A 120899-nucleotide genomic window follows, 5' to 3' on the forward strand; every position below is an offset into this window, starting at 1 on the left:
TTCCCTTGGACCCTTCAGCTGCGAAGAGAGGGGGGGTCTGCTGCATGGGCAACAGCAGACCCTCCATATCACCCTGCCCAGGCTCTGTAGCTTCAGCTTCACTGGAGGGGACACTCCAGCGTCATCGCAAGATGTCGATTCAACACGGGAGGAGACAGATACCGTGTCACTCCCGAGTCGGACTGCACAGCCATTCTCGGCGGTGCAGATAGACTCTTAAGAAGCTACACCATCCTCTCTCGAGACGGACGGCTGCCGACGACGACGAATGCTCTCAGAACGTAATGAGGTGGGTATTCTTTTTACTTCCTGTTAGGAAGCTGAGGCCCAGAAAGGTTACCTAACCTGTCCAATGTTGAGCAGCAGCCTTGGTGGTGGAGATGGGATTAGAACCCACAATCTTCTAGTGTGAGGCCAGGATGTTTTGCAGATCATCCATCTGTTTATTCAATAAATTGAGCACCTGCTATGTGCCAGGCACAGTGCTGGATGCTGGGAAGAGAGCGGTGACTGAACAGACACAGCCTCTGTCCCCAGGGAGCTGTTCACATGGAGAAGATGGATAATAAGCAAGATAAATGAGTGAAATATATATCACTTGGTGTCTTGCTGTATACATATAAAAAAAATAGAGTGCAGAAAGGAGGGTTTAAGTATATCTCAATTTTAAATAGTGGATTGAGGGCCTCGTGGGCCATTTAGGGACTGGTTTTCCCTGTGAATAAGGGAGGAGCCGTTGTGTGTGTGTGTGAGGGTCTGAGCAGGGGATGAACATAGGGGTGAACATAGGGCACCCGGGGGGGGGGGGGAGCTGTGTGCGGGATCGGGGAGGGGGCAGCGAGATCAGCAGTTCAATTTCAGATGCAACCATTTTGAGTTGCCTGTTAGTGTGGATGTGGCATTTTGAATTATCCGGAAAGGACATCTCGCGTTGACCTGCACGCAGTGAGCCCCTGCGGCAGCCCGCGGTCACTCGGCCGCTGCGAGACACTCAGGGTTCTCGTTCAGCCACCAGGTGGCGCCCGCGCACAGCGGGCCGAGGGCCCTCCAGGCCAGGATCTCAACTAGCTGCGCTGGGACAGGATCGCTCTCTGTGGTCGCGTCTGTCCTGTGCATTGTAGGTCGTCTGGCAGCATCTCAGGCCTCCACTCACTTCACGTCAACAGCACACCCTCACCTCCCCCGTGTGACAACCAAAATTATCTTCAGATATTGCCAAGGAATCCCCCAGAGGGAAAAGTGGCCCAGGAGCACTTAGAGACTTTGCCTTCTGGGAGGTCACATTCTAGTGAGCCAGGTGATCAGGAAGGGCCTCTTTGAAGCAGTGACATTTGAGTTGTGACAGGAAGAATGAGAAGGGACTGGTTATGGGAGAAACTGAGGAAAGGTCTATCCTGGCAGAGGAAAGAGTAACTACAAAGACTCAGAAGCTGCTCAATCTCCAGAGCCTGCCTTGGAGCAGACGTGTCGGGCAGACCCTGCTGATTTGGGTGGTGGGCTCCCAGGCCACGCACAGCGGCTTGCTGAGAGCCCATGAGTCATCAGGAAGCCACATAGTGTGGACAGGGGCTGGGCTAGGCCTGGCCACACTAAGGCCCATTGACAGCCAGACGGAAGGGGTCCAGGGCAGTCCAAGCAGGTGGCTCCCTCTTGCCAGCTCCCAGGAAACTGCCTAGGCATGACGGCCAATCAGGAGGTGTGAGTTTCTCTGGACGAGGGAGAGAAACACAGGTAGCCTGGTCGCGTGGACACACAGGGCAGCTGTGTAGAGGCTTTGAGATCCCACAGCCCCTTTCTAAATCCATCCCCACACCTCAATAACCGAGTGACCTTGGCCACATCGTCCCACACTTCGAGCTTCAGTTCTCCCATCTCTCAAATGGGGTGACAACCAAGACCGACCTTACCAGGACAGTGTGAGGCTACCTGCGTGTGACAGCAGGGGGCACCAGGTGGTCAGCTGTGGCGGTCAGCTGCAGCGTCAGAGCCACCGTGGTGGCCGGCTCTGGCAGCCCTAAGCATGAAGACCAGTGGGGAGCAGAGCTCAGGTTTCTAGTTCAAAGAGCCTGTATTTGACTCAGACCTCCTACTTTCTAGTTTGGGGTGAGTCTGATCTCCCACTCTGTGCCTCAGTTTCCCCATCTGTAAGACAGGGGTACTGAGAAGCCTTACACGAGGAGGACTATGAAGCACCCAGCATGAGGGTCTGGCACTGAGGTTACTGAATGGTCCAGGGCTTTGGAGGGGCCTTAGGAGAGCGGGGGAAGTGTGAGGGCGTGTTCCCCACAGGCTGGTAACAGGAGGGTTTCTGGGAAGGCCCAGCTAAAAGCTAACAGCACAGCAGGGGCATGAAGATACATCTGGGTTCGGCCTGCTGGGTTTGAGTCCCCTGCACTAACTGTGTGTCCTTGGGCAAATTACTAAACCTCTCTGGGCCTTCGTGCCTTTTTCTGTGAAACAGGGATAAGATCATCCCTACCGGGCCATGGGGCAGGTGTGTGGTCCTGACAAGAGAAAGTTCATAGGGAGGGTGGCTGTCAGGCCGAGGGCCTGTCTGATGACAGAACTGAAAAGCTCACCAGAGCTGGGAAGACAACGCGAATGTGACAGGGCCTGGAAGAGCCAGGAGGCCTGTGGGCAACCCTGCATGTTTGTGTGAACACTTTCACAAGCCTGGGCACGGGGTGCGGTGGGAAAGAACAGGGCTCCTGGGAGTGCAAAGCAGCATGGTGGGGCAGCGGTGGGCATGCACGCCTGGAGAAGCCCTGCCGGAGAGGCCGGCGGGGTCTGGGCAAGGAAGAGTGGACAGACATGCGCAGATGAGTGCGGCCCTTGGCTGGGGCGCTAGGGAGCCCTGGATGGTTTAGGATAGAGGGTCAAGCCGTCTTTCCCATGAAAGCTGGCACAAATCGAATACTCCACTGTACTTCTCCACCCTCAGCACCCAGCCTAGAGCCTGCCACACCGTAGGTGCTCAGGGAAACGGTTCTCAAGGAAGAAATAAAATAATGGGTGAGTGAGAGACCAGCCACAATCCCTGGCCCATATCTTGCCATTCACCCACATAGCTCTAGGTACCTTAAGGGTCTTAGAGATTGTCCTAGAGAACAACTACTGTAGCTAATATTTGTAGTGCGCCTCCTATGTGCTAGGTATCAGGAAGAGCCAAGAACCAAATGGATCTAGGGGCATGTATGGAACAGATAAGCAAATAAATATGATTTTTTCAGATAGGGTTCAGTGCCAGGGAGTAAATAAGCCAGAAGTGTGAGGCAGTGAGCAGGCGAGTTGAAAGAATGGTGGTGGGAACAGCTGAGGGAGGGAAAGGCCAGGTCGAGGGACCAGCACAGGCAAATGTCCTGCGATGGGAATGAGCTCAGTGCAGGGGAGGAGCAGGAGGACGCCTGAGTGGCTGGAGTAGAGAAAATAAGGGAGAGAAGGCCCTGCAAGGCACTGTGCGGTGAGGAGGCAGGACTTTCTTCCAAGTGAGGCTCCTGAGTTCTAACGATTTGTCTTAGGTCACACAGCTACTAAGAGGCAGGGCCAGGCTTTAACCTGCCTGTCTCTGGGACCCACAGGGCTGGAAGTGAATTGGAAGATGCCTGCTGGACCCAAAGCAGGTCCCCTGAGTCACAAGGTTGGGCTCAGAGCTGACCTCTAGAACACAGGAGCCACCATGGGGAGGTGTCCCTCCCAGGGTCTGTCCCTGGCATTCTGTCCTAGTGGCTGCTAAGTGCATCTGTGTCCTTTCCACTCCCCAGGCAGTGCTGACCACTGCCACCTGGGCTGAATGCCTGCACAGGGGACTGCGTGACAAGCTGCCACCGATCTGCCCTCCTCCCTTTGCTCTGTGGCCTCGGCAAACACCCAGCTGACGCTGGACCCACAATGCACCTGCTGTCTGGCCCATCCCAAGTTTGCAGTGCCTGTCCCCCCACTTGTACAATATGATGTGGAGTCTGGGCAGTTGCTGATCGAGGGCTCAGGCGGAAGGGCAAAAGGGACAGACAGATAAATGCAGGCAGTGAGAAACCTGTGGGCCCCACAAACCCAGACTCCCATGGGTGGAGCAGAGGCGTAGCCGGCCTTATCAGAACCCCAGGGCCCCTGGCCACACCCAGACGCTGTGACCCAAGAAGAGGAAGACTCCAGCAGTGGAACTTGACTTCTGTAAGAGAAAGAAAGGCGAGGGGGAAAAAGGGAAGGAAGGAAAGGAGGGAGGGAGGGAAGGCTTCTAGAGCTAGCATCTCATTTAATCCTCATGGCAACCAATGGTGATGATGATAGCCATTTCTCAGATGAGAAAACTAAGACGAGAAAGGGAAAGTTCTTGTTCAAAGTGCCCAAGCCAGGAAGCGGCAGAGCCAGGATCAAATCCGGGTCTATCTCATTCCAGAGCTCCTTTGATCCCGCCTGGGAGCCCCTCCAACTGTGAACTTTCATTTCCCCTCAGAAAAGTCCAGCTTTCTGGACTGAGTTTCCAGGGGCCAGTCAGGCCTGGCTGTGAACCTTGGAGCAAGGCAGGCCTGGTGGAACCTGGTGGCCTCCTTGGGGACAATCCAGGACAATCAAAAACGGAGGTGTCAGACATCAAAACTGCCTTGCTGCTGGAGCCTGCTCTGTCCCAGGGACCTTACCCAACCCAGGACGAACCCACCAAACATACAAGCCACCTGGGCTTAGGGGGACCCGTTTGGAGGTGGAAAAACAGGCCCAGAATGTCCCTGTAACTTGCCCAAAGTCACACCGGAAGAGAGCAGACAGCCTTGGTGACATCCAGGGCACAGGAGGCCCAGCTTATTCCCTCCCTCCTGCCTACTCTGGGATATTTTTCTAGCATTTGCCTCTCTGTACACCCTCAGTTTTTCCCTCCCAGCGCCCCATCACCCTCCCACGTGTGCACCGACCCTCCATTTGGTCCCACATCAAGTTTCTGGTGGGTGTGTCCGCCCTCCCCGACCTGCTTCTCACCCCTCCCCCTCCCCAGGATCCTCCCACCAGGTTTCCATGCTGCATGCCGCCCTTGGCTCTTGATGTCACAATTTTTGCTGTCAAGTCCAGTCATGTGGCATCCTGTGCTCGCGGTCACCTCTTAGCCACGTTCCCGCTGAGCTCTGTCTTTGGGTCCCCACTGCCACCCCAGCCACGCCCTTGGGAACCTCACCCATTCTGCTTTGCCTGTAAACACATGTGGGCGATAAACCTCATAGTCCCTCAGCATCCTGACCTCTCTCCTGGGCTCAGGACCTGAATATGTAACTGTTTGTTTGAAACATTCTAAAAAGACGCCTTGATTTCCCCAAATGCTTACCCCTCCCCCTATGCCCACCCCCAACCTCCAGTTTTTGCTCCTCATAACACCACCCAGTGGCTCAAGCTCTGAAGTGAGGTATCACTCTGGAATTCCTTTGTTTCCATCACTACCACCTCCAAAATATGTCCTGTGCCGTACACTTCTGTCCGATTCCCGTGCCCACACTCTCTGGTCCCAGCCACCGTCATCCTCACTGATGGCCCTCTTCCTGGCTTCTCTGTTGCCACATTTGCTTCTCACAACAGCCAGAGAACACTTTTAGAACCTTAAATTAAAACATGTCCCTCACCTGCTGAAAACCTCCCAGTGGCCTCTGGCTGCCCTTCCAAAACCTCCGGGATTCTCACCATGGTCTGCAATGCCCCGTCTTTGCCTCCTCCCCTCCCCTTCAGCCTTGCTGTCTTCCTTTCATGCTCTCCAACAAGCCAAGTTCTTTCCTGCCTCAGGGCCTTTGCACCTGCTCTTCCCGCTTCCCATAACTCTCTTTCCCCTATTCTTGTCCTAACTGCCTCTTTTCTTATAAATCATCGCCTTCCCTCCTTGTGCTTTGTTCACGCTCAACCGTATCACCCTGTGCCTTCATAGCTCTTAGCAGGCCTGGGACTCACTTGTTTCCTTGTTTATTGTCTACCCGCCGCTTCTCCCCAGAGTGTCTTGTTCACTGCTGTAGATGGAAACCAGGTACGCAGAACGGGGCCTGGCACATAGTAGATGCTCAATAAATATTCGTTGGCTGGATGCATGCATGCGTGGATGAATATGTAACCAGATAAACAAACCTAAACCTCACCTTTAATTATGCTACACTCGCTCTCAAGAACCTTCCTTGGCTCCCCACTGCCTATAGACTAGACAGCAAGCTCTTCTTTGTGCATTCAAAGCTTTCCGATCTAGTTTCCAATAGGGTGCTCCCTGAACCCTCAGAAGATTAACAAATCATTCACACTGGGCCACTAGGAAGTGGGTCAGTTAGCTGTTTGCCTCCCCCACATGGCCACGAGCCACTTGAGAACAGGGTCTTGGTCATTGTCACCGAAGTATCTTGGCACTTGGTTCCTGCTCAGCAATATCCGAGAGCCCTGATGAGCAAGTGGGGGAAAGAGGGGACCCCACGGTGGTCCAAGAAGCCAGCAAGTGAGACGGCTCAGAAGCAGGAAGCTTCTGGGCCCGAGACTGCTGAACTCTTCAAATCTAGAATCTGGGAGTAGTTTCACTGTTTCCGGTCGCTGCTCCTGGTTTCGAAGTGTGTAAAAGTGGGAGCTTGGTGGCAACGGGGAAACCGAAACCTACCAGAAGTGAGACTGGCATTGTCTCCGGGAGGAAATGATTTGAATAATGACCCGACTCTCCAGCTACAAGAGCTGTGCGTGTCAGAGTAGTAAAAAGACATTTATGCAATTTCCACCAAGGCCACGGAGACCCGCAGTCCTGGAAGGGAAGCTTCGGGGGACTTCCAGTCTTGCCAGTGGACTTCTGGTCTTTGTCCACCTGTCTGGCCCTTTCAGACTCTAGTCTCGGTTTACAGGCAGTGGAAACAGAGCTGTGATGCAGAAGGGGCTGTGTGGCCTTGGGTGGGGCCGAGTGGGGCCCTCTACACGCTCCCCACCCTCCCCTGAGTCATCACCTCTGGAGAATGGGCTTGTCGCCACAGAGTGACATATTCTATTTTTATGGTTCTTCTAATTGGTCTCCATCTTTGGCGGGGTTCACTGGGGAGCAGACCCAGAAAGAGCTTTGCAGGTGGTTTACTGGGAGTCCCTGCGAGGGACCAGGGACAGCAAGGTGGCACAAGGGAGCCGTTGGGCTATGTTTGAGTGGACTCACAAATATGTCTTTACGTCTCCTTACTTATTCCTAATCTTGCTCTTTTTATGCTTTTCCTGAATCAGATTTGCCAGGAGTTATCGATTTTACAGCGCTTTCCCCCAAAAGAAACCTTTACAATTTATTTTAAATTTATCATTTCTATTAATTTGTGGTTTAGTTATTTCATTAGTTGCAAAATTTACCTTTAATTTCTTACTCTTCCTTTTTAAAGAATTATGTTTTCTATTTTTTGAGTTAAATGCTTAATTCATTTGTTTTTCTCCTTTTTAATAGTAAAAGTTTTCCAGGCTGTAAGTGTCCTCCATGGGAGGCAGTGGCTGCATCTCTGATGCTGGACACGAATAGCACCAGCTTTTTGAGTCTAGATGATTTGCCGTTTCAGTTTTTGTTTTTTCCTGATTCTGGTGGGATTTTTTTTTTTAAACAAGTTAAGAGTTTGATGTCTCTTCTGATAATTTATTATTAATTACATTGGCTTAGGAATGAGAGTGTGGCTTGGGAAAATCTCTGCTGTGAATCTTGACTTCAGCACTTCCCAGCTCTCGCTAGACCACGTGATTCTGTCTCTCGGAGCCTGTTCCCTCCTCTGTAAAGTGCACACAATAAACAATTTTTCTCTAAGAGGGACCTGTGGCCATTGGGTCAAAAGCGAGGCCGGGCCACTTGTCCTGAAGCCACCATTGTTTAGCAACTCATTGTCTTTACTTATGTTGTATGTTTATCGGGGTGACTTTGGGGGCATTGAAACTATAGGGCTGGGACCATAGGCACCTTGTACAGCCCTGAGCCATCCTTGATGTGGCCAGTGACCACCCTGACAACACCCAGGCCTGACGCGAAGTCCCTGGTGTGTGACAGACACAAATGCTTCCTCCTAACCTGGTCCCCATAACGCCACAGTAGCGTGGGGGTCAGCAGCCCCCTAGTGATCATGATTGCTGAATCATGTTCATATTTATCATCCCAGGAGAGTTAGCTGCAAGGGTAATTTATGTCACTTGTGAAATGAACTCTGCTTGTGGCTGGCAGGCAGCTTCCCTAGGAGGTTAGGAGGTGCTTCCTCCTTCACTCAGCACTCCACCCTGCTCCCCTCGGCTCCCACCGCTGTCGGACCTGGCACCCCCGGTCTCTGCTCCCGTATCTCCAGGACAGTGGTGGGTGGCTTGGTGGAGCAGCCAGAAGAAAGAAATCCCTGCTCCGTGCGTGCGAAGGCTGAGGGTGAGGAATCGGGGAGGTGGGGTGCAGGTCTGTCTGCTCTTAATTCTAGAAACAGGGACGTGAAAGATGGATCTGCAGCTGGATTCCACGTCTGCCCCAGAACTCCACAGCCTGGGGAAGTCAGATACAGAGAATTAGAACAAGCCAGGGCTGGTCCATATTTCTGTAAGGACAAGTTAAAAAGCAAAGAAATCTGAAAAAACATCCTTCTTTCTTTCTCTTTCTTCCTTCTTCTTCCTTTCTTTCATTCAAGCAATAGTTTAGCACCATCTATTGCCAGACGCTGCTCTGGATGGTGAGCAGCGCTGAGGTCACTTGCCCTCAAGAGGTTCACAGTGTGGAGGGGGAAGTATCGATCATAAACCAGAGAACCAATAAATGAACTAGTAGATTGATCTAACGCTGTGATACGAAAAAAAAATTTTTTTTCACAGGCCTGGATGGTCAGCTGCTCAGACTGGGTGGTCAGGGCCAGCGGCTCACATCTGAACTCGGAGGAGGATTCCTAGCAGAGAGAGGAGCCAGGGAAACACCCCCAAAGTTAATGTCTCCAACGCACTCTAATTATTTACTGACAACCTGACTTAAAACAGCAACAGGCTCCAATACAACATCTAACCTTTCCCACTTTAAACTGAAAAGAGGCTGGCCACCTTTTTCTGTACAGGGCCAGGTACTAAATATTTTAGAGCTGGGGGGGTGCACACGTCTCTGTCACAACTACCCAGACCTACCACTGTAACCTGAAGCAGCCAGAGACCATATGTCAACACACGGGCCTGGCCGTGTACCAGGAAAACTTTATTGCTAAAACCAGGCGGCTGGCTGGCCCAGAGTGTGCCGACCCCGCCCCTCCCCCTGAGTTAGGCTAAAAAGTAATAGAAATATGAATGGCAAAGGAGGATCGCAGAATAAGGAAGAAGTCCAGGAAACAAAAGACCAGCATTGTGTCCTGGCTGGCTGATCACCAGCTAACACAACAGCCATACATAGCGTGGGAGGAAGTCACACCGCCCAGCGAGAACGGACAAACACGCGGGGCCCTGTCCACACAAAGGAAAAGGAAGTGGCAGTGAGGAGTGATGGATGGCACAGAACACGGAAAAGCAAGCCTGTCGAGTGGCGAAAGGACATGCCACAGGCAGGACGAGCTGACTCAATATTAAACTGTGCATTCTTTGATGCCGGGACGTGGCCAGAGAGCCAACTGGAGATTTAGGGCAGTGGGGTGGGGACATTCATTCTTGTGTTTGTCATCCTGCCTGAACAGATGATCAAAAACAGAATAGAGGCAAACAGGTTTTTTTCCTTTTTTTTTTTTTTTTTACAAATTAATTCAACAAATATTTAACAAGGGCCTATTATGTTAGGGGCTACCAAGATTTAAAGTGGCAGTGAAGGGAGCTTCTATCTGACAGTGTTGGTGAGAAGTAGCATAGTCTTATTTACCATCTTAACCTTTTTTTTTTTTTTTCTGAGCTGAGTCTTTATTGGCTCCCAAGGGAGAAGGTTCTCTGCTTTATTATTTTAAAGATTTTCTTTATTTTATTTTTATAGAGAGGGGGAGGGAGGGAGAGAAACATCAATGTGTGGACACCTCTCACGCGCCCCCAATTGGAGACCTGGCCCACAACCCAGGCGTGTGCCCTGACTGGGAATCGAACCGGCGACCCTTTGATTCACAGGCTGGTGCTCAATCCACTGAGCCACACCAGCCAGGGCCCATCTTAACCATTCTTACGTGTACGGTTCATTATTACGTGTTCAGTCCTATATGTCGTTAGGCGATCAATTTCCAGAATCTTTTTATCTCGCAAAAATGAAACTGTATATTCAATAGACAACTCCCCATGTCCCCCTCCTCTCAGCCTCTGGCGACCACCATTCTACTTTACATTTCTACGTTTGACTATGTACTCTAAAAACCTCACATAAATGGACTCATGTGGTATTTGTCTTCTTGTGACTGGCTTATTTCACTTAGCATAATATCCTTGAGGTTCACCCATGTTGTAGCCTGTGCCAGAATGTCCTTCCTTTTTCAAGCTAAACAATATTCCATTGTATGTACCCTATTTTATTTATCCATTCATCTGGCAATGGATGCTGAGGTTGCTTCCACTTTCTGGCTATTGGGAATAACGCTGCTACGAACGTGGCTGTACAAATATGTCTTTGAGACGCTGCTTTCAATTCTTTTGAATCTATACCCAGAGTGGAATTGCCGGATCACACGGTAGTTCGATTTTTTTAGTTTCTTGAAGAAATACTGTTTTCCATAGCATCTGCACCATTTTACATTCCCTTCAACAGCACACGTCCTCATCCACACTTGTGGAAGGCAAAACTGTTTAGAACTGAAGTCCTGGCTGCACCCTGTCACTCCTTAACATAGTCAAAACCACAGTGTGGGTTTGGCTGGTTGGTTTGACTTTCTTCCCAACTAGAATGGAGAACACGGGCCCTCTTTTGCTCACTGTTCAATCTCCGGCCCCTAGTCCAGGACAAGTCTTCGGTGTAACCTAAGTACAGTGTAGCTGCTCAAATATTTGCTGAATGGATGAAAAAATGAACCTTCTCAATTTGACCGATAAAGAACCAAATGAGATAAGATAATGGGTGTAGAAAGAGCCAAACACACCCAACCTTGAATTCCAACTCTGGTGGCCGCGGTGAAGCCACAGTTCTCCTTTGGAAAAGGGAGGTGACAAAACTTTCTACGCTGTAAAGAATAAATGCCATGGCGTTCGTGAATTTGCTAACACACCACTTGACACCTGATAGGCGGCCGGTCCGTGGAGGCTTCACTAGAAAGCACCATATATAAATGCAAAGTACCCTTCCTATTAAAGTCTAATTCTCCAGACCAAGCCACCCACCTGCAGGAGAAGTAAATTGGAACCAAGATTTCGAGTCGGTGGCAAGATCACGGACATTTCCGTTGAAAGAATTATCTTAATGGAACTGAATACCAGATAATATCACAATCCAGAAAGAGACCATAAGACTTGTTTGCCTATTATTTAGGAGGGCTTCTTCTTTCACAGTATTTTTTGGCTGGAAATCCACAGGGATGTGAGCTGGTCCTGGCTAGAGTGGATGGTCCAGGGTTTTTCTCAGCAAAAAATAAATTAGTAATTTTGGAGATAAGACTTTATATTGTAAAGATGTTCATTATAAACAACGATGAGGTTATTAAATGGGTGTAGTCAATCTGGCAATTCAAAAAGCTGGCTATTTGTGTATGATTTATGGACTCTTATGTATGCACACTCCACTTCTAGAAAAACTTATGTTTCAAGTTGGAGGAGGAGATGGAAGATGAGAGACACCTGTCTTATATAAACACACCGTGGAGATACGGTCATGTAAATATAAACCAGGTAAGGCAGAAGGAGGTGAATGGCTCAGTGGAATGGAAGACTCTTGCTACAGAATTCAGTGTATGAGACACAGTATTTCAAATAAATGAAGAAATCATAATAATTTAAAAACTGTTGGGACAATTAGCCATTCAGTAAAAAAATACATTTGGACGCTCTCCTACCTCACATTGTATACAAAATCAATTCCAGGGGATTAATTATATGAAGAGCATGGTCATTCATAGATGGGACGAGGGTTAAATCATATGGCCTGTTTGTAAAAGTTCCTGGGGCTGAGAGACCGAAGAAAGCGGCTGACATCATTACATCAAGATTTCATTAAGGGAATTTATATACGAGGGGCGTCTTGAGTGGTGGCAAGAGGATGTGACTGTCCTAACAGCTGCGTGGTGGAAGCTAAGGGATGGCACAGAACAGGGCAGATAAGGGGAAGAGGCTGCCTCACCTGCTTGCCTGGGGCAGGGCAAAGGCCTGGTGCAGGAGCAGCATACCTCAGGGTGTAGGGGACAGGTCATGAGACAGTCTCTGACTAATAGGAGGTCGTCTCTGTTCTGGCACGAATCCAGCTGGTGGGTCTGGCCGTGGTCGCTTCAGGGAAGTCTCTCCTCCACATTGCCCTTTTGCAGGACAATTTGGTATGTTCCATCAACATTTAGAATGTGTGAATCCTTTGTCCCAGGAATTTCAGTCCTTGTACCCTCTCAAGTTGACCTAATTATTTGTGTGCATGGAGTTATGGGTTCACAGTCGTGCGTATAACGTGATAGTGGCAAATTGGAGACAAACTTCATGTCCATCCAGAGGACAATAGCTAAATAAATTACCTCCCTCCATGCAAGGGGTTACTACAGGTGGCCGGCCTTTCAAAGGAATGACAGTTTTTTTCATTTAATAAATATTGATTGAGCACCTACTATGTGCCAGGACCAGTTCTTGGCACTGGGGATACAGTGGAAGACAAAACAGTCTCTACCTTCATGAGGATTCCATTTTAGTGCGGTTGACAGTCAATGCATGAAGAACCAATAAAAAGTATAAAGGCATTCAGAGTAAGAAATGTTGTAAAGGAAAATAAAGGAGAACAGAAGTTGTGATATTTTACAGTGTTTATGCACTGGCCCTCTGAGGAGGTGACATCTGAGCTTTATTTGAAGTTCTTCAATTACAAAGAAGAGGTCACCAAGAAACATGAAGATTAAAATGCAAAAGTAATGACAAGACGATTTATGGATTTTTAAAAAAAGTACATGTCTCTGTCTCCCTGTTACAGACATCAATCAAACTTCTGGCCTTAAAGGGAGAGAGATTCAAAATGTTCTTCAGGAAGCACGCACTCCTAAATTACCTTTACAATAAAAGTATTTGTGAACTGTGTCGGTGAACCAAAGCTCTTAAGAACACATATGCAAAAAAAGAAGTTAGATCAGGAGCAACTTAGAGGTTCAGAGCATTAACCTTGGGGGAAAAAGACTTGGTGTTCACCAGCCAGTTCGCTCTGTGGGTGTTTTGTGACCTCAGGTAAGCGGTGGCTTTCTTGGCTTCTCTGCTTCAGCCCTAGAGCAGGGGAACCCGGGGATTTTGTTCTCCCCTGGGTCATTTGCAATGGCCGGTGACATTTTTGGTTGTCACAACAGGAGGGGTGGGGTGCCACTAAACATCCTACAGAATACAGAGGACAGCAACCGCCCCCCCCCCCACGACAAAGAATTACCCAGCCCCAAATGTCAAGAGTTGAGGTTGAGAAACAGCATTCTAGAAAAAGGGGCAATGTCTACCTTGTAGGGCTGAGGGCTAATTGTGTACAACGCGCTTATTAGCCCAGCTCCTGGCACAGAACAAGCCCTCAAGAAATGGAAATGATTGACTCGTATTTTTTATGACTAGACTTCTCCCAAATTTAAAAAAAAAAAAAAGAAGAAAAATTGAGTGGGGAGGAAGTGGAGTAAATTCAGCCAAACTCAAACTCCAGCGACTGAGGCTGCCATTCCTAATCGGTTCCTCATTCCTCCTGGGTTTTTTCTTTTCTAGTCTCCTTCCCTGTCACTAGACCAGGAGCATTCCTGCTGGATTATCCCTGGTCACTTGTGTATTCAGCTATCTTTTGCTGGGGGAACATCTCCCTCCAGTTCAGAGAACACACTCAGGTTTCTCTCGTTGGGAAACCAGAACCAAAAGCACCAGCCTTCTCTTTTTCCCCTTTCTCATGAAATTCAAGAGATGCTGCTTTCTTTCATTTCCTCCTTTCTCGGCCCATGGCCCACAGTCCACGGCCCACGGCCCACAGTCCACGGCCCACGGCCCACTCCAGTGTGCCCGTCCCTCCATCCCCAAGGTCAGCAAAATGGCTCTTGCCACAGGACCAACATCTTCCCCATTGTTGGTGATTAGCTTTCGGTCCTCATTTTACATCACCTCTTCGCAGCATCCGTGCTGTGGGCCGCTCCCTTGAACATCTGTTCCCTTGAGTTTATGTCCTATCCACCCCGTGTCCCTCCTACCTCTCTTCCTGTCTGCTCGGCCCTGCTCATCCTCTTCTCAACTGTTATTAAATGGAGATCTTAGAGGCTTGGGCCAAGGTCATCTTCTCTTTGCACTCCATCCTTCCGGCTCTCCTCAGCTCCTGAGCAACCTCATCTAGATCTTTCCTGATCTCCTACCCCAGGCTCACACATCCATCCCTGATCCCAACCATTCCTTCGAGTCCCCAAACCAGAACATGTACCACTGCATACTCGCCATTTCCGCTTGGTGTCTCAAGACCCCCTGAACCTAAAACACTCGCAACTGGTTTCATAATCTTTCCCGGGAACCTGGTCCGATTCCAATGCCCACGTCTCAGGGAATGGCCTTGCCATCCACGCGAGCGGGGAGGCCAGCAGCTCCGTGGAGTCCTCCCTCCATCCCCACAGCAATCCGTGTCCAGGCCCTGCTTCACCCCCACACCCCTCCTCTCCTCCACACGGACCCACTAACTGGCCCCCTGCTTCCCCTTTGACTCTGCAATCCCCCACTGTCCCTGCAGCCTGCAATCTATTACAAATTACTGTCTAGACGCGGATCAATGTAGAACTAGCGTCACCCTCTGCTCTCACAGTTGTCTAAACATGCAGGCGGCTTCATCTGTGCTGCACGCACGGCCTGGTGCTGGGCCCAGACAGGCGCACCTGCGCACAGGGGTCCCCAGAGCCTCCAACTAGTGCCAGCATCTTGAGCGTGGGGGGTGAGCAGCAGGGCGTGTGGGCCGCAGGAAGGGCTGGGCCAGGCCGGTGGCAGGGCCTGGGCAGTGGCCACGTTCTCCTTAGTCCCAGTGCCGGTAGCGGAACAGGATGAGCGCGCCCCGAAGTGAAGCGGGGGACTCATGAGCTTCGAGGGCACCTGGAACCGCCTGGCTAGAGCAGGTGAGCCTGGGTGCCTGGGGCCGAATCTGCTGGGCCCGGCTGCCCCATCCCCAACACCCTGAGGTGTCTCTTCCTTTGTAGCAGCCGGTCAGGCCGGGGCCTGGGTCCCGGCGGTGCTGCCCACGCCTCCGGAAGACATGCAGCCGGAGCAGGTGGCAGAGCTGTGGGCCTGGGGCAGCAGGATAGTCTCTCAGCGACCAGGTGCTGCTGCTGGAGGAGAGGCTAGGCGCCTGGGAGTCCTCATGCCACTCTTTGCTGGGACCCCACCCCCCAGTAACTCCCCCCAGCTTTTCCCATTTCAGTTTCTCTTTCCGAAGACTCACTCTCCCCATACCGCCCCCAGATATCTGCACCTCACCACCCTTTCTCGCACCGCCCCCAACCTGGTGGTTTCACTGGTTGTTGGGTGAGAATGTCAGTCTCTCCAGCACTCACACCCGCTCCAGCCTGGAGGCCATCCACAACCACCGTGTCTGCCTGTCTCCTCCTCACTAACCAGCCACCTGTGAGGACAATAGCCTGGACCCAGGCCTCAACCAGCGCTGATGAGGAGCCTCTGCAGAACCCCCGTCCCCTCAGTTACACAGAACCTGGACCCACTCCAGTCCTTTGGGACTCGCCAGTTGGGGGGCAGTAGACAAGGTAATCTGCTGCTAAGGAATAAAGTCTTGGCGGGCCCCTGGGCCTTCCAGCTGGGGCAGATTGTCTGGGGGATGGGAACAGCTTCTTCAACTCAACAAACACAGCTTAGTGTCCAGGTCTTTATTCTGGTTCCTTTTTGTTATCCAGAGAATGAGTGAAAACCAATTACACACACACACACACACACACACACGCACGCACGGTCTAATCACGTGACACCCAGCCTGCTGGACACTCTTGGACCCATTGCTCTAGGGATAAAATCTAAACTCCTGACCTTGGCCCACAGGGTCCTGCACCACACAGTATGGCCCCACCCCACTCCTCGGCCCAGAGGTGCCCCGCGTGCGCCCCTTGGCTCCTGCAGCCCACAGCATGCGCAGCCGGTCTCTCCCCAGCTCACCCACTGACCTGGCCTCAGTGACACCTGCCTGACCAGCCACTCATGGCCCCCCCGTTATAGCACATACCGAGGCTGGAATTTTAATCATACCCTCCCCCTGGGGCTGCGGCGGTGGGGTGGGGGGACGACAGTAAGCACCTGACAGACCCTGTCTTCCTGCTCATCTTATATCCCTGGCGTCTGGGCCAGACTTCTCACTAAGTATTAGTGAGTGGTGAACAGGCAGATGATCACACTCTGGGCAGTCAGGCGGACGGCAAAGTTCTGGATCCAAATACTCCATTGTCCCTCACACTCCCCTTGCCCAGGGGTCTCAGTCAACTTGGGGACCACCCGGGCCAATCCTTGAAAGAAAACCCAGCTGTGGAAGGGGGAAGGACGCCTGGGTAGCGCAATGCGGCCCCGTGCTTCTGCCCCACCAGCTGGGCAGTCCTCCTCTCAGAAGCCCCAGCGGTCCACTGAGCAAAGCCCACACCGAGTGCTTGAAGGACCATGTGGAGGAGCTGAACTCCCCGGACGAAGAGACACGACCACCCAGGTTTGGTTCTTGAATATGTATTTTTTACTGAAAAAATCATTCATAAATTAACATACAAAAATGTACAAACACATGAGTAAATAATGCAATGACAAAGGACTATCTTTGTGAAAAGTGTTTTTTAAAACATCTTTAGATTTCAGTGCAAAAATGTACCCCTGGCACCTCTTAAAACATAAGAGCAAGCTCAAAACAACGTAGTGATGGAAATAAGCTACGTTTAATGTCATGGTCAATGGGAAGTGGATGCAATCAGTACATGTGGCTGTTGCTCAGCTATTGATGTCTGTGGTAGAGGAGCTCTAATAAGAGTCCCTATAATGTCAAAAGGAATATTTTTGCAAATAATTGCGCCCCCCCCCAAAAAAAAATGTGTGAAAGGAGAAACCTTTCCCTGTCCGGCAATAATCAAAGACAAGAATGATTTATTAAGGGGTCATACCCTTCAGTAGCCTTAAAGAATTGAAGCTGCCAAAATATGCACAAGGTCACATTTGGTTCTTATTGTTCTTTTTTTTTTTTTTAACACGAGAATTTCACACCATTAACAGCACTGGGCCTGGCTATATGTTTTAACATTTTAGTTTCCCACACAATACTCAGCTTGGCGGGTAAATGACTAACAGTGCACAGTAAGAGATTTCACACTAATTACACAAACTCACACGTGACTGCAAGATAATTTAAGTGCCCCGACTTCATGAGACCTTTCCTTTCTGTCCTCAACTCGGTGTTTTCTTTTTTAAATTGGGTGTCAGCCTTTTGCCAACATTTGGTTCTTGGTGGTAAATATGTTGATAAAAAAAAAAAAAAGCTTCAAATGAGATCACTTTACACCACCAGCCAAACATCAGGCAGCCGGTACTGGCCAGTTCTTCCCAGTGGCATCCTGGTTCTGTCGCACTGGAAGCGGCTCGGCCTTCAGCCAGGAGAGAGGGAAGGAGGACGGGAAGGGAGACCAGTACAGAGGACCGAGGGTGCAGAGGGAGCAAGGGGAGAGGCATCTTTATTGCTGTCTGCACCGCCCATCAAAGCCAAACCAAATGAACGTCTGTGTGCAATGTTCCCTCATGAAGGTCTTTTATAGCATGAAATTCTCAAATTCTTTTAAAACATATAATACAGTTTACCAGCGTTTTCAAGGGCAGCAGCCTGCCCTCTCATATGAGCTGATAAGAGCTTTGCAATGCAACTGATTTTCTAAATACCGCTCTATTCTTCAAAGGAACAAAAACATGAACAAAAACAAGGCCTGGCCAATCACTCCCACAGTTTGTGGGGATCATATGTCCAAGGAACCAACACATGCAACAGAAAAAACCCAACCCACACGTGTGTACACAAATATACCCCTACACACACATCCATGTAAACCATGAAAATTAAGGAAGTCGAAGGCAAACAAGGCAATTAAAAAAAATATCAAGTACTCTGCAGAAAGTACTCCCAATCATGATATATAAATATGTTTTATGGAAAAGGAGAGGAAAAACACTGGCATTTTTTTCAGAATTCTGCGGAAGTCAACAGGGACCATGGATGGAGGGATTTGGCTCAGGGGAGAAAGAGAGGCACCAATTCAAATGCAATTTAGGATCTGACTTCCAACAGCACATGGGGGAGCAAACCGAGCAGTGAGCTCCCGCACCCTGGAGCGGTCTGAGTTCAAAGCTCTGATCTGGTCCAGCCTGGAGCCCGGCGGACCCACAGCACACAAGTGCCACCTGCTCCTGGCTGAGTTCTTCACCTTTCGATTGCGCGTTAGTTCTATGTACTGGTTCATCACGCTGGAAACCAAAAAGGGGGCTGTTCAGAGGAATCACTGAAGCTAGCTGGTAATTTAGGCACAGATTTCAGAAATTGTGACCACGTTCCACAGGAGAAAAGAAAATGAGAGAAGGAAAGACACCACCTACCCTTCCTCTTTGTGGTGAAGGGACCAAACAAAGCCCAGGGCCCCCCAGGGGTGTGTGCCGGGGGCTCCTCCCCTGAAGGGCGTGCTTTGGGCAGGGAGGGCAGCTTGCTGTAAAAGAGCAAGCCAGCGTTTAGCAGGAGCCTGGGGAGAGATGTCCTCGCCCAGCAGGGGAGAGAATCCAGAGCACAAGTCAAGAGCAAGACCTTGGAAGGAGGGGATGGGCGGGGGCAGGAGTTAGCTACCAGTGACCGTGTTTGAACTATTTTGTTCTTTTTGTGACATGCCCTAAACCCACTCCCTTCCAGAGTGACAGCAATTTGGGAGATATATTCTTCCATTGCATTTTAACTGAGTTCCTGCGTTTGCCAACCAAATAAGCGATCTAATAATATAAATCCTCAGTTTGAATTGAAGCCAGCTATAAAATTAAATTTAAAAAAGGCATTTTACATGGCTTATTTACAGTTATACTTCTTCAAGAAGTGATTGTTACATGTCTACTGATCTTCCCCAGTCCCTCCCCTCCACCCTCAATCCCCACCCACAGCAGGTAATTTTTTTATAAAAATGAAACCGACGAGAACACCAGAGATGAAGAATGGTGCGTGGAGTTTCATTTGCTCTTCCTCTAACAGCTGCCCTGTGGTGGGTTCGCCTCTGCTCTGCAGGCCAGGGAGCTCCCAAGGCCACCTGCAGGGACAGGCTCTGGGGCAGGCCCGCGGCCAATCGCAGTCGGTTCTGGAGACTGGGGCTCAGACGCGGTGCTGGGGCAGGAGACGGGGGGAGCAGAGCAGCAGGACAGACGTCTGTCTTAGGAAACCAGAAAGCTAGTCCTGATGGAGGAAGTCCCCGAGCTGACTCCCTCCGCCTCAGCGGGCCCGAAAGAGGAAGGCGCTTTGTGCGGGTACTGTTCACACTGATCCTCGAAGCCGGGGGCCCTGCATTAGACACCGTGTTTCGGGGTCTCTTCCTGGATCCAGGGCGCCTCATCAGGCTGCTTTCTTGGCGGCGGTGGGAAAGCCAGACATATAGTCTCTCCCCGTCTCAGTACTCGGTCACCTGAGCCAGCTCGGGTGTCAAGTTGACAGTAATGTTTTTATACAAGGCGTCGTATGTGATGTTTGCAAAGTAGTTCAAGTTGTTGAGGCCATCCAGCCCCTGCCGCTCTTTGGACTTCCTCAGCAGGGCATACCTGGTGATGCAGAGAACAGAGGTGGCTCTGAGCAGGGGTCTCACCCCCTCACGACAGAGGACAGGGTGGGGCTGACCACAGAGAAGACACGCGGCGGGTGACCAGCCAGCCATTCAGCGGCTCCATGCTCAATGTTATTATTATTAGAAATACCTCCTATTTCCCGCCAGGTGCTTTCCTCACTGCATAGGTCATTTAATGCACCTGCCCTTCAAGCAAATGAGGACACCAAGGCTCCTGATGTTAAACGGCTTGCCCAGGGTCACAGGATGGGGAGCGGAAGATAAGATACTAACACATCAGATGGGAAAGTTCGGAGTCTGGATTCTGATCCCTGTTAATGCCATGAAGGCAGAGTTCATGCCATCAGAATCGGCTCTCCAGAGACCAGGCCTCCCTCCCTGTTAACAAAAGACAAAGAGCCACCCTAGCCCCACGAGTCCAAGCAAGGGTTTACTTATTGAAAGCAGAGAGGGTACCAAAGTGACTGCAACCACACGGGCAGGAGGTCAGGGTCGCCCCTGCAGACCCGAAGCCTGCAGAAAGGGGGCCAGCTCTGCTCCGCCACGTCAGTGTGGGTCACGGAGACCTTTCCCTGAGGGGACTCTTCTCCAGCTCTGAAGGCTACAGAGGAGATCACAAAGCTGAAGATGCAGAATAAGTGATTTCCTTAAAAGCTCTTAAAATCAAGTTGTTCACCAATAGTTTGAGTTCACCCTCAAACGTCTCCCTCACAGTGAAATTACAATACACAGCCGACGGGAACTATAAAGCAGCTGTCGGGACGGGGCGTGGGGGAGGCTGAGGAGTAAGACGAGGGGCTGTAACACGGTCTGGGGCATCTGGGGCTGCGAGGCACAGAAGAGGAATAAACACAACACCAACCTTCCCAGAAACTGCACTTCTCCTCGATGGTGATGCGGGATGGACTTGTACTTCCCCGTGTCGCCTTCCGGCCGGCTCACAGAATAGCCCGCGTTCTGCACTCTGGCCGAGACAAGGAGAGGGGGGGCTTTCAGATACAGTGACCCGGCCCTCCAGGCGGCCAAACCCAGGCTGAGGCCGAGAAACCCCCAGCCGAGCAGCAGAACCGCCTCTGCATCTACGTGTTCACATTTCCTACACCCTCGGGCAAGTTTTAGAAAAGAAATCTACAATACAAAAAAGTTTTGAGAAAAGAAAACAACTTCAAAATGATCGGACGTGGGCTCTCAGTGACAGGTCCAACAGGGGTGGCCCCGGCAGACGAGGGCACCCCCGCTCCCTCTGGCTGGCTGGCCTGGGTCCCCTTCCACAGCTCCCGTAGAGCAAGCAGCAGAGTCAGGGGTGCTGCGCGGGTTCCCCACTCAGGGAGAAGCCTGTCCCCACCCACCTCCCCCATAAATGTCACAACAGCCTCTAGACATAAAACTGCCATTTACGAAAGTCACTGTGAGGGAACCAGAACGTAGAGGAGGCATGCGGGACATCATCCTACTATGATAAAGATTTTCCAAGCTGGGTGGGCTGGAAACTTAACAGGGGTCTATGAAATCATTAATAGACTTTGGATTCTATGTGAAATTTATGGTCATTTTCATCTTATTTCAATATCCTCCTGACTCCAAACTATACTCCCATTTGGTAAGTACATGTGATGCCTACTGTGCGCCTGGGGTCATGCAGGGTGCAGGGGGGGCAGCGGGACTGGCCACAGTTCCTGCACCTCAACTACCTCCCCAACCGCTGAGCTGGGGGGAGAGAGATGGGAATTGTGACAGATGTCCTGGAGCGATCAGCTGGATTCAAGGACCAGTCAAACCAGTTAAGTGCACGGAAAAGCTCTTCATCCTCCTAGTTTCCTAAGAAACCCAAATTAAAAGGATGAGGCGCCGTTTTTACCTATCAGATTGGACCAGAATCGTCTGGAGTCGCTTTGTCCAATGCAGAAGCCATGAGCCACATGGGGCGACTGGAGAGCTAAAAAGTGGCCAAAATGTAAAAGGCTGTTCTCTCTCAGGCTGGCGGTGGTGTAAGAAATGGGCGTGCTAACGCGCTACTGGTCAGAATCTCTTTGCAAGCTTTTTTGAAGGAAAATTTGGCAATCACTGTCAAATTTAAAGTGCATTTACTTCCGGAGCTGGCCGGATAGCTCTGCTGGTTAGAGCTTTGTCCTGATATGGCAAAATTGTAGGTTTACTCTTGTGTGGTCAGGGCACACACACAAGAATCAATCAATGGGTGCGTAACTAAGTGGAACAACAAATCGATGTTTCTCTCTCCCCCCCCCCTTTTAAATTAATAAACAAAAATAAAATACAATACAATAAAGTATATTTACTTCTTGACTCTATAGTTCTACAACTAGGAATTTAATCTAAAGAGCTATCTGCAAATGTGAACAAACGATATTCAAAACTGTCGACAAGAGAGAATTAAAATAAATGATTGTGTGTGTACATAAAGGAACACTATACAATTATTAAAAATAACGAAGTGGTTTTCCCTATATTAACATGGTAGGAGGGGAGAAGGGCTGTGTCTGAGCTGCTAATCTATGCATAGAAAGAAGTCCAAAAAGAAACAGCTTGTTAAAATTGGCTACTTCCTGGGAATGAAACAGAATGGCAGTGGGGATTAAGATTTTATACTCTGGTTTATGTACTTCTGTATCATATGGATTTTTACCAGCAAATGTTACTTTCTAATTAACAGCCAACGCATACTTTCTTTTTAAGAGCCAAGCCAGATACAAGGTGGCAATTCTTTTGCTTCTTCATTCCTTATTACGTTATTTACTTAATGCCTAAAAATATTAGTTTACACTCCTCACAGGACTGTTCACATAAACTTGTATAATACAAGCCTTATCTGATCACATGGATAAATCTATATGCACAACACTAACATTTGACCTCTGGTTTGGGGAGGTTTCAGTGAAATGTATTATTAATGGAAACCATATGCCAGATTTCAAAGATCTGGTGAGAATAAAGGAATGTAAAATGTTTCATTAACATTTTATATGAATTACATGTTGAAATGATATCATTTTGGATACACTATGATAGTACATTGCTAACATGTTTTATTACCATAGCAAAGTTAATTTGACCAGTGTTTCTTTTTAACCTTTTGAAATGTGGCTACCAGAACACTTTAAATCACACACGCGGCTCGCGTTACATTCGTCCTGGACTGCCTGCAGGGGCATTTCTAGAAGGCCCTGGAAGGGGGGCAGTACCTGTTCCACAGGTCGTCGTCCTCGCCCCCCCAGCCCCAGAAAGCATTAGGAAAGCCGTTGATTTTCCGAAACTGTTCCACTGTTAGGCCGCTCACGCCGCCGAAGAACTCAGTGTAAGGAAGCCTGAAAGGAGAGGGACAGCGTCGATCAGCCGCGCGCGCAGGGGGACGTTTTTCCGGAACAAGCCATCTCACTGGACAGCTGTGTCTTAAATAGAACAATGCTCTCCATGCCGCTGCCCCGGACCCTCTGAAATTGTTTCCTCGTGCTGAGATGCATCAACCTGCGCAGTTCATTGAACATTTTTTATGACAGCCTTTCTGAGACACCACTGTGACATGCGATGTAATTCACCCACTTCGAGTGCATGATTCAATGATTGTCAGCATGGTCACAGAGTTGTGCAACCATGACCACAATCAATCTGAATACATTTCATGGCCCCCAAAAGAAGTCTTGTACCCACTAGCAGGTGCTCCTCATTTCCCCCGGTCCCCCTCAGCCCCATGCAACCACTGTTCTCCTCTGTTTCTACAGACCTGCCCCCTCGGGATAGTCCATACACATGAAAGCATATAATGTCGTCTTCTGTGACTAGTTTCTTTCACTTGGCATGTTCCCAAGGCTCACCCACGTTGCTGCACCTATCAGGACTTCCTTTGTATTGACACACGGCATTCCACTGTGCGGATACACTATGCCTCGTTCATCTATTCCTCAGCGGATGGACACTTGGGTCGGATCTAACTGGGTCTATCATCTTTGCATCTTTCACCACCCTTTTAGATTTACTTCTCTAATTCAGAGAAAATGATACTCACAGATACATATATTTATCCAATTTAGTGGCGAAATGCCTCGGCATCTGTCCACATCCATAGTAGTTACGGTCACTTTCTGGTATATGATCCACATCGTGAAAAATAAGACAGTCCCAGTCCAAGTCCTTCATTGCTTCTTGAAAACCAACATTGAAAAGCATGGCTCGATTGAAGGGCTGGGTGCCAACCTAAAAGAGGAGAACTTTACTTGTAAAAGGCCTCTTGAAGCAAAGGTGCTGCGGCCTCGGCGCTGCCTGAAGGACAGCTGACGGAAGGAACCCCACCGGCCTGGAAAGGTCACTGGGCCAAAAGTGAGACGGGACCAGCACCACTTGTCCCTGATTCACAAGCCACCTGATGGCCTTCCTTGATCTCCTTAGAAATAACGTGGGTGGTAACGATAAACCCGAGCTGGTCGCTCCTGAGGCCGCTGTGAAGGCAGACAGCAGTCAGAAGATTACCCAGCCCCATAAAAGGAAGGAGAACACTCGGCTAGTTCCTACTCACAGCTCCTCATTATAAGGGGAATTTCCTGGAGCCTGAAGACACCACCCAAAGCAACTCTAGCAAAACCAGCACACAAGAGGCCTTTGTTCAAGGGTAAACAAAGTTCCACCCTGGACTCCATCTGCAGTATTGACTGAGCAACATTTCAAAGAGGAGCACAGAACTGCTCTCTGTCCCCACCCCCCGGGATGACTCAATGACAAGATTCAGTTTCCCCAGCTCCTCCCACCGCAGACAGAGTCATGGGAAGCGCTCTAAACTGCCGCCCCAAAGAGGAAGGATGACAAAGAACGGACCGACCACTCACTTGCTCGATGACATAAAAAGCAAACCGCAGGCGCTGGCGCTGAAGCATGGGGATCAGGTGTCTGAGCAGGACCGGGAGGTGCTCGTGGCGGTTCCGGAAGGGGATGAGGATGGCCACCTGCCGTGGGTCAAAACAGAAGAGGCCGCCCGGTCAGTCCCCTCGGCTTCCGCAGAATCGGCCACCAGCTCCTGGGGAGTAGGGCTGGCAGGTGGCCTTGTCCTCAACGTCCTCTCAAGGAAGAACTACTTTGGCAAGGCGACCCTTGGAAGTGAGTGGGCCTTGTTCTTACATGCACCATATCTACTATGCACATAGTGGGCCTGCTGAATGAGCTCATTCTAGACCACAGCCAGAAGAAGACGTGCATTCTCCACGGCCACCCAGCGTGGGGATGGATCCAGAGATATATACAAACATACGACTAAAACACACTTCACAAAGCAGTGCTTCCCCTTACAAGGTGCAATGAACTTTATCACAGATATATTTATTTGACGACGGTCATTAAACTGACTTTACATTCTAGCAGTGGGCCAGAAACTCTGACCTGTTCCAGACCTGCTCCGACCGCAGCTGCCCCACGGCCGTCTCACGGGGCTGGCACAGAACACGCACTGTGCCATCCTCGGGGCCGATGTCTCCACTTTTTACCCCACTGAACTTACAGTAACAACGGTGAATAAGGCATGGAGCACCGAAGGTGTGAAGATGGCTTGTGTAAACGTGTCATAAAAGACCTTCCAGTGGTCCCCTGACCCCTGCTTGCAATAGTTCTAGAAGGAACACACAAGGGTCCCGCTTTGCCAGTGGAAGGATGCAAATCTCTGTGGCTACAGGAGAGTCCTTAGGGAAACACACTCCTCCAGAATATTTTCATCAAATGCAAACAGTTTTCACCGGGTAGTAGGAAGCAAATGACAAAATGCTCTAGACAGTGAACCCTGTGGTGATTCGAAAGGGTGGCAAGTCCCAGGGGGCTTTCCCACACTTCGGGTCAGACCCCACTCCCTACCTTCCATCGGGGCACGCAGTCGGAGGGCGTCCAGTGACCACCGAGCTTGATGGCTGGGTCTCTGGAGAAGAACTCGTGAATGGTATCCATTCCAATTTCACTCATGTTTATGTCTATTGGGCCCTCTGAGCGGAGAGAGAGAGAGAACAGTAAGAGGCCAGCAAACGACATATTCCTTTCCCCGAAGTCCAGGGTTTTCCTCCCCGGAGAAGTTCGATGCTTTTTCAGTGTATTGCGTTTTTCGCAGGCATGGGAGCCTTGTCCTCTGCTTTCCAACTCCCTGCATTGCAGGTGGTCGCAACTGCTGGGTAAACCAGCAACTCAAGAAACTAAGACTTTACAGTTCTGCTTGTGCTTGGGGTGCAGAAAGAAATTAAGACCAACTAAAACAGCAGCTGAACTTCTCAAAGAGGGAGGAGGCAAGTGGCTGAGCCTGGAGTCATCTCTGTGCACTCCTGAGGCAACTACAGGCTCACTGTCCCGATGAATAGATCAGTGACCCAGCCTGGTCATGTCCAAACTCAGAACACGCATCATCTCTTACTGAAGACACAGAACTGAGATGCAGAGAAGGTAAAGGACTCGGCTGTCACTGGTTTAGATCACGCATGGGATTCCAAGAAAAAAGGAAAGAGGAAAGAAAAGACCCAAGAATTTTTTTAACTAGCACTTTGTTAAGAAAAGAACGTCTCGCATATCAAACAAGTTATAATCAGTGTCAGATTTATACTAAAAGATAAAGCTGGCTGCCTATACTTTTTCTAGGACGTCTTTACAGACGCCAAGTTACGAGCAAGGGCGCATGTGCAAAGTAAAAAGGGAAAATGGCGCCAAGAACATGAGCAACCTTGCAGAGGGCCGAGGAAGAGTCAGGACACAGGCAACTTCCACAGTCCCTGCTTCCAGTGCGGGGCGGCACTAACGTTCTCTCTGTAGGTGGCTCACTGAGAGCAAGAACGCTCTCCCTCTTATTTTAGCCAAAGAAAAGGACAGCAGTATTAAAGGTCAAGGACGATGAGCAAGAGCTCTACTCACTCATGGAAGGGAGCCTCTCGGGACAGGTATGGTTTGCAAAGTAGGTGAAGTCTTCAGGAAGAAACGTTGTGGTTTGTAGGAAGGTTTCACTGTGGTTCAAGTCAAGAGGATAATCTAGAGAGGGAGGAGAAAAAGGCAACTCAGACTGGTACACGTGGGCACTGCCGCAATTCCTGCCACACCAGTTTATTTCTTAGACACCATTTTGGGTGCAGCGGGATTCTGGACTAGCTCTGCACCGCGGCTACAAATCCGAACCCATCAATGAAAAAGTGACCCAGATGATACTGCTTTAACCAGTGTTTTTATCCTTATTGCTATTCCAGCTGTGTATGCACCCAGGTGATAGTCGAGGAACTCCACAATGTAGTTATAAAGACAGCACAGCACCCCCCAACCTTATTCTCTAAAGGAACGACTCTCACTTCTGTTAGCCAACTGCTTTGTAAGTTACCGCCGACCCCTACATGGCCAATCCCGATGCTCGTCTTCAGCATCACCTGGCCCTGCCCCACCACACACGTACCCTTTCCGCCTCCTGTCCCCCAGCAGTCATATACGGTAACTGTGATGGGGACAGTCTTTGGAATTTACAACATGACATTCTATGGATACTGCTCACAGCTGAGGGATGTGGGAGGTTAGGATTACTCTCCCTTCCTTTCCTGCATTATCTTCTTCCCTGAGTGACTGTCTTGCCAAGTTTTCTGTGGGGTTATGACTGACTCAACACCATGCCCTTTGACGCTGCATTTCTGCTTAAGACGTTCTCAGGCATCAGGTGTTCTCTTGGCTTCGCCCTCCGGAGAGGGCGTGCCAACACTCGCCTGGGAGCCCCCCCCCCCCCTTTCATCTCTCCCCTGTATTCAACCTCATTTTCCCCAAGTTCAACTGTTCCTTTTTTTCTCACTTCATGGAGCACTCTCTCCACATAGCTTTCTAAGAAGGGGAAATGGGAGGTGATTCTGAAACTCTGTGTATCTATTTTTATTCTCCCTCACTTGACTCAGGGAACGAAAATGCGCTCAGCCCTCTCCCGTGACTTTGGGAGCTGCAGGGATTCCTCCCCCAGGTATGGTTCAGAGCTCAGGCAATTTGTCCTGAGACCACAGTTTGTCTAAAAAAAAAAAACTCTGAAAATCAATCACTTGCTCTTTGAAAGAAAAAAAAAAAGGAAGTGCCAAAGCTTATCTGGTTTGCTAACTGTAGTCCTTTGTCGCTGCTAAGCTGGCCCACAAGACAGATTGATAAATTAGGATGTGTTCAATTTTGTTTTAGTTTTTTAAAATTATATTTTAAATTAATTGGGGGGGGGCGGGGGGAGAGAGAGACAGACAGACATTGACCTGCTGTTCCCCCCACCCATGCATTCAGTGGTTGATTCCTGTCTATGGCCTGACCGGGGATCAACCCTGCAACCATAGCATATCAGGACTGCGCTCTGATCAACTGAGCTACTGGCCAGCACCAGGATGTGGTCCATTTTAAAGGTTTAACTTCCCTTCAAGAGGCAATGTTTTCTCTTGAGATAATTCTGATTTGCAACATTGGCAAAGCAATTTCACATTCTACAGTGAGCTGTGGACTATCTTAGAACTTACCACAGAAGGAAGGACGAATTTGAAGGAAAGACTTTTTTAAAATACATATTTTATGATACTAGGCTTGAGTGAAAGCAGTAAGAAGCCATAGGAAAGCACATTAGTCCTCAGTTTAAAAGGCAAATCATGAATGCTGAGCAGAACAAAATCTCAGAACCTATTTTTAAAATGAAAACCATCCCTGGCTAGACTGGACAAGCCTCACGACAGTCCCACTGAACCATCTGGAAATACTTCCTTTGTTCAATTTTTGGAAGAGTCAAAAAGAGAGACAGAAAAAAGACAGCTTTCTCTCAAAGGCAAAGAACTGCCTATATACACAGTCTTTGCTAAAAACAGTCAAAGCCATGATTCAGAAACAAGTCCTTACAATATATTTTAGGCAAGCCATCTAACATGTGTTCTTTTTTCCCTCTTTATATAATTAGCGCTTATAAAATAATAAAAGCCACAGGTAAAAAGTTCCAAAGACTGAGGCAGAAATGTTCACTCCTGTGTCCATCACCGCGATGTTAAGCTGAATAGCCTGAGAAGCTTTCCTCAGGGCTGAGTGAACCTGGCCGCCAGACTCGGCCACGGAGCTGGAATTAAACCACAGGATGAAAACCACACCTGACCGGGGAAAGTAAACCAGGTGACCCAGTAAACTTCTTCCAGAAGCCACTTTTCTAATTTGTGGAAATTGTCCCCAGTGACGTGATTATGATAAGAGAAAAACTTGTTGAGCATTCATAAATAATGAGTCCTACTGGGTGGAACAAGGTCAAGCCCAGTCCAATAGGAAGAGCAGAGCCATCCCTGTGCAGCAACCAGGCTAGACTGGCTTTGAAAACGACACGGGACGCTGTTATCACCGTGTGTGACTCAAAAAACAGGACAAACAAATCCCACAATGTGAAGCCATAAAATAAGTATCAGGAAGTCCAACCAAGTTCTGTTTTTCCTCATTGGCTGTACGAATACATTGTTTTGAAATTACTTCCAGATACAGCTTTGCATGCTCCTGTTTTGTGGTTGTCTTAAAATATGCTTAATCTGCCTTCTGGGGGCAACTGCACTGAAAAGGGGGTCTTGAAAGAGACTCCTTACCTCCCCATCCCTGAAAAGTATTAGGAGTGACAATGGAGTCATTCAGCCACGCTTAACATACTATTAGCAAAGCAAACAGAGATTCGTTTCCCAAGAGCTCCTTTTTAGTCATAAGGTAAGACTCAGCCAAAGGTCCCTCTTTTACAATACACTCTGTTCCATCAAAGGTGGGACAGATTTCCTTCTCCTGGGATGAGGCATTCTAAGCAGACCACGTCGTGACTTAAAATATACCTGAGTCATTCACGCTGCTGTTCCTCTTGGCATACGCGCTCCGGACCACCTGCTCATAAACCTGAGCGCCTATGGTCCTCATGTTGTCCCGGATCAGAATGCCTTGAGCTTGCATCATGAAGAGGTAGGTGTTCACTGCAGGGAAGAGAAAAGAGGGGAAAAGGAGGTGAATTCAAAAGCAACCACTAGAACAAAACAAACAGACTACACATAACCTTGGGTTTATGTTTTTAACCTCTTTCAGCTCTAAAACCCTACAAATGCCACAGCTATTTTCCACAGTGAGTGTGATGTTTTCAGGATGCTCACATTCTCTGAGTAGCCAGCAGGACTTGGGGGAATTGCTGTCACTGTTCGGCAGTTTCAGAAAAACCATACGTTTTTTAAAAGTATACTCTACCAGGTCTTCAAACACCTAATCTGTCTTCTAGCAAGGTGACGGTCAGAAATACCTTTCTGGAGCAATTAAAACATTTCTTAAAAAACCTCTGATCTCTTTCACTCTCCCTCTCAGTACCAGATGGCTGTACACCCAGAATGAAACCACTAGCTGCTCTGCCTGATGAAACACTCAGATCTAGTCTGGTCTGGGCAACCTGCTGGAAGTGGTGGACTAAGACTCCAGCCACTTTTCTTTGGGGTGTCTGGAGCGAAAAAGAAGACAATGAAAGGATGTAAGCAGTACTCACTACCTACCCACCTCAGCCTCAAAGTCCAAAGCCATGGGGATAAAAATGCAGGGACTAAAAGTTCAAGTGTCAACTGAAACATATTTGCTTTGCAATATAGACAAATATCCAATCATGATACTGTACACCTAAAACTGATATAATGCTATACATCAATTATATCTTAATAAAATAAAAACAGAACAAAACAAAAACCATATTCTTTACAAATGATTATTCAGGGTAACTGCCCAATAACTGCCATTTTGGAAAGTGAGCTCCACTTTTTTTTTTTTTTTAAGTCTCTTTATGATATGAAACTCAGAGACCACAAATGGAAGCAAATATAATTTCTGCATTCCTCTTGCGATCTCAAATACCATGCCATCTGTTTTCAAGAAACCGTAAGGTTTAAAAAGAGCTTCTTTGTCAATGTAATTTACTCACTTTCCCCTTAGCACTGTGAAAGGGGGTGGGGGGGCAGGTCTTACAGGGTGGCACAGTTGCAAATCCAAACTCTGGTGTGTTAGGGATCCTCTGAACACCTGGCAAACTCCAGCCAGGCCCCAGGCAGGTGCAGGCAGGTGCTCCTGGAGAGCTGGGGCCACTCCTCCAGCCTCAACCTGCATGGCCGCTGGCTGTCCTGGCTCCTCAACTGGACACACCTTATTAACAAAGTTTCATCATGATTATCACAGTGTTCTGTACATAATGAGCAGTAAAGAACTAAATGGATGAAGTTTAAAAGTCAGTTGACTTCATTTCAAGCTCTTGTGTTTTGGTGCTTGTGCTGGTGATGGGGGTGGAGATGGGGACCTGCCAACTGGTGGAACTCTCAATGTCGAAAACCCCGGGTGACCCACATTAAACAGGGACATGAAGTCTTTCAAAAGATTTCAAATACTCTCTAAGGTATATCCTGGACCATAAGGTAATAAACCAAAGAAGCCAATGTTCAGGATGCTCTCAGAAATGAGGCAGCACTTTCAAATCAAGCCTCGTGTTGGCTGCAAGGCGGCCGCACGCCTAACTCCTGGCATTAGCAGCAACAGCCTGGACAGTGTTTCTTCTCTAGCTGGAAAAAGCGATGGGAAAAGATAGCTTCAAATCCCTTAATAAGTGTAATTCTCTGAAGTCTCTGAAAATAAAGAGTTATGTCTCCTTTTCTATTTATAGCAGTCAGCACAGTGCCTGATCACAGTTGGTAGATAGTCCATAAATATCTGCCAAACATAAGATTTAAACTTCATCCAATATCAAGTTTCTAAAGTGGTTCTGTAGTATTTTTTTTAATCATCTGGGCTACACAATATACATATTCTATATAACTGCCCTGAAATCCTCCTTCCATTTCCAACATGCTACAAAACCAGTTGTCCTCAATAACACGAAAACAAGTTATTTGCTGAGCACTGTGTGTAAACACTATTAGGTATGTTCTTCCGAAACTGTAGAGGACACTGTAATTAAGACCCTCCTTCAGTCCTCTTTCTTAGTCCGAGAATCCCAACTGCAGGATCAGTCTAAGGCGGTTCTCAAACTCTGCCCTGCCTCTCCTGCAGCGCTTTATAAAGCGGGCTCCCAAGGCCCCGCCCCCAGAGGCGGAGCCAGTGTCACAGACGGGGGCGAAGAAGACCTGCCCCCGTTACAAGCTTGCAGGTGATACAATGTGGCGGGTCTTGCCACCACACATCCAGAACCACCTTTCAGCTACATAATAACTAAGAGTAAGTAACATTTACTGAGCACTTAATTACACAATTCTTTATCTCACTGACTCCTCATAATTACCTTGAGGCAAGTAAACAATCCAATTTACAGGTCAACTTCTAGGCCTCAGTTTCTCCACTTAGGTCAACAGCAAAATGGACCTGAATCAGGTGTACCTACCGATGGATTATCCAGGTTCTAGTCACAATCTCCCCAAAGTTACAAGCACCCCGATGGTTTCAATGATTACTCTTAAGGACATGGCTCTCAAATCTGTCTCTTACACAAAGCTGCCGGATGGATCATTCTTAATCACAGACTTGGCCACACTGCTCCTGTGTCTGCTGACCTGCAGTGCCTCTGTTCTTTCCGCCATGCAAACCTTATTAATCCTTCCAACCCCAGTATACATGCTTCTCCATTCTCCCCCTTCTCGAATATCTGTGGTACTGTTACAGATGATCAAAAGTGAGCCTTTTGTTTATTATTTTGTCTTAGCTTGCTAACAGCTGTCTCATGTGTCAGTCTTGTCATTCAACTAATAATAATAAGTTACACAAACCACATCTTATTAATGCTTTTTCTAATTATCCACAGGAATGAGCACAATACTGGGGTGGGGGGGAGACTGAGGAAATAAAACTTACAAAACAGAAATCACAAATTTATAGACTTGGGATTGGATGGGATTTTAAAGAATACTTTTCAGAAACATCTAACGCTTTCACACAACCCAAAAACGATGCCTTTTAAGAGCAAGAGTCCACATGTAAAATACAGCCATCTTCAAAGAAAATTTTACTTTGGGTTGGGTCCAAAATGGTTCCCAGTCACTTTCACCCACTGGCTCTCATTCTGCCCCTTGGCAGAACAGCCAAAACCTTTTCCCCCACTTCAGATATTTTGCCTCCCCCACACCCACCCATCACCCATCACCCTCACCTCTACTCCACCTGCCTGTCCCCCACAGCCCAGGTTGCACAGTCCTCCCTCCTTTGTGCACCCCCTCCCATGGAATCACTACACTTGCCCCCATCCTGGCTGCTCTCCTCTGGATACCAACCCTGTAGTCCACACCTGGGCAAAGGGCAGTGCCCATGCCGGCCAAGTGGCCCAGGTGCAGTCTGATGGGTCCAGAAACGAGCAGAGCTACCTGCCTATCTGCTACCAAAGCACCGTCAACCTGAGCCCCCTCTTGGGAGATGCACAATTCACAGTAACTCAAGACCAAAGAAATTCTCCAACACAGGTGTTCAATGATCTAACCCGACATCCCGCTCCCCCCCCCCCCCCCCCGCCCAAGAACTAGTAACATGAAGTGATTCTCTGCAGAACTCACTTTGGGAAATTGTTTTAGCTATCCCTGTTGATAGAATGTAAAACTTCCATCATATGGTAGGTAATCAATCAGTCGATAATGAATGAATGTTGTTGGAAAATAGTCACACCATATTATTGATTCAGGGTCTGCTGCATGGGCAACAGCAGACCCTCCATATCACCCTGCCCAGGCTCTGTAGCTTCAGCTTCACTGGAGAGGACACTCCAGCGTCATCGCAAGATGTCGATTCAACATGGGAGGAGACAGATACCGTGTCACTCCCGAGTCGGACTGCACAACCATTTTCGGCGGTGCAGATAGACTCTTAAGAAGCTACACCATCGTCTCTCGAGACGGACGGCTGCCGACGATTATTGATTCATACGAAGCTTACTGGAGGCAAATGGTCAATCTTTTTGGTTATGTTGCTGCTAAGCTGCCCTTTCCTGTTCTGTGCTCACACAGTTAGTCACATAGACCCAACTGTAGGACCTTACGAGTGTCCCCATTAACAGTCTTGTTGCTAAATCATGGCTCCAGCCCACACTAGCGAGTGTATACGCACACACACTGCTTTTAATCTAAATTATCTCATTGAAAATCCACATCTTTGTGAAGTATCATCTTAATTTTTTGTTTTAGATAAGGAAGTCAAGGCCTCTGGAAGTCACTGACCCAAGGTCATACGGTTAATGAAGCCAAAAGCAGAAAGAAGATTCCACAACATTTCGATGAGCTTTTCTTTGAAAAAACTGCCCCTTTTCGGTAATATGGTCCTAGTCAACAGTGGCTAAACACAGCTTTAAGTTTTTCCTGGAACTGACACACAGCTATCAAACCCTCCACCGTTCCAGTGTCTACTGAGCACTCACTTCCCTGAGCGCTTCTTACACACTGCACTAGACCATGGGCGGGCGGGGCGGGGGTGGGGGACAAGGACGAGTAAGACCACACAGGATAAGGTACAGAAACAATTCAATAAGAAATTAAAATGCAGCCCTGGCTGGTGTGGCTCAGTGGATTGAGCGCCTGCCTGCAAACCAAAGGATCGCCGGTTCGATTCCCAGTCAGGGCACACGCCTGCATTGCAGGACGGTCCCCAGCTGGGGGCACACGAAAGGCAACCACACATGGATGTTTCTCTCCTTCTTTCTCCCTCCCTTTCCCTCTCTCAGACAATGAATAAGTAAAATCTAAAAAATAAAATAATAATAATACTTTTAAAAAGAAGAAATTAAAATGCAGTGTGATAAATGCTAAAATAAAATTTACTGCAAATTCAGGCTTACTAATAACTTTTTTACACTTTCATGAGAAATCATAATAATTGCCCCACCCCAGCATCTAAATGGAGGGATCTCTTATGACCACAATCCGGGTGAGAAAAATAAGTCCCGTTCAGGTTTACGTAATTGGAAATTTCCAGCCAGAAGCCAACGGAAGCAGCCTTGGGCCATGGCTTTACCTGGAGTTTCCGGGAGCAAAGCATTAGGTTTCCCAACAGGAAGACATGCTCTTCCCCTCTCCATTAGAATTCCAGTCAGCCCCGTGTCCTTAGGAATCAGGTAACAACTGTCACTTGAACACACACATTAATAAATGCCTCTGACTCATAAAAATTCCTCACAAAATAAATAAAATCTGACATTCCAGATTAGGAGCAAAATGAACCCAAGAGGAAAAGACAGAATGACAAGACTCTATATACTTAAGAGTTCATTTGTTTACCCTAAACATGTGTGCCTTTAATGTTTGTTACATCTGGCTTAGTAAGCTGTAAGGAGATAAAAGCCAAGCTTTCAAATCTGTCTTAGCCCCAATGGCCAAACACCCCAACACACAAACACACACACACTGTGCCTTCCCTGCTCTCTTCCTAGTTAACCACACTACATACACATTTTCTTATTTGTCTTGCCTGTTGTGATGCCCCTCACTAGACTGTGAGCCCCATGAGGCCGGGAGCAATGCCCCTCCCCAGCTGATACTCCCAGAATGCAGAAGACGCATAATAAATATCTAAATACATGAGTATCTAAGTTGGGACAATTCTGGACTCAGCTGTGCTTAAGGAGACACGGCTGATGGGATTTCAAGCTTTTCTCTTGTATTAGCTCCTTTATGAGAGGAATTCAAATGCTGTAAGTTAACCAGCTTCACTATTAGTAACCTGTTCCAAAGTTCAGCAATTTCTTTTTTACCCATTTAGCAGAGCTGCCAGCTAGATCCACTCCCCCCGCCCCCCACCCCAGAAAAGTTTCCTGGTGCTCTCACTCCTCACAAAAGTTGTTACGCAACATCATTTGTAATGTGAGGAACCATTCGAAATGGCCCCAAACTGAAAAGAGCCCAGAAGTCTATCTATAGGAGGACAGATTAAAAATGTGTAGCCTCGTCTAAAGAACTGGCCACCAAGCTGGGCTAAGTGTACACTTGAATTTTCTGTACATGAAAGTAATAAAAGTTCCCCTTAAAAACACTGTAGCCTATTTGAATTTCGGCATACAGTGACCAGAATAAACTACAGCTATACACGACCATGTGGATGAACGCCTCATACACCATGTGAAACGACACCGAAGAGCTAATATGGCATAACTCCACGCACACCGAGTCCAAGCACAAACACAACTAACCTGCAGTGACAGGAGCCAGGAGAATAGGTACGGGGTGGGGTTCAAAGGGGTTCTGGTCATCTTTCACTTCTTGACCTGGGCACTGGCTATATAGGTATGCTGCTCATTTTGTAAAACTTCAGCAAGGTGTTCAGTTACTTGCGCACATTTAATGCACACGCTGTACGTCAATAAGGGGGCACAGGAGAGCGGCTGTAAATCACAGTGTGAGGGCGCGGCCAAACAATACTCCGGAAGGGGAGGCTCAGGATAAGGTCTTGCCAGGAGCTCTCAAGTGGGAACGGGAAGAGCACAAAGGAAGACGAAGGGGCGTAAGGGGGGTGGACATACATCTGAGGAACCAAAAGCAGTTCGGTATGGCTGGAATGAAGGGCATGTACGGCAAAAACAGACGGGAGCAGGACCACAAAGGGTTTTATGTGCTATACTTAGGGACCTGACATTGAAGAAATGGGCCAGGGTCAGGGTTCAGGTGTGCCAGCTAGGAGGCAGCCATCAAAACAAGAAAATTCGCTCCTATTCAAATTCATGTCTCCAGAGAAAGGACTGAGCTTCTCAGTATCCAGACAAATTCCCTAAAGGGAGGAGCATCTTCTGATGAACTAAGTTCTCTATGTAGGATCCCATTTGGTTATTGAAAGCTGGGCGTCCAATTCTTATCAAAGGCTATATTTCTGTTTTCTACATGAGTCAGCAGGAGGAATAACGCTGTCTGCCAAATCCTGGCGCAAGCAGATGGAGTGAAGATGTCAAGATATAAAGCCAGGTACGACTAACCACATCCAGGGACAGCTGGGGCAGGGGCAGACATCTGACAGCCGGCAAAGGTGCTGGGTGGTGTTTGGGCACACCTGTCACACTCGGTGTCTCTCCCTGGATTTACACCCTTCGTGTCTCTTTGTTCTGAAAACCCCTTACAGACCCCGCAATGTGCGATTTGTAACAGAGTCAAGTACATTCAATGAAAACACTAGAACAAATCTATGGACCAAGGGTCATACCCTAATTAATAGGTCCATGCTTTCAAAATAAAATAAAGGATGGGGGAAGGGAGAGAAGGAAACAGAAGCGGAAAAGAAATAACTAGAAGAAAACAGGAAGTCTCCCTCCTCCCACATATAAGGTGTAAGACAAAATAAAAATTAAGGGGAAACAAAGAACAGAGCTGTGCCCCAGGAACGCTGACATTTGGTTTTGCCATGCTAGAAAACCTACGAAACCTGCGCTACCTTTTCTGACCAGTATTTTCTGAGAAACACCAGAACCTGAAAAATACTTGATCTCTACCCCCAAAATCAGAGATTATCAGTGTTCATTGCTCTGCACAACAGATGTTGCATAAAGGATAGATCTACTTATTCTACTTATAAAGAGCTGGGTTCCTGTAAAAAGTATACATTTATTGAGTCCCTATGTACCTGAGCCTTTTAAAAACCTATATGCATTATCTCATTTCATCCTCACAAGAAACCGAGATTATTACCCTCATTTTGTAAATGAGAGGACTGAGGTTTAAATAAGTAACGTCTATGTGGGGCCAAGATTTCACATGTCTTTGTCTCCAGAGTCCAAGTTTTTAACAAATACGTCCTAGCACCTCTCAGGTTCCCAATGCCTAGAAACCCCTTGAGCCCACAGCTCTCATTCCCACAGTTTGCTTACTGGTTCCTTTAATCTGGAACGTTACCGCTGAGGTCTTATACACGACTGGCCTAATATTTCACTTCAGTAGTCGGTTCCAATGCTCTGAATAGAGGATGATATATCCTTCAATTTTATTAAGTTTTATAAAATTTTTATAAGTTTGAAGCACTAATATGAATCCTGGAATTTTTACTTTTCAGATCTACTTAGAATAATATCAAACGATACTCATACTATACGCTGAGAGATATTAAGATCCAAGGTTGTGGGTGACACATTTAAGAAAGAAAAGAAAGCGAGCTTTTCTTTCTTTCTTTCTTTTTTTTGGATGCAAGAAAATTTTTTGACAACAAATTTACACCCTTTGTCACATCTATTTTAATGTTCTGGAGCAACTGTGTGACAATTTTCACACAAAAAGTATTTAAAGAAAACTGTGTGTTGGGGTTGAAGGGAGGAGAGACATTCAGATAAGGAATCCCAACAATTACTTTTTGGGGAAAAAATTTCATTTGATGAATCTTTTGCTTTCCTTGTCCTTCCCATCCGAGGCACGGGTCATGTTTCCCCCTAAATGCTGAACAGTGTGATCAGTTACCACCATCCAGAAACGCACACTCACGAGAGGGCCCAGCAGGCAAGGATGCCCACATCTCGGCCTGTGTAACCTGAACGTAACCCTGGGTCAGAGAGAACCAGACATCACCTTTCTGGTGCCGTCTGCATGGAACACCTGCATCTACGCTGGCCTGCCCTGGAGGTCGAGTCTCAGAGTGAGGACACGTCCCTGCTGCGAACGTGCTAGAGACGCAGGCCCGCAGAGCAGCGCGGTTCTCCGGAGCTGACCAGGACAAAGGCCCTGCCCACTCTGGGGCCTCACCTCTTCCCCTTTCTGGCCACAGGCACAACCCCAGCCCCCGCTGACACCTCTCCTCCGCATACAGCGCTTTCCTGGCTCTCCTCCTAACTCCTCCTGACAGCATTCCACCTCCACGATCACAACTGTCTCGGCTCCTTCCCGACTGACACGTCAGCTTCTGTCCATGGCCACTAGAAATGTGAGCGTGTCTCTTCCAGCAGGCTGCGACTCCTGCAGAGTACAGACTGTCTTACCCTCTTCTTCATCTACAATGTCTGACAAACAGTAGGCCCTCGGCTACTGATGAACAAATTACAGCTTAGCATGAAGCATGCTGGGGCCACTTGGTTAGGTGCCTCGTTTTCTCAAGTTAGCAGTATACTGATTTTTCTGCAACCGCGGAAGAAAGATTCTACGAGCCAGAAAAGGGCAGAGGGAAACTGATACGCGACCCACGCTGCTGGTGTGTAAGGGTTAGCTGGCATGACCCTTCGGGAAAACTATTTGCAAATTCAACAAAGAGTCATACCCTCTGATCGAACAATTTCACATAAATTACTGCAAATATGAGGGACCTTCTGTGCACCATTTTTTATTAAATTATTTCTAAAAGCAAAAACGTGGAAAACAACTCAACAAAATAACAGCCAAGTTAACTGATACCTACACCTGATAGCATCTTACATAGCTTTAAAGGAAAAAAGCTATAAAACCTTATGAACAGAACAAATGTAGAACACCTAGCACAGACTGGCACACTCTTACCCCCTCATAAAAATCTTCCTTCTGAGGAAGAAAGGCGGAGGGGAAATTCCTGGGCTGAGGAGGCCAATAACATTGGTTTGAGTCCTGTCCCTGGCTGGCTTAGAGGTCCCTTCAGGGCCTCGGTCACCCCATCTATAGGATGGTGTTACTGAACTGGATATGGTTTTCTCCGTCTTTTCAGCCAGGCCCTGACCCCATCACGGGTACGTTGAAAAGACAAGAGCCATTAAAGTTTTGGATGAGCAGGGGTCACCAGACAGAAGCCTGCAAATAAAAACCTTAGTTTGTGTTTACACTGTATTTTCAAAATGTAAATTATATAATATTGACTATGCTTTTATAACTTACACAAATCCCTGTCCATTCTGATTCTTCTCCTTTCCCTTTGGACCTTGAGGATCACTAGACTGCAAAGTCTCTCTCAACTTAAAATCCCACAATAAGAGGTGAAGTACAGGGCAGGGAACAGAGTCAGTAATATCGTGTAACTGTACAGTGACAGGTGGTTACTTGTAAGGTACAGAAATGCGGAATCACTATGTTGTACACCTGCGACTAATATCATATCGTATGTCAAGTGTAATTCGAAACGAATTTAAAAATTAAAATAATAAAATAAAACCCCACAATGATAACGTCATTGTTTTCTCCTCTCGATTTCGGAAAGTTTGGCTTACATATATGTCAGGTTTACATCTGCCTGTCTTCTCTCCCATCCCCTTCCAGAGAGGATTAGAGGGTGACTGTCCTTCCTTTCCAGACCAATGGCACCCTAGCCCTCTCGGTGATAAGGCTGGGGAGTGGTTGGTGCCTGAATGAGATGGAAAGGCGGGTTCCCACAGCCACCTCCTCCTCCACACACACAGGTCAGGAGACTGAACTGGAGCCGCCTGGAGTGGACATGGGTCACAGAAGGGCGTCTAGTTCTCTACGTTTCCCTGCTTCCTCCCTTACCGCGCTGAAAACTGCGTTTCAGTGCCGACTGAAAAGAATGCAATTCTATAGCAGAGTGTTGAATTTTTTCGACTCCGATATGCTCTCCACCTACAACTAAGTTTCTTCTTTTTGTAAGTATGTAACAAAATTTTAGGAAAAAGCTAGAGGTTCTCGTCTAAATGATTCAAAATAACAGTCACAATGAATGTTGGTGAGGACTGGGGGACAGGTGCCTCGTGCATTGTTGAAAGGAACCTAAATTGGTACAACCCATGGAGGGGACCTGGCAGCAGAGACCCCAGTGAAATGCTCATATCCTTTAACCCTACAGCTCTGACTTTCAGGTACTCGTCCTAAAGGAATAACTGAACAAATAAAAACCATGTCCAAGGATGTCTGTCTCAGTATTGCTACCCGGATGCAGGGGTTCAGAATGAGCCACTCCAAGGTGTGCCTCAGTGGTGTGCAGATCACTTTGAGCTAAAGGCAATTTCAGCTTCAGGTTCAAAAGAAACTTCCTCTGAACTTGAATTAGGGGCATTGCCCATTCAGAGATAACTTCTTTTGACTTATCTACAGGGCAGGGCAAACTTCTATCTACAAAATGTCTGTTCTTTGTCATCCCTAGCTCAGGATGTCATGTACCTCAGTCCCCCTTTCTATCTTTGAACCTCTCCTGCATGCAGGGTCTCTGTCTCTCCCCCAAATGCGGGTTTCCCATACATATGTATGTCTTAAATTTGGTTATTTTCTCTTGCTAATCTGCCTCATGTCTATTTCATTATTAGACCAACCAGAAGAACCTTGAAGGCAGAGGAAAGTTTGTTCCTCCCCAACAAAGCAAAACCCTAAACCTACCTAAATATGCAACAAGAGGGCACAGGGAAGCCCTGGCCAGATACCTCAGTTGGTTGGGGCTTTGTCCCATACACCAAAAGGTTGCAGGTTCGATTCCCGTGCAGAGCATATACCTGGGTTGTGGGTTCCATCTCCGGTCAGGGTGCGTACCGGACATATCTGACCAATGTCTCTCTCCTTTCCTCTCTCTCAAAAATCAATAGACATATCCTTGGTTGAGAATTAAATTTGTTTAAAAAGGGGGGAGGGCCTAAGAGAAAAAATTATTAATATCATACCATGGAAAACTAAGCAATCATTACTTCATTTAAAAAAAGTCATATTGTCTAACAATGTATGTAGTATATCATATTTGTGATAAAGACCAAAAAATATATGCATAAAACAATTTTAGACATTATACATCTAGATGGTCAGTGTCACCTCTGCTTAGAACTATGGGTCATCGGCACTTTTATTCTTTGTTACCATGTAGCATTTCCATGACTGTCAGAAAACTCTTGTAAAATAAAGAGATCATCTGTTCCAACAGTGAAAATTCTTGCAGTAACCAAATCTGTGTGAATGTACCCCAGATTTCAAAGCTTCCAGAGTTGCCGAGAATGCCTTTTTTACACAGTACCTATTTGATACCTGCAAACACACTTCAGGAATGCTGCCTTAGGACATGCTGTTTCCTTTCTTTTCATTTTAAAAAACAATCATCACATATTTTTAAATTAGCGGACGGAAAGAACTGCAACCCAATTTCTGCCTTATGAGGATTCCCCCTTTTACTGCTCCGGAGGGTTAAAACCACAGGGGTCATTCACGCTAAAAAAAAAAGCCCATGACACCAAACCTAGACTTAATACTTGATCTAACTGCGGTTTCAAACTCTCCCAGAAACATAAATCTTAATCAACCGGTCTGGAATTTTCTGATCAACACCGATGAGGTAATCTGTCACTTGGGACCTCTCCATCCCCATAGAAAGAAGAGGCAATCTGCATGATAAAACCCTTCCACAGGCCCCTCAAAGGTGCTTTTTACTTTCTTCCGATAATAGCTCCCTTGCCCCGTCCTTCTTCCTATGAAAACCTTCCATTTTGTACCAGCCTTTGCAGCAACCTTTTAGTTGCAAGATGAAATGCTGCCTGATTCTGACTCATTAATTGCTTAATAAAGCCAATTAGATCTTCAAATTTATGCCGTTGAGTCTGTTTTATAACAACGCACAAATAATTTCCCCAATCTCAAAGCATTATTCCACCTTTGCCTACCCCTGAAAGATCCATAATTATCCTAAAACCTCTGGTGCTTTTCATTATAACTTCACCAAGGAAGTTTCCTCTACCCAGCTGACAATCCCAAAGTACGTATTCCCTCCCTTATCGCGGGTATCACGTTCTAGACCACCCCCACCCCATAGGTGAAAATCCGAGACGTAAGGACCTTACATTTATTTTAGTATTTATATATATTTTAAGGCTTCATAAACCCTTCCCACACACTTATAAACCGTTCCCAGTCCCTCATTAACCTTTCCCACTCCCTTAACCTTTTCCACTTATAAACACTGCTTATGTTCTTAAACATATTCTACACTCTTAAACCTATGTAACTTTAACAACATACATATACAGCACCACAAAATCCCACGATATAGCGAAAAATCTGCGATTAATAATTAAATATAATATTTTTAAAAATCCCGCGCGATACAGTGAGGCCGCGATGAGTGAACCGCAATATAGAGAGGGACTACTGTATTCTTCATGGACAGTTCTCTGGTCTCCTTCTTGATCCTCTTTTGGAAAGGAGATTATTCTCCATGTCGTGAGGATAATAGGTTATAATCATATTACCATTAGCCTGAAAGATTATAACAGACTAACAGGGTTGCTACTCTTTGGGAATTTAAGCGTTTGCAGAAGGCATCTTTCTAGCCAATATTAAATACCCAAATTGTCAAAACACAGGAAATCAGAGCCATGATTGCCATAGAAAGACAAAAATTACCAGGAAAAGCAAGTGAAAATGTCTAACTCCAAGGCAGCGATTTTCAACCTTTTTCATTTCACGGCTCACAATAAACTAATTACTAAAATTCTGCGGCATACCAAGAAACATATTTTTTGCCAATCTGACAAAAATAAAATAGGTATAATTTTGATTCATTCACAGCAGATGGCTATTGTTGTGTTGGCTGGTGTCACTTTTTTAGTTGACAATCTAAGGGCAAAAAGGTCAATGCTCCTGACTAAAGGATCAGGTATTGCATGTCTTAAAATTTATTGTGGCATACTGTTGAAAATCACTGCTCTAAGGCATAAGCACTCAGCAAAACAAGGCCTGCCCTGTGGCTATGAAATCCTTCCTCCAGTTCAGATGGCTGGTCTTTTGTAAACATCAAATGATAATCCTAGAACGGAATCCTCCGAGCCATGAAGAACTGCCGGGCTCATTTTCTGTCCTCTGTTACACTGCTTTGTCATTTCACTGGATCGGAAATGACCAAGATCTTAACCTTTTTTCTTTAGCTAAGTGATGTTCACCTGATAAAACAATGTGAGACCCACCAAGTCCACAGAAGCAGAAGATCCAACCTAATCCACAAGGTAATGTTGAAAAGCACAATGCACGGTCAGGACTTTTAAGACTATTCTTGAATGTGAAAAACAAATTCTTCCAGGTGATGCTTGATTGCAAAGGGGAAAATGCGCATTTACAATGGAGACATCAGATATGCGAGAGACGCTCACAATAAAACACTGGCACACAGGACCTGGGCAGCAAAGCGAGGCGTTTATTCACGAGTCTGCAGAGTCGGGAGCACTGCCAGCCAGGGGCACGCACGTGTGACGTAGACAAAGAAAACTGGTTTTATACTAACGGGAATAGTTCCCCCTCCCTAACGCGATTAGCTCCCCCTCCTCTCTCCTTATCCCCTGTTTCTCCATTACTGGTTAATCCAGGTTCACAATCTAATGGGATTAACTACTTAACTCAGGGTGTGATTAACTAGGGGTAATCTAGTTACAGGTCTATCTCCAACTTATTTGCAAAGTTATCTAGCTACAGCTTCCCATGTCTCTGTGTTTGGTGATGACAATCTTCCTTCTTTTGATCCCAGAGATATGTGTGAGGAGCTGCGGAATGTCATTTCCTGGCCTCTTTTCCATGATTCATCTGTTAATTATCTCCCACCAGTGTTGAGAGTCACTGGCTTCTTTATTCCTGCAGACAGGCACCCCGTGATGGAGGGATCAAACTGGGCATCACTACATTGGAACAAGCCAACATGACCTTCAAAGTATTCTCGCCAAAAACTTTGAACTTAGATCTAATCCAGCTTTTAAACCATCTTTCTGTTCACAAAAATACAGGAGATTAAGGAACACATCAAATGGACACCTGGCAATTCCAGAATGTAGACAGTCTATAAAGCAACTGGCCTGGGCTCTTAAAAAAGTTACTACATATTGTATAATGGGGGAATGGAGGGGGGAAGGTAGCTCCAGACTTGAGACCAAAGAGACATAATCAAATATAACGTAACTTGGGGGAAAGCAGCTATAAATAACATTTGAGCGCCACTGAGGAAATTTGGATATGGACTGCATATTAGAAAATATGAGGAAAGTACTATTAATTTTCTCAGTGGTTATAATAGTATTGTAGTTACATAGGAGAATATCCTCATGTAAAAAATAAAGATGCATGCTGATGTATTTAGAAGTTATCACTCTACAATTTTATTTCACATGGTTAAGTAGGGAGGGGGAGCCAGAGTTAAAGTAAATAAAGCCAAATGGTAATAATTGTTGACTCTAGATGGTGGATAAGTACTGTGTTCTTCCTTCAGCTAGTCTGTATGTTTAAATTCTTCTCATAATAAAAAGGTGGAGAAGCAGTTTGATTTTTTATGTATCTAAACTGCCAACTAAAATAAATTAAAGCATACTAATGCCATTCTAATATGAAGAATCCTGTAAATGTTGTCCAAAATTATATCATACAGGGAGTAAATACCATAGAAATGTTCACATCAGAGGTTAAAGCATTTGGTAATTATTCTATGCATTCCCACTTCCAATTCTTTATTTTGTTTCTGGACAAGAACTGCATTTACTCTTTAGCTATAATTTCACAGAAGAGCTGAAGAGAAATTATAAATAAATCTTCCTGTTAGTTCCTCTCTGAATCTTTGGCTTTCCACTGCCTTCAAGGTCAAACTCAAATTCCTCATGGTTAACATAACTTAGAAGATTCCATAAAACTTGATCTTGCCACTCCCCAGTTCCAGTCACAATGGACATCAGCAATTCTCTGAAACCAGCCAAGATCTCAAACAATGTGCTCCTATTATCCAAAAATTAAAGACACAAAACTCAAGACGAAGAAAAGGAAAGAAATCCCCAGGAAAATCGACTATCATAACAAAAGCCTGAGCTCAGGATGGAAAGGGAGTGAAGACCAAGCCCAGCTGGGCCCCCTTCCCCTTTTCCATGTAGCACTCCTGAGGTTGGCTTGTTTGTGGACCTCGTCAATTACACCTGTAATGTGGACGAAAAAGGGGCCACATCCTAAACCCTACGGACTCAGGGGACATCTGCAGGGCAGGCCTTACACATCAAGACCTAAAGTTACCACACAGGATGTCTGAAATTAAAACTTCTTAAGAGTGAGTCAGAGCAAGTAGTCATGTCCTAGGCCTGTAGCTTCCTCGACAAAGGTTGGTGTTTACCTTAACCGAGTCTGTCTATTGCATCTACGATAACATGCCTTTGGAATGTCCCAATAATCCCCTTTTTTCCAGACCCCCCAGGACACAATGTCCCCTCACATTATCTTGTTCCCTGCGTGCCATCTCTATGTGCTGTCAATGTTCACTGTTAACTATCCTACACCCACCAATGTAAAAAATGTGTCTGTTCCTTTTACTTTCTATGCAATCTCAGAGAATGTCCCGCTTTGCTTTCTCCCGCCTCCCTGATCTATCACCAGTGAATTTCATGGGACCCCCTTTTGGTTCTGATGTGTAAGACAAGTGGTAAAACAGCCACCTTCTGGAACATTTTCTCATTTGGTTGAGATTTTGCTTCCCGGCGATTATCATCAGTTTGGCTCAAATAAACTCATAAAAATTCTCTACAGGTTCGGATGTTTCTTACATTAATTAGGGTCACCAAAAGAAAAATGACTAATTCCTGAGACTGGCCTTACCCTAAGACTAAAATCAACTCCTAGGCTTGTACACCCCCCAATCAAAACAAACTGCAGAGGTTAAGAGTTAAAACTCGGCGCTGATATTGTCCCTCTGCCGGCAACCGTGTGGCACTGAAATGCCACCAAAATTAAATTACAGTGCTTTGTAATAGATTTGGCACTTTGTTTTTAAATATTAACAAGACTGCCAGAGGGAGTAAGTTTACTAAGGGATAAGAATCCTAGCAGTACTCGCTCAGAGGCCAATTAACATTTCCCACCACGCCCAACAACTAGAGCCTCTAGGGTTCAAGGTTGCTTAAGACCCAGTGGGTTTGTCAACAGAGGCCTCTACCCAATAACCTATTACAACCAGTGCATTAGAGGCTCAGTGTGCAGCGAGGCAAAGCCTGCACTATTATCAGCACCTGCTGTATTTTGTTTTGCTCCTTCTGCTGTCTGAAGATCCCAAAGCTCACGTGGCTATTGGGTTTTTTGTCTCTCTTCTCACCTTGGTTTTCCCTTCACACGGTTATTTTTAAAATCAGCAAATGTCTACCATCCGTAAATCATCGGCGGCCACTTGTGCTTTTCCCAAGTAGATCACTGTTAAAAAGGAGCACAATTTTCAGCTCTAGACTCTACTTCAGCAATCTGGCAAATCATTAAAGGCATGAGAGGATGACTTCATCTGTCGGGCAGGGTCGCTGTACTATGAGGCCACCCTACATCAAACCGAATCCTGAAGCTCCCACACCACAGGCCCTGAGTCTTCATGTTAGAGTTCTATGACTGCCTCTCCCCCCAACTCAACCCTACTCCCCAAAAACAAAGCTTAGCACTTTGTGGGTCTCTGCTCATAAGATGACTCAGCTCGCTAATGGGGTAACTGTCACATTTTTAAGGAATTAAAATATCATCAGGTAAAAAGTGAATTAAAAAAAATATTGTTCTAGAAAAGCTGTGAACTCTGTAAGAATAAAATGAAAACTCGCCTAGTGAAAAAAAAAAAGATCAGGGAGCACCAATTATAAATCTTCCACCTCAACGACCCCTCTAAATGGAGCCACAGAAAGATTTTTCTTGAAGTGTCTTTTGCTAATTTGTGGTTGGAGCACAGCAAACTTAAGAAAATGATGCTCACAGCAGGACAATAATATTAAGTAATTTTATGAGATTATGTCTGCATTTGTGCTAAATAATTTATGCTGGGTGTGGTAATAAAAGCAGAAATGAAGTTAAGCTATTGACTGAAGGCTGGACTAACCCTGTCCCCCCAAAAAGGGAGGATGAATGAGTAAGTATCTTCAAGACAGTGCAAAAGAATCTGCCGATTGATCTCTTTTAAAGAAAAGTCTACTGCTCCTATGGGCAGCACTTTTTGCGCTCGGGCAATTGTGTGGTGTGTATAAAATCTGTGAAGGACTCCTGGTCCTAGGGCTAGGGCAGGTACATACAACAGTACTAAGAAGCCTGCTGAAGGGCGGAGAGGCACAACCCGCTAGAGGACAGTGATCCGCCTGTCCTGGCCCATGGGGAGGGGCGGGATCTAGACAGCCATAGTTTTCACTCTTTAAAAGAACAGATCATAAACAGCATTCATACTCTGTGTTTAAGATGACTCATAACTGCTGCTTTCTCATGAGTAATGAAGGGGAGTCAACCTGAGAAGTAGAGAATTATTTCTACCTACCCAAAAACATAATCATTCTAAAATCCTGGGATTCGGGCTTTCCAATACCACCCTATGAGGTATGTGTGCCTATCTTTTAAAAGGGGCTATAGTTTTGCTGACTTCTTGGTTCTGGGAAGCATGGACTAGAAAAAGAACCAACCACAAGGCTTCAAAGATAGGTTAGTCACAACTATACTACCTATCGTGCAAAGCTGAGCCACACACAACTGTCCAAGTTCATCTTGAGTATGAGGTGTCTTCAAGTGACATCCCTCCAAAAAGTCTGGCCCTAAGAAAACACTACAGGAATAAACTTAACCAAGGAGGTAAAAGATCTGTACTCGGAAAACTACGTAACGCTGAAGAAAGAAATTAAGGAAGATACAAATAAAGGGAAGCATATACCATGTTCATGGATGGGAAGAACCACCATCACTAAAATGCCCATACTCGTCGTCGGCAGCCGTCCGTCTCGAGAGACGATGGTGTAGCTTCTTAAGAGTCTATCTGCACCGCCAAAAATGGCTGTGCAGTCCGACTCGGGAGTGACACGGTATCTGTCTCCTCCCGTGTTGAATCGACATCTTGCGATGACGCTGGAGTGTCCTCTCCAGTGAAGCTGAAGCTACAGAGCCTGGGCAGGGTGATATGGAGGGTCTGCTGTTGCCCATGCAGCAGACTCCCCCTCTCTTCGCAGCTGAAGGGTCCAAGGGAAAGACGGAGTCAATACAGCTTGGCTTCAGGTGCGCCGCAGGAGTTGCCGGTGTTGACTACAACGTCAAACCGCCTTAGGGACTCCGGCTCCGGATTTTCTGTCGGGGTTTACTCCCTTAGCCTTTCCCCTGAAGAGGTATGCCGCAAGGCAGCGGAGGTTTTTTGGAGTCAGAGTTTTCCTTCTCTGATGTGCCCTGACTGGAAGATCGAACCAGCGACACTTAGCTCGCAGGCCGACGCTCAATCCACTGAGCCAAACCAGCCAGGGGTAATGCCCATACTACCCAAAGCAATTTATAGAATCAATGCAATCCCTATTAAAATACCAATGACATATTTCACAGACCTAGAACAAAAAAGAAATAAAAGAAAACACTACAGATACTAAGGCTGGTAAAATGCTCCTAATCCCCTTCCACCCCACGAACCCTGCCTCGGCACCACACCCTACTCTCCAGAGCAAAACTGTTCTTTAATCCACTGACAACTTCAACCCCGACTAAAGTGCACTATGACAGTGGTACCCCAGCATCGTCACCAATGCGTTCCAGAACTCGTGGTCAGTACCAAGCAAGTGACAAGCGATGAAGCACTTTCCCTTGAGGGGTAGCGCCACAACTCCTACAAGTTCTGGCAAGTACGACGAGTCCCTGAGCAGGCGCTGAGCACTGAAACACTTTCTCCTCATCAAAATGCGACGAGTCCAGGGTTTGACAAGTTCTGAAGCCGAGGAGAACCGAGGCAGGACTGTATTTACATTCTTTAATCTCCTTTCACACCATTTAGTCTGCACACAACAATCTCTTATCTCAAAAGCTGAGTGCAAACACTTGATCATGTTAAAGTAAGGAAGGCTTCTTTGCCCAGATGGGTGTGGCTCAGTTGGTTGGAGCACCGTCCAGGAACCAAAAGGTTGCAGGTTTGATTCCCAGTCAGGGTACCTGCCTATGTTATAGGTTTGGTTCCCAGTCTGGGCATGTATGGGAGGCAATCAATCGATGCATTGCTCTTGCATCAATGTTTCTCTCTCCCTTCCTCTCTCTCTGAAAGTAATAAAAAAAAATGTCCTCAGTTGAGAATTACAAAAAAAGTAAGAATTCTTTGATTCTATTCGATCTATTTCTGATTTCTGAAGTGGAACTGTCTGCATAGAGAAAGAGTGTAGGCTGCATTTTTATTATGCAGCTGAATGGATGAAACAAAAATATAACCAGAATGCAATGCAAAGTCACACCCTCCAAAATGACATCCGAATTTGGCTAATATGACAGGTGAAATACCTTTTCAGTTTTATGTCAGCCTGTGCTCTAAGAGACATTCTCCACCTGAGGACACAGAGTAAACAAATTTTACTTCTTCACAGCACATAAGAATGGCAGGGCAGAGAGTCAGGTGATGCTGGAAGGGAGCCTATATCTCACGTCCCCTGATATGTCAGTCCGCCAGATACAGCCTAGGACTCCTGGGTTAAATTAAAAGTTGAAAGTCAAACTTGGTTATTGATTTCCCAGAGACAGCACAACGGAATCAAGATGGAAAAGCAGACCCAATCCTGTAACTCAAATAGGACTAAATGCATGTCATAGCATTATTCATAGTCCAGGACAGGTGGACGATAATTTGGCAAGACAAGAGTTTAGGTGCCTTCTGGAGTTTACTCACCTACTGTTCAAAGAATGCAACCTACTGTAGCCACAAGGGAGGCACCAGCCATGGGTCCTTAGGTGGGCACATCACTGGTGTGGGCGCTACCTCTGAAGGGCAAGACTTAAAATTGGCTGGCCCTGACTGAGGTCTTGAAAAAAGCCTACCGATGCATGCTTGATAAGATACACAATCACTGAGCCCTGGAAGCCACCCAGGGGTTCAGACTTGGTGAGGACAAGGTAAGACAGGACACGTAACACGGGCACCCTCTTCTCAAACTTTCTCCTTGCTCAAGCCTTATTCGAGAAAAAAAAATTAAAGAGTAAGGGGTTTCAGTTAATTTAGATGAACTAAGTATTATTTCAACTTTACAGGAAAAAAAAAGCCAAGAGACAATCACTGCCTTGATCTGGCTTAAAGGCTCCCACTAAGTTTGCTACCATGACCTTGGAGATCCTTGGCCTCCACATGCACTTCAATACACCGTTGTCGCCGTTACTGCCAACAAGCAAAGTAAAAAGTTCTCAGAGTTCCTAGAGCCCCGAAAAGTCCCCTCCAACCTCCCTGATAGAATTTAATCCTTTGCCCACTAATTACATTAAAAAAGAAAAATTTAAAAACCCAGGGCCAAGACCCAGAGCTAACCACAGCTCAGAAGGAGAGAACAATGGATACTTTGATTTTCCTTTTCAACTTCCATTCCGGCTGATGGTGTTCAGTGCTGCTTGGATGGGGATTATGGGAAACGACCTGAAAGGTCTACTGGAAAGGACTCACCCTGGGCTGTGTCTTGGAAATAACCTCTTGCCTCTCAAATAAATTTTTAACAAAGGGTTTTTTTTGTTTTTTGTTTTTGTTTCTTTTTTGCAATCGCCAGTCCCGAAGTTAGGCTAAAAATTAATTTCCATTCTATCCTCCGTCATTCTCCGCCACCACAGTCAAGAACACCGCTGAGACTTGCCTGTAACACTGAAAGCTGGTTAAACAAACAGCACCCTGTTCACCCGTCAACTGAGTTTTCGGTGGACTTAACTCCGGAACCCACAGTGAGCCCGATTTCCTCTCAACGCACTCACGGCGTACGTGCTGGAAACAGACAGCGGGGATCGCTGCACAATATTGTGAATGTGCTTAATGTTACCAGAGCGTACATTTAAAATGGGCACCATGGTAAACCCTGGCTGCTGTGGCTCGGTGGATTGAGCGTTGGCCTGCGAACCAAGCGTTGCTGGTTCGATTCCCAGTCAGGGCACATGCCTAGGTTGCAGGTCAGGTCCCCAGTTGGGGGCCCGAGTGAGAGGCAGCCACACAGTAATGTTTCCCTCCCTCTCTTTCTCCTTTCCCCTCTCTCTTAAAATAAATAAACTAATTAATTAATTTAAATAAATAAATGGTCACCATGGTAAATTTCATGGCATGTGTATTTTACTAAAATAAAAAAGCTGATATAAAAATCAGAATTATAACTTAATAAGATTAAAGGTGGTGAGTAATAAACCTAACCCAAAGGGCATGAAGGTTCTGAACTTGAAAAACATTTAAGAGTCAAAAGACTCAACACTCCCAAGATATAAAGACAGCCCAGACAAAGCCACAGTCGCTTTGCTTCTCTCCTTCAGTCTCACAGCCTTAAACATCACACGGATGCTGCAGATTTATCCGCCCAGCCTTGACTTTCACCCTGAACACCAGCTCTGTATACCAACTGCATCCCCAACATCTACCAGTCCTCCCTAACTTAGCCTGTCCAAACACTGTCCTTCCGGCCCACAAACCTGCTCCACCCGCAGTCTCCCTGTCCTGGTTAATGGTAACTCTAGCCTTTCACCCTCAGCCCTTGACGGTCTTCTAACCAGGCAGCCAGCGGCATCCTTTTAAAATAGAAGTCAAGCGATCTCACTCCTCTCTGTTCAAAAACCTCATCTCACTCAGAGTGAAAGTCAAACTCTGGACAATGGCCTCCAAGGCTCTAACCTAGCAGTCGGGAAACGTTGGGGGCCAAACCCTGCCCACTGCCTGTTTTTGTAAACACAGTGTTTACAAAACCTACTGTTTCCGCCCAGCCCTGTCTCCGACTGCTTCAGCACTCCAAGCTACAAAGCAGAGCTGAGTGCTTGCTACAGACTGCATGTGGCCATTGAAGTCTGCCTGTCCCTGCTCTGAAGGTGCCTCTTCCTCACCTCCCTGTTTTCTGGGCAGTGGGAGGGTCTGTCAAATGATCTTTAATGGGAGTATTTTCATTTGTGGTTCTTAACTAGCTGGGCATTCCACTGCTGATGTCACCTATGACATCATGAGGGCGGCAGCCGGCAATGTTGCAGCCCACAGGCTGGGCCGTCCGTCCCCAGGATCTCTTTAATGGTTCCAGAGAGTTCTCCAGCTAAAGATTGGAGTCGCATCTGTCTGGCAATGCTGTCATTTCTGCTTCTTTCTGTCTTGGGGCGGTTCTTCCAGGGCTCTGACGATCAGGGCAGTCTGGGCCCGTGCATTCTGAGTGGTCCGCTTCACTGAAATCCTCGCTCCTGTTTTTACTCTCCGCCTCGCTGGCTCTGCTCCAGCCACAGGAGCCTCCTGGCAGCTCCAAGATCAGCCAGGCAGGCTCCCACCTCAAGGTCACTGCCCCATGCTGCTCTCCCCGCCCGGGGCTGCAACCTCCCCCCACCGTCCCCCCCTCCGACTGCAAGGCTTGCTTGTGCAACTCCTGGGAAGTCTTCACTGAGCTGTCCCTTCAGCCAGACCTTCCCTAACCACACTCTAGTTCAGACTGCAACCCTGCTCACCAGAAAGCCACTTACCCACACTTTTCCCCTTCTCTGCTTACCTTTCTCCACAGCGCTAATTGCCAAATATGACCCCTAATTTTCTTTTTGTCTGACTTGACCTCCACACATTAGAATATTATCAGTCCCACGAGGGCAGAGATCTTTGTATGTTTTAGCTGTGTACCCAGCACCCAGAACGGTGCCTAGAATACAGTGGCGACCCGATAAATACTTGTTAAAGATCAGTTTCTCAATTAAAAAATCCAACCCCCGTCTAGAGCATGAACATGGCAGAGGGATCTCTCCTCTTCACTGGTGCTGAGTTGCTGCTATAACAATCTTCTCTGACTCAGCACCTAAAAGGCAGGATGGGAAGGGAGCACCATCAACAGGCCGTGCATTATTAATAAGAGCCTTGGCACCAGAGCAGGATGATTCGGAAAACAGGAGAATGTCCACAGAGTGAGAGAAAGAGCAGCCAACAGCTGAAATAATTTTTGGCAGTGTCACACCGTTCAGAAATGTCCCTCTGAGCCACTGTTCCTCTAAGTGGTCTTTCTCTTTTCTAATCCTTAGTTGGAGCCCTAATTCCGATCTCTTTATGTCCTTCCTACCTTCAAATTCAGAGTGGCTTTCTCTGCGTTAATCTGCTCCTGGGAGCCTGAAGCCCGTACATCCGTTAGAGCCCAGGGAACGCAGACTGCAACAGTGCTGCTCCGCAGAAGCCCAAGGAGGTACGTTCATGGGCTGGAACAGTCTGTATCGCCCAGAATCAAGGTCTGTCTCTAGGCCTGACCGGGGTGGGGGTGGGGGGTGCTCAGTGAGTTGGGTTTTGTCCCGAAAACCAAAAGGTTGCCAGTTCGATTCCTGGTCAGGGCACATGCCTGGGTTTCTCTCACACATTGATGTTTCTCTCTTTCTCCCTCCTTTTCCACTCTCCCTAAATATAAAAAATAATAAAAATGCCTGTCTTCTCAACCCTAGAACAACTGAGCATTTGGCCTAAGCTCCCACATCACATTAGGCAAGCTAATGGTGAAAAGCTTAGAACCATTCTGGGGCCCCTGAATCTGCCGCCTAGCAGTCAGGACAGAATGAAAGGCAATGACTTGAGTAACTCGGAAGTTAACACTACATCTCTGGCAATATATATCAAATTAGGAAAACTAATCCATCCTCTTAAACCAGTGATTCTCAACCAGGCGTCGTTTTGCCCCCCAGGGGACATCTGGAAATATTTGGAGACATTTTTGGTTGTCACAAACTGGAGGAGAGGAGTGATATTGGATCTAGTGAGTAAGAGGCCAGGGGGGCTGCTAAACAGTCTACAATGCCCAGGGCAGCCCCCCAACAACAAAGCATTATCCAGCCCAAAATGTCACTAGTGCTGGGACTGAGAAACTCTGCCTTAGACACCCCATTTAACTTCTTTATGCTAATACTTACTTTCCAATTAACCACTGATATTGATAACAAAAAGCATAGTAGTGATGTATAAATAAGTAAGTCTGTACTGGCTGGTTCCCCTTTAGATTCATAAACACATATGTGTTTTCAATTCCCTTTAAAATGGACACGTCTTCCAACATAAGGAATAAAACAAATGAGCAAGATTTATAGAAAGCAGCTTCTGCTTCTGACTATGACTGAATACCTTGCTGTAGACAAGGGATCCCTCAGAGAATAACCAGAAAGGCCAGGTAGAATTAAAATAAAAATAAAAAAGAGTCTGAAGACGCTGGAGAGCTGCCAAGGCCACCGGGACCTGAGGGGACAAAATCCTGCAGAAGGATGAACCCCTTCAGAGTGAGCCAACACACTGCAGTTGGTCTGTCCCTCAAGGCACCTGCCAATTCTGGGTACCAAAAACAAGGCTGAGGAAGCAGGCAAACACTCTGGGCACAGGACTAGAGCCATTACTAAGCAGCAGAGAAACCAGCAGAACTTTAGTCAGTATCTCAGGTCTGAAGAAACAAAAATAGAAACTTAGGGGGCCAGAATCCTGGTGAAAAGATTTGAGCGAGTTTTCCCCTTAATAGGCCATGAGGCTAAGAGACCAAACAGAAAGCCTCTGAAGAGCACAGAAGAGCTTTCAGCTATCCCAAGTGCTGAGGGGACAAAGGTTCAAGTTCAGGACACACTGTGGGAGAAGGGTCTTGATGAACACCACAAGTTCTCAGCTGGAACTCCTGCAAGGCTACCCCCTAAGACTACAGGCAAACCAGATCCTTACCAAAACCACCCCCATCCTGGCTTTGGTCATCTCAATCCCTAACAGGCTAAATGGGGTCAGTCCCCATCCTGTGTCTAGCTAATGGAGTGAGCCTTCTCTAGAGGAGGATAAAATAATCTAGGGCCACTACAATTTTTTATGCACATTGTCCAGTTTTCAATCAATACTGCCAGGCATGCTGAGAGACAGAACCAAATGACCGAACATCAAAAGAAGAACCAGACCATAGAAGATCAATAGGATATAACAGACATTGGTGTTATCACTCATGAGATTTAAAATAACCACATTCAAGAAAATGAAAGGATATATAAAGAAAAAAAGATGGGGAGAAAACAGAAACCTTCACCAAAAAAGTGAAATCTATTTTAAAAAGTATCAAATAAAAATTCTAGAACTGAGAAGTCCAGGAATCAAAATGAATGAACAGATGGATTCAATATTGGATGAGGCGCAGCAGGAAAGGAGAATTAAGGACCTAGAAGACGGGACAATAGAAAGTATCCAGGTTGACATGGAAAACAGGGAAGTGAACAGACAGTACAGATTGGTACTGAGCGCTCATCTTAGAAAGTGCCTTGGGAAAACGGTGTTTATGTATCCATGGTCCTTCTATGTAGAAATGGACTTGGGCGCTACCTCTCTGACAATGATACAAGGTCTATGCCACTTGGTCATTTCCAGGACAGTACGATAATCAGAAAAATAATCTTTTGACTCAGTGAGAAAGGCCCCGAGAGATCCTTAACATAGTAAAGATGAAGAATCCAAGAACTCTTAGCTCTCTCTCTCTCTCAAGCAATCTCCAAGTTAAAATGATCAAGGCAGTGTCAGATTAAAATGGCTCCATTTCTGCCTGATAATTGTAAGTAGAATCTTAGTGGTACTAATTTATAACATTTTTTAAGCCAACATTTTATTATAAAAAATTTCAAACATACAACAGAGTTGAAAGAATTTTAGTAAACACCCATATATATTTCACCATCTTAATTCTCCCTTGTTTCTTATCACAAATATATCCATTTATACATTCATCAATTCATTTTTTTTTTTCATGCATTTCCAAGTACATTGCAGAGATCAGTATACTGCCCTCTGAATACTTCGGCATACATATTAATAAGAGATCAATATTTGCATATTTTTCACTTTTTGGTATTAAAATTCATAAAATAAGTGTACATTTGCTGAGTTTTGACGAATGCACAACACACCTGTATAACCCAAATCCCTTTCAAGACAGGAAACATTCCCATCACCCCTGAAAGTTTCCTCCAGCCCCTTCCCAGCCCCCAGAACAAGTGTTATGTTTAACTTACTATTTTTTACAACTGCATTTTGAACAACCTTTAAGTTTCTGGTGTAAAGAGTCAATCTAGTCCTCAATGGGTGGCTCAATTGGTTGGAGTATTGTTCCATGCACCAAAAGGTTGCACGTTCGATTCCCAGACAGGGCCCATACCTAGGTTGCGGGTTCAATCCCCGGTAAGGGCACATATGAAAGGCAAGGGATCGATCATTCTCTCGCACATCTAAGTCTCTCAGTCTCTCTCTCTCTCTTCCCTTCCTCTCTAAAATCAATAAACAAATCCTCAGGTACAAAAAAAAAAAGTCAACCTTAGAAAAATAATGGAGAATCCTTACCCTTGAATTTCAGTTTTATCTATAATCTGTATTCCTTGAATATTTGGCTTTCCTTTCTACATGTGACCAAACCAAACCTTTCTCTTCTTGGCAAGAATGAACCGCGCTCTCTGCCTGAACTAGTTACCTGACTTTATCTGGTAACCGGCTGATGTAACATAAATTAGCAGATTATGCCTGTACACTGATCCTAGAATATTACTTGGCAGATAAGTGATCAAAACAGTGCTTGTTGAACCAGGCAAAACTTCCTTGAGGATCAAGTAATTTATTATTTTTATTTCTGAGACTACCTACTGATGGGAGAATATGAGTCATTCGGATAAAAATGAAGGTGCAGCATGATCAGCCACACAAAGGAATGCCCTTCTGCCCTGGCTGGTGTGGCTCAGTTGCTTGGGCACCGTCCCGCGGGCAGAAGGGTCACGGGTTCTCTTCAGGTCAGGGCACGTGCCTGGGCTGCAGCGACACATGTGAGGGGCGGCCCATCGGGGCTTCTCTCCCTCTCTTTCTCCCTCCCTTCCCTTCTCTCTAAAAATAAATTTGAAAAAAAAAAAAAACTCTTCTATGACATATGGTAAAGTCCACATTTTCTTATAAGACTGAAAACTTGACAGTCATTTTGCCTTTAGAATATACTTTTAACATTTTAATTTTGTATATAAAACTATATATATAATGTGAGCTCAATTATGTTTAGGAAGAACACAAAAATGTTAACAGCGAATTAACTGTTTGGGAGTTACGAGATTTTCGGCTGTCTTTCTCTGTGCTTTGCTGTATTTTCCAAATTTCATACATTTAATATATTATTTAATTATAATCCAAAATAAATAAAAACTAGTGTAGAAAACAAAAGCCCTAGCTGTACCAGTCCTGTAATGCTCCTCATCACAGTCTGATTAAGGTGCTACGATGCCCTTTGTACCTGTTTTAACCTTGCTCCTTACCCCAAAGGTACATATAACCTGGTTTTTCCAGCAATAGAACACCTCACCCCATGTTTGTAAGGACAGCAGACAGTAAGTAATTCAACAGTCTTAAACATATGCCCCTACAATCACGCTTTCTCACTATCTTTAGTGCATTCCCATCTGCCACGTTTTTTTAACTTATTCACTGTAGTCTGCATTATAAAAACAATAAGTATGTTGATTGTGCTTTTTCTATTTATATACAAGCTTCTCCCTGCCTCACCTCCAATCAAAAAAAATAAAAAAATTCCTGGCATCATCATATCATCATCATTATCATCATCACTATCATCACCCAATGCCAACTTTATAAGTCTTCGGTTTAATAATTAGGAATCAGTTCTAATCTTCCTGTACTGCCTGGGAGACTCAGGAATCCTTTACCAGCTCTATGATCCCGTCTGTAAAACACGGAAGTTGTTCCAGTAACCTTGAATATACTCTCCCACTCTTTTATGTTGTACTTCTTCAGATCCTGTTATATTCTAGATGCGAATTAGTCTCAAAAACACACCTAAGATTACAGTCTCCCAAAAGGCAGAATACCAATCACAGGAGAAGCTGACATTTATTAGACAGGCTCACAACTGTCAGGGACCTTGGTACACATTTTATTATGAGGCAGAAATTATCATCAGCCCATGAAGAAACTGATGTAGGTACAGAATGGCTCGGTGACTTGCCCAGAGTCACAAATTGCAGAGCTGGGACTGGAGCTCAGGTGTGGCTCCAGAGCTCACTGAGGTTTGTATCTCCCAGGTGCAGGCAAATCCCCTTTGTCCTAAACGGAGCACAACAAAGTATGTATAACTTAAGTGTTTCTAAAGGTCTGCCAACCAGATGATTGATAGATAGAAAGCAAGCAAGGTAGCTTTCTACACCTTTGATTTCCAGGAGTCTGAGAATTGGGTATATACTTATTATGCCCACAGTTATAAATATATTATCAAGAAACAAGCTTACTTTCCTCACTACTTTCAAAAAAGCCTGGCTGAGCCTGTGTGTTTATGTTCAGATATGATTAGCTCGGCTCCACGGTTACAGAGTAGCACAAATAAGGTTATGGTGCCAGTTTGACTCCAGGGCAGGCCTGAAGCTTTGCATGAAGAACAACTCTGCATAAGGAGTAGCCTGGGGCAAGTTCCCCAGACCCACTCAGTACGGCAGGAATGCCTAACACCAGTCACAAGGGAGACCTGAACTGAATGGGGACAAAGGTGCAAAACAATCTCTACACCTAGAAAATACCTCAAAATCACATGACAGACACCCACTCTCAATACAAGTAGTCACACCATTCCATTCACAAAAAATAACAGAACCGAGATGGGCTGAAAAAGTGAGTAAGCTCAGCAGAAGTCTAAGGGGCTCTTCCTTAAAAAGCATCAGACGCCCGCCCTGGCCTGAGTGGCTCAGTTGATTGGGTATCATGCCACAAAGCAAAAGGCTGCCGGTTCGATTCCTGGTCGGCGTACATGCCTGATTTGTGGCTTCGGTCCCCAGTCAGGGTGTTTACGAGAGGCAACTGACCAATGTATCTCTCTTACATCGATGATTCTCTCCCTCTCTTCCTCCTTCTCTGTATGTATGTATATATGAATGAATGAACGAACGAATAAATTAAAAAATAGCACCAGGCAGCTTAAGTATACTTTTAAGATCTTAATTTTCACATTAGTTTGCAAAGAGAGAAGTTAGAAAACTTTCTAATCCTCATCCTTCAAAGTGTCCTTTCTGTATAAAGGCAGAAATCGTGCCCAGATCAGTAAAAGTAGGTTTCTCTGGGCTTCACACCTACCACTCCTGTGAGCCTAATCCAGTAATCCAGTCATTGAAGTGTCAGTGCTCCAGACAGCTAATCGCAGCTATTTTTCTTCCTCTAACTACAACTTCTGAGTTTCCACTTCCTCTTCTTAAATCAAAAGAAATCAAAAACAGTGAATGAAAAACTTGATCTAATCAAACGTATCCTGATCCTACAGAAGCAACACAGACTTATTCAGGAGCATACACTCTAGGGGGGAAAAGAAAAGCAGGCTTGGATTCAAATTACACCCCTTGAACAAATCACATACCCCTCCAAGCCCGGTCTCCTCATCTGTAAAACACTACGTCTCAGGGCTGGTGTGTCAATAGGATAGGTAATACACGCGGAACACTTATAGAAAGGGCTCGACAAATGGAGGCAGCCCCTGCTGCCCCGGCCGGGCTGGGAGAAAGGAAGGTGGGTTACTGAGGCGGAGGGGGAGAGTCGGAAATGGAAAGTACTGATGGGGAGGGTCATTTTTGGGAAACCGCCTTTCTCAAACACCACAGTCCTTGCCTAGGTCATAGGAAAGAGTGAAGGGGGGGGGGCGGAGATTCACCATAATGATGTGGGCAAAGTGTTTCACTTTGTCACCCTCCGGTTAGCGAAAAATGTGCAGTCTATAGGAAAAAATCAAGAATATCCTGTGCATCAAGAGACACAGAAATACCTGAAAAGAATTTCAGAAAGCTATGGTGACTATATTTTCAGAATGCAAAACTAGGTGACCTGGTCAGAAAAAATATCCCCCCCCTAAATGTATTTACCAAAAAGTTTTATAAAACCCCTCCCCCTTCACCTCTTCTCCCAAAAACAATTCAGTCCTAAAGCCACCAGGCGGGGCCCAGCCAGGCAGGTGTCTGTGCCAGGGGCAGCCAGGGGACGCAGCGGCCCACAGCAGGATGTCTGAGCACAGTAGGTGAGCAGGGCTGCACTGCACGAGGGGTCACAGCAAGGAAGAGTGAGGAAGCCACCCGGCAGGGAAGAGGGGCTGCCAGGGCGGGGTACCAGAGTACAAGCAGGGCTCAGCGGAGCATCCGCACAGGGAGGAAGGCGCAGCCCGAGGCAGGCTGCAGAGCCCACGAGGGGTAAGGAGGGCATCCATGCGGGTGGATGGCCTGGTGCAGGGAGTGGGAGCTCAAGAAGGGCGAGCAGAAAGGACAGCCCAGCAAAGAGAACTGAACTAGGTTCAGGGTGAGAAGGATGTGCAAAAAGAGACTGGCAAAAGAGTAGCAAGTAAGTAAATATACTAAGGAAAACGGGGGTTAGGATTCTCGCTGTCAGAGAGGAGTTACAAATATGGAAAGGAAGAAAACTAGAACGAACCCTGAGGTGTTGGATTTCAATGGTAGGTATTGGTGTGAACTCACTATTTCCATATACATACATGCAGAACTAAATATAGATGGCAATGTGTGTGTGTGTGTGTGTGTGCCCGCACACACATATATTCCATAACTAGTCTATATACTGAGAAGGCCTAGAAGCCACAACACCCCGATAGCAATGAGCACACCCAGCACTCGGATCTTGGCTTCTAAACACCCACTCTCCACTAAAAAGAATCAGTTCTTTGGAGAAATAGGTGAGTCTAGGTCTGGGGTAAGGGAAGCACAGAAGGTGCCCGAGGAAGTGTTCAAGAATGACAGGTACATGTAAAAAGGACATATGTCACAGCAAAGGGGTTCCCATTGGCCTAATCAGGACAACTGAGCATGGATATAATTAATGACTGTAACATTAAAGTCACAAGTCCATGGTGCTAAAAATAAGTAAACTTTAAAAATTAAAAAACAGGGGTCCCTCCTGATAGTTCCTTTATAGTGGAAAAACTGGGCAGATACCTCCTCAGTCAGGTGATCAAAGTGACTATCATCAGCTATGGGACAAATCACAATCCCATGTCACCTGAAAGGATGCATTGGAAGGACCTATATATATAGATACTTCTGTGATTTTGCTGCCAAAGATGCATAACTTGAAATCTAACCATGAGGCAACATCGGACAAGCCCAAAGCGAGAGATATGATACAAAACGCAGCTGCAGTCACCCAGTCAAGGTCACGGAAGTCAGGAGAGACTGAAGACCTTTCCCAGATTTTCCTGAAGGAGACTCAAGAAACCTGACAACTAAACACAATGGGTGACTCTGAACTGGGTCCCTCTGAGACTATGTTAATTTCTTAATGTTAATGGTTGCATTGTCCTTTGTTGGAATACCCTTGTTTGTTATGAAACATACTCTAGCTTAGGGGTGACAGGACATCCTATCACCTAAAGGTTCAAAAAAAAGTCGTATTGTATTTGTAACTTTACTGTAAGTCTGAGATTTCAAAACTTCTTAAAAATCATTTTTTAAAAGTTTACATTTCACATTATACAAAAAATGTATACAAATTACATCACATTTTGTCTTACAGACAGTTCTGCTACAACGCTTATTTTGCTTATTTTAAAAATGCACATTTGTTCCAACACAACTGGTGTATTTGGGAACAGTGTGAGCATAACTGGAATGCCACATTTGCTTTGCATGATTTCACCCAAGAGGAACACCCAGAAAACCACACCTGGCTGAATGGACGCACACGTATGCACACACCTCAGACATCTATCTACCGGCGACCTCAGTCCACCAAGCAGGTGCCTCATGCCCATCTCTTACAGCTCTCCCGTTACAGCCCTCCGTACTGTTTTAGTCACCTTCTTCCCACCGCGACACAGCAACTCCCAAGTTACAGACGACCCCCACAAGCAAACTTCCAGTTTTTTCAAGGCGCCCTGTTTGGGGTTGTTCTCAACCATTTAACGTGTAAAACTGTGCTGATGTTTTTATTAGGTTCCTTTTTAAAAATGTGTCACCGGTGAAGTTTTGAGTGTTGGGCGCCTACGTCATCTTTTCCATAACTCTATGGTTTTATTTTTACAATTTTTTAAAATCCTCACAGGAAGACATTTTTTTCTTTGCTTTTAGAAAGAGAGGAAAGGAGAGAGAAAAACATCCATCTGAGAGAAGCATCGATTGGTTGCCTCCCATACGCACCTGGACCCGGGATTGTTCGCGTCCGAACTGGGCACTGAACCCGCAACCTACGTATGTGCCCTGACTGGGAATCAAACCTGCAACCCTGTGGTTAAGGGATGACGCGCCAACCAACTTAGCCACACGGGCCAGGGAAGCACCATGGTTTCTAATCAACACTTTTGTATAGCATGGTGATTTTTACGAACACTTAAGTCATGTTATAGCAAGACTTTAATATAATCATGTTTATATAAAAGAATAAATTATAGGACATCAATAGTACCCATTCTGTACATATAGGTATTTTTTAACAGAGGGTAGAAAAAGAAAACGTCACATTTAGGTTCAACTTAATCATTTCTAACTAAGAAGCAAAGGAATATACTGAGTTTTCATCATGTCTAATGTTCCAGGTGAAATCTTACAAAAGGGCTAGGGGATTGCAGGTCAGCCTAGAGAATGTCACGTAAATGAACTCCAACTATACATTTAATTCCACAAACTACAGACTTAAGAGGACAACATGTGTCACACGGCTACATCTGAAAAACCAAAGGGAAAAACGGTAGTCATGTGCATGTTTAACGTGGCCAGACCATCCAACCTTTGGTTTCTGCTCAGCTGACCTGATGTACCTTTGAATAGTTCTCTCATTCAAAGTTTAGTTACTCTTGATGAACTCGAGAAAAAATACCAACCTGGAGAAAAATAATCACCAAGTACGAATAAGTTTCTCAGAAAGCCTTTATCTCAGCTGTGTAGAATCCAATCAAAAGAGGAGAGAGATTAAATATTACATGTTCATATTAAATTGGCCACACTGTTAGAACATTTAAAGAAATTTGAAATTCTTCTATTTAATTTTAATAATATTTAGAAATGAGATTAAATCAACTTGTCACCAAACGGGTTAGCACTTCCCATCAAGTCTTCCATATACTGACTGGCAAACACCGCAAATATGTTTTCTTTATAGTTTTCCTCTCCAGAATTTCTTGCCAGAAATAATCTTAGATCAAGGCACTATGTGGAGTTACAGTAGGGAAACACAGAACTAACCAGGAAAAGATGTTATAGCAAAGAGAATATAACAGGTTGTTCTAGCACAAACACAGCATTTACTAAATCGCTACTACCCTTCTAAAATCAGTTCTCTTGGCCTAGCAATTCTTAAGGTACAGAAAAAGAAAATGAAAACCCTTGTGATAAAAAGATGATTGTGAATAAATTACTTAATTTCCTTTTATCATTCCTAAAGTTCACTTAATAGTTTTAAAATACTGTTCGACAGAAGAAGGATGGTAATCTTTGGTAGATCCCAATTAAACATGATTCTGGGATGTTTCTGATGCCACAAGCTTACATAAATAATCTGTTTGTTCAAATATCACAATGAAAACGGTCAGTTTTTCACATATACATTACAACCTGAAACTAGAGCTTCTATCTATGCAAACTGTTTTGCTATTTTAATAACAGAACTATTAAATTAATAGAACTAACAATACTCAAATTAAGAGGTTAGTGGTGTTTAATTTGTGGCTACTGAGGAGCGATACTAAACATGCATCACAAAATCTGTGCCAAAACAAGTCCTAAAAGAGGTATTTTTCCCATTCTTTCCATTGCGAGCTTTGCACTTGGTTTCGGTCAAAGCTGATGCAAACAGCTAGAGAAATGAGCAATATATTCTCAGGAAAAAACCAAGGGAACCGAAAGAACCCAGGTGGCACGCGCGCCAGAGCCTCAGCATCCCGGCCGTAGCACCTGCTCCTCCAGCTCAGCAGGCCTTGGAGGCACCGCCAGGGCACGGGAAGGCTTATCCTTTGCAAACATGCTGACCCTGTTCTTCCAGGTCTAAACGTCCAGGGTTTAAATGAAGGGCAGGGTAATGGGAAAAATTAAATGCCCCGGAAACTTCGTTGTAATTAACTGCTTCAGCCCTGCTCTGCTGTGTACCAGTTCATCCGAGCTGCTAACACAGCAGGAGGTTTCTTTCCTTCCCTTTCTCTCCCTGTCCCAACTGAGCATGGCGATGACGGGACCGTGGAAGGGGGAGGGGACCCACCTGTACCATGACCTGCAAACACCTGACAAATATTCTCTCCTTTAAACCTCACAGTAATCTTGTGCTGATAGACTGTTTGTCTTCACTTTTCACATATTAAGAAATACTCATTTCAAGAGATCGGAACAAAAAAGAAATCCAATCATCCAAAAGCTTTAAAAAGCCAGATAAACGAGCCAAAGCCTCTACTTACGTTCCATTTTGCTTTGTTTTGTTGTTTTATTTTTTGGCCGGGGCGGGGGGTGTTCGTTTGGGCCCTATCACCTTTATAATTTTCATAAACGCAAAGGTCACATCACGCCCCGGCTGCTGTGGCTCAGTGGACTGAGTGCCAGCATGAGAACTGAAAGGTCACCAGTTGATTCCTGGTTCAGGCACGTGCCTGGGTTGCGGGCCAGGTCCCTGGTTGCCAGCATGCGAGAGGCAAGCAATCAATGTATCTTCACGCATGGATGTTTCGTTCCCTCTCTTTCTCCCTCTCTTCCCCTCTCTCTACAAATAAATAAATAAAATCTTTAAAATAAAAGGTCACATCAAAAAATTACCTTTGTTCATGGAAGCCCATTATACTATTCACTCTACCTTTGTATATGTCTGAAATGCTTTATAACAAAATAAAATAATTAAGGAAAAACCTTATCTTAAACATAAAGCCAACCAAAAAAGTAGCTCTTACCCCCAGTGCCAAATAAAATTCAAATAAATCCAAATCTTTTAATTCACACAAATCTTAAAGATTTCTAGATACTTAAAACCAGAATGAAAAGCCAAGCACGCAAATGAAGCCAGCAATGAAACAAAAATCAAACCAAAACCAAAACACTTCACTTCCCCCCACGCTCGATTTCAGAGACACATGTGTGCGCATGCACACCCACACACCCACACACCCACACACACACACACACTGCACAGTGAAGGATTCCACTTGTCCCTTCCACATAAAGTAACTAATAAATGCCGGCCTGACACTAGTCAAGCTCAAGCTTTTACTGAAAACTAATCTTAGCAACAGCAGCAAGGTGATTTCCACCTTCCATCCAACAGCACGAAGCCCTAGAGACCAGCTATTTATAAATAACAGACTTACTTTCTATACCATCATATGAATTTCCAACTTAAGAAAGTGTTTCTTCCTCATCTATCCTTGAAAGAAGTATAATATTAAACAATTTATCAACTCTTAGGTAAAAACTATCTCTTAAAAACAGGCAAGCATAGTCAAGACATAAAGGTATAAGTATTATCATAAATCTGAAAACACCAAAGCCATTAACCTAAATACTTTTCTAATTAAAAATCAGAAACCGAGTTCCTAGCAATGTGTAAGAATTTTTGTATCTGCCCCATCCTGAACGAGGACTGATTATATTCCCACACTTATCAACTTTTTGAATCTAAATTTCAAGTTTCGATACAAGACAAATCATCAATACATTCATTTGAGATTTGAAATTTCAAAGCATTATCATACACATACTATACAAGATACAGCGCACTTAAAAGGGTTGAAATCCATGTTGAGTCCTAAGTGGATAAAACTTAGAACTCCTTCCTGTCACCTGCCTGCAAACCAGGTCCCTACATAACCAAATATTGGACGGCATTGGGCCTAATTAATCTGAAACTATACTGTGAATCACACTTTCAATCACAGTTAACGTTTTTACAAATCCATCTTGTCTTTATTTAATCCTTTTAGTCTCTCACCTTGAAGTCTTAATAGTACATCAACCTTTACCTTAACCCAAATGAGCAGGAAACTGGCTTGCTGTACCTTTTAGGACCTCAGTTTTTTTGGCCTCAACCTTACTTCACTGACTTAACAGAATGTTTACTGAGAGCAATCACTGTGCCCCCAAACAGTGCTCCCAAACAGTGCTCGTTCCAGGCACTAGAGAGATGCGGCCCACGCACTTGACACTGAATCAGAGGTCTGAGGATGGGCAGGAGGACAGGATCTGGCCAGTGAAAAAGACAAGGACAGAGCCTAGTCTGTGCTGGAAACCAGGTGCACGCCCTCATAGCTGGAGGGAAGGGAGGGGAGCAGCACAATGAAGCTGGAGAAGGGGGCGGAGGCCAGATCACCAAAGGCCTTACATGCTACTGTAAGGAGTTTGAACTTTATCCTAAGAGCAGTGAGAGCCATTGAAGGGTAGGAGACAAGATTCATCATCTGACAAATACAGCAGTCCCTCCCTATATTGCGGTTCACTTATCGCGGCCTCACTGTATCGCAGGATTTTTAAAAATATTATATTTAATTATTTATCGCGGATTTTTCGCTCTATGGCGGGATTTTGCAGTACCATATACGTATGTTGTTAAAGTTACGTAGGTTTAAGAGTGTAGAATAAATGTAAGGTTCCTACTTCGTGGGGGGTGGGGGGCGTCTGGAACACAATACCCGTGATAAGTGAGGGAATACAGGACTTCCTGAGCACCTACTAAGTGCCAGTCTTCTAAGTCCGACACTCTTCAAGGTGGAAGGGAAGAGGCCTCAGCATGTAAATGCAACCCTCCTGCGCTGGCCCCCTGAGCACCGGTGTTATGAAGAAACTCCAGGCCATTGCTCATCACCATCAGCATGCCTGCTCAGGAGAGTAACAGCAGACACATCCCCTACAGCTACGAACGCCACCCCTGCCACGGGGCCCAACGGGGTAAGGCATTAAACTGAATGTCTTTGCAAGAATTTCTCTAAATTTTTTTTGCTGTCTTAAATGTCTACACATTCACTATTATTCCCGACAATTAAGGAATGTTAACACTAACTGGACTGAGCCCTCAGTTGAACACATCTGTCTAGGAGCATAAAATTGTTTTACTAGCCTAAAGCCGTGTTCCCTAGCTGAAGACTTAAAAAGTAACAGAGATAGAATGTCGGCTTCTTTCATCACTGTACCCTCAAATACCTCACTGTTGGGGTGTAACCTGTAGAGATTAATGGTGTTAGTTCTAAAAACATAACCAAATCAGGTAAACGCAAAGCCAATTTGTCATTTTTTTCCATTTATCACAGGCCCCAAAACATAAAGACTTTCTAGGTACCCTCACATCTTTAATCACTACCATTATCACTCACATTTAGATAAATGCTTTTGAAGTTCAGGTGACACCAGGAAAAAGACTCAAACTGCCATATTTCATCATGAGAGTTGCAGGAGTCCAGCAGGTTCTACATGTTAGATTTTTCTATTTCCTCATTCTTTAGCACTTTCTTCATTTTCTGATCATGTTTTGAAGGCAACAGAGGAAAAAAGAATCCTGTGCTCATATCACACACCTCCTAGTCATCCAGAGACCATCCTGGCCTTTCTTGTCACCACCTGCCACCTTGTGTCTGTGCCATCAGCTCCAGGGGGGTGGGGGTAGGGACGGGGAAACAGAATGCTCTGGTGAATAAAAAATTATCAACTGGTAATCAGAGAATCAGAAGAAAGGAAAAACATACTTAGTACCAAAGGACCAGAATAGACATTTCTCCAAACAAGATACCCAAATGGCCAATAAACACATGAATAGGTGCTTAACATTGTATTAGTCATTAAGGAAATGCAAAGCAAAACCACAAGGAGCTACATTATAACACCTTCTACAATATCTATAACCAAAAGGAAAGAAAGAAAACACAGGAAATAACAAGTGTCAGTCAGTACACAGACACACTGGAACTCTCCTACATTGCTGCTGGAAATGTAAATTGGTGCCGGCATTGCGGAAGAGCCTGGCAGTTCTGCAAAGAATGAAACAATTCCCATACACCTCAGCCATTCCACTCCTAGGTATATACCCCAAAGCACTGAAAACAGGGACTCAAACACATACAGGTACACCAAAATTCATAGCAGCGAAATTCACAATAGCCAAAAGGTGGAAACAACTCTAGTGTCCATCAACAGACAAATACATACAATGGAATACTATTCAGCCCTAAAAAATGCAGTTTTGCCATATGCTAATCCTACGGCACCAATGAACCTTGAACCCAACCCATCATGCTAAGTTAAATAAGCCAGACACAAAAGGACAATTCTATGATTCACTTAAATGAAGTATCCAGAAAAGGCAAATTCACAGAGACAGAAACTAGACTGAGGCAGGAGTTACTGCTTAATGGTAACAGAGTTTCTGTTTAGGGTGATGAAAAATTTTGTAAATAGTGGTGATGGCTGCACTACATGGTACATGTAATTAACGCCACTGAGTTGCACACTTAAATTACCAAAACACGTGGCAAACTTTATATTATATGGATTTTACCACTACCCACAAAAAACAAACAAACAAACAAAAAAAAAAACCAGCACAGAAACAAAAAGTACACAGTAAAAATGAATTCCAAGTCACTTCAAAATCAGGATTATTGCAGGAATTCCTTCCCCCGGCGTATGCAGCCCACCAGTGCCGAGGCTGACTCGCCCAGGCAATGGCTTCTTCACGCGCATCATTAAATGTTTAAGAGCATGCAATGCAGCAGACACTCTCCTAGGCACAAGGAAATTACAACCCAGAAAATGTCCTTATCATTACCTACAGATTACAAAGATATGGATAAAATGGGCTTTTCTTAAAACAGATAAAAGAGTAAATGTTTTTATTTAAAATACACAGATTCAAGGTAAGTACATCAAGAATCCTAAAGCCAGTCTTAGCATCACCTTTGCTCCACCTGGTTTAACTCCCTTAAATTGGCAATTTTGTCACTTTCCTGACCTGGAATATAAGATTTTTCTTCTTTTAACTACACAAACATAACCACAACACGGCATTCAGCAGAATACTATTTTCTGACTTCCATCAGCCAATGATCTACTGATCAGAAAATATACACATCGCAATCATGAATATAATTTAAGAGCTGGTGCCTAAAAGAACTCCTCAAAATGGGCTAATTAGCAGTTCTATCTGGAAAAATACTTCTATTTTTTCCTCTAAGTTTAGGGGTGTTCAACACATGGGAATCAAGCAAAAGTTTAAATGTCTATTAATCATACTTTGAGGACCACCTGAAAGGTGAAAAAAAGTTCCCTTTTTACTGATAGTTAAATGTTTTATAGCTCTTTAATAATAAGAGTTGAGCTTACCAGTAAACCCTAGATTAAGTTTTAAAACACAACACTGAGCATTCCTACAATGTACAGTTTCTTGTACTTAGTACTACACATTTTTCATCTCTGTAATTAGGCCACTAATTGCCTCACAGCACTGTTTATAATTGATGACAGTAACTAAGGTACCTCAGAAACAATGACCAGGCTCCCTTCTGGTCCCTGCGAAGTACCTGCATATCTCTGTCACCTGGGATGGAGGAGGAACAATACCTAGCGCCTAATAATTGTGTGCTCGAACTAACAAAAGCAGGGCGGAAAAGGGGAGAATTCGAGAAGAGAGAGCACTTTAAATTATTCAGTGTGATTCCCATGCTTGGGAAAACACGGGACCAGCAGAAGGTATGAATGTTCTACAGTATAAAGCCACAATGGTAAAAAAAAAAAAAAATGAAATATTCATTTTCACTTAACATCTAATTACCTGGAAGACTGAGGATGGGGCAGGAGCTAGTAAGTCCAAGGCTCTATTTCATGCTTAAAAGCAAAAGTGTGATTCTAGAGGCAAGGACTGATTTAGCAAATGAAGACTGAGAAGGATTCTCAGAGGACAAAAGGGGGAGAGGGACGGATGTCTTATCATCCAAAAGATATTCCATAAAATTCGTTGAGTTCTTTCCCTTTAACCAAGACAACGCAAATTTCCTTTCCCCCCCTTTCTTTGTCACAACAATTTCAAAGATGGACTTCGGCGTAGAAATCCTAAGTCTTCTTTCTAAGACACAGGTCCTAAAACAAGAGCATTGCAGTACAACCTTTGCCATTCACCCCGAAAAGTCTGATGATCACACACAAACACTTCATTCCAGCAGCACCTCGGAATCTATGGCTCGGTATTTCATTCAAAGTGGGAGAGACTAAGTGAATGAGAAAACTGAATTCTTAAAAATGGGGTGTCTTTTAATAGTGATGGGAGTCACTATTTCTTTTTATATACTTCAAGGTTCAACTCGCACTTGCTTAGAACCATGTTAACATCAGCTCTAAAAGGGACCCCGGAATCTGTCCAGTCAGCGAAGTTGGCAGATGAGACTGAAGTGCAAGGTCATTATCTAGCTATTGGTACTGTCAGACTGGAGCCCAACCCTCCGACCTCTCTGTAGTACGCGCCCTAGACCCACTGGACATCTCCCACGGTTACAAGCAGTAACTACAAATATGGGGGCTTTGTGTCAGGCCCTGTGTTAAGCCATTTCGCAGGCACGGTCCACTTAATTCTCACAATGCTCAGCAAGAGAGTACCCTCTATTTGGCAGATAAGAAAATTGAAAATGATTGGCTCACTCAAGGCTGATTCAAACCTAAGTCTGGCTGATTTCTAAGTTCTAGTTCAGTCCAATTCTATTGTCCTTACCATAGCCTACAGGGCCCGATTCCTCCCACCTTTCTGAACTCATCTCCTACCATTCCCTCATCATTCACAAAGCCCAGTCAACCTTCCCTCGAGCTCATACCTGCCTCGGGGACTTACATGTGCTGAATGCCCCCCAAACCCACCCCAACCATCACCCCCAGATCTGTGAGTGACTGGTTCCACCCTTTCAAGTCAAATCCCACCTCTTCAAACAGGCTTTCCCTAACCACTCCATCTAAAATAGACTCTCAGTCCCACCATTATTTGAAATTACCTTGTATACTGGCTGTCTCTCCATTAGAATAAAAGCACCACAAGGGTAAAAACTTCCAGAAATGTTCCTCTATATTCATTGCCCAATACCCAAAAGAGTATCTGACGAGGAGGCACTGAAAAAACTATTTGTTGGATAAAGGGCTGAATACCTGTGCCTGAACCCCCATCTCGTTAAGGGCCAGTATCATACAATTTAGCAACTGATTATATACTATCTTCTATTTTTCTCAAGTTGTTTCTTGTGATTCATCTTGTCTTTTCAACCATATTGGATCTGCCTCAGGGATATAATTTTCTGCTTTGGGCAAGTTAATGACTCAACGCAGGCTTATATGATCATCTATAATAGGGAAGAAGCAGTCAAAAGTCTAGAATTCAAATATCTCCCATAGCCCATAAACACGAGAGGCAGACGCTCAACTATTGTATTAAATAGTGTATTACTGACTCACAGATCTTAAATTCCTTTACTATTCTCACGACTTATTACAAAAATGCAGTGTGTAAAGAAATGCACTCCTTTATTTGGCTAGTATTAGAAACTAAGGAGTAACCGCTCTTTCACTAATAGTGCACGCAACCCTCCCTCTTCTCATGACAGTGCCATTCATTCCCTTAAGCCAACACCCAATCTGTTTCCTTCAGATTATCTTTGATCTCGACCAACATTAACTCCCGGTTTTCGCTATTTCTTCGACAGGCCTCAGCAACATCACATTCCTTACTTCTTGCTTGTTGAAGCGCTGTTTGCTTTATATAGCTGGATGTGTTCAACATATTGGCCGTGATCTCAAAAGCTGTAAAATTAGAGCAATTAGGTCAGTCGCATTTTGGCGTCTAGGGCTTTGGAATTCCCACCCCCTTGAAGAGCTCTGAAGAGTCACGGCAACACCAACAGACCTTCCTCCTGGTGAGTTACTACACGGTGCTTTCACTGGCCTGTCCGGCACTGGGTGGGAAACTAGATTGGAGCAGAACCATCTACTGGCTTGAGTATCGGTGGCCTGGAAGAGTAACTGATACTGTCTGAACGGCTGCTCCCAAAGGCTGTCCAAGTCTAGCAGATTTTCACTGTTAAAGACATTTCAGCTCCAAACCCAAGACCTTGTTTCCAACACGGCAAAATTCTGTAGACAGGACATAAAACATGACCAAAGTCCTGGTCAACAGGGTGCTGTGCAGATTTATAACTTTGACCTGTTCTCCAAATATGGTTTCCGTCTAAGAAGGATATGATGAATGATATGATATGAAAGAAAATACGTGTGTGCATATGCAGGCACATAATGAAGGGAGGAGTGTGTCTTTAACAGGGTGAGGTTTCTTAATTTTCTAACGTAAAATAACCCACATTGCACCATATTTATTTTATTCCAGAGAAACTCAGGAACTAAGTGCGCTGATGCATTTAGAGCACATTTTCACATGAGAAACAATGACAAAAGGCTATTTTCATACAATAATAAACAATGATGAAAATGTCCTCTGGTTATTAGAAAAAGTTGTATTCAAAGATATAAAATAGGTCCAATATTTGTACAGAATGTGAATACATTTTCAACTTTCTATATGTAAAAGCAACTCATTAAAAGTTTGATTAAGAAGTAGTTCTAGTTTTTCAACCAGCTTTGTTTTTTGTGCCAAGTGTAAGATCAGAGAATCAAGTGACTTGCTCAAGGTCATCTGGTCAAGTCAGGCGGGATTAGAATTACTGGTTCCTGCTCTCCAAAAGCGCTCAGCCATAAATCAAACTTTTCTTGGGACCAAGCAGGCCAAAAGGGAAAAACCATTCTGCATTTCCTTTCCTCAACAGTCAAAAGACTAAAAAAAAATTAGTTTAAGCGGTAGAACTACAATTTCTAAAATTTAATCAATGCATAGTATATTGCCTCTAACCATGCACAGGCCCCTCTCTGAAAACTGGCAATGTTTAACAATTTGCAAAGCTCAGTAACCTCTATACAACCTTCCAATAGGATGGCACCATAAACTAATTAATATGGGGTTTCTCTCTCTGTCTCTCTCTCTCTCTCTTTTTTTTTTAGAGATGGGAAGGGAAAGAGAAAGAGGGAGAAAAACACTGATGGGTTGCCTCTCACACGCCCCCAAGTGAGGACCCACCTGCAACCCAGACATGTGCCCTGACTGGGAATCAAACCCGTGATCTTCCAGTTTGCAGGCCAGAGCTCAATCCACTGAGCCACACCATTGAGCAACTAGCCAGGGCTAATTAGATGTTTTTAAATAAGTACTTCATATACACATCAATAAACTGTTCACATATCTTCTAAAAGATGTGGTAAGACTGGAATATGGAAGTACTCTGAGCTCTTAGGTCTTTTTCAAGGTAAAGGGTCATAAATAAGTTCAAAGTTTTCTTCAGAACCCTGAAAGGAATAGGGATATTTCATCAGTGCAGGTAAAAATAAGTGATTAAACAAGAACCACTCAAGCACTGGGGCAGACAGGACTAGCGAAAACAAGGTTTTTTATCACCATATATCACCTTCCTCTTCCTTTTTCAAATCCACCACTTCCATCATACCTTCTGCCCCATTCTTCTCGTTTCTACTTTTAAATTGCTGATATAAAACATTAATTTTGAGTTAACAACCACAATAAAACAATGTCCAATGAAGCCATATTTTAAAACATACTAACTGGTTTGGGGTGGGGTTATTAAAGTAGCTAAAAGTACTTTGTATTTGTTACAAACTCACTATAGTCATATTTAGTAATTTTCCTCACATCCAATTTCCTTGGGCAAACAGTACCATCACCCGACTTCAGATGACCCCTCAAGCCCAGGGATAGTTCCCTTTGCTCTGAAACTATGAGTCACTGATATTAGAGCTGGCATTGTGACTGGGTTATATTATATGAACAACTTTAAAACTTTTAAAACCAGCATGATTTTTCTAATCTCAAATTCAAGTCTACCTATTTCTGAATATAGTTGTAACACCCTCTTGGAGCGATGATTTCTCGTTAGCCTTTGAGCAAAATGTGGCCACAGGGTATACAAAGCAAATCAAAAGCAAGGACTGGAAAAAAAATTAACCCGGAAAAAAATAGAAGTCTGACACCTTTCATTATGCCAGAAAATAACTGTCATTACTAAGAAATGTATTAGGTTGAGCCATACCAAACTGCCATTATATACAACTATCTGCCCTGCAAAAACAGAAATTTCATATGATTTGACCTAACATTATTTTCTAAGCTCATTTTAATAAGTACCCCAAATAAGGTTTTCATAAAGCACATAAAACCTTATAGTTTTCTAGACTGCCTTAACCGTTGGAAAGATTTGCCACACCACTGTCCAAACCTGGTCATTTGAAAAATTTAAGCTTATTAACAGGAAAGCCAAGTAAAACCACCAAACTGGCTGAATGTAACCACTCCACATCCTTTTTCCAGCTTCCTGTTTCCCACTAACAGAACAGAAAGCCTGAGCAGATCTGCCTTTTAGAAGACTTGCATTTAAGGAGATACAATGAAAAACTGTAGTGCTTTGCAGCCTTTTCAACGATAGTGTATAGGAATGTAAACGTGGTAGATGCCCATCACCTTTCACTGGCTCCCACTGACCTAAAAATCTACCACTGAGGAATTCTAAGTTGGTAAGTTCCATTTCTGTTGGAGAATCTGGCTTCTAATCCTCCTAATCAAAAAGGTGATTACCAACTCAGGGAGATACATTTTTTCCATGTAGATATGGCTGACTTATGTACCCACAGCAGAAATAACCTGTCACTTTCACAAAATGGGTTATGACTACAAGGTTGACTCTAGATCCAAATCCATCATTTCACACCCATTTTTATCAGTTTAACATCCAATATGTGAATGAACTCTTCTCAATTAATTTCACTAGTTACTCAACCTGTTCTTCTGCCAAAATTCTATCTACTGATACATCATGCCATATACTCTGGCTTCCTAGAGGGATGCTTTTCCTAAGACACCTCATAAACTGTTAGGGCAATCTGACGTTGTCTATTCTATCTTCCTAGACCTAGTTCATAGTACAAACCATCAATATGAACCACCAAGTGAAATCTCCTGCTCTATCTAGAAATGTCTCTATTCAGCTAGTTCAGTAGGTATGGATGGGTCAACAGAGGACAGCCCTAGTCATTATTACAATCCTAATGGGTATTTCCCTGTAGTTAATTAAACCACCAACCTCTTCCTAGCACACAAATAACCTAGACTTTTTCTAGCAGAATTCACTCTCCTTGCCCCACCCCCTGATCATTTTTCACCCAAAACTTAGGTTTTCTCTAGAGCCCCCATGGTGAGGCCAAGTCAGGCAAATATACTCCTGGAACCTTCCATCTACTTCCCTTTTCTCTAAAGTTTTTTTTTTTCTTTTAATGAAAACTACGGATCATGTACAGTGCTAAGTGCTTTAAAAGGAAATTTATCCATTTCTGCCCATAAAACCCTACGAGGTTAGGATCAGTACCATTTTACAGAGGAGAAAAGCTGAGGTTTAACAAACTACCCAAGGTCAGATAGGGCAGGGATTCAAATGCAAGTCTGACCTCAACGTCCTCTGACCTTAACCCCCATGCTGTGCTTCCTTCCAATCGCTCTTCCTGTCCTAGGTGTCTGTTCTGCGGTCCTATCAAGTCCTGGGCAGGGCTCCCTTTCCTTCGGCGGCTGTCTTTCCTTTATAGGGCATGCCTTTGAGAAGGAGTACCCATTCCATCCTTTCCTCCCCTTCGCACCTGACACCATTTCCCCAAGGCCCTCATCATATTCCTCCTCTAGGGCCCACTTAAATGTCCCCTCTGACTCGAGAGTAGGCACCACGGAATCCTGAGGGCCACCTCTTGCCCTCGAGGCTAGGAGAGGGCAGAAGTGGACGAAAAGAGCAGGGCGCAGACAGCACCTTACTCTTCACTGGGGAGGAAACTGTGGCGGAGGGCGGGGAGGGCGGTTTGAGATGTAGCCGGGAGGTAGAAACGACGGGGAGAGGGTGGCCCCGTGTGCCCTTGGGGGTAGGCGGGGCAGAGAGAGGAAAAGGCCGGGGACGCTCCGGCGTTAGTGGCTTGAATGAGGAGTGGACCTCCCCACGGGGAGGGAGGGGGCCACTGGGCGAGGAGAGGGATCCAGCCGCTGGGAAGAGAATGGGAGTATCAGGGAGGATCTGGAGGTGGAGGTAACAGGGGAAAGTGGAGGGAAGAACGGGCCAGGGATGATGAGCAGGAAACGGTGGGGTCGCCGGGGAGGTGGTAGGGGGAGGATGGACGGCAACGGGGAAGGCGGGCGCCTCCCGACCCGGGAGCGGGGTCCCGCGGCTCGGCGAGAGGAGGCGGGCGGGCGAGCCGGGGGGGCGGGGGGGGGGGTTCGGGGTGCACGGAATGCCGGGAACGGGGGCTTGGAGACCCCGGGGGAGGAGGAGCGGGAGTTCTGGGGCCGTGGAGCGGGAAGCGTGGGTGCTAGGACGCTAAGGGCGGGAAAGGGGGAGTCCCGGCACGAAGGAGGGGTGTGTGAAAGCACGTTGCGTTCGCGAGGGGATGGGACTAGGAGGGCAGGAGGCTGGCGAGCGGGGTGGGGGTGGGGGGAGTTCCGGAGCCCGTCGGGGTGCAGAGGGCGGGAACGTCCTGGCGTCTCCCGAGGATCAGGCCGGGGTCCCCGCAGTTTTCTGGGCGCCAGGCTCGGGGTCGCCTCCGGGCCGGGATTCCCCGCAGGGCGGGGCTTCCTGGAGTCCCCCCGAGGCCAGAGCAGCTGCCCCCGGGTCCCATGCCCCCTTCCTACCTATACCGGGAGCCACATAGACGAAGTAGAGCAGCGAGGACGAGAGCGAGAAGAAGAAGAGCGCGGCGAGCAGCGAGCGGCGCGGTAGCCGCAGCAGTCCCCGGCGGACGCGCATGCTGCAGCCGGCGGCCGCTGGAGGGCCGGGCCGGGCCTGCTCCCACCAATTCCCGTCCGCCGCCGCCTGGGCCTCCGCCGCCGCCGCCGCCTGGGCCTCGGCCACCACCTCCCGGGTCTCGCCGGCCGCCGCTGGCCGCTGCCTCGCCGCTCCCAGCCGCCGGCCGCCGCGGGCCGGGACACATGAAGCGGGCGGGGGCCGCAGCGGCCCGGAGCGAGCGCAGCGGCGGGGGCGGGGCGGGCCGCGGGGGGCGGGGCGGGGCGGGGCCAGCGCTGCCGGGCACCGTCGCCAAAGACCTGCGCGCGCGCGCGCTCGCCACAGGGTCCCGCCGCGGCTCGGCGGCCCGAAAGCAACGTCGCCAAATGGCGACAGCCCCTCTCCTGTCGCGGCCACCGCCCAGGCTTTCGGGGAACATCGTTCAAGTGCCCGTCGGCTCCGCGCTTTGGCACCCCCAACCCAGGAGCCAAGGGGCCGGGGCCGTCTGCAATGTATGAAGCGGCTGGTCGCCAACTGCGGCGCAAGGTCTAGGACTGTAGGCACTGAAGCTCGATATACGCCTTCATTCATTCACGCATTCACTCATTCATTCAGTTCACCATTTATGGGACGCCAGACATATGCCAGACACCGTTCCTGACGCTGGGGAAGCGACCAAGAACAAAACAAACAAAATCTGTGCCTCCTTGGAATTTCCATTCAAATGGGAGGAGAAAACGAAACAGATCAAGCAGGTATCAGGTGCCGATAAGCGATATGAACACAATAAAACAGGAGAACGTGAGGAGGGAGCTAGTGGGGTCAAGGAAGGCCTCACTGAGCAGGTGACATGAACTGAGACATAAAACGGTGAATAGCAGATGCAAAGGCCTGAAGTTAAAAAGCCTGATCTTTCCCCAGGTGGACTCCAGTAAGGTAGAGAGAGCTGCAGGGGTGCGGCTGGAACCCCAGACGGGGTTCTCATCCCACAGAATTATAAGGAATGTAATGATAACAGTTATCAATGTGAAGACTTGTGTTGAAAGATACTGGGTTTTATTTATCTCTTTACATACCCCCAACATTCCTGAAATATGTGTTCTTCTTATTCCTATGATTTAAAATAGAGAAAAAGAAACAGGCTCCTAGAGGGAGAAGAAATTCACCCAAGCCTGGGAGTAAGGGTAAGGGCTCAAAGCAAAACTGATCTGTCTCCCAAGGCAGATCCTTGAGCACTAGGTTGTAGCTGCCTCAGCCTTCCATCTGGCCCCCAATTCTCATCCTGCAGGCAAATTGGTGTCTTATTCCATAGGACAGTGTGAGGCCACATTCAAAACATCTAGCTTTACAGTCAGCCCCAGGCCAGAAGATCTTCAAAGGCAGTGAGCAGTCCCTAGATAAAGACTTATCTCTGGGGCCAGTAGAGCCAACCCCAGCTTCAAGCAGCTGCCAGCTGAACTGAGGAAGCAAGTGTCCCCTGGGTAGACACATCTGAACTTAGGGGCACTGTCTTGGGATGCCAGAAGCAGTCAGGAGGAGAGAGGATTTTGCAGGGATTCTGTGAGAACCAACAATAATCCCGTTTTATATTCCTAAAGTTGATTTATACTTTTCACAGTGTTTCTTTGATCCTTTAAGTGAGGGCCCTAGAACCAGACTGCCCAGGTTTCACTGACTCCCAGCTCTTCTATTCTTACCTGCAGGACCTTAGGCAGGTTACTTAACCTCTCCGTGCCTCCCCGTAAAATGGGGGATGTTATTAGTAGCAACTGCATCAGGCTGGTGTGAGGATTTGAGTAATACGTGCAAAGCCTGGCGCATAGTACATCCACGTAACTCACCAGCTCCAGCATCCCTGGGAAATGAGATGGGAAAGAAGAGGCTTAAACACCAAAAACAAGAAGCATAGAATTTTGACCCACACTGATGTGGGTTCAAATCTTGGCCTGGCTTCAGCCGGCTGTGTGGCCTTGAGAAAATTACATACCCCTCGGAGCTTCTAGTTGTTATCTGTGAAATGACGTAGAATAAGTGAACTAGCAGAGGCAAAGCTGAAATGAGCTGACATGAATGACTTTCTGTTTGTCCCACACCACGGCTTCTCCCCTACCACGTCTTCAATAAACAATTTCAAACATACAGAAAACTTGAAATACTAGTACAAAGAATACTCTCCATATGGATTCAGTAATTGTTATCATTTTTCCAGGTCTATCTATGTTTATATGTACAATTTTTTTTCTGAATTATTTAAAGGTAAGTTGCTGTCTTACTGGTACTTCATGTCTCAATGCATCAGCAAAAATTCTAAGGAAATTTGCATTCACCTAGATAGCCACAATAATATCATCACATCTAAGAAAATGAACCATCATACCATAATATCCTGTAACATAGGGTTCACTTCTAAATTTCCCTATTTGTTTAAAGAATTCCTTAGTAGCTATGTAACTTTCAACAGTACCAAATCAAGGTTTACACGTTGCATTTGGAACTATTTATAGTATTTCTTTATCTACAACACTCCCTCTACCTTTCCTTTTTTTTTAATCTTTTCCCCCCAACACTTTATTTAAAACTTTTTAAAACCTACAGGAAAGCAGAAAGAATGGTATAATTAACATCCATCTACCACCATGCAATGTTGTTTTGTTTAAGTGAGCCGGTACTGGATCAATTGGATTTCCATGTGGAAAAACAAAAGACTTCACTGCTACCTCACACCTTCCACAAAATCGATTCAAGATGAATTGTAACTCTAAATGTAAACTATGAAAAAAAAAGAAAGAAAGCTTTTAGACAAAAGCATAAAGAAATATCTTCATGTCCTTGGACTAGCAAAGACTCGTCAGAGAACACAAACACCAACCAAAATAGAAAATTTTGATAGATGGGACTACAACATTTAACTAAGAATTTCTCTTCATCAAAAGACACCATTAAGGAAAAAGATAGGCTACACAGTAAGATAAGAAATAGACAGATATAGAACTGATAAAGAACTCATTTCTAAAATATTATAAAGAGTAGAATAACAATCCAATAAAAGAAAGAAGGAAAAAAAGCAAAAGACTTGAATGTACATCTCATAAAAGAATGTATCCAAGTGGCCAATAAGCATATGAAAAAAAAAATGCTACGTCTTTTGAAAAATGGAAATGGAAACCACACTGCAATACTATCCGTGGGTGGCTGGTTTTGAGAAAGAGAGCAAGCACTCAGGGCTGAGCCTTGAGGAAGCACAGTAGAGAGTGTGACTCTCTCTGCCAGGAATACAGAGGGATAAAAGGCAAAGTCAGGAGGCTGGGTACCCTGGAAGCCAAGGGAAGAGATGCTACTCGTGAATAGGTCAAAGGTTCCAGGCACCCGCCTGGAGAAAGCCATTGCTCAATCTATAAATGCTAATCCCCGGTAGTGTGATAATATCACAGAGAAATGACTATCTTAGTTCCAACGCCCAGAGGCAGTCAGCAGATAATTGACATGAACATAACTGCTCTCCAGGTCCCAGGAGCCTTTGCGCTGAATGCCAGTTGACTATGCAATGACTGTGAGGTTCACTGTGATTACCTCCAGCCAGGCAGCAGTTAATCAGTCCTTTTTGGAAGAAATAGGCTCAGAGCAGAAGTGACAGGCATCACTTCCTATCAGCAGCATTAAAAACCAGCGTGTCCTTTGCCACTCTTTTTCCTCTACCACAATCACCATCAATTTTCTACAGAGAAGCTGTCTCAACTGCTGGGTCCCACCGTGAGGAGCAACCTCCCCCCGCCCCACCTGGCCAGTGATAACCATGCAGCATGAGCAAGAACTCAAACTCTGTTCTAAGCCTCTGAGATATAGGGGCTGTTTGTCACTACCGACTGATCACAAATATACTCTTCTGCAATTTGCTCTCTCTCAACATTATTTGTATACGATATATACACAACGAAACAACAAGCTGGAGTTTATTCATTTTCCCTGTTGCACAGTATTTCATCATATAATTGGGCCACACTTTTTAAAGTCCCTTTTTCCTGAGAAGGTCTAGTTACGTTGTACCCAATATTTTGCTATTACTGATGCATAGATCCTTAGCCACAACTCGAAACCTAAAAAACCTGAAACCTAGAATCTCTTTCATCATGTACTTGGCAACAAGACCTGATCTGACCTGGAATTCAGCAGACAGAAAGCTATCTATAATTTTTATCACACTTAATGTCAATATACTCATGGTCTGCTGAGGAAATACATAGATTTTTGGCTTACGGGGTGACCCATCCCTCTCAAAAAGTGTTTTGTAAATATTCAATGTGTGTACCATATTACCTTCAAACTTCTGAGATTTTCTAAATTTCAAAACACTTCTGACCCCAAGGGGTTTGGATAAGGGACAGTGTACAAACACCACTGCACTGAACACCTGTGACTGAATTTATTTTCCCAAGATGGCTTCAACCATATTTCCCATCTCCATGCTCTTCTAGAACTTTCCTTAATTCCCCTCCCTTTGAATGTGGGCGGGATTGTAAATCACTTACAGCCCATACAAAGAAGAAAAAATGGCACTACACAAGTTCTGAGGTAATGCAGCTTCTGACTTGTGGGTTGGCCTTTAGCCACCATACTGTGAGGAAGCCCAGTTGCCCTGGTCAACGGCCCCAGCAGAGATCTCAGCTGACAGCCAGCATCCATCACCAGACATGTGAGAGAACAAACCTTTACATATTCCGGCCGCAACTGCCAAGCCATCCTCAACTTTCAAGTGTCCCCAGTGGAAGCTCCAGAGGAGCTGTCTCCACTGCGCCCTTTCCAAGTCTATGAGCATAATAAAATGGTTATTGGTTATACGACTTAGTTTGGAGTGGACACCAGACGGAAATAATAACTGTAACAGCGCCATTCTGTATGTATCCTGTGTATCAGGGCAGGAGCTTCTCCAGACCACGTACATACAAGAATGGATTTGATGAGCAGTAGGATATGCACGCTTTCTTCTTAACTATTTCCAAATAGCTCTCCCAAGTGGGTTTACCAATTCACACTCCCTGTAGCAGTGAATGAGGGTCCCCGTGACTTCCTGCCTCATCCACAGTTGCTATGATCAGACCTTTCCAGGCTCTGACCTTTGCCCACAAAACCCCTCTGAAGAAAGAGTATGATATGAGAAAATGGTATAAAAGAGTTAGCTGGACTTGGCGCATGGGTTGTAATTTGCTAACCCTGCACTAAGGAATGAGTATTTTATCAACGTATTTACTAAAGATTATTGAGTTTAGTAAAATCAATCAATACCTTAATTTTTACTTTGTTTTGAAAAATTATTTGTATAAGCCACCACCTCTTAATTTCTCCTATTTACTTCCTTCACTATATGAAGCTTCCTAGAATGGAATATTCATCATGTCACTCTTCTACTCCTAAAACCTTGGTGGCTCCCTACAGCTTAAAGGACAAAGCCTAGGCTTCTTTTGATCTTTAAGACCTTCCATGACCTGGCCACGACCCTTTGCATCTCCCTACTCTCCAACATGTAAGTAGGGATGTAGAGTAAACATTTCAAGTTTTATAGTGAGGAATGTGGTTAGTAACATTCCATGACTCTATACCTCGGGGGCTTTGGTCAACATTCCAGGAGCCTATGCAGCCAACATTCCATGGTGCTCAGTCAAGAGTCTATGAGTCCATACCGCCGACATTCCCATGATTCTATACCATAGGAGCCTCAGTCAACATTCCATGAGTCTGTAAGCCAATAAGCCATGATTCTATATTGTACAGGGATCAGCCAGCATTCCATGACTCTATACCGTAAGGGGCTCAGTCAACTACACAGAAGAGGGTTCAGCTACCATTCCTTAAAGCTATACAGATGAGGAAGCTCTGTGGATATTCCATATTGATAAGCGAAGAGGTTCTTCAAACATTTAATGATTTGTTCAAAGATTTTATTTACTTATTCTTAGAGAGAAGGGAAGGGAAGGAGAAAGAGAGGGAGAGAAACATTGATGTGAGAGAGAAACATTGATTGGTTGCCTCTTGCATGTGCCCCAGCCAGGGACTAGGCCCGCAACCAAGGAATGTGCCCTGACTGGGAATCGAACTGGTAACCTTTAGTTTTGTGGGACGACACCCAGCTAACTGAACCACACGGTCAGGGCTTAATGGTTTTATATACAGGTGTTCTACAAATAGTGCAAGAGTCTGGCCACAAGAAGGGACTCTGTAGATACTCCATGATTCTGTATACATGAAAGTGTTCCTCAAAAATAGTTCATAATTCTCCATACAGAAAGGAAAAGTTATTCACACACCCTAAAATTCTATACATAGGGAATGCCCTGTAAACATTTTATGATTTCATACCTAAGAGAAGACCATATATATTATATAATTCTATAGATAGAAAAGAGCTGTGTAGATCGTCCTTGGTTTTCCAATGTGCTGTACAAAGAGTTGGTGATCCTGGAAACAAAGAATGATCCTCCTCAGAGAAGGGTGTTCATTTCCCCTATTCTACCTAGAACAGGGGTGGTCTGTAAACATTCTATGGTACTAAACATAGGAAACAGTCAGTTAATGAGGCCACAGATAGGAGGGTCTTCTGTAAAGATTTTACACAGAGGAAGGGACAGTGCAAAGAGGCCATAACTATACACACAAGATGTATTCTGCAAATATCTTGTGATTTTCTAGGCAGAGGATTCAGAATACATTCCAAGATTTCACACAGATGAAGGAGGTCCAGCAAATACTCCTTGAGTCTGCCATGAGGACAAAGAATCTCTGTAAACCTCCCTCGATGTCACATACAGGAGGCAGATTTGGAAGCAGGTCAGGATTTGATACCCAGGAAGGTGCTTGGCAAGTGCTGGGAGAGTCTGTGGGCCGTGGGGGGCTTGGCAAACCCGGTCTTACGAAGGAAAGCTGGAGACTGGGCGAGAGTTGCAGCAATGGACACTGGAGACCAGAGCCCAGAGTCACCAAATAGTTCAAGTGCACATAAAGATACTCGAGACTTGAAAAATAAGATTGACTCCAAAATATAAAACGGAAGCTGCAAAAATGGAAAGTAATTGATGTTTAATTAAAATGTCTACAAGTATAATATTAGGTCAGCAACTAGTCAACTGCCTCTGAACTCACACGATTACGTCTAATTGTATCTAATTAGGCCATGAGGCTGCACTCTGTTATGCTTAATAGGATGTGGGTGGAGTCTTAAAAAGTAACAATGCCAAAGGGGAGGGGGAGGGGGAGAAGGAGGGAAAGAAGAGGAAGGGTCTGGTGGAGGAATTAGTATAAATGACCCATGGACGTGGACCACAGGGTGGGGACCGACTGTGGGAGAGGGGCTGGTGGTGGTGCTGGGAGAGCAATGGAGGAAAGATGGAACAACTGTACTTGAACAACAACAAAAAATGGGCAAAATAAATAAATGAATATTAAATCATGAAAAAACAATAAGAAAAGCACGTGCTACAGAAAAGGAAGAAAAAGTAACAATGCTTGAGGCCCAGGAAGATCTTAAAATGGCCCTGGATGCGGACGTTGCTGAGAAGTTCCCTTGGGTAGGCCAGAGAACTCCCATACCCAAGCCTGGTGCTGCTCCCATCCAGCCCAGCTCCTGAACAGAAAGCTGACGTTCCAAAGCTGGGCTCACTTCATTCCCTACTGAGGTGAGAAAATATCCCAACTCCCAAGAGATGGACAGGGCTGCATATATCACCCACTGATTGGAGTGAAGGTCGCCCATGTGAGCAACAGAAAAAGCCAGTTAGCCAAGGGCATGATGTTGTAGCAGGTGTCTGGAGGAATCAGATATTGTCATGGTCTCCTGGTCTCAGGAAGGAAAAACAGCTGTTCCCTTTCCCCCATCCCACCCTGTGTTCATCCCCTGAGTCTCAAGGGAGGGCTTTGAACCAGCCACCTTACTTTGACTAGAGTAACGGGGGCCAGAGAGAGGAGCTGGGGTCACAGCTAAGCCCCAGGGCTGCAGGTTGGAATGAGCACTGTTGATCAAAGGCAGGGAGAGAAAATCTGAGTCCAGGGTCTTAACATCCCAGAGCCCAGCCATAATCAATCAACCCACATACCAGCAAATGTAATATAGCCCTGAGCTAGAGGCCACACAAGATGGCAAAGGTTATGGCCATGTTTCCCACTTGTCTTAACCCATCCCCCATTTCGACAAATATAAGAGCATCTCTGTCTCCTCTGGCACTATTTCAGGTTTCAAAAAGATTTTTTTCTTCAAAAACTCTAAAATGATTAAAGGAACATACAGAAGAATATCTTTATGAACTTGGAGAGAAAGGGATTTCCTAAACCAAGCACAAAAAACACAAATTACAAAGGAAAATATTCATATATCAGACTATATCAAAATTGAATATTCCTATATGGCAAGAGACCCCACAAAAGGAGAAGACAAGTGAAAAACTGAGAGAAGATACAACGAATATAACAAAAGAATTATACCCAGAATTTACGAAGAACTCTCACAGACCAATAAGAAAAAAAATGACAATCACCCCCAATGAACAGGGATTAAAAGGTTTGAAAAAGCATTTCTGTGAGAAGAGAAAACCCAGAGGGCCCATAAACACGTGGGGGAAAGAGCCCCTTCTCAGCATTAATCAGGAAAATGCAAATTCAGGCTAGAACCGGAGGCTGTTTTACATTCAGAGACTGACAGAAATTCTACTCCTGTGTATGTGCTCCAAAGAAGTTCTGGCAAGTGAGCAGAAGGAGATAGTCACAGGGGTGTTCCCCTGCAGCCCTGAGTATAACAGGGGAAAATGACAAGCAACCTCAATTCCATTATGAGAAGAACAGGCTAATAAAATATGGTTTTATCAGTCACACGATGGCATACTATGCAGCAGTTAACAGCAAGTGACAGAATGAGGCACAACTTTGGGTGACATTTGGCTGTGTTGTGAAACATACAAAGAATGAAATTATAAGGAAATGTGAAAGAGGGCTTTCTGTGACGCAAAGTCCAGAAGCCACGAAAGACTGATGTATTTGACTACATTTTTTAAAAAGTTTATGGCAAAAGGAGACTGCGTGAGAAGGGTTGGGGAAGGGACTGGAAACTACCATGTGCAAAGTCAAAACACAAATATCACACCAGGGAAGAATTCTTGTAATTCGTACCACAAAGAGCTACTCTTCTTCATGTAAGAAGAGCTCTTAGAGACAGATAAGAAACGTGGACAACCACCCAACAGAAAAATGAACGAAGGCTGTAAATAGGCAGTTCATAGGAAAGGAAAATCAGATCGCTGCTAAACATGGGGAAAGCTGCTCAGCCCCTCTCATTCTAAGAATTGCACATGGAAACCACACTAACCAACATGTCAGCTATCTATCACATTAGCAAAGTTCTAGGAACTGGACAACATGCCGGGTGATAAGAGTTTGAGATAACGGGCACCTTCATGATTTTTGGAGGGGTAGAAATGGTCCCAACCTCTCTAGCGGCAATTTGGCAACATCTATCAAAATGGTAAATACATATACCTTTTTTTTTTTAATCTATTTCTGGGAATTTGTCCTCAAAATAACCCTGCATATATGTGAGATGACGTTTGTATGGAATTACTTATTGACAGCATGTGTCATAATAGCAAAAATAATTTTTTAAACAAGCCCCTTGTCCATGAAGAGGAGACTAGGAAAATAAATTGTGAGCCATAAAATAGCAAAATATTATGTAAGAAAGAACAGGGGGATTCTCTACATACCGACACGAAAAAGTCTCTAAGGCCCATTGTTGTGTGCAAAAGCCAGTGTGATAGTATGAACCTTGTATAAAAACAGAGAACAAGAATGTGTGTTTGTATTTGCTTACGTATGTGAAAAGAAACTAAATGAACATATAAGAAAATAAAACAGTTGTTACCTGTTGCAGGGTGAGGAACCATATGAATTATTACCCATTGAGGGATTAAATGTAAAAACAATGAAAATGCACACATACACACACATGCAAATCAGTTCACGCTTTTTTTCCACTGTAAAAGCCTCCAAAAGCTGCCCCCTGAAATCACAATGAAACTCAATACCTTACCAGCCATCCCCTTCACCCTCATCCTGTTACACTATCCTCGCCTTCTTTCGCCTCTTTCTATATATATGTAACCATAGAATTGTGTGACTCAAAAAACAAACGATATCAAAAACTTGGAACCCTCATGCATTGCTTGCTGGTGGGATTGTAAAATGGAAAACAGGCTGGCAGTTCCTCCAAGAGTTAAATATAGAGTTACCATATGACCCAGGAGTTTCACTCCTAGGTGTGTACTCAAGAGAACTGAAAATATGTGTCCATACATAAACTAACTTGTACATGAATATTCATGGCAGCATCACTCATGAGAGCTGAACAGCAGGAAACTTAAAAGCACAAAACTAAGTGAAAGAAGCCAATCTGAAGGCAGTGAGAGAGAATCTGAGTCCATTTATATGGCATCCTGGAAAAGGCAAAACCATGAAGCCAGAATAAAGATCAGTGGTTGCCATGGGGCGGGGTGGCGGGGTGGGGGGAGGGTGGTGGCGGGAAAGATGAACAGGTAGAGCTCAGAGGACTTTTAGTGAAGTGCTCTGTGATATATTATAATGACGGATGGATGTTATTATACTTTTTTCCAAATGCATAGAATGTACAACTGAGAGTGAATGTACAACCCCAAGGTAAATTACAGACTTTGGGTGATAATGGTGTGTCAATAGAGGTTCATCACTGGTAAAAAAAAAAAAAAAAAAGTACCACTCTCGTGAGTGATGTTGATAATGGGGGAGGCTGTGCATGTGAAGGGGCAAAGAATGTAGGGGAAAATTCTGCACTTCCTCTCAATGTTGTTGTAAACCTAAAATTGCTCTAAACACACACACACCTCCAGAGGGAAAAAGAAGTAATCTTTTAAACAAATTATTGGATGAATTAGTGATGGAGTTGAGGCTGAGGGTCACCTCTAGCTAAAACAGATGGCTATACACAATAGCCAAAGTAGGGAAGAGCAAATCCAAATGTGTTCTTCCTTTACACAACACTCTTCCATAGCTCCCTATTGCCCTCAGGAAAAAAAAATCTAAATACCCTTACACATGTGCCAGGCCGCACCCCGACTGGGGACTGAACCCGCAACCTAGGCATGTGCCCCTTCTGGAAATCAACCTTCTGCTTTGCGGGACAACGGTCAGTCAACTGAGCCTCACAGGTCTGGGTGTCACTGGTTTTTGTTATGTCCTTTGAATGGGACATTCTCTGTCTGTCTGTCTGTCTGTCTCCCTCTCTCTGTCGCACCTGTTCCCTGAAACCTTCCCCTCTCTCTCCCCCTCACTGAGGCTAACATACACCTACACACCCTGCGGGGCTCAGCTCAGACATCACCTCCTCCAGGAAGCTTCAGTTGTTGAGGAGGGGAGGTGCCGAGCCGTGGAGGTGGGGCAGATGGATGGAGGACTGTGGCAGGAAGGGAGCGACAGGGCACAGGGGGAAGGAGAGCTGGGGTAAGGTGGGGGGTGGCCATCACGAAAGGCCTTCTTTGTTAACCCTAGTGAGGCTTTTTCAATGAATGAGCTGGGAGCCCGGGGAGGTTTATGGTCTGACTGAGGAGTCTTTTGGCTTCTGGGCAGTGGCTGGCTAGGGCAGAAGCAAGAAATCCCAACATCCTCAATCAGAATTAATCCTTACTTGGTCTAGACTCCCAGAACACATGCGTTGGCTGCTTTAAACAAGCAGAGGCCTTTATGGCCTCTGTTGATGTTCTAGTTGAGTGTGAATGGCAGGCACTGAAGCGTGGTGGTAAGCCCCGGGGGCTCTGGAGGCTGGCCTCCGAGTGGAAGCCCAGGCTCTCCACCTAATAATCTGGTTGTTTAGCTTGTTGGAACCTCGGTGTTTTCATCTGTAAAGTGGGCTTGATAAATTGTACCCACTTCCATAGTGTTGTAATGAGGATTAAATGAGCTGTTCCACAGAAAGGATGCCGGGAGCGCGGTCAGTGCTCAATCAATACTAGCTATTATTACAGTGTCTGTCTGCACTACTGTTCACAGGGGTTTCTCAGGAATTCGGTGTTGGTTTAACCTGGGTGCACAAAGCCCTCAGGGCAAGTTGTGCTAGAAATTCCAGCCTCTGCTGAATGTGGTAGGGGGTCTCCTCTCTCTAAATCCACCCCCCTCCTTGGATTGTTGTAATTCTTGCAGAGTCTTTACATGTTAACACCTCCAAAGGGCTCCAATGATCCTTGGGCTTCCCAGACAGTTGGAGAAACTTGAGGAAGCATCAGACCACAGGACAGAGCACTTGTCTAAATGCACACTGGGACAAAGCAACGGGGCACCAGAAAGGTTAAGGCACAGGGTGCACGAGTTAGGGACAGAACCGGGGCAAGAGTCCAGGTTTCCTCTCTCCAGGGCGGAGGTACTTCTATTTCCTTCTATAAATTTTTAATCACATGAGTAAGGCGGTCTCCTCATTTAAAAAGAAATGCAGATAAGTGGGGAAAAAATGTCTTTAGTCATCACCCTGTGCCATCTGCCAACATTCTTGATCCACACCCCCTGCTCTGTTTTTCACCCAAGCTCCCATTTCCACTTGACTTAATCACCACCACTGGGCACAGAGCCCCAAGAGTGCAGGGACCTGTGACTGTTTTATTCATAACTGTGGTCCCAGGGTGACAATAGTGCCTGGAACAGAGTAAGTGCTCAATAAATATCTCTTAAAAAAGAATGGCTTCTATTCTGCGATCCTTGTTCCCTCCATGCCAAGGTAATTGCTTTTATCACTTTTGGCCTTTTTTTTACCAGCACCATCCAATAGAAAGTTTCACAGTGATGACATTTTTTATTTTTTTAATGGAAGGCCAGACCCAGAGGGACAGAGGGGCTTTAATCATGACAACAGCCTTATGCGTGGCTCATAATTTTTTTGCCCTCAGGGTTAGAGCGCCAAGGGTAAAGCATGGCAGAGTTTCCCTTTGGTGGGTGTGGACCCAGCACTTGAACTTCATGCCTCTGATAGGGGCAACTATGCATATCACTCTGGCCTGGCCAACAGCACCTTTTGACCTTGATGACGACACTGTATCTGCGCTGTCCGATCCACAAGCCACTGGCCACATGTGGCTGTTGAACACTTGAAGTGTGGCTGATGCCACCAAGGAGCTGAATTTTAAATTTTATTTCATTTTAGTTAATTTACATTTAAATGTGACATCTGTATCAGACGGTGCTACGTACATTACCCATAGAGTGTTTTGCATTTTTGTGTTTTACATAAATCTCCATGCTTTGTGTATGCGTCTTACTTATTTTTCACTGGACATTATATTTTGGAAGTCTTTCTATAACAGGGCACATAGATCTGCTTCATTCTTTATAACTGCTGCACAGAATTCCATAGTGCGAATATGCCATAATTCGCTTAGCCGTTCCCTATTGAGAGGTATTTAGGTGGCTTTCAATCTACCACTTTTAAAAATAGTGCTGCAATGAATATTACTATGTATATGTTCTTGGACACATATATGACCTTTTCTCTCTGGTGAATATCATAATCACTTGTACTTATTGAACCTTTATTATGTGCCAGGCATTGTACTAAGCCACTTACAATGTTTCAATTCCTATTACAGTCTAACAAAGGAGATTTTATTATCATCTCCATAGTACAGATGCAGAAACGGGGGCACAGAGAGATTCAGTAATTTTCCCAAAGACATACAGCCAGTAAGTGGCAGAGCCAGGACTTGAACTCAGGCTTTTACCTCTAGAACTGTGTATCCAATTTCAGTTTTCCTAGCTCCTGCCAAACTAGCCTGCAGAGGGTTGTGCCAGTGTATATACAGACATGGGTCCTTCATCCCCAGGGCTGAACTGCTACCCAGGGATCTCTTTTCAGGACTAAGACCCTGGGTGCCTAAGTCCAGGGTAAGACACACATCCCCGGAAACTTTGGGGCTGGGCCAAGCTGCCGTTTGGGTCTCTGTGGGCAGCAGTAAAAGCCTGCTGACATGCCCTCCGTTTGTCCCTTCCCCTTATAGGTCCCATGTCGTCCTCCCAGGCCAGTGGTGAGCTCAGAACAGTATGGCGATGACAGTAAGAGAAAAAGGGAGAGAGAGAGCAGCAGGCGGAATTACGCAATCCGGTGGAAAGTGATACAGGCAGACGGGCTGATTGGAAACAAACAGAAAAGGAGTCAGGCAGAGCTTCCTGGAATCCAGGTCTAGGAGCTGCCAAAAACGGGCCTCCTCTCTAAGGAACAATTGAATGTCACTGGGGTAACCGAACACCGCTGGCGAGAGAGGCCTCCTGCCCACAGCCGCACAGAGTGGCCTGTGTGCGCTAGGCTGGACTCCAGAGGAAAAAAAAGGGCCTGGCAAGGTGCCCCGTAAGGCCATCTGAGGAGACACTGCCGTCTCATGCCGGACCAGCCTCCGCGGTAACAGGGCTGACGGGCCATAGAGGTGGGGGGATTCCCAGGCACGGAGGCAGCTAGCAAGGAGGGCTGTAGCCCAGGGCTCAGGCCCCCAACTCACAGGCCGGGACACCTGGGTTCCGAGACAAGCTTCTCTTGCTGTGTGACTTTGGGCATGGCATAACCTCCCAGTCTTCCATTAGCACAAAGGGGATGACAATGTTATAAGAATCAAACAAGACAGGGGGCCACAAACTTTTTAGGTAAGGCGCCGCTTAGTAAATATCCTAGGCCTTGTGGGCCATACGATGTCCGTCACAGCTCAGCTTTGCAGGTGCAGGCCAAAGCAACCACAGGCAGTAAGAGGACAAACTGATGTGGTGTGTGCCAATAATCTGAATTTCATATAATTTTGACATGTCGCGAAATATCATTCATCAATTTTTTAAACACCAAATGTAAAAAATAGTCTTAGCCCGGGAGTCATCCAAACAAAGTGGTATTCATCCAGAGGACCTGGCTTTCTCTTGTGAGAGGCAGCCCTCTAATTTATATTCAGCTGTAAATATGTCACTGGAGAATTACAATGTGAGTCTCGCAATGTAAAAACCAAAAAAGAGGCAGTGGCCTCAGCACCGTGTAGCACCATATCTTGCTCATAGAGGAGCTCTAAACCATTAGCAATGATCATATTGAAGGGAACTCACAGAACCTGGAAAAGGTGGATAACCTGAGACCCTGTAAGTCTTCAGCAGGTAAAATAATAGTAGCTCACATTTATTAAATCCTTGCTATGTGCCAGGTCCTGTCCTAAGCACTTTATTTGTATGTATGTGTTCACTGGTCACAATAATCCTTTTTTTTTTTTTTTTAAGATTTTAGTTATTAATTTTTAGAGAGACGGAAAGGGAGCAAGAGAAACATCGATGTGAGAGAGAAATATCCATTAGTTGCCCCTGGCAGGCCCCCAGCCGTGGACCTGGCTCGCAACCCAGGCATGTACCCTGACCGGGAATCGAACCAGAGATCTTTCGGTCTGTGGGATGACACCCAACCCACTGCGCCACGCCAATCAGGGCTAACCCTATTCTTAAGTCCACTTTACAGATGAGGAAAGAAAAGGCACAGAGGGGTTAAGTAAACAGCAAGGATAGGACCCACCCTCACCCAGAGAATCTAGTTCCAGAGCCCACATTTACTATCACTCATGTGATATTTTTAAGCACTTTATGTTTTAATTCATTTAATATTTCTGAAAACCCTCTGTGGTAGGGGCGATTATGATGCCCATTTTACAGAAGAGGAAAGTAGAGCTCATAGTGGTCAGGAAAACGGACTAAGAGCATACAGTTAGTGAGCAGCAGACTCAGAATTTCAACTGAAGACAGTCTTTTTTTAGATCCTGTGACCTTCCCCATGAACCTGTGATACATATAGCTTTTCCTAGCGCAATTTATCATATTATACTTTATCTAATTTCCACTCAAGGACGTTTACATTGTTTCCAGTTTTTCCCTCTCAATGTTGCAAAACACAACTGCAGTTTCTTAAGATAAACACCTAGGCCTGGAACTGGCAGATCAGAGACCGCAAACTTGGGGACTTTGAAACATACCATTTAGGCAGGTGGTTGTGCCGGGGTGTGTGTGTGTGTGTGTGTGTGTGTGTGTGTGTGTGTTGCTGAACAGCAGAGATGGCAGTTACAGGCCAGCTTTGGAGTTACATAAATCAGGCTTCAAATCCAAGCTCAGCTATTTACTGGGTAGAGAATCCTGGGCAAGTCACTTCCCCAGTGATGTGGGCCTCAGTTTCCTCATCTGTACAGTCCTAGTTTCGTGGATCATCTTCTCACTTCTGCTGATTATAATATTTTCCACATAAGACAGCTGTGATGATTAAAATCATACTCACTTGATGAATGAGACGTCCAACTTCTCTTTCCCTGCAGCAAGTTCTCAAAAGAGAAAGACGGGAAAAGGAAGTAAGGCCAGAACCCCGGAACCTACAGTCTCGGGGAGCTGTGCAGAAGTGTGGTCAGCAGAACAGAGACTCAATCCTTAATTCTAGTCCAAGATCTTTAGGGCATATGTGACAGAACCTGTAAGTGAAAAGAAGGATCTCACTGGGAATATTAATGAGTGCCACAAGTGACCGAACCCCAACTAAAATTGGTTTAAACAAACAAAAAAAAGTTGATTGGCTCACTTAATTGGAAAGACTAGTTCAAGGGTCAGCCTTAAGCGTAGCTGGATCCAAGGGTTCAAATAATGTCCCAGGCACGTTGCCTCCATCTCAGCAGCGAGCCTCTCCTCCTGGGGACAAGATGGCCCCAGTGGCTCCGGCCCTCTCAGCAGCTACAGGGCCAAGGGAATCTGTCTTCTCCCTGCTGTCAATAAAACCTCCCAGAATGAAGTCCCATTGGTTCTAACTGGGTCATGTGTCCGTTTCGGAACCAAACCCCTATCACCCTCAGGGGGTACAATGCTGCGATTGGGCTGGCAGAGAGCCAGATGGAGATGAACTCAGCTTTGCTGAACACCATGGACAGAAAGTAGGAGAGAGGTAGTTTCCTTGGGAAAATCAAGGGGAATCAAGACCCGAAAAGCAAAGACGATGGGTGTCCACCACCCACCCCACAGTCTTTATGTTATGACACCACACACAAGGGCAGGAAGTGGCGGTGGCTTCAGGCGTTTCTGGAACTAGCATCTGAAAAGGCACCAGAAACTGCGGCATTCGTATTCTGTGTCCCCTTTTCACTCTCCCCACAGATTCCTTCATCTCTGTCTCCTGCCTCTCTTCCCCACACCCATGACCCAACAGGTCCCCCCCCCCCCCACAGCACCTGAGCTGACAATCCCTTCCTTTAAGCAACAGTCCACAGAAATCACTAAGGTCATAATCTTAAATTCACAGCAGAGAGGGTCTCGTTGTCTCATTTCCTCAGTCGGCTTTGCCTGGAGGGCAGGGTCAGGCAACCGTAAGCCAGGCTTCCTGGGGCGCCCACATCCGTTCCACAGAGAGGGGTCACCACAGGCTGGGCAGACACCACCTACTGTGCCCATGACGCTTGGCGGAGGCACGAGGTTATGTACAAAGAGACAGGAGCCAAGTTGCAGAAGCCATACTAGAAGCCAAGGATTTTATTTCCTCAGGACAAGACGCATCCTTGCCTCTGGGGAAGGGCTGGGGCTACTTGGAAGGGCACGGGGACCTAGCTGTCCAGGGGGAGCCCTGCTGGACCACGGGGAGCGTCCAATCCCAGCAGGCCCCTGAGAGCCAGACCCCACCAGAGCACTTGCGGGAAATAATAATCGTGATAATAGTAGAAAACTGTGTTAATAGTAATCCTTACTCGGTGCTACTCCAGGTATTCTAAACGAAAGCACTTTTAATTCTCACAATGATATGAGGTAGGTACTTATCCTGATTTACAGAGCATTTGTTGAATGAAGTAGCATTAACTGATCACTTACCTCATTTGTTCACTGAGCCACTCACTCACTCTCTGAATTAATATCGAATATTTAATGAACACTGACTGTATACCAAACGTGAGCATGCTGGGTGTTGGGATCACAAGGGAGAGCCCTCGTGAAAGTTAGTCATGTGTTGGAGAATCTGAAGGGCGAACAGCCAATTAATTTGGCAAAGAGGGAAGGGAAAAGCATCCCAGGTAGAGGGAACAGCATGTGCTAAGACCCTGTAGGGGGAGGGAGTATGTGAAGCAGGAGCAATGCCGATAGACTAATAGTGAGCCAGGTAGACGGAGAATTCCATAATTGCCATCTGCTGTCTCACCAGACCTTCACGACAATCTTGTGACATATTTACTATTTTTAATATTATTTTTCAGATAAGGAAACCAAGGCCCGAGAACACATAGCTCCATCAGCAGTGGGAGAACTGGGCTTCTCCGACCAGAGTCCCGAGCAGCTCTAATCCTTAAGTAAAGGAAGGCAGGAGAAATCTAACCCTTCGGGACAGGTGGGTGGTCTGGCGGCCTTCTGGGACCCTTTTCACTGCAGCTGTAGCCCTAGGCTTTGTGGTTTCCATCACAGAGGGAAGGAGAGTGCATACAGCCTTTTCCAGCCACAGACAGGAATCCCTTCAGGTAGTTATTGATATTCAGCCGCAGGCGCGGCCACGGTGAGACAGCCAGAGGAGCCAGCCCAGGGGCAGGCAGGTGAGAAGGCCAGCACTTTTCCTGGAAGGACTCACTTCCCTTTCCAGCTCCATGAGGGGCAAGTCTGTTAGAAGAGGAGCTTAGACTCTGAAGCTAACCCAACTTCCTTTCAAATGGCAGCTCTGTCTACCACTGACCTTAGGCAAGGTACATCCGAGCCTCTGTTCCTTTTTTAAGCAAAATAAAAGGACCCAGAGAAAGAAAGCCTTTCAGTTTCTCCCCCACCTTCATTCCACAGCCCAAGTCTTCCATCCCCCGAATGCACGAATCACAGATAGGTAAGTAGGTAGGCAGATACCTATATATAAATATACACACACACATATATGTATATGCATATGTTGGATCGGTTGGGATACTTTTGGCTATAAGTACAAAAATACCCCTACGAATGTGTGATTTACTTATTAAGGAGTCTGGAGGTAATAAGTGCCTCTCTCGTGTGTCTAACTGTTACTTATTGATGTCTAATAGAAATCTCAAACTTAACACGGTGAGAAGTGAACTTCCGATTCCTGACCCGCCAGGACCTTTTTCTCCCTTACTGAACACTTGACTGCTCAAGCCCAAAAGCTCATTAAAATCATTCTCAATTTCTCTCGAAAACTCACTTTTCACATCTATTCCATCACCCAGTCTGGTCCTGCTTTCCTTACCTACGGAATAGCTCTACTGAGAAGAGAATGGAACAAGACTTCAGCACTCTTCCCTTGCCCAGCCCTTACAATGTGTCCATGGAGTCATGTGATTGCATGACTGTGTCAGCAAAGATAAGGTTTTTAATTGCCATCACCAAGACGGTCAACTCTCGCATTCCCTGTCTTGGCATCAGGTGGCACTGGGAAACCGGGGCATTTTGGGGGGGAATAGCTAAAGAGAAGCTAAGCTGGGGGATCCATTCAGTTTGACTTGAGTGGGCGTCATCATGGCACTCAGTGTCTTCTATGCACAGGGAAGGTACTGCCTGCTGTCCTTGCACAGGAGTGGCTTCCAGGACACTCCTCCTGCCCACGTTACTGACTCACCCAATATTGAGATACAAAGGTGCAGGGTCAGAGGGCATGGAGAGCAGAGAAGAAAGAGGGGAAGAATCTGGATCCTTGATGGTATCATTGCCCTCTTGAATGAACATTAAAACCTCCCTACATGTAGATATTTTATAAGTAAGTCATATATTTGTAGGTTGGGTATTGTTGCTTACTTATAGCCGAAAGCATCTCAACAGATACAGCACTATGTGCTGACGTGTGTCTGAAATTCACTGGAAGGAGGTATGCAGAGTTGATAATGGTGATAGGGAGTTAGGTTTTCGGGCTATTCTTATTTTCCTTGAATTCTGTTTATCTTGGATCAGCTTCCACAATTTCAAAAATTAGAAAGCACAACTTCAAAAGTCAGTGGAATAATTGAGTTTTACATTTGTTTTAAGGTCATAAAATAAATGTAACCTGGCAAGCCCAGCCCATGTTGAAATAGTCTCAGAGAGGCTGTTGGAACAGCAGGAGAAGAAAGGCTGTTGACAAGTTTGGTTACTAGAGAGGGTCAGAAGGTGACCTGGGACTCAGCATTGCAGGGCTCTACGGGGGACAGTCGGAATTTTTCCTGCCTGCGTTCCCACCGCTGAGCAGCTCAGCCAGCCCGCCCTGACGTCTCAAATGATTTCCTGGAAACAGGTACCAGCTGCACCCCTTTGAAGTTTTTCTGAATGTGTCAGCCTGCCCTCTTTCTTTAAACAGTAAAGAAAATGCTGCTGGTGACCTCAGGGACCTCAAAGATGGTTTTGTCATTTGCTTTATAAGTCAGGAGGTAGGATTTTTTTCAAAGTCACAGGAAGTGAATTGGTGACAGGGTGGGAATCGCCAAGGACGTCCCTGCCCGCCTGTATGTACTTAGTTTGTCCCCTTGATGCTCCCGGTCTGCCCCAGGCTCCTTGTCTCCTCCAAGGCACCTCAGTGTGAGCACGGGAAATCCCCTCTGAAAAAACGACCTTGACCCCCACAGCTCATAAGTCTGGGGAATGCTGCATTTTCCTAACCCCTCCTGGAGACTTACAGAGCACGTTAGCAGATTAAAGGCTCTGGAAAGTCTTGCAGTAAAGGGACCTTTTTTAAGAAGAAAACTTCCCCCACAAAAGAAACTCTGGACTGAGCCGGTCTTGGGTTCACAGCCTGCCTCTCCCACCTCTTAGCCAGGTGGCCCCGGGCACAACATCCAATGACTCCGAGCTTCAGTTTTCTCTTTAATAAAATCAGGATTTTAATAATGCCCCCCTCACAGAGTTGCCACGAGGACTGGCGGCACAAGTCCACAGTCCCTTATCAGAAATCAGGGTTTCAAATTTTTTAAATGTTTAGATTTCAGGAAAGCAATGCGGTATATATATGCCCCATATTTTATAACATCTCATAATCAAACACATTGATATGAAACATGTGATTAGCTACACTAAGTGGGTTCAGCAAGACAATAAAGAGCCTCAGAAAAGGCCAAGGTTTGCTATCAAATGGGTTTGGGTGTTAAGACTTTTGGAAAATCGTTGGTTTTCACAGCTTTAAAAAAAAAATTCAGAATTGTGGAAAAAGACATGACAACATGTAATGAAAATAATAGTTATTGTCTACTAAGCATTTGTTGGAGCCAGGCAACGTTCCAAGCCCCTCGCATGGATTAACTCTTTGAATCCACAGAACAATCCCGTATGGTTAATATTTTATATTAATCTCCCCAGTAGGCAGATGAGCAAACTGGGGCATACAGAGACTAAGTCGCAGTGTTGGGATTAAATGAGAGAATATCAGTTGTCTGTCACGGGACCTGGCCCACAATCACCACTCCATAAATGTTAGCTATTATGATCGTATTAAAGTCATCTTTTCAGTGGCGGAAAAACTATGACTGATTCTTATCTCCTTCTTTGTGCATATGTTCGTTTCAATTTTACTATAATGAAAATACTCTGTGTGAGGGAAAAAATGTTTTTTTGAAAAATGAAACTGAATTTCTGAATCTAACCTTTTAATTGGTTCTCTGACTCCCTCTGTCAAACCTGATGCTGGTCCACGGAGAAATGGATATGTCACCTCAAGGTTGACCTCCTTGGGCACAATCAGGTCAGAGACTGGGCAGCCCTGGAGGGGGACAGCTTCAAGGAAGAAGTTGTTATTCTCCTGTGAAGAGTGCAGTTAGCTGACAGCCTCTGGCAACAGCATCTTTGGGATCTGTCTCAACTTTCAAGCCAAGACCATGGTCTTCCTGAATAGCCCCCAGCCCACAACTGAGCACAGCAGAGGGCTAGGAGACGGCTACTTCTGCCCCAAATGGGCTTCCTCTCACCAACAGCCTATGCTATGGAGCTCCCCGTTGAGCTGATCAAGACTTGCTCAAATCTGCACCCCAGTCTGAGGTTCCCTTGACCAGTTTGGCTTCCTCCCGTATTTTTCACAAGCATAACACGCCCAAAACCTTGATTTAGGGTTGCGGTAAGGGGTAGAAATCTCTTGATTTTGGAGGGTGGGTTGCTCTCTAGTTTCAGCAATAAATAATGACCCATCACAAACAGGAACAGTAATCCATTCCCCTTCAGCAATGATTGGTCCAGAATGGGCGCACGATCCAGCTCTTAGCCAGTGAAAGGGCAGGAGAAAACAGGGGGTTCATTTTATTTGTAAGACAGAGCTTCATGAGGTGAAAGCCTTTTGCCCTTGCCCCTTCTTTCCTGCTTGATCAATGTCCCATGATCATATGATGTGGGGCACTGCCAACAGCTGTCACAGGTGATGAGTCTGAGGCCAAAAGTCAATTGCTGGAGGTGACAGAGCAGAAAGATAAGAAGAGCCCGGGTCCTTGAGAACACCATGGACGACTGCAACAACTTTGAAGCTGTTGACCTCCATATTCTTTGTTGTTCCATTAGAGATATTTGGACTTTTCCTGGAATGGGGACGTTTAGAAAATCCTCCCATCTCCAAATTGTCAACACCTAAATATGACATTTACCTCTCCCTTGCTTCATATCCTTCTATGATTCCCCATTGCTCTGAGGACAGGGTTCAAACTCCTTGTTATAAAGACTTCTTGCATCATCCCTGACTGTCCTGACTTACTTAGACACAAGCCAGACTAAACTTTTAGTTCTCAGGTATCCTATCTCACCTCTAAACTTTTGCCCACATTAATTCCGCTCCTCTCTTCTTCCTCATTTCATCTGGCTCTCTCTGCCTTCTTCATATCACGGTTCAAGTGTTGTCTCCTCCAGGAAGTCTTCCTTGATTTCTAGATTAGATTCAGTAAACCCTTAGGGACTCCCGTTGCACCTTATGTTTGCCTCTATTAAAACACTTATCAAACTAGATTTTAATTGTCTGTTTTCACGACTGGTGAACTTGTCCTTGCTCTCAACTATTCCACTTCCAGCTCTTTTTTTTAATCACTGGCTCTGCTGACCAAAAGCTGCCTTGGGCTCCTGACCATATGCTTATTTGTAGACTCACAGAAGCAACTGCTTCCTATAGGCCTCTCCATGAACTTCCTTTTGCAGTTTCACTTCTGTAGCTAGATAAAGAAGTGGAGACTGATCCAGGCCCCCATACAGAGAATGTCACCCTCATGTCCTCAGTAATTGATTTAGGCATGAGTATGTGACCCAGTTCTGGCCAATGAGAGCCTGACCCAGGATTTTTGCTGGAATAATTGGAAAGCAGAAGTAATCCTTCCATTGGTGTTCCTGAGCCTGGAACTGCTGCAGATCATCTTGCCACGACATGTAATGGGCCTCCCTGAGAATGAAGCCAACAGAAAGGAAAGCAGGATGAAGAAACAGAGGCACTGATTCCTTGTGACACCACCCGAGAGTCTGATCCAGCTTTGCCTGAAGCTAAACCTAGCTCAGGACTTTTTGTTTCTGTAGCTCAGGTCAGTCTGAATTGGATTTTTGCACCTTCCAGTTGAAAGTGTCCTGCCTACCATGGGTGAACAGTAAATATCTGTTGAGTAAATGAATGGATCCCAAACTGGCAGTGGCTATTTACTTCTATAAGTACTTCTTTTGGTTCATTTTTTTCCTTTTAGAAGGAAAAAAGGGAAAGAATATAGAGGGTTAGTATCATATGAAAATTTTAATCATTTAATCCAAACTTTTTTATTACAGATAAGGAAACCAAGGCTCAAAGAGAAAGTGTAACTTGCTCAGGATCGTATGGCCAGGTTCTGTTAGAATTGAATTCAGTGGCCAGGCGGAGAAAGCCTAAACTGGGTCTGATCATGAGGAAATAATAGACAAATCCAAACTAAGGAACATTGTTTTTAAAAAAAAAGACAAGGAGTGTGGGGGATGGGTGTATTATTCAAACACCTCAATGTCATAAAAGATAAAGAAAGACTGTGAAATGTTGCAGATTATAGGGGACTATGACCCTGGCTGGTTTGGGCCAGTGGATTGAGCGTCGGCCTGTGAGCTAAGTGTCGCTGGTTCGATCTTCCAGTCAGGGCACATCAGAGAAGGAAAACTCTGACTCCAAAAAACCTCTGCTGCCTTGCGGCATTCCTCTTCAGGGGAAAGGCTAAGGGAGTAAACCCCGACAGAAAATCCGGAGCCGGAGTCCCTAAGGCGGTTTGACGTTGTAGTCAACACCGGCAACTCCTGCGGCGCACCTGAAGCCAAGCTGTATTGACTCCGTCTTTCCCTTGGACCCTTCAGCTGCGAAGAGAGGGGGGGTCTGCTGCATGGGCAACAGCAGACCCTCCATATCACCCCGCCCAGGCTCTGTAGCTTCAGCTTCACTGGAGAGGACAATCCAGCGTCATCGCAAGATGTCGATTCAACACGGGAGGAGACAGATACCGTGTCACTCCCGAGTCGGACTGCACAGCCATTCTCGGCGGTGCAGATAGACTCTTAAGAAGCTACACCATCGTCTCTCGAGACGGACGGCTGCCGAAATAGGGGACTAAAGAGACATGACAACCAAATGTAATGTCTGACCCTAAACTGGATCCTGTACCTGAAGAGGAAAAAACTTCAGAATATTATTGAATTAAGAAAGTTGGAATACCATGGTAGAAATGGTAGATTAAAGGATTTCATCAATGTTAAAGGTACTGAGGTTGGTCACTCTACTGGGGTGAAGATAATATTCCTATCAGCAAATACACACTGAAGTATTTAATAGTAAGGGGCCATGATACATATAATTTATGTTCAAATGGATCAAAAATCAAACACACACACACAGAACGATAACATAAAATAAATTATTAACAATACATCTGGTAAAAGGTATATAGGTGTTTCTTGTCCTTTCTTTTATGTGTCCAACTTTTCGGTAGGTTTGATAGCATTAACAAATAAAAACATTTAAAAACCAAAGATAAAAATGTTAGAGAGCAAACTCCTCGGCCGGCCCACACTTACCCTGCATGTGGTTAATGCTCACGCAGGGCTTCAGGCAACTCTCAGACTTACAAGGAAGTTTACAAAACTCTGTCCTTAGTGGTAGAGTTTCGATGAATTATTAATGTTTATCGAATGCAAGAGCTTCATAATAGAACTTTCAGAGAGCAAAGTAGAAGGGGCCTGCCCGGCACTAGAACCAGAGTCTCCGAGAAGTGGCAGCCTTTTTTTGTTCTGCCCTCCCTGCCTTCAACTTTTACAGTCTGGGGTGGATTCATGAGGGTGCTTTGGGCTGCAGGTGATTGGATACTCAGTTAAGATTGTATTACGTGACTAAGACATTTGTTATCTCAGATAACAATAAATCAATAGGTAGGCTTTTTCAGAATTGGATATTTTAGCATCTCAATATTAGCTTTTTAAAAAAACATTTATTTATTTATTTTTAAAGAGAGGGAGAGAAACATCAATGTGTGGTTGCCTCACGCTCACCCCCGAGGACCTGGCCCACAACCCAGGCATGTGCCCTCACTGGGAATTGAACCGGCAACCCTTTGGTTCATAGGTCGGCACTCAATCCACTGAGCCACACCATCCAGGGTTCAATATTAGCTTCTTGAGGATTCCCTTGGCCTTTTCTTCATGGTCTCAAAATGACTGCTATAGCCCCAAATGTCACATCCTAGAACAGTGTCCAAAGGATGGAAGAATGTGTGTGTGAAAGAAAAGGAGTTTCTTTGAACAGGGAGGAGAATGCTCCCCAAAAGCCCTCAGCAGACCACCCCCACTGCCCAGTTGGCCAGGACTGGGTCCCATGTTACCCCAAGGTGAAGGCAAAGAGACCCAAGATTGTTGCCATGGCTGGCTTAGTCTAATCAGAATTCATTCTCTGGGACTGGCATGTTGTTCCTAACCACCCAAAGTTTGGTTCCATTGGCAAGAAAGAAGGACAACTAAGCAATCAACAGAGTTTGCTTCATGTCTTGGTGGTCTCTTGAGTGGGGACCTTGGTTTTCTTCTTTCATGATCTGAACCAAAGGACAACTTGGACCGCAAAGGATGCCAAGTAGCCCAGAGTCCCTAACATTTATGACCTAAACCAGGTATTCTACACTGGACACCATCTCTCCTGGCCTGTCCCACATTCATTTCTCCACATTTGTTCATAGCACCCCGTATTCATAAAGGGAACATCACCTCACCCACATATAGTCTCTGAAGTTCAGCAGAGGCTGCCCCTACCCCAACAGGTATGTGACCAGGCCTGGACAATCAGAGCATTGCCTTCCTTGAGTGACAGTGATCGGCTCAGAGATGGGCCATGATCTAAATGAGTTCAATCAGAGTAAATGCTGGAACTTCAACAGAGTGCCCAGGAAATGACCCTTCCTTTCCCACCAGACTTGGAGAGTAGTCCTCCCTTCTCTGTGGTTCGCTTGCCACGATTTCAGTTACCTGCGACCAACTTGTGGTCCCAAAATATTACATGGAAAATTCCAGAAATAAACAGTTTATAAGTTTTAGATTGCACACTATTGTGAGTATCATAATAAAATCTTGTACCGTCCATTAACCACTTCCTTTAAGTGAAAAGATATGTGTACAGGAAACAAACAGTATTTATAGGGTTCAGTACAATCCAAGGTTTCAAGCATCCACTGGGGGTCTAGGAACGTACTGTGCCTGGCAAGAAGCAGATATTGCCATCTTGTTAGGTAGAGACTGAGAAAGGAGTCAACTCACTAACTGAAGAGCAAAGCCAAGAGATGGCAAGACCCTGTGTCTAGCAACCTCATTCGGGTTCATGGATCCAGCCAGGCCTAAAGCCAGAACTCTTCAGTTACTTAAGTTGGGGGTGAGAGGAGGTCAATTACTTAAGCCGATAAAATTGCCTTTTCTGCATAAGCCAGTTTCAAATGGGTTTTCTGTCATTTATAAATAGACTCCTAAGTTTCTCAACTTTTGGAGAAGCATCTTTGAAAGGCAAATTCCCGGGTCTGGTCCCCGAAGATTGTAATTGAGTCACCTGGGCTCCTCCAAGAACTTGTTCCTCCAGGTCTCCCAGGGCAGGTGGTCTTGCCCACCCCAATCTGAGACTGCAACCTTGGAGGGAGAAAGGGCCTATTAATTCCACCTGGAGGTCAAAGAAACTCGGACCTTTCTATGACAAAGTCCCAGCTAGCTCTTTGGCAAAAGTCTGGAGGAAATACCTTTCATTCTTTCTTAATGACTCTGGAGATGAATTGAAAGCAGCTCATTTCTCAATCGAGTACCAACGTTAAACTTCGGTAACTCTCGTTGCTCCACAATGTTGCCTAAGCAACTTGGAACACTCAGGCAAGAATTGTTTTCCAGCCAAACCCAGGGACTGCAAATCGCGCAACCTTGAGGGGCCAGGTGAGGAGGCAATAAATAGGAAGTAGCCCTGCCTGCGGGGAGCAGGAGAGCTCAGGATGTCTCAGCCGAATAAATGACACGTAAATTATTCACGTATCGCCCTGCAACCAGGGATGCTCATAAGCCATCAGGATCTGATTTCTCTTTTTCAGCGATGCTGTCCTCCGAGGTGGCTCCACTCTCAGAGAATATGGGCCCCCAAGCCACGAGCCTAAAGTTCAGGGACCATAACCGGAAAATGTTCTCTTTCTCAATGCGCCAGCAGAAATCTAGGGAGGAGCTGTCATTGGCCCAGCTTGGAGTCACATGGCGGCCTGTGAACCAATCATTGTAGCTCAAGAGTTATGGTGGTGTGTGATTGGTCAGATACGAGTCATGTGCCCATCCCTGGAGTTGGGGTGGGTGGGGTCTGTCCCGTTTTAACCACCTAGAACGACGCCGGAACAGTGGGGAGGATAGTTTTGTCCCTTAGCTTGGGCTCCCCGAGAAGAAGACCCAAGACAAGGACTTGAGGTGCAAATAGATTATTTGGGAGAAGATCCCAGACATGAGACAGGAAAAAGGGCAGGTGGCGAATAGAGAACGTGTAATCGAGCAAGTTACCACCGCAGGCTGGCCCTGGCTGGTTTAGCTCAGTGGATTGAGCGTCGGCCTGCGAGCTAAGTGTCGCTGGTTCGATCTTCCAGTCAGGGCACATCAGAGAAGGAAAACTCTGACCCCAAAAAACCTCCGCTGCCTTGCGGCATACCTCTTCAGGGGAAAGGCTAAGGGAGTAAACCCCGACAGAAAATCCGGAGCCGGAGTCCCTAAGGCGGTTTGACGTTGTAGTCAACACCGGCAACTCCTGCGGCGCACCTGAAGCCAAGCTGTATTGACTCCGTCTTTCCCTTGGACCCTTCAGCTGCGAAGAGAGGGGGGGTCTGCTGCATGGGCAACAGCAGACCCTCCATATTACCCTGCCCAGGCTCTGTAGCTTCAGCGTCATCGCAAGATGTCGATTCAACACGGGAGGAGACAGATACCATGTCACTCCCGAGTCGGACTGCACAACCATTCTCGGCGGTGCAGATAGACTCTTAAGAAGCTACACCATCGTCTCTCGAGACGGACGGCTGCCGACCACCGCAGGCCGTCGGGCAGCTCTGGAAGCCAATGTTACCCCGTCTTGGGCTGGGGGTCCTGAGGGATTTATCTGCCCGTACCTGTCAGTCAGCTGAGAGCTGCTCTCCGAAGTTTGAATTGGCCAGAACTTGCGGCATGTAGGAACAAGCTGGTCCCCGGTGACCTCAGAGAGGACTCAGAGAGATAAGGGTCGGGCCGGTGTGCGTTGAAGGTTATGACGATGACCAGGGCAGTGATAGCATCTTCTGCGTTCTTCACAAGAAAACCGGTGACTCCCAGATTGTTTAGCTGATAGAATCCACTGGGGACCCAGCCTCACCCCAGAGCCACTGCATCTGAACCTTCAAGGAAGGGACCAGCACTTCTGAGTTTCCCACACCACAAGGTGACTTCCCAGACCCCAGCCACTCTCGATATTTCACAGCCCACATCCTCTGTCCTTGTAGTTTTTCTCCTCATACGTAATAATTCATGCACCTTCCAAATGGGATTAACTGGATGAGCAAACCAAGCTAATAAATTGTCACTCATTGAGTACCTGTGAAAAAAAACAGGTGCCCTCAAACAGAGAATTAAGCCAATAGTGTTTGTCTAAGAACCGTTACTCTGCTGCCTACTATATGCCAGGCCCTTTAGCTCAGTTATTTTTCAGACCCATCGCAAACATTGGGATGTAAGAATCATTCCCGCTGTAAAGAAGAAACCAAGGCACAACGAGATTAAGTAACTTGCCTAAGTCACATGGAAAACGAGAAGAGTGTTATATGCCTAAACCCATCACTGGTACGTGGATGTTTGGGAGTAACTGTGATTCACTTAGACTACATAAGTGTGGGTGCTTACTCACTTGGACGTAGGAACATTGGAGCTGGGGAGATGGCCATCTAGTGTACCCCCTCCCCACAACTAAGGTTCTGTAAGCAAGAAAGAAGAGGCAGGACAGTTATTAGATAGGCAGCCACCAGCGCCTGCTACATACTCCTTCATTTTACAGACAGGAGAGGTCCCACCACAAGTTCATTGGCAGGACCGGACCCTGCGCCCACTGTCTGGGCCACCAGACTCTCCACGCTGTTACAGCTCGGGACAGAGTATCTGTCGGAACACACAAGAGCCCTCTCATCCACTGCCAAACTGCACCCTGGGGAGTCCACACAGAACCCACCTGCTTGAGGAACAGGAGGTGATGCTCTGGTCACTAGGGACTCATTGTCAAAGCAAAACCCTGTGAGTCATTCTCCGAGGTTCCAGGAAAAAGGACTCCAGATAGGGGCCCAACCCAGAAAGAAAGAAAACCTTGGCCCAAGGCCCAGGCTTTCAGGGAAACCAGCTGGCCTGCTAAGGGTGGGGAAGGAGGGAGGGGAGGGGGCCACCTTAAACTGAGGTCTCTTTGAATGAAACTTTTCTTATTCAACCATTCATCAGCTTTTATACTTACGATTTTTATTCATTCAACAAACATTTAGTGGGAGGGGCAAAGTAGCTGACTCTTAACTCTACTATTTTTTTTTTCAGGGGAGAGCGCGAGCGCAGTCCCCCACGACCACAAATGATGCAGGCAAGTTTCCCACATGTGGGGAAATCTCGGGGGTCAGCGTGTCCAGAGTGCAATGGATAAGCCTCACCTTGGGAAAGCCACCTTCATGATCATGGTCTCTCCCCTGCCAGGTAAGTATAAACTATACTGTTTTGGTTTTTTTTAACTACACTTTTTGAATTGTAAAGAACATGTGCTGCTTTGTTAAGCTTTGTTTTACATTAAGTTTTACTAATGGCTGATACATAGGCACATTCTTCTCATAACCACCGTGATGCAAAGGTGGTACCTTCCCAGGCTCTTTCTGTGTGTTTCCATATGGACTCATAGAAAAGTTATACAATTGTTTTATGGGGATTTGCATATGCTATCATGAATTCATTTGTAAATTTTTAAAAGGCAATTAAAATTGAACTTATTGAGATGCTATTATGTGTCAGGCATGGCTAGTTGCTAGAGATAGAGCACTAAACACAGTACTGCTGCTCCTTGGGTTTAATGGGAGATATGACCAAACAGAGAGATCATTGTAGTAAAATCGAATAAGTGCAACAAAAATGGAGGAATAGCGTTTGGGTGAGATCCCAAAAAGGGTACCCACCCCAGCCCAGAGCATGTATGGGGTTGAGAAGTATTTTTCATGTGTATTTAGGTTGTAAGTGATAGGATACCCACCAAACCAGTCAAATAAATAAACAAGGGGTAAGGGGATTATTGGTTTTTAAGAAATCATGTAAAACTACCTTCAGGCATGACTGAATCCAGGGACTCAAATAACGTCAAAAAATATATATATCTCGGTCTCTTCTTTCCTTCCCTTCCCTTCTCTCTCTCTCCCTCCCTCTCTCCATCTTTCAGTTCTGCTTTTCTCTGTTTTGGATTCACTTTCAGATAGGCTTTTGACGCATGGTGGCAAAGATGGCCAGCAGCCAGTCCAAGCTTACTTTATTCTTGTAATTGGCAACCCCAGTGGAAAGGGAAATCCTCTTTCCCAACAATTCCAACCAAGTCCCAGGAATGAGTCTCATTGGCCTCTCTGGAATGGCACGCCCACCCAGGAAGGTATCACTGCAGCCAGGGAGATGGAATATACTGATTGGCCAGGCTCACCCATAAAGCCAGGGGCCCATCCCTGAACCCCATGGATAAGAGTGGGGGAGGGAGTGGTTTCCCACAGGAAAATGGAGATGCTGTTTTCTGATCCAGAGGAAATAAATGTCACACAGGCAAGATAAAAGAGCCCCACTACAGAAAGCTTCCAGGAGCAGTTGACCTCTAAGCCGAAATCTCAAGGACAAACTGGACTGCACCAGGTGACAGGGAGAACAGGGAGAGAAGAGGTGGCCCTGGCAGAGAGGACAGCATGCACAAAGATCTGGAGAGCGTTGCTTGTTCCAGAAAATGCAAGTGATTTACTCTGACTGATGGGTCCTGTAGGAGGAGGGAGAGGAAGTGTGAGGTTCCAGAGAAAGGCAGGGTGCCTGCAGGAAACTGATTTGATCCCATCCCCTCTTACCCCTCCCCCCCACCCCCACCATTCCCCGGGACCATGACTCGGTCATGGGGTTTACACACTCTCCAGCTTTAAGCTTGGCACAGTTTCTCTGTCTCAGTGAATGTGTCATTCATCAGCAGATCATGTCACACCACTGATTCACACTGTGGGTTCCCAGATGTCAGCTGATCATCACAGGTTTGACTACCAATCTACCAAAGTTTCACAAGGCAAAGGAATTCCAACTCAGAAATCAAGGGAGCACTGATACATGTGATCCAGCCAGGTGAATCACACACAAATGTTATGCAAGTTTCTTCAGCTGGAAAGAAGGGAATCATGTTATAACTAGGTCTACGGCCACCTTTTATTGAGCGTGTCCTGTCTCTAGGAGCTGAGCTCCCTTTCATGCTCAGGAGAACTCTGTATGGGAAATGCTGTTGCTATCCCCATTTCACAGGTGAGAACTGAGGCCGAGAACTCAGATTTGCCCCAAATCTCACACGCATGATTCCTTTCTAATCCTCACAACAGTGCAAAGAGGATGCATTGCTGATGGGATTGCAAAAGCCACTTTGGAATGCAGTCTGGCGGTTCCTCAGAAGGTTAAACAGCATTATCACATCACGCAGCAATTCCACTCCCAGGCAAATCCCCTTAAATGGAAAACATTATGTCCACACAAAAACGTGTACACTAGGTTTACGGCAGCATTATTTATTATAGTCAAACACCGAAACAACCCAAATGTTCCAGAACTGACGAGTGGATAAATAAAGTGTGGTCTATCCGTGTGATAGAATATTATGCAGCAAATAAAAAGGAGTGAAGTAGTGAGATATGGTGCAACAAAGATGAGCCCTGAAAACATTCTAACAGAAAGACCCAAAGAAGCACACATATGATGCAATCATATTTATATGCTATGTCCACCCTAGGCAAATCTATAGATACAGAAAGTAGATTAGTGATTGCTAAGGGCTGCAAGGAGAGGGGTTGGGGGTTAAGTGCAACGTGACCAGTAATGGGTACAAGGCTTCTTTATGGGTGATGAAAATATTCTAAAATTGATTATGGAGATGGCCACGTGACTGAATATATATGAAAAGCCACTGAATTGACTACTTTAAATAGGTGAATTACGTGGTGGGCGAATTACATCATATGTGAATTGTATATATCAGGAAAGCTGTTAAAGAAAAAGAAGGAGGAGGAGAGGAAGAAGGCAGGGGGAGTAAGAGGATGCGCTGTGACCGTGACCTAAACCACACCAATGTTTGAACATCTACTCCTGATAGGGGCTTAACTAGCTTGAGCCAAAAGAAAAGGGTGGGGGCCAGACAGAATATATTAGTTCACAGAATGAAAAAGTCTACAGGCACCTCAGGCGTGGCTGGGTCCAGGAGCCTGGTCATGCTGGTCTCTGAACTCAGATGTGCCTTCCTTCTCAAGCAAGGGACAAACACGGACTTGGCAATTCTCACCATCTCAGTCACCCTAAGGAGTACTTTCTTCTGCACGATTTTAGTAAAGGATTGAGGGAGGGTTCTCAGTGACCTGGCTGCGGTCACTATTGAATTAATCACTATGGCCAGGACAATTTGTGGCTCTGATGGGCCAGGATTCAACGGCATGACTCACCCCAAAGCCAAGGAGTGTGGGCAGCTCTACCCAAATCACACAGTCTGTAGGGGGTTAAGTGGGTCCTCAAAGGAAAATTGGGATTCTGGACAGGTATAAGCCACAGATTCCCATAGTATTGGGGGACCGTGGACCCACTTCCCAGGTTTGACAAGGCAAGTAATAACTCATCTCAAATTATTGGCGAGTCAGGACCCTTTCTTCTGAGATCTCTTTAGGCAATTTACGGAGAAACACTTCCCGATAGTACCCTGGCTGCCCTTTAGTCACTCTCTAGAACTCCTGATACCTCCCCGTACTGGTAAATCTGCATTTGACCCCAATAAGGATTTTCAGTAAATGTCCCTTGGATGACTAATTGGTCAAATAGCTCTACCCCAGATTAATGTTCACAATGGACAACCCACACCTACACAGCCAAGAGCCTATTGCTTTTTTTCCCTTTAAACAATGAAGAAGGTTTTGGGAAATCTTGTCTCCTTCAAGGCAACGATCCTGCCCAACTGATTTTGACGACTTTGAAAAGACTGATTGGGTTAGTTCCTGGTTCTGGCCTCTGCCTGCGGCAAATCGCCTCCCTTCTCTGAGTCCGCTTCCTCGTGCCTGCGATGGGAATGCCTGAGAGAAATAAATGCATCATCTCAAACATGTTAAGGGGCTCCACACAATGTCTAGAATGGGTGTCTAATACATGAACTTCTGTTACTTTTCACTTTTTACTTATTTACTTATCTAGGTCATACTTCTAAAAAGGGTGTAAAGTGAATCTCTCTTCCTCTGTTTCTTTCCTCACCCACTTCCCCAGCCCAGAAGCAACCACAGTTACAGGTTGCAAAATAGTTTTAAACATATATAAATGTTGCAAGATTAATTCAGAGAGTTCTGAGAGTTTCCCTAAGACCATCAGCTGATTTCTCAAAAGAAACTTTGCAGGCAAGAAGGGACTGGCAAGCAGTATTCAATGTGATGAAAAGCAATGACCTACAACCAAGGTTACTCTATCCAGCAAAGCTATCACTTAGAATGGAAGGGCAGATAAAGTGCTTCCCAGACAAGGTGAAGCTAAAGGAGTTCATCATCACCAAGCCATTATAATATGAAATGTTAAAGGGACTTACTTAAGAAAAAGAAGATCAAAACTATGAACAGTAAAATGACAACAGATTCACAACTATCAACAACTGGATCTAAAAAACAGAAACAAACCAAGTAAACAGCTAGAACGGGAACAGAATCACAGATATGGAGACCATATGGAGGGTTATCAGCTGGGAGGGGGAAGGGGAGGAATGGGGAAATGGTGCAGGGACTAAGAAGCATAGTTGGTGGGTACAAAATAGGGGGATGTTAAGAATAGAAAAGGAAATGGAGAAGCCAAAGAACTTTTATGCACAACCTATGGACATGAACTAAGGAGGGAGATTGCTGGAGGGAAGCGGGGTACCAGGCAGAGGGGGGCTAAGGGAAAAAAGAATTGGGACAACTGTAATAGCATAATCAATAAATATATACTTTAAAAAAGACGCTCGAAAATATCCAGCAAGCTTGATCTTCGCCAATCCCCCATTTTTTCCCTTCTCCCTGACCAGTGAAGTCTTTGTCAAGTCCAGATCTTTCATCAATTGCATTTTTTCAGAATTCTTTATTTATTGCAAAAACTTTGGCTTTTGTTACCTTTTTCACTACTATGTACCTGGAAATGCCAAAACTGAGACTGGACCCTGGGAAGTAAGCTCTCCTCACTGCTGTCTGAGACTAGGAGGAATCAGAAACACATAAGTTATTATCAACAGATTGTCAACCTTACAATCACATGAGCTTGTTGAGGTGTGTTTTTTTCCAAGAAGGCACTAGGCTTTTCATTCCACAATAAACCTAAAAATAAAAAATAAAAAGAATTCAGAGAATTCCAGTATACCTTTGACCCAGATTCACCAATGTTTAATATTTTTCCATGTTTGTTTTATCACCCTTCCTTTGTTCGTGGGACTATATTTCTTTATTCATTTTTGTTAATATTTATTTCCCTGAATCATTTGAGAATTGATTGCACACATCATGTCCCATTTGCCCAGTTCACATTTCAACATATATTTCCTAAGAACAGGATATTGTTTTCTGTAACTACACTACAGTTACGAAATACAGGAAATTTACGTTGATACAACACCATCCATTTTCTAATTTGGCGATTGTTGCAGCAATGTCCTTTACAGCGTTTCCCTCCTCTAGGACAGGATCCAGTTCAAGGCCATGTTTTGTATTTAGTTATTACGTCTCTCTGGTTTCCTTTAATCTGGAAGGATTCCTAGCCTTTCTTTGTCTTTTATGACATGAACATGGCAGGCACCTGTTCCTGCAACTTCTCTGACCTCCACTCCCCACTCCTCGCTGCCTGGACCATTCTTTCTCCGTGGCCTCATAGGACCCACTGCCTCTTCCTCTTCAAGGCTTTACTTCAATGTCACCTTCCCTGAATGCTCTGTTAAAAAGTGCGAACTCCAGACACGTCTTACACTCCACATCCCCATCTCTGCTTAATTTTTCTCCATGGAACCCATCAGCGTCTAACATACTCTGTCTTTACCTGCTTATTTATTGCCCATCTCCCTGCACGAATAAGTCAGCTCCAGGAGAGCAGGGACCAGGGCTGTTTTCCGCACAGAGGCATCTCCAGTACCTAGCACAGTGCCTGGTCGGTGCTCAGTTAATATTTAGGGAAGGAAGGAGGGGAGGGAGGGAGGGAGCATCTTTATACCAATCATGAACCTCACCTACAGCTATGTACGTAGTGGGTACCCGAAAGTGTTTGAATTAATTAAAAGTGTTTGAAATAAAGAATGAACAGCACCAACCCCTCATGTGACATCAATAACATGAGGCTGCTGTTCCCGGCGACTTGCTGGCATTTCCTGTGCAGGAGCTGGTTGCGTGGGCAGTCAGGCTGCCTAGCTCCAGACTGGAACGGATGTGGTTATCAGGGTGCATCATGGAGGCCAGGGAAATTTTGTGGGCACTAAGTGGAGTATTTGGAGGGAAAGCTGGTGCTTGCACTTGAAGCTGAAACAAACTGTGGTGGCCGGCAAGGACAATTACCCCCCTTTGTGTCCCCTGACCCCTCAGCCACTGCTGGCTTCCAATAGACCACGGAGGCTTTGGGGAGGAAATATACGATTGCAGTGTAACATACACATGGAAAAGTGCACAAACATGCATGACAGCTCCATACATTTTCACAAAGACAGCACACCAGGGTAACCAGCCTCTAGACCAAGAAGCAGAATGATACCAATCACCTAGCAGCGCTCTTCCAGTCTCTACCGCCTCCCTCAGTGGTGACCACCACCCTGATTCCCGGCACCAATGATTATTTTCCTGGTTTTGGACCTGTGTAACGGCATCTTCCAGCACTATTTCTTTCACGTAGGCCTCCTTCGCACAATACTGTTTGCAGCAACAGCCTTTCGGCCCTGCTTCTTCCTCTACAACCTAATAATAACTCACTCTGCTCGGTGGCTTTCAGTGTGCCAGCCATCCCTTGGAGCCGCAGAACCACTTAGGGGGCTGGGACTGTGATTGCTCCCATTTCACAGATGAGGGGACCGAGGTGCAGAGAAGTTAAATAATTTGCCTGGCTAGGAAGTAGAAGATTCTGTATTTGACCCCAGGTCTGTCTGGTCTCTGAACTCATGTTCTTACCCACCATACACATTTCTTATCAATAAAATGACCATTTATTGAGCATTCTTTTGGGTTGGGCATTGTGCTTGAGCTTTATGCTCATGGTCTGATTTGCTTCTCCTAGTCCTTGCATGAGTGCTATACCTTTATCCCTGCTTGACAGATGACTCAGAGAGGTTAAGTATTTTTTCTAAGGTCACACAGCCGCAGAAGGCATGAAAATAAAGATTTAAACCCCACTGTGTTGATTCCAAAGTCTGGTGTAGGGTGGTATCAGTACCCAGCATTTATGTGCATCTTTAAATATACCTACAGAGCTTTTCACAGAACAGGTAACACAACGGCAGTTATCTTTTATAGTGCTTAGCTGGACGCATGGCTTCCCATGGCTTTCCCAGCTTTCCCAGGCTTCACTGCAGCCAGCTGGAGGCATGTGATTAAGTTATAGGCAATAGAAAGTTCTTCCCCCACATATCCATGGGCGCTACTTCTGGTCCTGCCCTTCACAAGGAATGAACAATGCTCTTCCTTTCACCATTCCCTTCCCACTGGCTGAAATAACAGATGTGGTGTTGGGGAGCCATCCTGGACCAAGTGGACAAGGACGTCTCTGTAGTGACGGAAGAGCCAGAATGGCAAATGGCTCCACAGGGTACGGGCCCAGGACACCTTCCACCTTGTTACTCCTCCATCCCTAGAGAATGCTGGGAACGGGGCGGGGTTCACCCTCCTGTAGGAACAGCCCTTAACCAGTGACAGCCAGGAGCTGGCGGGTAAATAGCCCCTACTCCTTTGCCTTTGGGTAGACAGTTCTGAGGTGTGTTTTACTCTATCCTGGAGTTCCAGGGTGGGGGAGCCTCAGTTACCCAGAATGATAACCTGCTTAGTAACTCACCTTGTATTGGTGTCTTTTCCTTCCCTATCTCACTTCCAGATCCCCCCGCCAGTGCTTCCTGGCAAGCATTCTTTAAAAATATTTGCCTCATAATTATATTTTCCCCAACCTGCTTTCCACTGGTAAGTAGTGCATGCACCAACCTACTGGTATGCACGGCAGAAAGGGTGCCCATAAAAGAAACCCCCTGGCTGGCCCTGGGAGGGCTCAGGGGTTCACCCTGCCTGCTCCCTCTTTCTCACACATCAATTTTCCCTTGAACCCATTCATTCCAAGGCTCCACCCAGCTCCCCTGCCCACCCCGGGAGTTAGCCCAGGTTCCCTCCTTGGACTCTGTCCCTTCTGCAAGGACTCTGTGTTCTGTCCTGCCAGTGATAAGACATTTCACATCGTCTTCCTGTCCCTGACCTTTGAATGAACAGTACTCATCCAAGGCCTGTGACATTACTCCTTGGGGGATAAAAGCAGTGGGAACAGGAAGGTTCCTAAAAGGTCACCATTTCATTCATTCATTCAACAGATATTTATTGAAGGCTTGGGCAAAGCAATCTAAATTGCAGACAGTAAAATCAACTAGACCAGCTCAATCAGAAAGGGATTTGTTAAAGGTATTAGGTAGTACCCCAGATGCTAAACAACCACAACAGTATGGGCAGGAGTATCAAGGCCAGGAGAAAAAAACACCTTCACTGTTGAACTGTTCCAGCAGAAATGCCACTGCTGTTGCTGCCACTGCTGCTCAGGACTTAGGATGCTAAGGACGGGCTGCTAGAACTCCCCTGCTACTCCCTAGAAGGACCAGATACTCTACCACGGTGCTTGCCAGAAGAGTCCATCACTTGGCATCCCACAACTTGTCTTTGCTTCCAAGGCTCACCAGGGGAACCTGGGCCACACAAGTCACTCCTGCTGCAAAGGAGTCTGGGAAATGTGTTCTGTTCTGTTTTCACGCTGTAGCCTTTACAGTACAGGAAGCCACATTAGAGGGGATTGGGATAGGATAGGTCGGTCTGTAATGCCTGGCATGGAGCCACGACAATGATAAATTCAGGAAAGTTCCCTTTTTCCAAGAGCTCCCAGGTGTCGGGGTGGTCAGGAGCCCTCTGTATATATAAAACATTGCTTTATGGCATTTACATACATGGTATCATACTAAGAGCTTCTGAAAGTTTCTCTTCTCACTCAACATTATATATTTTAAGACCCATTTAGATCTAGTTTATTCATTTTTACTGCTCACTGGTATTCCTTTAAGGGAGTTATGTCACAATTTATTTACCCACTCACTTGTTGACGCCTATCCAATCGATTTCACTCTGGGGCCATTGTGGGCGAAGCTGCCACACCCATCCTGGCACATGTTAGAGCTTCTGTAGGGTGGATACGAGGAAGTGGGGTTGCTGGCCACAGGGTAAATGCATTTCAGTGGCCAAACAGCAGCGCGTGAAAATCCCTGTTCCCCACTTCCTCACCAGTAATAATATGACCATCACATACACCATCAAGTATATGCCAGTCACTTTCTCAAAGTTTAACGTGAAATAACTTAAGTAACCCTCCAAGAAACTTTAAGCTAAAGACAAGTATCAACCTCATTCAACAGACAGAGAAATAGAGGCCCAGAGAGGAAAAGTAACTAACCTCAAATCACTCAGGAATGGCAGAGCGTGGTATGAACTCAGAGAGGCTGCTTCTGGAGCCTGAACTATTAGTGATTCTTCTATACTTTAGTGTTTTCTGATTTTCAAATGGTTGTCAGTCTGTGACTGTGAAATGTCTCTAAGTGCTTGAACTTGAATTGCCTGCTTTGGAGGAACCTTGAGGATCTTTCCATCTATTTGTTGGCCAGTCACGTGTCCTCTTTGGAAAAAGGCCTCTTTACAGCCTTGGCTGCGCCTGAATTCCTGATCTCCAAAGCAAATGTTCTGGAGGCCCGAACTCCGGGCAGGGCCTGGCACAGAGTGGGTGCTTGGTGAAAATATACCAGACTGAACTGGCAGTGTCTCTCACCCTGTCTTCCTGCCAGAAGCCTGATGCTGATTAATAAACCTGCTTCTATTACTGGCCCATCACCTGTGTGTTAGGCACGTGAGCAGCTCCTGGCCGCAAACGCATATCCCCCTCTGTGATCTGCCCAGAATCTACCACCCTGACTTCATCTCCTTCAAGTCCCCACTCCCTTGTTTCTCATGAGCCCCACTGGCCATTCTCTTGTTTCTTCACTCAGCCACCTTTACTCCCACTTCAGGGTCTTTGCATATGCTGTTCCCTCTGCCCGGCACTCTCTTCCCATGACAGCTTCATCTCATCCTTCAGGCCTCAGCTCAAATGCCACCTCCTCAGAGAGGCCCTCCTGACTATCTTGTTTAGAGCAAACACAGGCACAAAAACATTGAGCATAATTGCCAATAATTGTACAGCTGAAGTAGTGGTAAGATTGCTGAATTATGTTATCTTATTACATGCCTATATTTCCAACTTTTTTCTAAAATGATGATGTATTCCCTACATGAATTTTTTTCTTGCTCAAATTTAAAATTAATTAAGAGTAAATCCTGAGAGAGGACAGATAAGTTTCTGGGGCTCTCTTTGCCAATCTTCCTGGCTCAACACTTCAGCAGGCTTGAAATAAGATCCTGGCTTTTTGTAACCTCCAGGAATTCTGTACTCCCCTCCCCAACCCCCTTCCACCTGACCATTGTCTGACCTTTGCTATGTATGAATCATAAGCCTATAAGCAATCCTTGGATCCCAAAGCCTCTCTGCTAAGTAGCCTCCCTTCCCTTATGGATGTTTGTGATCTACAAAATGGGGATAATAAAAGCACTCATTTCACAGGGTAGTTATAAAGATTCAACATCACGGAGCTTAAAAGGCATCTAGCAGAGGAAGGTTATTACTGTGTGGGAACCGTACTGTTCGATTAGTTTATAATCAGATAAACCCTGGATTAAAGCCCTCCTCGCTGTGTGATCTTAGGCAACTCACTAGATCTCTCTGAGCCTAGTTTCCCCATCTGTGAAATAAAGATTTAAAAAATCCATACTGAGTCCATTAGAATGCCCTTTGCTGGAAAGAAGCAGCTAATAAAACCCAAACTGGCTTAACTGGAATGGGTTATCCTGCCTCACCTTAGGACAGTGGTGGTTCTAGCAGATTTGTGACATAATCAAGGCCCAGATTCTTTCCATCTCTGGTCTGCTGTCCACTGTGTCAGTTTCATCCTGAGGCTGGTTCTCCTCGTGATCGTAACATGACTGCCGAGAGCAATCAGGGCTACAGGCATCCTCTTTCATGTCCAGTAGGCAAATAGGGTCCCTTCCAGACCCTCTCCTGGAAAAGTGAGAAAGAGCTATCCTGGCAACAGTCTCCTCACTTCTCATTGGCTAGATTTGGGTTACATGCCCATTCCTGAAACAATCTCTGGTGAGGGGATGCAATTCCTATGGTTGGCTTAGACTAATTGGGTCCCAGGCCAGTGGCTGGGTTGGAATGGATTTCAAGGAGTCAACTATGCCGTCCACTGCACCTGCCTGAAGGGTTACAGGGGGACTGAAATGAGATCATGCTTACAAGACTTAGCACACAGTAGGTGCTCAACAAATAGTCCTTGTTACTATAATGATCATCATGATCATCATCATAATTTGGGGGCTTTGGCATCAGACAGACTTCAGTTAATAGTTTCTCTGCTTATTAGCTCTCTGGCCCTACAAAAGCTGCTGACCTTCAATTCTACTCTGTAAAATGGAAATAAGTGTTCCTATCCGTGTCATTACTGTGTGGCAAATAGTTAATGTTCAATCTGTGCTGATCATGCTGTTTTCTTTTTTTAGCTTTCCAGTAGGAATTGACGGCCTCTACCCCTCCTCAGTAGATGTGGTTCAAGTGAGGGAGACTCTCCCCTCTGGCTCCAGGAGTGGATGCATTATCTTCACCTGAATTTCCGCATCCCTCGGGCCACTGTGATTGGTCCAGGGCAAGCATGTGATTCAAACCGGACCAATGACTGGCAGCTCTAGAACTTGCTGGTCTTCCCAGAGAAAGGGGTGTTCTCTCTTGTCTTTCTTCTCTCTAGAATTGCTGACCTGGAAGGACCTCACTCTGGGAGCTGCTGGAAACCATCTTGGTCACCACATGGGAAGAGCCTGCCTGAGAGTGAGGCCAAGAGAAGGGAAAGCAGAAAGGGGAGACAGAGAGGGGCAGAGGCCTATTGTCACTGTTGAGCTCCTGGATCTAGCCATGCCTGAACCAGTTCTACCACTAGACTTTTCCTTACATGACCCAATTTCCCTTTAGACTACTTTGAGTTTTTGTTCCTTGCAATGATGGGTTCAGAGCGCGGCCTAGCCCGACTTAGTGGGGAATCAGAGAAAGAGGTAGCCTTTGAAGGCAGGACTGTGCTTAGCCAGGAATTTTGCCCAGGCCAGTGCATAGAAAAGAACTCCAGAAGTACCTGGAATTAAACTGCAAACAGTCTGGTGGGGATTCCTTTTTCTCTAGTTCATGATAAACAAACATACACGCACACCGAGGAATATTTTTACAAAACTAGAATCACACTGTACCTAGTCAATGCCACCTCCTTGAGAGGGTCCTGTGACCACCCTGTCCATCCGCGGAGCTCTGCCTCCATCCCATCTCTTGCATTATAGCATTTTTCCTTGTCTAAATTAACTTACTCTGTTTCCTTGTGCACTGTCTGTCTCTTGTTCTGGAACTTCAGCTCTCCGAGGGCAGGGGCTTTTCTCTGTTTATCATGGCCGTGTCCCCAGGGCCTTGAACAGAATGGTGAGGTATTATCCAATACCTATTTTTAGAATGCATGTCATTCTGCAGTTAGTTTGTTTGTTTTAACTGAGTGTTATGATCACAAACATCTTTCCAGGGTGATAGATACGAATCTGCCTCTCTCTTTGAGATGGATGCGTGGAATTCTATGGGTCGGGTGGGCCGCGTTTGTTTCCCAAATCTTATTGAATGACTGTGGGTGAAATGAACAGCCAAATGAACCAGGGGGTGGGTGGGTCAGTACCTCCTTTCCTGCACCACAGAGGAGGGCAGGGGGAAGGGGAGCTCACCCGGCCTTTCACAGGCTCGTCCTGATTCACAGGGAGAGGCCTTGAGCAAACACAGGTGACTTTGTGCTCCAGCAAGAATTTCCCAGGCAAAAATAGTCCTCAAACACAGGAAGGTGAGGACAGGCCAACAATTCACGGAGGACCGAGTTGTTTATTAAGCTCCCACCCCAAATGGAGTTTCTTTTTCTAATTACAAAAGTGATATTCACTTATAATCGTAAAAAAACTTTTTCGGACAATATAGAAAAGCATGAATAAGAAAGTGAAAAACAGTCCTAATTTTAGAGCATTTGATAAATTATCTTATAGATATTTCTCACTGCATAGACACATATTTAAATTCTAAAGCATATTTGTTCTATTTTGTCAACAATACTTACATATGCTAGTTGCTCTGTTTATTAATTCATTTTATCCTAACAATAATTCTGTGTGATGTTATATTATTAACTCTATTTTACAGAGGGGGGAACTGAGATGCAGAGAAGTTAAGTGATTTAGCCAAGGTCACACAGCTCTAGGTAGCTAAGCTGGGATTCAGGCGCAGGTAAGCTGGCTTCAGGGCCCATGACCTTAACCACCACACTCCATTGCCAAGGCAGCGCACAGGCCGTTTCCTAAGACAACATCCACAGATGTGAGTTATGGTTTTTA

General features: G+C 45.6%; 1 protein-coding gene and 1 non-coding gene across 2 annotated transcripts; both read right to left on the reverse strand.

Moving 5' to 3' along the window:
• Positions 1-17227: 17227 nt before the first annotated feature.
• B4GALT5 (beta-1,4-galactosyltransferase 5) lies at positions 17228-77571 on the reverse strand. Its single transcript, XM_090286550.1, has 9 exons — positions 77316-77571; positions 29663-29797; positions 26739-26852; positions 25704-25828; positions 24692-24808; positions 23878-24065; positions 23057-23179; positions 20719-20820; positions 17228-19833 (listed from the first exon to the last, which is right to left on the reverse strand). The coding sequence occupies exons 1-9, from the start codon at positions 77428-77430 to the stop codon at positions 19686-19688; spliced, it is 1167 nt and encodes a 388-aa protein (XP_090142676.1). The 5' UTR covers positions 77431-77571; the 3' UTR covers positions 17228-19685.
• A 29856-nt stretch (positions 77572-107427) lies between these two features.
• Positions 107428-107591, reverse strand: LOC150003689 (U1 spliceosomal RNA). The gene has a single exon (XR_016512811.1). It is a non-coding gene; the product is annotated as a U1 spliceosomal RNA (small nuclear RNA).
• Positions 107592-120899: the final 13308 nt, after the last annotated feature.

The sequence above is a fragment of the Furipterus horrens genome, unplaced genomic scaffold, assembly GCF_987537825.1.
Source record: "Furipterus horrens unplaced genomic scaffold, mFurHor1.1.pri manual_scaffold_8, whole genome shotgun sequence".
Lineage (NCBI taxonomy): Eukaryota > Metazoa > Chordata > Mammalia > Chiroptera > Furipteridae > Furipterus > Furipterus horrens.

Coding starts and splice junctions, on each gene's coding strand:
- B4GALT5 (XM_090286550.1), bottom strand. CDS start 77,430: ATGCGCGTCCGCCGGGGACTGCTGCGGCTACCGCGCCGCTCGCTGCTC. Junction 29,798..77,315: donor CTATGTGGCTCCCGGTATAG/GTAGGAAGGGGG, acceptor TCTTCCCTGCAG/TGAACACCTACCTCTTCATG. Junction 26,853..29,662: donor CAGCAGCGTGAATGACTCAG/GTATATTTTAAG, acceptor CTCCCTCTCTAG/ATTATCCTCTTGACTTGAAC.